At 44.8% G+C, this 144,179-nt stretch overlaps 1 protein-coding gene across 2 annotated transcripts; it reads left to right on the top strand.

Annotated features, from left to right (window-relative positions):
* The first annotated feature begins 26,286 nt into the window (after positions 1-26,286).
* TNNI3 (troponin I3, cardiac type) lies at positions 26,287-91,046 on the top strand. Of its 2 annotated transcripts, XM_073571076.1 has the most exons (7): positions 26,287-26,467; positions 26,731-26,772; positions 28,056-28,187; positions 58,139-58,228; positions 89,387-89,572; positions 90,468-90,573; positions 90,866-91,046. In XM_073571076.1, the coding sequence occupies exons 1-6, from the start codon at positions 26,288-26,290 to the stop codon at positions 90,567-90,569; spliced, it is 732 nt and encodes a 243-aa protein (XP_073427177.1). In that variant the 5' UTR covers position 26,287; the 3' UTR covers positions 90,570-90,573; positions 90,866-91,046. The 2 variants fall into 2 exon arrangements, with proteins under 2 accessions (XP_073427177.1, XP_073427178.1); XM_073571077.1 differs by lacking the exon at positions 58,139-58,228.
* Positions 91,047-144,179: the final 53,133 nt, after the last annotated feature.

Raw genomic sequence — 144,179 nt, 5'->3', positions numbered from 1 at the left:
AATGACGGTGAAGCAAGATGAAAACACTTACACAGACAGAAAGACAGGCTGAGCAAAGACGGGGCCCAAAAACTACCTAGATAGGAACGGATAGGAAGGCTGCTGTCTGCAATCTGCCAAAACCCTATCAGAGACAAAAGCCAACAAGCTGATATAAAAATGGCCCTGAAGCAACTAAGCTTCAAAAACTAAATCAGCACTCAGGTACTTTCAGAAGGCAGAGCTCTAGGAACACTGCACACTCCAGCAGGGAGTGGGAGAATCCAAAAAGCAAGCAAAACAAAAACAAATCTTAGATGCAAAAAGGCAAAACAGAAAACTTAGCTTTAGGAGAGCAGGAATCAGACTGGAGTCCCAGAGTCCACAGAGAAATCACCCGCAGGGCAGAAAGGGCGTAGGCTGCCTTAAATCAAGTCAGTGACTCCACTCAGCCAATCGTCTTCATTAGTCCCAGGTGCCTGATAATCAGGCTCACTACCTTCCTTCACTAGAATAGGGAGTTCACCAGGCCTCAGTGACGGAGGGGAAAATGAACTCACAACAGTACCCCCCCTTGAGGAGGGGTCACCGAACCCTCAACAACGCTACCAGGGCGATCAGGGTGAGCCCGATGAAAGGCACGCACCAATCTTTTGGCATGAATATCAGAGGCAGAGACCCAGGAATTATCCTCCTGACCATAACCCTTCCACTTAACCAAATACTGGAGTCTCCGTCTAGCCAGACGGGAATCCAGAATTTTCTCTACCTCATATTCCAAGTTACCCTCAACCAATACAGGGTCCGGAGGTGCCACCTCAGGCGCAACTGGCTCAACAAACCTCTTCAACAAGGACTTATGGAACACATTATGGATCTTAAATGTGACAGGAAGAGCCAAATGAAAAGAGACCGGATTAATAATCTCCAAAATCTTGTAAGGTCCAATAAATCTAGGCTTAAACTTAGGAGAAGCCACCTTCATAGCAATATTTTTTGATGATAACCACAACATATCACCAATCTTAAACTGGGGACCAATGGTCCTATGTCGATTGGAAAACCGCTGGGCCTTTTCCTGGGAGAGAGATAACTTATCCACCACTTGGTCCCAAATCGGGTGCATTCTCTCCACCACAGTGTCAACACCTGGGCAGGCAGAAGGCTCCACCTGCCCTGAAGAAAATCGAGGGTGAAAACCAAAGTTACAAAAAAAAGGTGACATCAAAGTGGCAGAACTAGCTCTATTATTTAAAGCAAATTCGGCCAAGGGCAAAAATGAAACCCAATCATCCTGATCGGCGGAAATAAAACATCTCAAATACGACTCCAAGGTCTGGTTTGTTCTCTCTGTCTGCCCATTGGTCTGAGGGTGAAAAGCAGAGGAGAAGGACAACTGAATTCCCAACTTGGAACAGAACGTCCTCCAAAATTTAGACACAAATTGAACTCCTCTGTCAGATACAATGTTCTCAGGAATCCCGTGCAAGCGAACCACCTGTTGCAAAAACAGAGGCACCAACTCAGAGGAAGATGGCAACTTAGGGAGTGGTACAAGATGAACCATCTTAGAGAACCTATCACAAATCACCCAAATAACAGTCATTCTTTGAGAGACCGGCATATCAGAGATGAAATCCATTGAAATATGGGTCCATGGCCTCCTGGGGAGCGGCAAAGGCATCAACAACCCACTAGAGCGAGAACAAGATTTAGACCGGGAGCAAGTCCCACAGGACTGCACAAAATTCCTGACATCATGAGACAAGGTGGACCACCAAAAAGAGCGACTCACCAGATCTCTAGTACCAAAAATACCTGGATGACCAGCCAATGCAGAGCAATGAACTTCAGACATCACTCTCTTCTTCCACTGGTCAGGAACATACAACTTTCCACTGGGGCAACGCTCAGGTTTGTCCTCCTGGAACTCTTGCAGAGCAAGTCTTAAATCGGGGGAGATGGCAGAAAGAACTACCCCTTCGCCTAAGATGGTGGCAGGCTTGGTCACCACAGGAGAATCAGCAAAGAAACTCCTAGAGAGGGCGTCAGCCTTGACATTCTTAGTTCCAGGAAGGAAAGAGACCACAAAATCAAAACGTGTAAAAAACAAGGCCCACCTAGCCTGTCTAGGGTTCAAGTGTTTAGCCGACTCTAGGTAAATCAAATTTTTGTGGTCAGTGAGGACCACAACTTGATGTTTGGCTCCCTCCAACCAATGTCTCCACTCCTCAAATGACCATTTCATGGCCAACAGTTCCCGATTCCCCACATCATAGTTACGTTCAGATGAAGAGAACTTACGGGAAAAGAAAGCACAGGGATTCATTTTAGATGTTACTGGATCCTTTTGGGACAACACCGCTCCTGCACCAATCTCAGAAGCATCCACCTCTACCTGGAACGGGAGTGAGACATCAGGTTGCCGCAGAACCGGGGCGGAGGTAAATCTACGCTTCAGCTCCTGAAAGGAAGCAACCGCCTCCGGAGACCAATTCAACACATCCGCACCCTTCCTGGTCAGGTCAGTCAATGGTTTGGCAATACTAGAACATTTTGCTATAAATTTCCGATAAAAATTAGCAAAACCCAAAAACTTCTGGAGGGCCTTCAAAGAAGTGGGCTGAACCCAATCATAAATGGCCTGTACCTTGGCCGGGTCCATTTCAATAGTTGACGGAGACAAAATAAATCCCAAAAAAGAAATTCTCTGTACTCCAAAAAGGCATTTTGATCCTTTGACATACAGAGAATTCTCTCTCAAGATCCGGAACACAGTCCGAATATGTTCCACATGAGAATCCCAATCCTTGGAGAAGATCAAAATATCATCCAGATAGATAATCAAAAATTTATCGACAAAGTCTCGGAAAATATCGTTCATGAAGCACTGGAAGACAGAAGGGGCATTAGTGAGCCCAAAAGGCATCACCAGGTACTCAAAATGTCCCTCCGGAGTATTAAACGCCGTCTTCCATTCATCCCCCTGCTTAATGCGGATAAGATTATACGCCCCCCTGAGGTCAAGCTTGGTAAACCAGCAAGCACCTCTGACTCTAGAGAATAGATCCGAAATCAGGGGTAACGGATACTGATATTTAATAGTAATTTTATTGAGGGCACGATAATCAATACAAGGCCTTAAAGAACCATCCTTCTTGGCCACCAAAAAAAAAACGGCACCTAAGGGTGAAGAGGATGGTCTAATATGACCCTTCTCCAACGCCTCCTTAATATAGGACCGCATAGCCTCGTGCTCGGGTACAGATAAATTGAAGAGCCGACCCTTAGGAAATTTACACCCCGGGTTTAGTTCAATTGCACAGTCATAACTCCTATGAGGAGGCAAGGACGCAGACTCATTCTCACTAAATACATCATAGTAGTCCACCAAATAGTCAGGAACCTCATGCGACTGAGGAGAGGTGGAACAAACCGGAGCCTCACTAAAGGTACACCGGCAACCCCAACTCACCACAGACACAGACTTCCAGTCCAAAACTGGATTATGAATCTGCAACCAGGGAAACCCCAGAACAACGGCATCATGCAGACCATGCAACACCAAAAATCTGCAATTTTCTTGGTGGTCTGGGGCGACCCGCATGACCAACTGGGTCCAAAACTGAGGTTTATTTTTAGCCAGAGGGGTAGCATCAATCCCCCTCAAAGGGATAGGCGTCTGCAGAGGTGTCAACGGAAATCCACAACGTTTAGCAAAATCCAAGCCCATTAGGTTTAGCGCTGCTCCCGAATCCACAAAAGCCTTGGCGGAAAATGTGGACAGGGAACAGATCAGAGTAATCGCCAAAAGAAACTTAGGCTGAACCCCACCAACAGAAAACGTGTGTGCAAAGCGTTTCTCACGTTTAGGACAAACAGAAATAACATGTGAGGCATCTCCACAGAAAAAACACAGCTTATTACGCCTTCTGAATTCCTGACGTTGCGCCTTAGACAAAACTCTATCACATTGCATAGGTTCAGACGTCTGTTCAACCGGTGACAACACCTCTCGTGTAATCCTGCGTTCACGTAAACGCCGATCAACCTGAATGGCTAAAGACATAGAATCGTCCAGACCAGAGGGAACAGGAAATCCCACCATAGTATCTTTTACGGCTTCTGACAAACCCTTCCGAAAGAGAGCAGCCAAGGCACTATCATTCCAGGTAGTAAGGACCGCCCACTTTCGGAACTTTTGACAGTACAACTCTGCAGATTCTCGACCCTGGTTCAATGCTAACAGGGTCTTTTCAGCCTGATCAATAGCATTAGGTTCGTCGTACAGCAACCCCAAGGCTTGAAAAAATGCGTTCACATTAGTCAGAATAGGGTCATCTGGATTCAAAGAAAACGCCCAATCCTGGGGATCGCTGCGCAGCAAAGAGATGACAATTTTAACCTGCTGCGCGGGGCTCCCTGACGAGTTAGGCTTCAAAGCAAAAAATAATTTACAATTATTTTTGAAACTCAAAAATTTAGATCGATCCCCAAAAAATACATCAGGTGTGGGGATCTTTGGTTCAACAGCATGTGAACGAGCAAGATAGGCAGAAATTCCTCGCACTTCAGCAGCGAGCTGCTCCACACGATCAGACACTTGCTTTATCTCCATTGAGAGAAAAAAAAAATTCCCCCTACGGCCTCAGAGATATAGAGGAAAGAATATACACACACCTTTTTTTTTTTTTTTTTTTTTTTTTTAAACACAATTCTTTCCTGCTATTGAGTACCCCAGGATCTGCGGTTGGGCGGGTGAATCTGTTATGATTGAGTCACCGTAGGAGGCAAAAACAGAAATGCTAGCTAGTCCTGAAAACCAGAGAAGTTGGCAACTATAAGATTGCAGACCCCTGAACCTATCAACACAACTAGCAGTAGCCATGGGGGGTTCCTACAATGACCTAGACCCCTCGATCACAGCCGGAGAGATACATAGGCCTAAAGAAGGAAAGGGGAAATCTAACTGCCCCAGAGCAGACCCCAAAGCAATAGGCAGCCCCCCACATATAATGACGGTGAAGCAAGATGAAAACACTTACACAGACAGAAAGACAGGCTGAGCAAAGACGGGACCCAAAAACTACCTAGATAGGAATGGATAGGAAGGCTGCTGTCTGCAATCTGCCAAAACCCTATCAGAGACAAAAGCCAACAAGCTGATATAAAAATGGCCCTGAAGCAACTAAGCTTCAAAAACTAAATCAGCACTCAGGTACTTTCAGAAGGCAGAGCTCCAGGAACACTGCACACTCCAGCAGGGAGTGGGAGAATCCAAAAAGCAAGCAAAACAAAAACAAATCTTAGATGCAAAAAGGCAAAACAGAAAACTTAGCTTTAGGAGAGCAGGAATCAGACTGGAGTCCCAGAGTCCACAGAGAAATCACCCGCAGGGCAGAAAGGGCGTAGGCTGCCTTAAATCCAGTCAGTGACTCCACTCAGCCAATCGTCTTCATTAGTCCCAGGTGCCTGATAATCAGGCTCACTACCTTCCTTCACTAGAATAGGGAGTTCACCAGGCCTCAGTGACGGAGGGGAAAATGAACTCACAACAGTGACCGTCTTCCGCCTGCGTCCATGGCTCGCTCGTCGGCGACGAGAAATGGACCAGGCCGATCTCGCGCGATCAGCGATAGCCAGTGGGGGAGCCGGTCGGAGGTATCACATGTAGCGATATCGCTAGTGATATCGCTTCTGCGTCACAAAATCGGTGACGCTTTAGCAATATCGCTAGCGATATCACTATGTGTAAAGAGCCCTTTAGTCCAGTGCATTGCTTGATTAACAAATCTCTAGAGAAACAGACAAATTGTAAAAAAATTCAATAGATAGATTTAGTCCATGTTTAATTGAACGTAACATCTGTTTAAAAGCCACAAGCGCTATTGAATTGCACAAGTACGGCACCGGTCATGGTCTTATCTGCCATTTGAAGGGCATCAGTGCCCCATGGGCTGTGAATTCAGCAAGCGATCCATGCAAGTAAATTTAGCAGATGGAAACACAGCAGAAAGTTAATGTCTCTTATCTATTTCCCATTGTAACTCTGTCAGCCAGACCAAATATGGAGCTGAGATTGGAGGTCTGAGAAGTATAGATGGATATTAGGAGCAGAGGGTGATGGTCTGTTCACTCTATCACTAAACAAACATGGAACACTTATCTTAACATGTCTACAAGGTCACCACCCGCTATCTAGTGGCCTAGGGCTCCATCAAGGACACATAGAGGGGGAGATATCACAGGAATGGACATTGTAAAAAAAAAGGATAAAATTGTATAATAAATTATTTTGAGCATAAATCAATTCAGTACTGATCTATCTATGTGCACTGACCTGTGTCCAACACAAATTTACAAAAAGGGCAAGTGTCAGATAAATTTTGCAGTTTTGCTAAAAACATTTTAGATAGGTTAAAAAAAACCTGATCAGATATATCTGCATGACTTTTTGCAATTTGTGATAATATTTTGGAGCATTTTGTTTAGTAAATCTCCCCCATATTGCCAGATACTTATTGCACTTAAAGAGTAACTAAACCATTGGTAAGCTTTCTTATATTATGATGATTTCCTGTTAGCTGTAAGCAGATCAGTTGGGGTCCTGAGAACCATACCGATCGCTTGAATAACCTCACAGAGCATATCGTAGTCATGACACAGGATCGTTGCAGTTACATGTTTTTTTATACACGTTTATTTCCTTTGTGTGTATTGGAACAACACAACAAAAAAAACTGAGACAAAGAGGTATATTGGATAGACTTTCACACAAAACTCCAAAAATGGTCCAGACAAAATTGTTGGCACCCTCAACTTAATATTTGGTTTTAAATTCTCTGAAATAAATAACTGCAATCAATCACTTCTTATAACCATCAACAAGTTTCTTACACCTCTCACCTGGAATTCTCTATGACACTTCCTTTGCAAACTGCTTCAGGTCTCTTCTACCAACAACAATTTTAAGATCTAATCTTAGGTGATCAATGGGATTTAGATCCAAACTCATTACTGGCCACTCCAGAACTCTTCAGTGCTTTGTTTCCATCTATTTCTAGGAGCTTCTTGAAGTTTGTTTGGCTTCATTGTCCTGCTGGAAGACCCATAACCTAGGACACAAACTCAGCTTTCTGACAATGGGCACTACATTATGACCCAAAATCCTTTGGTAATCTTCAGATTTCATGATACTTTGCACGCAGTCAAGGCACACAGTGCCAAAGGCAGCAAAACAACCACAAAAAGATCTTTGAACCTCCACTATATTTGACTGTAGGTACTGTGTTCTTTTTCGTGTAGGCCTCATACCGTTCTTGGTAGACAGCAGAATGGTGTGCTTTACCAAAAAGCTCGATCTTGGTATCATCTGTCTACAAAAAAAATAAAACCCATAATTATATGGGCAGGTAGGATGAAACTGAATTTAAAAATGCCTTGGGTTGATGGGAGGTGTGCTCAGTCAGAGGGCGTGTACTGCAAATATCAAAAAACTGACCAGCACTTCCAAACAGAAGAAGACAGGTGTGAACAGGTACCAGCTAAGAGAGACACTCAATTTGTTGACTATATACAAGCAGTAATGCAGTTCCAATTTCAAATATTCAGTGTTTACATACTATAACGTTTCAGAGTTCAGCTTTAATTTGTTAGTTATATTGAGTGGCTCTCTTACCTTGCATCTGTTCACACTTGTCTTTTTCTGTTTGGAAGTACTGTCACTTTTCTTTATTCATCTGTCCACAAGATGCTTTCCCAGAAGGATTTTCGTTTGCTCATGTATAATTTGGTAAACTACCAGTCTAACTTTTTTATGTCTGTGTCAGCAGTGAGGTCCTACTGGGTCTCCTGCCATAGTGTTTCATTTCAATCAAATGTGAACAGACAGTTTGTGCTGATACTAATGCACCCTGAGCTTGCAGTACAGTTTACATTTTTCTGGAACTGCTTATTCACCATCTGGAGTAACCTGTGCTGCAACTTTCCAGCAATTTCTCTCTGCCCTCCATGTCCAGGGAGATAAGCTATAGTGCCATGGGTTGTAAATTTCTTCATTATGCTGCGCACAGTGGACAAAGGAACATTGAAATCTATGGAGATGACTTTTAACCTTGGGATTGTATATTTTTTTTAACAATTTTCTTTCTTAAGTCCTCAGACAGTTCTCGTCTCATCTTTCTGTTCTCCATGCTTAGTGTGGACACAGACACACAATGCAAAGACTGAGTCAACTTCTCTTTTCGTCTGGTTTTAGTAGTGATTTTCATATTGCTCAACCTATTACTTTCCACAGGTGGGTTTGAACGAGCATCACACGCTTGAAATAAAGTTATTTACTCACAATTTTGGAAAAGTTCCAACAATTTTGTCTGGACCATTTTTGGGGTTTTGTATGAAATCATGTCCACTTTACCTTTTTTTGTCTTCCAATACACGCAAAGGAAATAAACCTGTGTATAATAGAACATATGTAATTGCAATAGTTATCTGGGAGAAATACTTTATTTTCTGGGACAATTTGAAGGGTGCCAAACTTTTGACCATGACTGTATGTAACTTTTTTACCTGGTCTAAACATCACTGTGCTCTTGAATTTGTCACTGTTTTATTTAATCTATTTGTATCTATTTCTCTTTTTTTTTTTTTTTTGTCCTGCACCTTTTCATTCCGGAGCTATAGCTCCCTATCCCTTGTTTTCTTGTTGTTTTGTCTGTTTCTGTATATTTTTTTTTGTATTGCACCTCTCCATTCCTGAGCTATGGCTCCCTCTTTTCTGTTCATTTTAGTTTGTCTCTTTTTTTGTTTTTCTTGTCCTGCATGTCTCCATTCTTTAGCTATGGCACTCCCTTTGCTTTTTTTGTTTGCTTGTTTTTTTGTTAAACTTTGTCATGTTCCTGTCCATTCCTGAGCTTTGGCTTTTTTTTTTTTTTTTTTTTGCTTGATTATGTTGTTTTTTTATTCTGCACCTCTTCATTCCTGAGCTATGGCTCCCTCTTCACTGTTTTATTTATCGGTTTCTGTTTATTCCCTATTTTTGTCCTGTGTCTCTCCATTCCTGAGTTATGCCTTCCTCTTCCCTGTATATTTACAATGGGGAAAATAAGTTTTCCCGTCTAAAAGAATGGAGAGGTCTGTAACTTTTATCGTAGTTACACATCAACTGTGAGAGACAATCTAAAAATAACATCCAGAAAATTACATTGTATGATTTTTACATAAATTAATTTGCATTTTCTTGCATGAAATAAGTATTTGATACAATCTAAAAAGAGAACATAATATTTGGTACAGACACCTTTGTTTGCAATCGCAGAGGTCAGACGTTTCCTGTAGTTCTTGACCAAGTTTGCACACACTGCAGAAGGGATTTTGGCCCACTCCTCCATACAAATCTTCTCTTGTTCTTTCAGGTTTTGGGTCTGTCGCTGGGCAACATTGAGTTTCAGCTTCCTTCAAAGATTTGCTAATATATTCAGGTCTGGAGACTGGCTAGACCACTCCAGGACCTTAAATTGCTTCTTACGGAGCCACTCCTTAGTTACCCTGTCTGTGCGTTTCAGCTCATTGTCATGTTGGAAGATCCAGCCATGACCCATCTTCAATGCTCTTACTGAGGGAAGGAGATTGGTGGCAAAAATCTCACAATACATGAACCCATCAATCTCCCTTCAATATGGTGCAGTCATCTTGTTCTCTTGGCAGAAAAGCAACCCCAAAATATTTACCCCACCATGCTACACAGTTGGGACAGTGTTCCTGGGTTGTTCTCATTCTTCTTCCTCCAAACACGGTGAATGGAGTTGTAACCAAAAAGTTTTATTTTGCTCTCATCTGACCACATGACCTTCTCCCATGCCTCCTCTGGATCATCCAGATGGTCATTAGCGAACTTCAAATAGGCCTGTCATGTGCTGGCATGAGCAGGGGGACCTTGTGTGCCCTGCAGGATTTTAATCCATGACAGCATAGTGTGTTACTAAAGGTAATGTTTGAGACTGTGGTCCCAGCTCCCTTCAGGTCATTGACCAGGTCCTACCTTGTAGTTCTGGTCTGATTTGTGACCTTTCTCAGAATCATCCTTACCCCACGAGGCGAGACCTTGCATGGAGCCCAAGACTGAGGAAGAATGACAGTCATCTTGTGTTTTTTCCATTTTCTAATAATTCCACCAACAGTTGTTGCCTTCCCACCAAGCTGCTTGCCTTTTGTCCTGTAGCCTGTCCCAGCCTTGTGCAGGTCTACAATTTTGTCTCTGCAGTCCTTAGTCAGCTCTTTGGTCTGGGCCCTGGTGGAGAGGTTGGAGTGTGAATGAGTGTGTGGACAGGTGTATTTTATACAGGGAACGAGTTCAAACAGGTGCAATTAATACAGGCAATGAGTGCAGAGTAGGAGGCTTCTTAAAGAAAAACTAACAGGTCTGTGAGAGCCAGAATTCTTGCTGGTTGGTAGGTGATCAAATACTTATGTCATGTAATAAAATGCAATTTAATCATATAAAAATTGTACAATGTGATTTTCTGGTTCTTATTTACAATAAAAATTACAGATCTCTCCATTCTTTGTAGGTGACAAAACTTGCAAAATCGGCAGTGTATCAAATACTTATTTTCATCACTGTAGCTTTGTTAAAGAAAGCCCTCCTCCTCCAATCAAAGCTTGTATCCTCTTATATTGCAATCATCATATTATACAGCTCTGTGTACTTACAATTGCTCATTTTGCTTTTCTACCCAGTTAATTACTCTGTTTTACATTAGGTCTGTGACATCAAAGGATTAATAACTGACTAACTGAATTTTCTATACACAAATCATGAGTCACTACAAAAGTCTATTGCAGGGAGGAGGGAGCAGCTGGGCCAGGAGGTGACGAGGGGAATGATAAATTCAGGATCAAGAGACTTCCTGTTTCTACATAGAGCAGAGAAAAGAGAAGAATTATCTGGGTAGAAAGGTAAAATGAGCAATTGTAAGTACACAGTGCTATATAATATAATGACTGCAATATATAAAGAGGATAAAAACTTTGATGAGAGGAGGAAGGCTTCTTTAACAAAAGATGCGTGGTCCTCAACTATTTTCTGTGTTTGTGTTATTGAGGGGAAACATTGGCATTTATACCATGCATAAAACAAAAATGCAAAAGTATCATAAAAGGTTCAAAATGTATTATTTTATTTGAATCGTATCAGACATTGGACGACTTCTCCACCTTTACATGGGCACCAAACACCCTCTCTGATCACTTCTTTATTGTTATTGTATGCATTTGGTGTTTTATGTGACATAATCTTATGATTTTAACAGCCATTATCCTGAAAGCAGCTTGTTAGCATGGGAGAGGATTAACACTTCGTGCCAGGTGGGGAGGAGTTACCGAGACATTTTGGACAGGAAGCTACTTCCTCTTATGGTTGAGCTATTGAATTAACAAGAAACATTGGCAAGCTACAGGCCACAAGTGGAAAGTGTGCTGCGATAAAGAATTGAAGGGTTAAATTACAGAGCGGTGTTACAGAAAACAGTTACCATCTAACGGTCAAAGTACCAAGACAAGGAAGGAAGTCACAGTGACACACATGGACGTATGTGACTTATATACAAGGGCATTTTTCACTGACAGTGAGTTTCCGTACTGGCATAAAATCGATCTTACAGACGTGTGATTCCCATAGGCAGCTAGTGAGGGGTGGGCTACTGAAAACGTGCCAAACTGGTCCTGGAGGAATAAGTGAATCTTCATCTGACCAGGAAGGAGCAAGGGGTACTGCACCGTATTTTATCAGTGGGGGAAGAAAACGCATTCTGTTGTTGGCCTCACTGATTCATTGCGCAAAGTTAAGGTTCCCATTCCATCATAACACTTGTGGCCTGAAAAAGGGGTAAGCACCAAGTCCCCACAAAGCACACTCAGGGGTACCGCACGAGGGTGATTAGGGATTTAGATGTACTGTAGATGTCTGCCATATCCCTCCCTTATGAATCCTTATGGATAAGATATTTTTCGGACTTGCTGTGCGCTGCTTGACAAAGTTCAGTAGTACAGGATGAAAGGTTTTAACTGTTTAATTGCCAACGCGTTTCGAAGATTCAATTACTTCTTCCTCAGGGGATGACATGAAGTCAGACTTCATGTCATCCCCTGAGGAAGAAGTAATTGAAACTTCGAAACGCGTTGGGAATTAAACAGTTAAAACCTTTCATCCTGTACTACTGAACTTTGTCAAGCAGCGCACAGCAAGTCCGAAAAATATCTTATCCATAAGGATTCACATTGGCGGTCACGGAGTGGACCTTCGGGCGTGCGGCAGCTGACAGTCGATTTATGTGCTTTTATCTCCCCTGGAATAGGTGAGTAAATTTCTTATCATTTATTCCTAACACCACCCGGATAAGACCCTATTGCGCTTTCTCATTTCCTCAGCCTCTCATATATCCCTCCCTTACACCCATGTATGCTAGACATCGGGTAATGTAAAGTAATGTTGTGTTTGTAGCATATAGTAAGTTGCACCCAGCATATCGTTTTACATGTTCCCAATATTTTTTTTTTGTCTTTTGATAAAATTGTATGAAATTATTATTAAATGTGATTGTTCGCCAATGTACGGTACATCTCTGCAGAAATGTCTGGTCTCACCCAAGTCTCAGTATCTATAACCAGGGCACTGCTCACACTATGGTATGTAGGTGGGAATAAGAATGACTGTGTGCAAATTACACATTACCACTAGAGCAGGGGTCCCCAACCTGTAACTCGGGAGCCACATGTGGTTCGCGGTCCCAAGAATTGTGGCTCACGACTGTCTGCCAGCTTGGTGCATTATATCCAGGTCTATCAAACAGGTATGTAGAGTACATCACAAAATAGTGATTTACGTGATTAGCCCTGCACAGAAGAGCAGATGTGGATGCACATATACTGGTCTTAGGGGTTTAGAGATGTTTTAGGTATGGTACTCTGGAGGATGGTACTACCTGTTAGAGGAGGTGCTCAAAACTGAAGCTGAATGTGGCTCGCGACCCTCTATCTAAACTGAATGTGGCTCTCAAGGTCAGAAAGGTTGGAGACCACTGCGCTAGAGGAACAGATTTTACTGGAATGGATTTGCAAAATAAATTAAAAATAATTGAGCAAAAAGGAATTGAAACGGCTAAAAGTACAAGTTCTCTGAGCTAATTCCTTTCTTGTAAAAAAGGGGTATTTTTAGAACAGCTTTAGTAAATCATTAAAGTAAGGTAAGTCTATTTGCAAAAAAGTTTTATTTTAATATTTTTTATTTATTTTTTCTTCTCGTAGATCAAGCCAAGATGTCTGATGAGTAAGTAGTTTGTGCCAGTTCACTGTAGTTTGCACTCCAACTCTTTACATTATTTAATCATGATCATTTTATAAATACAGTCTTCAATATTGAAATTGTACCACTAAGGACAAGCCGTACAATTATGTAAATCGAGGAAATATCAGGTGTCGTTAATATCTGTAAATGATAACATTCTCAAACACCGAGCTCCAATATGTGACATATGGGAGGAGTATAGAAGTAAAACTGAAAGCAAATTTTATTTAGTCACATGGATCTTCATAAAATCAGATAAATTATTGTGCGCTGCTTCCTGGTCGTTGACGTGCCAGTTATCACCACTTGTCATAAACTGAAAGGAACACAATCCTTGAACTGAGAGATCTTGGTTCATCACTGATCACCACGCACGTAGGCCAAATTTCAACAATGTTCAACGTTATGTGCCCCAGTGTTTGGGAGAACAACTGGAGTGACAGCAAGAGGTGTACAGAAGAGAACCTCTGCAGGGGCGGATCATCAGAATAGAGCAATGGCACAAAGTGGTCCATTCTGTAACACAGGTGAAATTGGGCACCACATTCCAAGCCTACAGCATCAAACAGTGTCTACACAAGCCAAACATTGGGCTACAAGCCAGATATCCAGCTACATATGGTCCATTGAGCTCATGGCACCATTCTCAAAAGCTATTATAGTACAGAGCAAGATGGCAATGGGGGCTGGAATGGAAGTCTATCCTCTTCAGTCCCTCTTTTGTCTTGCATACAATGATAACCAGATGTTGATCTGTAGACTATATGGACAAAGCCATAAAGAGGCGGTCACGAGAGAACACACCAGTCCTACTCCCAGGATTATGGTGTGGGGTGACATATTATACAGTAGCCCTGTCATTAATAGGCTGCAAACCAGACACATTGAATCACACTTACCTGTGTGACTGGCGTCCTACGCAAGCCATATCAATGTGCAATCTTTTCTATTTTTTTAGGTGATTATATATGTATTGAGCAGTAGCCTATTTCCTCTGTTTTTCATTGTTTTGGTATAATAATGGTGTTATATATTTAACTAGTAAAGATGCAATTCACTACAGACTTTTTGGCCTCAAGGTCTTAGGGTCCATTAACATTTCACCATGTATGACACTAGATGACCACTGATTAGCTACTTTTGCTGATCGGCGGTCATTTACCGTAATTCTCCTTTACACCGGCAGACTGCTTTTCAGATGCCGTGCAGAGAACATTGATCTTTTGTGCAAACCAAATGATCATTTCACCTGACGATCATGCGTGTTGCTCTTTTGTCAGTTGATCCTCAGCTTCTTTAGAATACACGATTTTTGGGAACCAAGTATTCCTAGGAACGCTTGTTCACGATAATCCTGCAGTGTAAATGAACCTTTACAGTATACGCGAGGGGATAAAAATAAATAATTGGACCCTATAGCAAAACTGATCATGAGCAGCCCAACGGAGGCATTCACCTTTCATTATATTTAAAGAAGGTGGCTCATACAGGTTAATGAAAATTGGTTCATTTTTGGACTGTCTAGCTTAGCTTTTCATCACAATAATAAAAGATAAGAACTTACAGCACTCATAAAAAAACTTCTTATATTTCCAAAATAAGTGCATAGTTGCATGTTGTGGGAGTGGGTAACAGCCGTTATGCCTTCACTTACACTTTATCTGTGGAGCAAGTCAGAAGAAGTGTTTAAAACCCTTACTAATGGGTTTTAAATTAGGCCCATTTACGGTAGCTTAGTGACTCTCCTCTACCTTGAGAATTAAGGATCCTCTGACCCTATGATTGCTGCAGTTGTCACTGACCTCAGTAATCATGGTTGCACAGGTTAGGGCAGTTTCACACGTCAATGATTTTTCCTCTGCCCAAGAAGTGGTCTGCGTTTCATCAGTGCTTTTGAATGGTGTCATCAGAGTTTGGTCAGTATCAATTATTGTTTAAGTGTTGGTTTGTGCATGGTGCTGTTATTACACTTCATTTTTGAGTTCATGCTGCTGCTAAACCTTTGCTTCCTATCTAGTTTCCTCAGCCATTTTTCAAGATCGAAACTGCTCTCCGACTGCATCTTTGTAATAACTACCCACATTCTTCTTTCTCTAGGGCTACATAATAGTTTATGTGTCTTGTTCCTTAAGCATTTCTGAATATTAATGTTTTTTTCCTCTTATCTTGTAGGGAAGAGGTGACTGTAAGTATTTTTGTGGCTCTTTTTGATCTTCAATATGACTTAGAGGTATTGATTTCAGCTCTCCAAGTTATGCCTCTCTAAGGCCGGTTTCACATTAGCGCATTTTATGCGCGCGCACGGCCGGGGGTAGCTCCGCCCCCGATCTGGCTCTCTGCCCGGCGTGCCCGCCCCTTCCTTGTAGCGCCGCCTCCTAGCGGACAGCGGCGCCTGCGATCGGCGCACCCTATCTTTAGCATAGGGTGCGCCGATCGTGCGCAGGTCGTGCGCTAGTTGCGCTTTGACCTGCGCTGCGCACTTATGACGGTGCGCCGTGCGCGCCAAAATCGAACTTTTCGGATTTTGGCGCGCACGGCGCACCGTCATAAGTGCGCAGCGCAGGTCAAAGCGCAACTAGCGCACGGCCTGCGCACGATCGGCGCACCCTATGCTAAAGATAGGGTGCGCCGATCGCAGGCGCCGCTGTCCGCTAGGAGGCGGCGCTACAAGGAAGGGGCGGGCACGCCGGGCAGAGAGCCGGATCGGGGGCGGAGCTACCCCCGGCCGTGCGCGCGCATAAAATGCGCTAATGTGAAACCGGCCTAAGAGCAAGAATAAGAAACCATCATGCTCTTTTAGAAATCTTATTTTAAAGACCTTATCTATGTACTCAAATTCTCTAAGATACTGTATGTAATATGTGACTGTTTCCCTTCCGCATCATACTAATCACATAGGAAAAGTTAGTTTGCATTTTATGCAAGACCATTTTAGCTTTGCAGCATCCAGCGCTCATAGGTATGACAAACACAAAAGGCCTTTCATACATGTGTCACACACAGGCCATTGGACGGATGGGGGCCCACATTGCAATTGGATTTGATCTAATGTCTAAATTGGAGTCAAAGTCTATCCTTCATCAAAGTTGAGTCTATGGTTGCAAATGGGTAGGTAAATGAGTATTTGTTCAAGTCATCCAATGCTTTGTAGAACCAATAAGCCTTGGAAAGAAGTGATGGAGGCATTGTCTAAGTAGTCATTTGGAGCTGATGATGATGAAGAAGAATAGGATGAGGATGATGATGACGATGGAGAAAAAGATGATGATCAGTGCAATAAAGATAAAACAAGATATAAGAATGATGATTGAGAAGAAGTAGAAGATGATGATGATAAAAGAGATAAATGAATGATGATGATGATAATGATGAAGGAGAATAAGAAGATGGTAACAAAGACTATGACATTGATGATGATAATGTAGAAGAAGAATATAAAGGAGATAAAGAAGATGACTATGATGAGGAAGGAGAATGAGAAGTTGATGATTAAACGGAAGATGATGATGATGATGATGAAGGGCCAGGGTCATGATATGAAGACGAAATATGGACGATTAGTTAACACTAGAGAAGATAGAGAAAGGATTCAGAAGGATCTGGAAAAGCTTCAACAATGAGCAGCGACTAATAGAATGGTATTTAAAGGGAGAAATGCAAGATCCTACATCTGGGCAAGAAAAACAAAAATTACATCTACAGAATGGGAGGAATAGAACTAAGCAATAGCACATGTGAAAAAGACTTGGGTATACTAATAGATCACAGATTGAACATGAGTTAACAGTGTGATGCAGCAGCAAAAATGGCAAACACAGTTCTAGGATGTATTAAGAGAAGCATAGAGTCTAGGTCATGTGAAGTAATTATCCCCCTCTACTTCTCCTCAGTCAGGCCACATTTGGAATACTGTGTCCAGTTCTGGGCACCACATTTTAAAAAGTTTAGAGAAGAGCGACCGGGATGGTGAGCGGACCGCAAAGTATGTCCTTCGGGGAACAGTTAAAGGATCTGGGAATGTTTAGCTTGCAAAAAATAAGATTGAGAGGAGACTTAATAGCTGTCTACAAATATCTGAAGAGATGTCACAGTGTAGAGGAATCATCCTTATTCTCATTTGCACATGGAAACACGAGAAGCAATGGATTGAAACTGAAACGGAGAAGATACAGTTTAGATATTAGAGAAAACTTTTTGACAGTGAGGGTGATCAATGAGTGGAACAGGCTGCTACAGGATGTAGTGAGTACTCCTTCAATGGAAGTCTTTAAATAGAAGCTGGTCAGACCTCTGTCTGGGATGATTTAGTGAATCCTGCATTGAGCAGGGGGTTGGACACGATGACCCTGGAGGCCCCTTCCGGCTCTAACATTCTAGATTTCTATGATTCTAGAAATGGTGTTAAAGAGAGTAGTCTACAGAAAGGACCTTAAAGTTCTTTTAGTCATTCAAGATGGATTTAACAAATTGACAAATTCAATTCCTAAATCCATCCAAATAAATAAAGGAATAATCCTCATCCTCAGTAGTGTTAGTATGTACTTAAACACTTGTCTTTTGGCCAAGAAGATGGGTCAGAGAATAATACACAGGAACATTTTCTGGATTTTGTTTAGCAATTTTGTCCCAAAATTGTAAATTTATTGATAAGCTCCTTGTGAGAAGCTTATCACAAATACCAACATGACCTCCTGGCTTGTATTATTTTCTTCATTTGCACAAGTTGTAGGTGGATTGTGTCCTGATAATAAGATTCCAGAGTCCATCCAGTGTGTCATAAATCATGGACAGATACCATCAGCTGCTCCTGCGCAAGTCAACAAGATGTCTACAAACTAGATTATAGGGAGTTTAGAATAATCAGTGTATTTTTGGCCCACCCTCTAGTGTAAGAGACCCTCTCTCTATTGCTTTTACATAATGTCCTTAACTAATAGTGAAAAACGTGTCTTTATCATATTACTGATACTGCATTTAGACAGATCAATTGTATGCATGAAACAACCGCTGATTGGCTTCATGTAAGGGTACCGTTACACCTAGCGACTCACCAGCGATCCCGACCAGCGATATGACGCGGTCAGGATCGCTGGTGAATCGCTGGGTGGTCGCTAGTGAGCTGCCACACAGGCAGATCTCACCAGCGACATAGCTGGGGACGGGGATCGCTACTTACCTGTCACACTAGGCGATCCTGCGTCCTCCCGCCCACGTCCACGCGTCGCTTGTCGTCACAGCAGGAAGTGCCACAGGAAGTGGACGACGAGGAATGGTCCAGCAGCTTCTCGCGCGATCAGCGATAACCAGCAGGGGAGCCGGTCAGAGGTAAGTATCACATGCAGCGATATCGCTAGTAATATCGCTGCAACGTCACAAAATCGGTGACTTTACAGCGATATTACTAGCGATATCGCAGTGTGTAACAGGGGCTTAAGGCTCCATTCACATGTCCAGTTGTTATCTCTTTGTAAGGCATCAAATATAGTATAAAACAAAAATGGATCTGTTACAAACAGAGCAATAATGGATGCACACTGGGTTCCATTTTGCATTCATTTTTGTTCCGTATGTAATTGATCCATTTGGTGTCTCCGAAAAGCTTTAGGCTGTGTGCTCACGTTGCGTTTTTTAAGCGTTTCCGCAGCGCTTTTAGACAAGCGTTTCTGCTGCGGAAACGCTTAAGGCCTGTTTCACACGTCAGTTTTTTCTGTCAGTTTAAATCCGCCAAAATAGCGGAAAACGGATCCACAGGCGGACTGACAGAAATGGGGCACAACGTATCGGCGGATGTACGGATCCGCCGATGGTAAAAATTTAAAGGAACCGCGGCAGGAAAAAATAAAAAAAAATAAATAAAAATAATACCGGTCATCTCGCGCGATGATGAGGCTGGAGATCGCGCGATGACAGGCTGGAGATCGCGCAATGAGAGGCTGGAGAAGAGAGAGAGAGAGAATTTTCAACCAACAGCGACACTTGATTCAGGGTTAAAAGGCAAAAATGCGGATCCGGACTGCAAAAAAAACGTTGCATGCTCCGTTTGGTGATCCCTGCGGACGCCAAAATTTTGGCGGATCTGCAGAAATACGGATGCAACGGACAGTCATCAGTCAAAATCCGCTGATAATGAAAGTCAAAAAGAGAAAAAGAAGCCAGCTCACCATGTGTAGTGGATAGCCCGGACCACGTGCAGTCTTCACGCAGTAACCAGATTTAGCTGGACCTTTTTTCTTTTTCCTTGATAATGAAAGTCAATGGGGAAAAAAAATGGATCCGCAAGGAAAATTGGCGGGTCCGTTTTTTTCACAAAGCGGCAGATCTTGACTGATTGTGCAAAACTGATGTGTGAAACAGGCCTAAGAAAAGCATCCAATGTAATCATAATGGAAAACGCACATGTTGTGCTAATGGTGCGTTTTTTCCGCTGCGGAAATGCTAAGCGGAAAAAACGCAGCATGTTCATTAATTTTGCATACATTCAATTGTATTGCAAAATCGCATAGGAAACGCATGCGAAAATGCTTAACAAAAGCGTCAAAAACGCTAACAAAAGCGCTTCATAAAACGCATGCGTTTTCCCGGGAAGAGGGTGTGCGTTTCTGCTCAGGAATATTCTGCATGAAAAACGCTACGTGGGCACATAACCTTAGTCTTCTGGGCATGTGCAGTGCTTTAAAAACGGATCTGTTACAGATGAGTATCCATTATGATCAATCTAATATATAAAGCTCAATGTGGATGTGTGTGTATGTATGTAAGTATGTCTGTCTGAGATTGGCATCTGCACCGTCATAGCTACAGCCACAAAATTTTGCACAGTCACACGTCTGGACCCCGAGAGCATCATAGGCTATGTTGTGAGGCAAAATTTTAACTCCGCGCATTCCAATTCACCAAACAATTTTGCCCCTATCTACATGATCGGGAAAAAGTGAAAGGAAAAGTGTTGGAGGCAAATTGACAGCTGCCAAATGTGAACAAGGGGGACTTAAAGAATGAGAGCGATGGCGCCAAAGAGTATAAACTGTACTGTTGCTAAGGTGGGGCCCTGACATGGGATACTCACCACATACGGGGATATGAACACACACACAAAATGCACCACACACTACCACGTGCTTCAACACATATACCACCCTCAGCACACATTTCACCACACATACACTAACCTCGCCACATAAAAGTCGAAACACAAAAGTCGCCACTCAAAACTCGCCACGCTGTCCCAGAGCTGTTTAAAAGATGAAAAATGAGCTGTGATTGGTTGCTATCAGCAACAGTTTTCTTTGTAGACAGTTGTGGCAACTGAGGCCTATTATTCTTATCATTTCTATGGTGTTATCGTCCTTCTGTAAAGCTGGAAATTATTACCATACCAACACAGACCACCCTCTGACACAGACTGCAGGGGAAGCCCAGTATCACACAGGATAGGATTAGATACACGGCTCAGCAGTCAGTATCACACAGGAGAGGATTAGTTACACAGCTCATCAGTCAGTATCACACAGGATAGGATTAGATACACGGCTCAGCAGTCAGTATCACACAGGAGAGGATTAGTTACACAGCTCATCAGTCAGTATCACACATGATAGGATTAGATACACGGCTCAGCAGTCAGTATCACACAGGAGAGGATTAGTTACACAGCTCATCAGTCAGTATCACACAGGATAGGATTAGATACACAGCTCAGCAGTCAGTATCACACAGGAGAGGATTTGATGCACAGCTCAGCAGTCAGTATCACACAGGATAGGAATAGATACACAGCTCAGCAGACAGTATTACACAGGATAGGATTAGATACGCAGCTCAGCACACAGTATCACACAGAATAGTATTAGATACATGGCTCAGCAGACAGTATCACACAGAATAGGATTAGATACACGGCTCAGCAGGCAGTATCACACAGGATAGGATTATATGCACGTTTTTTAGGTGCAATATAATCATTATAATTTGTTACTATGCACAGGCAACGCCTGTTTCCTATAAAGTTCAAATTATAAAAAAAGAATAATACAGTTATCCAGTTTTCAGGTCGGAACTAAAAAGTTGTGCAGAAGTTTCCTGATAATCAGGAAATCAGCGTTCCTAGGAATGTTCATATCTTTAGCAGTGTAAGCGGACTGGACACAGACTTCTCTGTAGGTGTTTGTTGCCCTGCACACAGCAAATAATATATTTTTGGGATTGGGGTCTACTGTATTAACCCAATTCCAAATACAGAACAAATGTGCACATAAGAAAACAATAAAAGAAAGGAATGAGCTTCATAGGGCAGGCAGGAGAGCGGTTGTCTTATAATATAAGGTTGGACTCTCAACTTACATGGTTATGCACCCCTGAGGAACTATGAGGAAACCATGTGATGACTGGTAGCCAAACCTTCCCTCTCCAATGTCCCTTCCACATTCAGCAACCCGTCATACAGTTATGGAATTTGAAGAAAATTAAAGATTATTCTTGTGGTGCCAAAGTTCGAAGAGCAGAAACTTGTTTATTTCGCTGATAAACAATCAATGCGTTTTGGAGACCAACTGTCCCCTTTATGTGGTTTAGATTGGAGTCTATATTGGAACGACTCATCCCTGAAACTCATTATATGTTTATCACCGAAATAAGGACGTTTCTGCTCTGTGAACCTATCACTTGTCACTCCTCTTGATTTGTGCACCTCCCAAGTAATCCTTTATTTTTTTAATGATATATCTGTATTAGAAATACGACACAATGGCCTTGATTGATCAAGACAGGTGTGATTAACGCTGATCTTAAATAAGGGGCATGCTAGTGTCAGACACTCCTTATTTGTGAAGGGTGCGCACTTCTTCACGGATCTGGAGGGCCCTACAAGTGGCATGTGCCTATGTGAACTATGCCAGAAAACTGATGTGTGTCAGGTATGTGGAATGCCACAGCTCGTTATGAGTTATAGGAGTTGTAGCATCACACACCCGCTGAGCCACCGTTCTGCCCAGTTTGTTTGAGCCGGGAAAACGGAAGTAAAAATGCCAAAAGTCACAAAATTTTGCAGTATTTCAAAGTTTTTATGCCAGAATTCTTTCTTTAAAGCTTTGATGAATTGTGGTCATAGTATCTGAAATATAAGTAATAAGTAAATCAGACTAGTTCTGCAGTTATCCTTCCCCATGCCTTGTAGTAATAGCTATTACTAGGTTTTTCCCACATGTTCCATTTATCATCTATACACATAATGGTTAATAAATATGATCACTGGAGAGTCCATGATCACCAGAAGAGGGGTCTTTACACACGTGGTCAAACCCATGACGGAAAAATCCACAATGGTCACAAAATAACTTGAATCTGACAAAAGTAATAATAAATCAAAAATCTTTGAAAATTAACAAATGAAAGTCAGACATTGCGTTTCAGCCATGCTTCCACAAAACTTAAAAAAAAATAAAACTCATGAAATAGGCCTGGACAGAAATGATGATACCCTTAACTTAATATTTTGTCGCACAACCTTTTGAGGCAATCACTGCAAACGATTCCTGTAACTGTCAATGAGACTTCTGCACCGCTTGACAGGAATTTTGGCCCACTCCTCAAGAGCAAACTGTTCCAGTTGTCTCGCGTTTGAAGGTTGCCTTTTCCAGATGGCATGTTTCAGCTCTTTCCAAAGATGCTCAATAGGATTTAGGTCAGGGCTCATAGAAGGTCACTTCAGAATAGCCCAATGTTTTCCTTTTAGCCATTCTTGAGTGTTTTTAGCTGTGTTTTGGGTCATTATCAAGACCCATGACCTGTGACTGAGACCAAGCTTTCTGACACTGGGCAGCACATTTCTCTCTAGAATCCCTTGATAGTCTTGATATTTCATTGTACCCTGCACAGATTCTAGACACCCTGTGCCAGATGCAGCAAAGCAGCTCCCGAACATGACAGAGCCTCCTCCATGTTTCATAGTAGGGACAGTGTTCTTTTCTTGATATGCTTCATTTTTCCATCTGTGAACATAGAGCTGATGTGCCTTGTCAAAAAGTTCCATTTTTGTCTCATCTGTCCATAGGACATTCTCCCAGAAGCTTTGTAGCTTGTCAACATGTAGTTTGGCAAATTCCAGTCTGGCTACTTTATTTTTTTTTCAACAATAGTGTCCTCCTTGGCCGTCTCCCATGAAGTCCACTTTGGCTCATACATAGATGGATGGTGCGATCTGACACTGATGTTCCTTGAGCTTGAAGTTCACCTTTAATCTGTTTAGAAGTTTTTCTGGGCTCTTTTGTTACCATTTGTATTATCCATCTCTTTGATTTGTCATCAATTTTCCTGCTGCGGCCACATCCAGGGAGGTAGGCTACAGTCCCATGGAGCTTAAATTTCTGAATAATATGTGCAACTGTAGTCACAGGAACATCAAGCTGCTTGGAGATGGTCTTATATCTTTTACCTTTAACATGTTTGTCTATAATTTTCTTTCTAATCTCCTGAGACAACTCTTTCCTTCGCTTCCTCTGGTCCATGTTGAGTGGGATACACACCATGTCACCAAACAGCACAGTGAGAATCTGTAGGCCTCTATACCCACCCACTCACTGATTCCAAGATTGTAGACACCTGTGATGCTAATTAGTGGACACACCTTGATTTATCATGTCCCTTTTGTCACATTATTTTCAGGGGTACCATCATTTCTGCCCAGGCCTATTAAGTGAGTTATTTTTTTTTAAATTTTGTGGAAGGATGGTTGAAAAGCAATGTCTGACTTTCATTTGTTTATTATCATAGATTTTTGATTTATTATTACTTTTGTCACATTCAAGTTATTTCTGTGACCATTGTGGGTTTTTCTGTCATTAAATGAGGGGTACCAACAATTTTGACCGTGTGTAGTTCCTCCTCACTGTGGTTGTGCAGTGAGGAGCAACTCCAGACTTTTATACTAGTGTGTTTTATACTAGTGTGTTTTAATGGTCCGTAATAGGAGCCACCCCGAACATTTCCATTGGGGCTATACAGTTTCTTATCTAAGTCTATGAGACCATTGGAAGCAGGTGAGCACTGACAAGAAAAAAAGTCAATGTGGCTTTCTCTGGCCAGCTGTATGGTCTACTGGTGGCTTCTTTAAACGTCCATGTATAATAAATACGTCTACTTGGTATTAATGGGTAAAAATATAAATGAATAGGGTTCTTTCTCTAGCTTTCCCCCCAAAGAACTTAAATTAATAAACATTTTGTGTGGTTCTGAAGACCAAAAATAGTTTGACCCTGATGAGGTTAACATGATGCTCAAGTGCAAAATTTGTCTATACAAGTAAACTTACCCGGTGCCATAATTTTGGAAGATCCTGCTAGTCCACCTCTGTTCTGGAACCCTATTTCTAGCTTTTCAAAAGGGTTGGCACTGTCTTTGACTTCTCTGACATTAATGCTGGTCCTATCTGAGGGCAGCAAAGGGGACAGTATGGCCAAGAGTCAAACGACCTCTAATCAGCAAAATGTTTATAGCATTTTAACACCGGTCGACCAAGTTTTAGATGCACACTGATCAGTCATAGATCGTTCAGCGAGTATAGCCTGTCGTTGTTCTCGGCAGCACAAGTACTGTTTACACAGGACAATGTGCTGCCGAGAACAATGATGTTTCGAGCAGCTTAAAAGATCATTTCACCCCATGAACGAGTTTTGCCCATTCATCGGGTGATCGGCAACCTGTTTACATGGGATGATAATCGTGCAGTGTAAATGCACCTTTAGTAGAGTGACCTGCATAGTCAAATTGTTTGAATAGGATTGGAGGGTTACTTTACAAGAAAAACTTAATATAAAATTAATTAGGATTATGTGCGATAGAAATGATAGGTTTGTGCACAATACTGGATATCTCATTACCCTCAATATATTGTTTAGCTTTAATTTGCAGCTCAGAAATGTAATAAGGTCTATCATATAATAAGTCAGCATCCAGCAGTAAGACAGGAACTGGTAGTCGGGGGCTGTAATTTTCTCTAACACGATGAAGAACAACGTGCTTATATTTTTGGTAATACTCATTTAATGAAAGGTGGAAAAAAAAAAAGAGAAAATGATTCTTACTTTCGATCCAAGGTGACATTTCACTAGTTCAGCAAGATGTAAAATAACGTATGGAGGCTTCTGCCCGTATGAGTCACTGAAGACATTGCTCAGAGATGACACATTCAGATGCTTCACTTATATGCTGGGAATATATAGTTCTGGGCAAAAGTTGTGGTCAGGGGTTGAAAAACTGCTGCAATGAAAACTTTCAAAATTAGAAGTGATGATAATTTATTTTTATCAATTTTTAAAATTCAAAATGAAGGAACAAAAGAGAATTTTAAATATGAAATCAATCAGGTTCTTCTTTAAAGGTAATCTTTCAGTAGCTTTTGTTATGTAATCCGACAGCAGCATGATGTAGGAACAGAGACTCTGATTCCAGCAATGTTTCACTTAGTTTACTAGATATAATACCTGTTTTTTCTGCGGCAGAGTTAGCAAAGCTCGGAATGCTAAGCTCAGTATAACCCCGCCCACACCACTGATTGGCAACTTTATATAGAGTATAAAGAAAGCTGCCAATCAGTGGTGGGTGTTTGGCTGGACCAAGTGACACGAGACAACTAGTCCTGTAGTGATAATCTCCTGGTGACAAAACACTGATTGTGTTGAAACAGCAAAATACAGCTTACTAAGCCATCACCGGAATCAGAGTCTCAGTCCCTACATCATGCTGCTCTCAGATTACATTATTTATGATATGATATTTATATAATGAGATTTCATTGCCTTCAGATACCACCAGTACAAGTTTAGGAACTCTGAAGATTTATGATTGGGTTACATAAATACGTTCTCAGTAGACTTCCTCTAGTAGTAGCCACAGGCATCATGAATTTTGCCAAAAGTTAGGTACCAGATACGATATATCCTACTGATAAAATACGTTATATCCAGAACAATAATGCTTTATTACAAACAGTATGAAGAAGAGGAGTATGTTGAGGAAGAAGAGGAGGAAGACGAACCTGTGCCAGAGCCACCAAAACCTGCACCACCTCCTCCTCCCGTTGTAGCACCACCACCACTCCGAAGAAAGTCATCAGCAAACTATCGCTCCTATGCCACCGAACCATACGCCAAGGTAAAGAAGGATGAAAGAAGTTTTATTCTGTTTCAATATGCATTTTATATTGTATGTGTCAGTTAAGCTAAAATTTTTAATAATGATAATAAGCCCAGTTGGAGCTCTAAAACAGAATTATACAGCTACTTACACTTATTTCCAAAAGGTAGTACACCAGCCTCATCAGGTCTAAGATCTGTTTACTAATGGTTGCAGTTGATATTGTGAAATTTAATGACAGTTTTAGGTAAACAAAGTAATACGACTTTTTTTTTTCTCAGCGAAAACCAAAGATTTCGGCATCTCGGAAACTGCAACTGAAGGTAATAATATAAATATATAATGAGAGTAAATGCTAGATTTTTGACCAGGATCCAGGACTTGTTTCAATTTTTATGACTTTTGTTATGTAGCAATCCTTCATCTATTCTCCAGAGGTCACTGAGAAGAGTGTCTCTTTCTCTCCGGAAGACATGTCATATCCATGCTATTCAAAGAAGGCCTATTGATTTAAATAGGAACTGTGTAATGCTTCATTTATCCTGTGGTGGCGTTGTAGAGAAATTCAATACTTGTTCCATAGATCAGGGTTCCCCAACTCCAGTCCTCAAGGCCCACCAACAGATCATGTTTTCAGGATTTCCTTTGTATTGCACAGGTGAAGCAATTATCACCTGAGCAATACTAAGGAAATCCTGAAAACATGATCTGTTGGTGAGCCTTGAGGACTGGAGTTGGGGAACCCTGCCATAGATAACACTTACCTGAGGGTGTCAATAGCGGCAAGGTCATGAAAAATGTAAACTATTATCAATTAATTTGGGTGGTTTCAAAAAATAAAAACAAGTACAGGACATTTCGACAATAATTAAACTATTATTTTTTTTAATATTTTTCTCCAGCATGAAAAATTATGAAACTTTGCGAATCACTTTATTAAGTGAATTGTTTTTCATCCCTTTTAATAAAACTGTATATACAGTAAGTTGCTTCCAAACCTTTTCTTTTCCAGTCGATTTGAATTCAGCTACATTAATATCAGAATTTACAAATTTGGAGTACAGATGATGGCAGTGAAAATGCCTGTCTCAACCTCTACCACTGCCATCATCTGTACTCCAGATGACTATGTTCTGGTATCAATGCAGCTGAAAGTTGGTAAATAGGCACTAAAATCCCAGCTGAAACTTGGTAAATAGGCACTAAAATAGTTGGTATATAGGCACTAAAATCCCTAATACAGTAATTATCCCTAATACAGTAATTTGCAAAGTTTCTTAAATTTTTGCTCAAATTATTAAAAAAAAGAACTCTGTATATAAGCACTAAATCTACAGTCAACTCGACAGCATTTAATGTCATTAACACATGTGTATTGAATTGTATCTGGAGATTCTCAGACCTGGAGATAAGTGAGTACACCCTATGTGTGCTCAGCCTCTCCTCTCATTGGCTGATAACAGTAAATAGCAACAGCAAATGGAGTTGAAATGGATTTTAGATCTTCCTTTAACAAAATGCTTCCTGTAAATTTGCATTTATCCAGTCCGGTGTGTGACTTGTGCTGGTAATATTATTTTTGGACTGTCACAATTATTTGCTTTAGAGTCTGATGCTGCAGATTGCTAAGAATGAGATGGAACATGAGGAAGAAGAGCGGGCCCAGGAGAAGGAGCGCTTTCTGTCCGAGCATTGCGAGCCACTGCAGCTTTCTGGAGTATCTCGTTCTGACCTGCAGGTAAAGAAAAAGACTTACAGGGCAAGTTTTACATGTATATACAGTATATCACAAAAGTGAGTACACCCCTCATATTTTTGTAAATATTTTATTGCATTTTTTCATGGAACAACACTGAAGATCTGACACTTTGATACAATGTACAGTAGTCAGTGTACAGCTTGTATAGCAGCGTGCATTCGGTGCCCTCTAATTAATTCTACACACAGCAATAAATGTCTAAAATGCTGGCAATGAAAGGGAGTACACCCCTAAGGGAAAATGGCCAAATTGTGCCCAAACTGTGAATATTTTCAAGCACTGCCTTAACTCTCCTGGGCGTGGAGGTCATTAGAACTTTACAGGTTGGCACTGGGATCCTCTTCCACTCCTCCATGATGCCATCATGGAGATGGTAGATGTTGGAGATCTTGTGCTCCTCCACCTTCTGTTTGATGATGCACCACAGATGCTCAATAGGGTTTAGGTCTGGAGACATGCTTGGCCAGTCCAACATCTTTACCCTCAGTTTCTTTAGCAAAGCAGTGCTCATCTTGGAGGTGTGTTTGGGGTTGTTATCATGTTGTAGTATTGCCTTTCTGAAGGGAGAAGATCATGCTCTGCTTCAGTATGTCACAGTACATGTTGGCATTCATGGTTCCCTCAATGAACTGTAGCTGGCAGCTGGCAGCACTCAGGCAGCCCCAAATCATGACATTCCCACCATCATGCTTGACTGTAGGCAGGATACACTTTGCTCTTTGCACTTCCCACCTGGCTGCCGCTGCACACTCTTGACACCATCTGAACCAATAAGTTTATCTTGGTCTCATCAGACCACAGGACATGGTTCCAGTAATCCATGTTGTAGCGTTCCACCATGTGAGTGGATAGGGATTACCCATTTTGCAGGTCTTAAAGGTAAACACTGGCATATTCAGAGTTAAAACGATTCCTTTCGGTTTATTTGCTCCATAAACCTCACAGTAACAAAATACGGTTTCCAGCCTTCACAGCAGTCAAAAGCAACATAAACAGTCCTTAGCTGGGCTGTGTTCCCTCAGGTCCTGTGCACACAGGGCAGGGCAATGTCCATAGCAGAGCTCTATCTGCAGCCGCAGACACAGGAAGGCTTCTCCTTCCTTAGAACACAGACCACTCTGTAGTGTCCCACCTGGACACATGGAAGTCTGTCCACACTCTTGACAGACTCCCTCACACTCACTCACATGTGCTAAACACCTCAATTACATAGCCGTGTAACCACACCCATAGGTGAGGTATGGATCACATGAGCTGGTCACATGGTCAGGACCTCACCACAGGTCCTGAACATACACATATCTTCAGGCAAAATGGGGTACAGTCCGCACCCTCACCCAAAGGTGAGGCAATATGGGTAGCCAGACCCTCCCATCTCTCATAGCTAGCCGCAACCCGGACCCAGTGCACTAAATGACACCTTTAGTGCTCATGTTCACTATAGGCAAAATACTCCGGGTTGCATCACAGGGAGCATCCATCCATGTGACATATACCTCCCATTAACCATGCGACCACCCGTCACACCACATATTCCCCCCCTCTGCCTAAAGCCGTGGGGCTTGGCACTTTCTATTACTCGACCAGAGATCCTTATCGGTCCTCTCTGCCAGTCAAATCGTCTATCAAAGTCAGGCCCTGCTACTGAACCCTTCAGTAGGCGTCCATTATCCAACTCTGTCTCATTCTTTGATAAAGATGGGCCCATGTCAGACCACCCGCATCCCCGGCGGTCAGTATGGTGTTGCGACTCCCTTGCCCCCTTACCTCTTGCCTGGACTGACTCTTTGTCACCACGTCTTCTACAGGGTCTCCCGCCTAGGTCACTCAGCTCTCAGCTAAATGAGGCATCACTACTTCCTCTTCCATCAGGCCACCTACTATCATCTCTCTGCTGGCCATTTCTCCTAAGGTCTATATTGTCCCGAGAGCAGGCCTTCCATTTATCTCTATGTACTCTCTTATCTCCAGCTTGAGGACTTCCAGTCTTAAGCGAACCTCTTCGCCTTTCTATACCGCGATTTGAAGGTGGCGGCCATCTTCTTTCCATTTCCTGCAGCTCTCTGTTGATCTGCTCCCTCTCAAGTCTTAGCTGCTCTACTTCTTTCAGGTATGACACGCGATACTCCAGGAGCATCCGGATATTCCCAAGGCTCTCCATGGACCCGACAACGAGGAATGGAACCATCCCATCTTCACCCATGTCCTGGGCTTCGTCATCAGACGGAATCCTCACTCTCATCACGCCAGACCTGTTCACCATCTCCTGCATCACTTTCCCAAACCTTCCGATGACTTTCCTCACCAGACCTCCGGGCACTTGAATGATGTCTTCTGCAATGCCCCGCTCACTTTGAACTTTCCTCGCACACTCTAGACATCGAGCGGCTTCTTTTTTCTTCAACAGGATCATCTGCTTTGTGCGGAGGCATTGTAGATGCATATCCCTCAGGATAGCAACCCACTTCCTTGTGACTTCCTTAGTTGACAGTATGACAAACTGCTTCATCTCTGGTGCCCAGATCACACTACATGCTTCTATAGCCTTCCTAAAGGCCTCATGCACATCCTCAATGGCACATGCTTCTCACATGTCTTCGGGTACCTCCATTATACACTTCAAAAGTCTCCCCTTCTTGGACATACTCTTGGACCTCCTCGTCCTGAGCGTCAGCGCAGTTTTCCAAGACATCGGCATCCCTTGTATGGCCATTTGCGTGGCACTTCCCCAGCTGGATTTCTTCCTCCGTGGAGGCCCCTTCTTTGGTCAGCCTCTCCAGCTCACTCTCCTTCATTGTGATCAGCTCGGGTGAGCGCAACAGTTTGATTTCCTGGTCATCCGTGGATTTCTGGAGCTGGGCCTTAGTCTCCTTTATCTTGAGCTCTTGAAGAACTCCATCTCGCTCCTCTGCCAAGCAGCGATGCTCATCCTCTCTCCGGAGAATCTCCTGTTGATGCTTCTCTTGGGTCTCTCTGAGCACTTCTATATCTTCCAACAGGGTCTTGTTCATGGTTTTACATGCTGACAGGTGACCTCTGAGCTCAGAGACTTCCTTCTCCAACTCATCCACTATGTGCTCAGTCACTTGTCTCAGGACCCTTTCTCGTCTCTTTAAGCAGCTCTACCGCACGGTCCTGCTCTCTTTTGGCCAGCACGTGTCGCACCATCAGCTCTTTAATTAGACTTTCACATGGGCTCTCTTGCCCACCTACACTCTGCCTCTTCAGAGATCCCTGTTCCTGCATCCTCTATGGTCTCAGCGAGCCTACTACAGGTCTGTTTTAATTCCAGGTCATCACTAACTCCCTCTGTGCTGGAGTTTGTCCAAGACAAAGTGACCTCCTTACTACACTCTCTTTCCCTTGTGTTCGAGTCACAGTCTGAATTGGAGTCACCCCCACTCACCCTGTCATCCTGGAACAGCAAATCCCTACTCACACAGGTGTCAGACCCCTTTTCCTGGAGGTACCCCGTTTCCCACGGTCACACGTTTGGTCACCCCAGCCAAATCCCCGAATTGCTCAGACCCACACTTTCTCTCAGTCACCCGGAACATTGAACTATCTACCTTCGGTGGTGCTACCTCCTCCTTTGAGCCACCCCACACTTCATCAACTTCCCATGCATCGTCAAACAAGACAAAGTCCCGGCTCCTCTCAAAGGGATACACTAAGTTTGGTGGTGTACTGCCACCTTGGCACGCAATGCTTTTGGACCCCTCAATCATTACTCTGTCCACAGTATAGTCCACAGTGACCCCATGTTTGCAGCGAACCTTGACCTTTTTCTCGGTCAGACAGAAAACGAGGAGTTCCTGTCAGAGTCACCTGACTCTTTGAGTCCAGCGACTCCTTCCCACTGTAGCATCACGGTACACACCTGTGGCTTGTCATCAGTTGGAAAGTCTATACCGCACTCAGAATAGGTAAGACATAAACACTGATGTTCCCCAGACATGTCCACTGAGGTAACCAGTGCCGCCCCTTTTGAAATCTCTGCCCCTTTTTAGGCCACAATCCCCTTTTGGGACTCCGCCTCCCTCTGGGACTCCACCCCTTTTTGGGCCACCACCCCTTTTCGGGATTTCCCCATGTCCCCTCTAGAGGCCTGTACACAGCAGTCTATCTGCCCCAACAGTAGATAAAACAGATACCCTCAGAAAACATAATTATTCATATTATGCCAGTGCACATATTAAACCCCAGTAAAGTAGGGAGTAGGACGACTCAAACAAAACTGAAAAAAATGGAGGAGGCTGAGTCCAAAACTACATGCAAATAAACATATTTTATTAGAAAGGCAAAAAATGGGAGCAGAAGGGAACTTTTAAAATTGAAGTACATGCAAAGTATCAAAGTAGCCAGGAACAAGAAAAATCCTGTGTGGCAGCATCAATGGCGACAAACAGTGAAAATATACTGTATATGTGGATAGACACTTCATGAAAATAAAGGCATTGCACATAAAGAATTGTATATGGGGTGGAAGGCAAAGAAAATCTCTGTGAAGTCCTAGGACATTATTGTAAGAGGAGTATAAAACTCCTATATAGTACCAAGAGATAAGCAGTCCACCAGAATATTGCACACATGCCCAATATACACATAATCAATGTCAAGTCCTACCCATCATATCAGCCAGAGAATGTGCTGCCGTGCAGGGAAAACCCCAATACGCATTTCGCAGTGAAAACCGCTTCCTCAGGGGGGCGTGGCTAAAGCGATGACACAGCCCAGTTAAATATCTGATAACCGGAGTCACGTGGGTATCACGGTCCAACCATAACCAAATAGGTTGCACCTGCGCAGTAGAAAGGAGACTGTACTTCCGCCCTCTCTGCCCAAACCGGAAGTGACGCCACGGAGGGGACGGCTGGCGCCTAGCCGCCACCCTACAACAGGGCACGTCAGATAGAGCAGAAAGGGGGAGGAAACAGGTACTGTGGAAATGACATAAATGCAGGGAAACCGCGCACTGACAAACATGATGCTGAAGAATAATAATTCCAGAATACATCAATAGAACAATAATGCCAAAAAATGCAAAGAACTACAAATTGTAAATGTGATTCTATTACATATATCATGAAATTGAAGCTATACACAGAAAAAGAAGAAAAAATAGAAACAAACATAAATATACCAATGCTTTAAGAAATAAACAAAAATACAAAAAATAATGATAGGAATATAGATATACATATATCTAAGCATAAAAATGCTGATATAACCACCTATCAAAACGTATGCACACTAGTAAAAGAGATCCTTTTCTTTGTATCTATGTTCAATCGCTGTATCCAAATATTCCATGTCAAAAGCAAATAGGAGTATTGGATCAAACATCAAGTGGCACAAATACCTGATAGATGACTATCAAAACATGTACACGTTAGAAAAAAAGGAAAGATCCTCTTCTCCAATCTTCACTTTAATAAAAGAGATCCTCTTCTTTAATCCAGATATTCCATATAAAAAGCAACTGGGAATAGTAGATCAAACATCAGATGGCACAGATACCAGATAAATGACTGTAGGCAAGAAAAAGGGGAGATAAAAACATGTTAAAATTAAAAAACTAAAAACAAAAAATGTGTAAATGAAGGAGTACTGGGCATGCAGAGAGGCAGAAAGAGGGAACAGTCTCATAAAAAAGACGCAAAGCCTAAAGACTCATTGAGTCCGTGGGGATTCATAGTGCCAAGGATGGTAATCCACTTACACTCATTCTGGGCAAGGAGGCGTTTAATATCGCCACCCCTCATCCCAGTCTGAATGTGTTGAATACCTCTCACCATAAAGGACTTGGGGTCACAATCATGGTGAAGTTTATAATGTTTGGGAATGGTTTTTAGTAAAGAAATGTCTTGTACATCTACTGCCGCCAAAATGTCTCGAACGTGCTCTCTTACTCGCACCTTTAACAGGCGGGAAGTCAAGCCGATGTATATCTTATGGCATCCACAGGTGGCATAATACACCACCTGTGTGGTGCTACACGTAATATACTGACGAATGGAAAAGATACGTGTTCCATCAGCTGACTGAAAAGAAGATGTCCGCAAGACATTTCTACAGGCTACACAATGCCCACACGGAAAACATCCCTGTGGCGGCCCACGAGAGTCAAAGAAACTTTTTCTCTGAGGGACATAGTGGGAGTGTGCTAATAAATCTCCCAAATTGGGGCTCCTGCGATATGTCATTAATGGGCGCCTTGACAGAACCCCTTTCAAACTCGGTTCAGATTGTAAAATGTCCCAATGTTTATCAAGACATTGTCTCATGGTATTCCACTCCCCATTAAATGTAGAAATAAATCTAACCATGTCTCGTGATTCCCTTTTTTTAGGTGGGGGATTCAATAAGGTGGCCCGTGCTGATTTTTTGGCTCTATGGTAGCCTCTTTTTATACTCCGATGGCTATAACCCCTCATGAGGAACCTTTCTTTGAGATCTTCAGCCTGCTGTTCAAATCTGTGATCGGAGGAGCAAATACGGCGCATGTGCAAAAATTGTCCAATTGGGATGGCCCGTATTGTTGAGTGTGGATGACAAGACTGCGCATGTAAAAGTGCATTTATGGAGGTGGGCTTCCTGTAGACATCAGTCTGTAGATGTAATTGAGAGTCCACTATTATTTTGATGTCCAGGAAATCCACCTCCGTTTGACTATAATTATAGGTCAATTTGATGTTGAACCTGTTGGAGTTTAATTCCTCCATAAAATTTATGAGTTGTTGTTGAGACCCCTGCCAAATGATGAAAACATCATCTATGTACCGAAGCCAGCACTGCACATGGTCTGCGGCCCGGGCGCCCTCCCCCCCGAAAACCTCCCTCTCCCAAAAGCCAAGGAAGAGACCGGCGAAAGAGGGCGCACAGGCCGCGACCATTGCAGTGCCGCGTTGCTGTAAATAAAAAAATTCCTTGAAAATAAAAAAATTGTGGGTCAATATGTACTCCAACAGCTCCAAAATCAGGTCACACATAGGGCCATCCCAATTGCTGCCCCTCAAAAAGAACCGACAGGCTTCAATACCATCATGATGGTGTATGCAAGTATATAAAGACTCAATGTCAGCTGTGACTAATAGCATATCCGATTCAAGAAAAACCCCATCAATACTGGCCAGGACGTCCATCGTGTCACGGGCATAGGAGGGCAACGCTTCAACCAGAGGTTTAAGATAGTAGTCAATAAATTTGCAAATCGGTTCGCATAGCCCCCCAATCCCTGACACGATCGGACGCCCCGGTGGATCCAAAGGATCCTTATGGATTTTAGGGAGAAAATATATAGTAGGAATTTTTGGATATTTAGTCACCAGCCCATCATACACTTTTTTAGGGATAATCCCCTTATCCAAAGCTGTGGAAAGAATCTCCTCCAAAGCTGCAGTAAAGGCTTTCACAGGATAATGATCTAATCTTAGATATGTCCTACCATCCCTCAGCTGTCTCATGGCCTCTTTTTCATACATGGCACTAGGCCATATTACTATGTTCCCCCCTTTGTCCGCTGATTTTATTACTATATCATGATATGATCGTAATTCATTCAGTGCAATGCGCTGTTTGGCAGTCAGATTATCAGATCTTCGTTTACTGGAGATCTTCCTAAAATCTTCGACAACCAATCTAGTAAATATATCCACTGCCGGACATAAGGACAAAGGGGGGAACTTAGTAGACCGGGGCAAGACGGATGGAGGAAAATTACCTGTAGGACCGATATCTTGTTCCCTTAGAAGTTCCTCTGGAGCTGACAGAGCCTCATCCTCCATTTGACTATTGGTGAGGGGCTCCTGTCTTTCCCCATCATATAGTTTTTTACAGACCAATTTCCTTGAGAATAAGTAGAGATCCAACAGTACCACAGTACACTTAGAACTTTCTGGGCTTGTACTGGTCCTTTAAGAGTTTGTGTGACCTGGTTCACACTGTCTTCCTATGATACGTCACCGCTCTTGTTGTAGTCACAAACCACTGGCACCTCCGGATGCCGCCCCCAAGCTGCTGCTGCCACTGCAGCTCCTGCTGCTTCTGAACCTCTTGCTGCAACTTGCAACTGCAGCTCCAGATACCACAGACTTTGTGGACCCGCCGATCCACCGCAAGCTTCGTAACCCCGCCGAGTTACAGCCAGAAGCTTGGCACCTTCGTGGCCCCACCGAGCCACCACAAGTTGTCTTGGAAAAACCTTTGTGACTAGAGATGAGCGACTTTGCCTTTTTTCGGGTCGAGTCGGGCTTCATGAAACCCAACTTTCTCAAAAGTCGGGTCGAACGAAATCGGCTGATTATCGTGAAAAGTCGAAGGCCGACTGAATCACGAAACCCAATGCAAGTCAATGGGGAAGAAAAGTCGGCAGTGAGTGGAGGACAGGAAACACACCTAGAGTGCCCATTTTAATGCCAAAAACATCAATTCTTATTCCTTAAGCTTGTCAACCTTAATTTACTTTATAATAACAGTTAGGCATTGAAACTGGGGGTTATTTGGCTAAAGATGTGGGGGGGGGTAGTGCTGGCTCCAGATTTTCATGGGCCCACGGCCAAAGAGTGACACTGGGCTCCTTTAACACATGACACAATTCATGATCCTTTGATACGGCAGAGAAATAGCAGTACAGTACAATGAAAAATACTTCAATTTTTACATCACATGACTGATATCCATTTTAAATTCTCCAATAGCGCCAAAAACACAGTATATTCCTCCATACAGTATTATGGCCAACGCATAGTGATGAGTAATGAGGCCCATATATTTCTCCATACAGAATCATTGGTCCCATATAATATACAGTATATGATGAGCTCCACATAATGCTACAGTATATGTTGTTCACCATGGATGAAGCTCCAGTGTCTTATGGGCCCAAATAATGCTCCATATATAATGGGCCCCATTTCTAATGCTCCAGTGTATAATGGGCCCTGTAAATGCTGCTCCAGTGACTGATGTCCACCTTTGGAATGCTACAGTGTATGGTGGGCCCCAGATTTCATTCTCCAGAGTATCGTGCTCCCCAAAAATTGCTCCCAACCTTTAAAACAATTAAATAAGTCTCCTCGCTAGGGAATCCCTGTACTCTGGACTCCTCGTCGTCCCCATCTTCCATCTCTCTGCACTTGGACTGTTTAGGCAGAGGGCGTACAGACATGATGTCATCGCGCTCTTTGACCAGAATGTCACTGTCAGGAAAAAAGTGTTTGGTTTCCGGGGGCAGTATGGTTGCAAAGCTGAACCTTAATGGAATGTCCAGAAGGGCACCACCAGGAGTGGAGCCTGCGGCTTAATTGGACTCAACACGGGTAACCTCAACCATGCCATCCACAAAAAAGCTGCACAGATTGCAAGCTTAATTCCGTTAACGAACGAGACTCAGGCATGCCCCCGCGGTCCGTGTCCAGCTTACTAGAGGGACACGCGAGGCTCTGGCACGTGAGATCGGCCAATAACAGGTCTGTCATGCCCTTACATGTCCGGGGCTGAACGCGTGCTTCAATGAAAGGACCAGCGTGTATCGCTTACAGGTGCGGATAACACGCTGAACCCCATTAGTGATGGGGATCTGGGATTACAATTCTTCCCCGCGAACAAGCATTTCCCAGTAAGTGCAGGTCAACCGGAATTCCGGAATTAGGCCTAAACGGCATTCCAGAAAGAATGTGAAAAAATTAACTGTCCAAACCACAGGTGCTGTAGCTTGCTTAACAGCTGGGTTCCTCTGCTGATTAGCACACAGTTCTTACATAAACAGGAGGCATAGCTTGGTTCATGGGTGGCCAACTCTGCTGAGTAGCATACACAGTTACTAGGCACAAAGTATTAAGTGTTGTAAATGCAGTCAAAAACTGGTTCTTTCATAAACAGGCAGCATAGCTCGATTCACGGGTGGGCTCCTCTTCTGAGTAGCAGACACAGTTACTAGGCCCAAAAGGATTTTCAGGACAATATGCGGTAAAAAATTATTAGAAACACACCTGTGAAGGAGCTACACCGTGTGTACTACACCGCTGGCTACCAGACACCGCTACTATGCCCTAAAACTATCTATTATCATTGAAAACCATTATTAATGTGAAAAAAAAATACGCTTTTGTTTAGCGAAACGTTCTCGAATGGAAACTCGAACAGCCGAATTTTAATCAAAGTGTTGTAGTTCGACGAACGGATCTAACACCGCCCAAAGCAGCTAGAATTTGAACTTGGCCAACAGTTTCACTCAAACACCACTCATGTGTAATCAGGAGGCAGACTCAGACGGTCTCAGGCACAGTGTGGATTCGACAAGATTGCAGAAAGTTAAGAAAGGGTACAGTATCACCGGATAACAGGTATATATAGCATAATTTAAACATTTAAAATCTCCGTGTTTATTTCCGGAGTCCGACGAAGACACTCACAGCCTCAGTATGGATTAGACAACAATCTAAAAAGTAGAAAAAAGGAAATGTTTTTGAAGCGTACACCAGTATACACTGTTGGGGTATTTTTAAATCTTCATATATTTCTGTCTCAGTAAGATAAAAGTACAGACATAAAGTCGAGTGATTGCATAAATTTAGGAATTACTAATCACGGGAAAAACTCCCAGGAGAATTCTCAGAGGCGATGCTGACCCTCAATTACTTTGTGTGTGGAGACAGCGAAAACAGTTCTTTGTGAAGAAAGGTTTGCTGTATCACAGTACCGTTGATCCCATCACCGTTATTCAACTCCATCAAATTTTGATCACAGGGAGAGATGTAGACATGGTCCTCACTGCCTATCATGATCTGTCAGGTAACTTTGGAGTGCAAAAGACAGAAGCCACAGGCTGTAGGCGATTCTATTGGATTGGCATGAGAGGGCACATTTAAAAATGTGGGCAGGAATGTCACACGTCTGTGAGTAGGAAAACTGTGAAAGCTGATGATAAACCACCATTGCATCTCATTGTGAGTCGACGTCCATAACAAATGGAAGCCATTGATCATCTGAAGCTAGAGCCCGGCCAGCAGGACAGGGCATAGCTACATCTTAACCATCATCTATCAGTTCACCAAATTTGTAGTGGTAGTCCCAGGGAAGAATTTGACAGCCCAGACTACACAGCGGAGGAGCAGGGAGAGGTAAATATTGCAAATGCTGGGGCCCTGCCCAAGCAACGGGGGCCCACTCGTGGGCGTCGGTACTGGCACTGGGCCCCTCATAGTACGCCGGTGTCAGAGACACTTGATTGCACTATGAGGGACCCTGTGCCAGTGCCGGCGCCCGAAAGTCGGCCCACTCACCTGTCCAGGGCAATGGCACTCGCACGGTTGCGTGCACTAGGTGGTGACCCCGGCCATGGGGGGGGGAGGCTGCCCAGTTAGGGAGGTTTAAAAAATGGCATATGTTGATGTTGGACATTCAGCAGCTGCAAATGGAGGAATTGGAGAAGTCCGAGGAAGGGGAGGACAAAAGCGAGCCATTTTTCTGGCAACCTATGTGTCATCAGGGGAAGGTGGGACAAAATCCTTTGAAACCCATGCATGGTTCATTTTAATGAAGGTTAGATCATCAACATTTTGGGTCGACAGACGGGTCCTTTTTTCTCTCAGGATTGATCCAGCAGCGCTGAAGACTCTTTCCAATAGCACACTAGCAGCAGGGCAAGCGAGCTCCTGTAAGGCATATTGTGCCAATTCAGGCCAGGCGCCCAGTTTAGAGGCCCAATAGTCAAAGGGGAATGACCTGTGAGGGAGAACATCGATATGGGACGAGAAGTAGTTTGTAACCATAGTTGACAACTGCTGTCTCCTGTCACTTTCAATCGATGCAGTATTACCAGTCGTATGAGCGGGACTTGAAAAATCAGTCCACAACATGGTCATGAAACCCCTGTCTCCAACACCATTTCTGATGTGTGCACCACGAACGCCTCTTCCATGTTGCCCCCTACAGCTCGTTGGAGAACCATCACGGCTGTTGTGTGCTGGGAATGCCTCAAACAAACGGTTTACCAGAGTTGCTTGTTTGTTAGCCAATATTAGGTCAAGGTTCTCCTGTGGCATGATGTTTTGGAATTTGCCTTTATAGCGTGGATCCAGGATGCTGGCCAACCAGTAGTCGTCATCGTTCATCATTTTGGCAATGCGGGGGTCCCTTTTTAGGATCTGCAATGCATAATCTGACATGTGGGCTAATGTTCCAGGTGTCAATGATGCACTGCGAGTGCTGGGTGAAGGATCACTTTCTGGCAAATCCACATCCCTCCAGTCACGCACAAACCCTGTACCAGACCTTGCCTTGCCAACATTTTCTCTTGCCCCACGAGAAGCATCCTCCTCCCCTAAATAATCATCCCCATCATCATCCTCCTCCTCTTCCTCTTCTTCCTCCACCTCGTCCAGGAGAGGTCCCGGAGCAGACAATGGCTGACTGTCATCAAGGCTTCCCTCCTCCTCTTCCTCATCCTCCTCAACTGCAGACGCCTGCTCCTTAATGTGCGTCAAAGTTTGCTTGAGCAGACGCATAAGTGGGATGCTCATGCTTATGATGGCATCATCTGCGCTTACCAGTCGTGTGCATTCCTCAAAACACTGACGGACTTTACAGAGGTCTTTCAGCTTCGACCACTGCACACCCGACAACTCCATGTTTGCCCTCAAAGTGCCTGGCCGTGTATCCTCCCACAAATGCATTACAGCCTGCCTCTGTTTGCACAGCCTCTCAACCATGTGCAGGGTGGAGTTCTACCTTGTTGCAACGTCAATAATTAGGCGGTGCTTGGGAAGTTGGAGCAACCGCTGCAGCTTCTGCATACGACTGGAGTGTACGGGCGACCAGTGGATGTGCGAGCACTGTCTTCGGACCTCCTGGAGCAGGCCTGTTAACGCCGGATAATTATTGAGGAAGCACTGCACCACCAAGTTCAAGGTGTGACCCAGGCAAGGTGTGTGTCGGAGTTTTGAAAGGGCTATGGCTGCCACAAAATTCCGGCCGTTATTACTAACTACCTTGCCTGCCTCAAGATGTAGACTGCCCAGCCATGACTCAGTTTGTCGCTGCAAGTAGTCGGCCAGTACCTCCGCGGTGTGTCTGTCGCCCAAACACATCATCTTCAACACAGCCTGCTGACGCTTACCACTAGCTGTTCGATAGTGGGACACCGAGTGTGCAACACTGGCAGCTGCGGATGGAGTGCTCGTGCGACTGCGCTCTGTGACGAGCTTTCGCTTCTGGTGGAGGAGGAGGAGGAGGAGGGTCGAACGCCTACAACCAACTGTTTCCTATACCTCACAGCTTTGCGAGAAAAGAAGTGCCGACTGGGTAGGTCATAGCGTGGTACTGCGTAGGCCATGAGTTCGTGGAAAGCTTTGCTTTCAACCAACTGGTGGGGCATCATCTCTAACAAGATTAGTTTGCAATGTGGGCGTTCAAACCCAGTGTACACGGATGAGAGGATGAGTACTTTCTTGTCCTACTCATAGTCTCTGGTAGGGTGAGCTGGACTTGAGAGCTGCATATAGTGGAACTAGCGGTGGACATGGCAGACTGAGAGAGGGTTGATGATGGTGATGGAGTTGGTGTTCTTTCTGATGGCCTAGATTCAGTCTTTCGTAGCAATAACATTGTGATTCCCTGACTGCTTTGGCCTTGCGACGACACCTCAACATTTGCTGCTGGTGGTGTGCTAGCCGGTGGGCTTACAGTGGGGGAAACGATGTAGTGTTGCTGACTACCTTCATTGGGAGCAGTTGCACATGTGGTACGCGAGGTTTGGTAGTCCGTCCACACTTGCAAGTGCATTGTGGTTAAATGTCTAAGCATGCAACTGGTTTTCAAATTTCTCAGAGTTTTCCCTCTGCTAAAGGTCTTTGCGCACTTCTTACAGATAACCTTTGCCTGATCATTAGGATTTTGTTCAAAAAAGTACCACACTGCAGTTCTTCCTACTATGGAAGACATTTTGAGGCCTTGCACGCTGTGCTAATTTGACCGTCTGGCCTAGCTGTCCTGCAACTCTTTTGGTTTTTGTAACCCGTTTTTGTACTGCTCCGGGCCTGCCAGATAACAGCTGTTGCGATGTCGATGCCTGCTGCGGATGCTCCTCCTCCTCTTCTGAGCTATTGGCAGTGGCACCCTCTTCCCCCAATGGATGCCAATCTGGGTCAACAACTGGGTCATCCATCACCTCCTCTTCAATGTCATGTGCACCTTCCTCTGTGTCACCATGTAAGGTGGTATAGTATGCGGGAAGGGGCACCTGAGTTTCATCAGGGTCAGATTCTGGCTCAGTACACTGCGAGGAAAATGTAGTGCTCTGAGTGAATGTACCAGCAGATAAATCTAGCAGTGGCTGTGCATCAGTGCGCTCTGTCAGATTCTTCTTGGACTGGGGAATTCATGATTTGACTTGATAACCCAGGCATGGTATGTGAAAAGAGCTCCATGGAGTAATCTGTAGTGTGGCCTGCCGCATCCTTTACTTTTGGTAGGGGTGAAGGACACAAGGAAAGGTGTGGTTCCTGACCATGAGCCTCCAATGACGACTCAGTGCTTTTCTTTTTTGAAAGCTCAGAAGAGGAGGTGATAGAGCTGGAGGCTGTGTCAGCAATGTAAGCCAAAACTTGTTCCTGAAACTCCGGCTTTAAAAGCAGTTTACCTACTCCCAGAAAAGGGAGCCTTCGAGGCCTTGTGGAGCCAGATGATGACGCATTCTCAACACCTCCTGCATTAGGTGCTATTGTGCATTTGCCACAACCAGCAGATCCACCACCACCATCACCATCATTAACAGCTGGCAACCCCCGCCCACTTCCACGGCCTCTTCCAACACACTTCCTCATTTTTGGGAAAATGTACCCAAAATACCACCAGCAATTTGGTACTGTAAAACAAGGTACAAGGTGTATATAGTATTGGGGAGAATTTGAATCTCCCTACAGACTTGAGGACACTGAACTATTATCTCAGGCCCAGTGTAGATTACACCTCAATATAACAGGCTGAAATTGGATGGTGTATAAAATGTCTATATAGGACTGGGGAGAATTTGAATCTCCCTAGAGATTTTAGCAATCTGACAATGATGCTCTCAGTCCCAAGTATGGCAGCAGGCAGCCTAATAAGCAGGACTGCTACACACAAAAGTGTGGAAAAATGAACGCTTGCTAACTGGGCAAAAAAGGGGATGAAAAGTATTTTTGCTTTTAAAAAAGCAGTTTGCACAGCAGTGTGAAAACAGCAATTCAGCTATCAGGGAGCCTTATAAGGCAGCCTAATAACCAACAGAGCTGATGCACCAAAATATAGCCTCCCCTTGCACTGCACACTAACTGGTGTGTTGTACAGGCAAAGTAGCTAGCTGCAGATGCAGTTTTTTGGTTCTTCTTCCCTGCCTAACGCTCTCCCTACAGAATCATCAGCAGCAGCAGCTCTCCCTATTCTGAGATCAGCAGAAGTAATGTCAGTCGGCGTGCACACCCTTTTATAGCCCCTGTGACGCCACACAAAGCAAGCCAATCACTTGCATGCCCTTCTCAAAGATGGCGGTGACCGCTGCCTATGTCATCGCGTTGCCCACAGTGTGCGTCCTCCATCATTGGCTGAAAAAGGGCGCTGAAGCATCATTTCAAACGTGACTTTGGCGCCATGGTCGCCGACCTCGTGGCCGACCTCACGCTATGGTCGGGTTTCATTTCATGAAGCCCGACTTTTGCGAAAGTCGGCAACTTTTGAAATTGACCGACCCGTTTCGCTCAACTCTATTCGTGACCCCTCTGAGCCACAGCAATCACCTTCAGGTCTTACAGACAAAAGGAGGAAAAAGGGAAAAAAAAAACCACATACACAGTTTCTCTCTGACCTTGGTCAGTACAACACGCACTCCTGTCCGTTACCTGATGGTGTCGACAACACAGGTTCCCGGGAACCTCTTATCCACAGAGGCACCCTATAGCGACTTCTCTTATAGTCTTTCCCTGACCCTGGTCAGCATACCACAGACTCCTGTCTGTTACCTGTTGGTGACGGTCACACAGGTTCCTGGATGCCTCTTCTCCTCAGAGGTATCCCACAATTATCAAAACAGTCACTTGCTCTGACCTCGGTCAGTATTACTCACAATTTTCCAGACCGTTTGCTCTCCTGGCTCAGAGTCGCCAGCACTGCCACATGTGCTTCTTGGAACCGCTGCCCTCAGTCTGTCACCAATTGTAGCGTTCCACCATGTAAGTGGACGGGGATTACCCACTTTGCAGGTCTTAAAGGTAAACACTGGCATATTCAGAGTTAAAACGATTCCTTTCGGTTTATTTGCTCCATAAACCTCACAGTAACAAAACACGGTTTCCAGCCTTCACAGCAGTCAAAAGCAACATAAACAGTCCTTAGCTGGGCTGTGTTCCCTCAGGTCCTGTGCACACAGGGCAGGGCAATGTCCATAGCAGAGCTCTATCTGCAGCCGCAGACACAAGAAGGCTTCTCCTTCCTTAGAACACAGACCACTCTGCAGTGTCCCACCTGGACACATGGAAGTCTGTCCACACTCTGACAGACTCCCTCACACTCACTCACATATGCTAAACACCTCAATTACATAGCCATGTAACCACACCCATAGGTGAAGTATGGATCACATGAGCTGGTCACATGGTCAGGACCTCACCACAGGTCCTGAACATACACATATCTTCAGGCAAAATGGGGTACAGTCCGCACCCTCACCCAAAGGTGAGGCAATATGGGTAGCCAGACCCTCCCATCTCTCATAGCTACCAGCAATCCGGACCCAGTGCACTAAATGACACCTTTACTGCTCATGTACACTATAGACAAAATACTCCGGGTTGCATCACAGGGAGCATCCATCCATGTGACATATACCTCCCATTAACCACGCGACCACCAGTCCCACCACAATGTCCTTAGTCAGCTTGTTATCAGCAAAGTGTTTGCAGCTTTCTTTTTGCATCATCTTTAGAAGAGGCTTCCTTCTGGGACGACAGCCATGCAAACTAATGTCATGCAGTGAGCGGTCCTGAGCACTGCAAGACAGACCCCCCACCGTTGTAACCTCTGCAGTAATTCTGGCAGCACTCATACGTCTTTTCTGACAAGACATCCTCTGTATATGACACTGAGCATATGCACTCAGCTTCTGTGATTGACCATGGGGAGGCCTGTTCTGAGTGGAACCTGACTTGTTATACTGCTGTATGGGCTTGGTCACAGTGCTACAGCTCAGTGTCAGGGTGTTGGCAATCTTTTTGTAGCTTTTGTCATCTTTATGTACAGCAAGAATTCTTTTTTTCAGATGCTCCGAGTTCTTTGCCATGAGGAGCCATGCTGAACTTCCAGTGACTGGTATGACAGAGTGTAAGAGCAATGACACCAAATTTTACACCCCCTGCTCCCCATTCTTACCTGAGACCCTGTAACACTAATGAGTCACATAACACTGGGGAGGGAAAATGGCTAATTGGGCACAATTTTGCCTTTTTTCCTTAGTGGTGTACTCACTTTGGTTGCCAGCGGTTTAGACATTAATGGCTGTGTGTTCAGTTATTTACAGGGCACACCAAATGTACACTGTTATGTCATTTCAGAACCTCCAGTGCATGCTGGGATACTCAAACAAGATATCATCATGGGCAGAGACTACAGTCAGTTAAGCAGCCTCTGTTAGCTGCCTGAAACAGAATGTCATCAGTGACCTTTGCTCTACTGAGTCTGCATTGGTTTTCAATCCCGACGGATGCTCAGTAGTTTTCTGACACTGTATTTCAGGCCATTTGGGGGATGGTGCTGGTCTCTGATCACTCTACTTACAATATGTACTGACAGTGCACTCAATTGCTGGCTCATCATTTCTGATTAGAGTTGAGCGACTTTTGGTTTTTTAGGGTCGAGTTTCGTTTCGTGAAACCCGACTTTTCCAAAAGTCGAGTCGAGCAAGATCGTCCGATTATAGGGAAAAGTCGGGGTCGTCCCGAAACACGAAACCCAATGTAAGTCAATGGGGAATAAAAGTCGGCAGTGAGAGGACAGGAAACACACCTACAGTGCCCATTTGAATGCCAAAAGCATCAATTCTTCTTACTTAAGCTTGTCAACCTTAATTAACTTCATAATACAAGTTACGCACTGAAAAATGGGGGTTATTTGGCTAAAGTTGTGGGGGGGAGGGCTGGCTGCAGGTTTTCATGTGCCCTGGGCGAAAGAGCGCCCCTTTAACACATACCACAACTCATCATGCTCCGATACGGCAGAGAAATAGCGGTATAGTACAATGAAAAATACTTCACTTTTTACATCTCATGACGAGGCCCATCTATTTCTCCATACAGAATCATTGGTCCCATATAATGTTTGAAACAGTATATGATGAGCTCCACATAATGCTACAGTATATGTTGGTCCCCATGGATGAAGCTCCACTGTCTTATGGGCCCAAATAATGCTCCAAACATAATGGGCCCCATTTCTAATGCTCTAGTGTATAATGGGCCCTGTAAATGCTGCTCCAGTGTCTGATGTCCACCTTTGGAATGTTCCAGTGTATGGTGGGCCCCATCTATCATTCTCCAGAGTATAGTGCTCCCCAAAAATTGCTGTCCCAACATTGAAAACAATCAAATAAGTCTCCTCGCTAGGGAATCCCTGTACTTGTCTGGACTCCTCGTCGTCCCCATCTTCCATCTCACTGCACAGTATTTCAACTTTGCAAGTGCTGTGATCCTGAGCAAGCAGGGGGGGCCCACTCGTTGGCGACGGCACTGGCACAGGGCCCCTGATAGTACGGTGGTGTGTCTGATGGCGGGTGGGCCGAACCTGCACTTTCATCTGCAGCTTCCTCTTTGTCACCGTGTAAGATGGAACTGTATATGGGAAGGGTAACCTGAGTTTCATCAGGGTCAGATTCAGGTCGTGTAGCGTGCGAGGGGAATGTAGTGGTCTGGGTCAATGTACCAGCAGATTCATCGAGCAGTGGCTGGGCATCAGTGCACTTGTGTCGCCCCCAGGAGTACGGTCGCCACAGTGGCATTACCTTCTTCCTAGGGAGTGTGATGTCATGCTTGGGAGCAACAAACGATCTCTCTAGCAGGTTAACTGATTGGGCGGTGTTATTCCCACGAGTCATGACCCTCCAAACAGCGTTCATGAAGGCAAAGTGTTTGTTTCACGTGGGCAGTATGGTTGCAAAGCTGAACCTTAAAGGAATGTCCAGAAGGGCACCACCAGGAGTGGAGCCTACGGTTAAATTCGACTCCACCTGGGAAACCTCAACCATGCCAGCTACAGAACAGATGCAAACATTGCAAGCTTAATTCCGTTAACGAACGAGACTCCGTCATGCCCCGCGGTCCGAGTCCGGCTTACTAGAGGGACACGTGAGGCTCTGGCACATGAGATTGGCCAATAACTGGTGTGTCATGCCCTTACATGTCCGTGGCTGCATGTGCGCTACACTGAAAAGGCCAGCGTTTGTCGCTTACAGGTGCAGATAACCCGCTGAACAACGTTAGTGATGGGGATCACTGATTACAATTATTACCCGCGAACAATGATTTCCCAGTAAGTGCAGGTCAACCGCAGTTCCGGAATTAGGCCTAACCGTCATTCCTGAAAAAATGAAAAACTTACGTGTGCAAACCACAGGTGCTGTAGCTTGCTTAACAGCTCGCCAGCCGTTCTCACGCCCAGTATGGATTACTTGTGATTGCACAAAGGTGAGAAAGGGTACCGTATCCCCAGATAACATGTATGGATAGCGTACACATTCAAAATATATGTCTATACATCAGGAATCAGGCTCAGACGGTGTTAGGCCCAGTATGGATTGCACGTGATTGCACAAAGGTTAGAAAGGGTACCGTATCCCCGGATAACATGTATGGATAGCGTACACATTCAAAATATATGTCTATACATCAGGAGGCAGGCTCAGATGGTGTTAGGCCCAGTATGGATTGCACGTGATTGCACAAAGGTTAGAAAGGGTACCGTATCCCCAGATAACATGTATGGATAGCGTACACATTCAAAATATATGTCTATACATCAGGAGGCAGGCTCAGACGGTGTTAGGCCCAGTATGGATTGCACGTGATTGCACAAAGGTTAGAAAGGGTACCGTATCCCCAGATAACATGTATGGATAGCGTACACATTCAAAATATATGTCTATACATCAGGAGGCAGGCTCAGACGGTGTTAGGCCCAGTATGGATTGCACGTGATTGCACAAAGGTTAGAAAGGGTACCGTATCCCCGGATAACATGTATGGATAGCGTACACATTCAAAATATATGTCTATACATCAGGAGGCAGGCTCAGACGGTGTTAGGCCCAGTATGGATTGCACGTGATTGCACAAAGGTTAGAAAGGGTACCGTATCCCCGGATAACATGTATGGATAGCGTACACATTCAAAATATATGTCTATACATCAGGAGGCAGGCTCAGACGGTGTTAGGCCCAGTATGGATTGCACGTGATTGCACAAAGGTTAGAAAGGGTACCGTATCCCCGGATAACATGTATGGATAGCGTACACATTCAAAATCTATGTCTATACATCAGGAGGCAGGCTCAGACGGTGTTAGGCCCAGTATGGATTGCACGTGATTGCACAAAGGTTAGAAAGGGTACCGTATCCCCAGATAACATGTATGGATAGCGTACACATTCAAAATATATGTCTATACATCAGGAGGCAGGCTCAGACGGTGGTAGGCCCAGTATGGATTGCACGTGATTGCACAAAGGTTAGAAAGGGTACCGTTTCCCCGGATAACATGTATGGATAGCGTACACATTCAAAATATATGTCTATACATCAGGAGGCAGGCTCAGACGGTGTCAGGCACAGTATGGATTTGACGGCCCAGACTACACAGCGGAGGAGCAGGGAGAGGTAAAGATTGCAAATGCTGGGGCCCTGCCCAAGCAAGGGGGGCCCACTCGTGGGCGTCGGTACTGGCACTGGGCCCCTCATAGTACGGCGGTGTGTCTGACGGCGGGTGTGCACCACCACCGTCAGAGACACTTGATTGCACTATGAAGGACCCTGTGCCAGTGCCCGCGCCCAAGAGTCAGCCTACCCACCTGTCCAGGGCAACGGCACTCGCACGGTGTCGTGCGCTAGGTGGTGACCCCGGCCATGGGGGGGGGAGGCAGCACAGTTAGGGAGTTTTAGAAAGTGGCATATGTTGATGTTGGACATTCAGCTGATGCAAAAGGTGAAATAGGTCAAGTCCCAGGAAGAGGTGGACCAAAGCAAGCCATTTTTCTGTCACCCTATGTGTCATCAGGGGAAGGTGGGACAAAATCCTTGGAAACCCATGTGTGGTTCATTTTAATGAAGGTTAGATCATCCACATTTTGGGTTGACAGACGGGTCCTTTTTTCTGTCAGGATTGATCCAGCTGCACTGAAGACTCTTTCCGATAGCACACTTGCAGCTGGGCAAGCGAGCTCCTGTAAGGCATATTGTGCCAATTCAGGCCAGGTGTCCAGTTTAGCGGCCCAATAGTCAAAGGGGAATGACCTGTGTGGGAGAACATCGATATGGGAGGAAAAGTAGTTTGTAACCATAGTTGACAACTGCTGTCTCCTGTCACTTTCCATCGATGCAGTATTACCAGTTGTGTGAGCGGTACTTGAAAAATCAGTCCACAACATTGTCATGAAACCCCTGTCTCCAACGCCACTTCTGCTGTGTGCACCACGAACACCTCTGCCAAGCTGCCCCCGGCCCGTACGGCTCATGTGAGAACCATCACCGCTGCTGTGTGCTGGGAATGCCTCAAGCAACCGATTTACCAGAGTTGCTTGTTTATTAGCCAATATTAGGTCAAGGTTCTCCTGTGGCATGATGTTTTGTAATTTGCCTTTATAGCGTGGATCCAGGATGCTGGCCAACCAGTAGTCGTCATCGTTCATCATTTTGGCAATGCGGGGGTCCCTTTTTAGGATCTGCAAGGCATAATCTGACATGTGGGCCAATGTTCCCGGTGTCAATGATGCACTGCGAGTGCTGGTTGGAGGAGCACTTTCTGGCAAATCCACATCACTCCAGTCACGCACAAACCCTGTACCAGACCTTGCCACACCAACATTTTCACTTGCCCCACGAGATGCATCCTCCTCCCCTAAGTAATCATCCCCATCATCCTCCCCCTCCTCCTCTTCTTCCTCCACCTCGTCCAGGAGAGGTCCCTGAGCAGACAATGGCTGAATGTCATCAAGGATTCCCTCCTCCTCTTCCTCCTCATCAACATTGGCTGCAGAAGCCTGCTCCTTAAGGTGCGTCAAAGTTTGCATGAGCAGACGCATAAGTGGGATGCTCATGCTTAGGATGGCGTCGTCTGCACTTACCAGCCGTGTGCATTCCTCAAAACACTGAAGGACTTTACAGAGGTCTTTCAGCTTCGACCACTGCACACCGGTCAACTCCATGTCTGCTCTCAAAATACCTGGCCATGTATCCTCCCACAAATGCATTATGGCCTGCCTCTGCTCGCACAGCCGCTCCACCATGTGCAAGGTGGAGTTCCACCTTGTTGCAATGTCGATAATGAGGCGGTGGTTGGGAAGGTGGAGCAATCGCTGCAGCTTCTGCATACGAACGGAGTGTACAGGCGACCGGCGGATGTGCGCGCACAGTCTTCGCACCTTCTGGAGCAGGGCTGTTAACTCCGGATAATTTTTGAGGAAGCACTGCACCACCAGGTTCAAGGTGTGAGCCAAGCAAGGTATGTGGCTGAGTTTTGAAAGGGCTATGGCTGCCACAAAATTACGCCCGTTATCACTAACTACCTTGCCTGCCTCAAGATGTACACTGCCCAGCCATGACTCAGTTTGTCGCTGAAAGTACTCGGCCAGCACCTCGGCGGTGTGTCTGTCGCCCAAACACATCATCTGCAACACTGCCTGCTGACGCTTTCCACTAGCTGCTCGATAAGGGGACACCTCGTGTGCAACAGTGGCAGCTGCAGATGGAGTGCTCGTATGACTGCGCTCTGTGGACGAGCTTTCGCTTCTGGAGGAGGAGGAGGAGGAGGAGGGTCGAACGCCTACAGCCAACTGTTTCCTATACTGTGGGCTAGGCAGCACTGTCCCACCACCGCTGTCCCCTGTGGACCCTGCATCCACCACATTAACCCAGTGCGCAGTGATGGACACGTAACGGCCCTGGCCATGCCGACTGGACCATGCATCAGTTGTGAGGTGCACCTTTCCGCTCACTGACTGCTTGAGTGCATGGACAATGCGGTCTTTCACATGATGGTGGAGGGCTGGGATGGCTTTGCGAGAGAAGAAGTGGCGACTGGGCAGGTCATAGCGTGGTACTGCATAGGCCATGAGTTCGCGGAAAGCTGCGCTTTCCACCAACCGAAAGGGCATCATCTCAAACGAGATTAGTTTGGCAATGTGGGCGTTCAAACCCAGTGTACGCGGATGAGAGACTGAGTACTTTCTTGACCTACTCATAGTGTCTGGGAGGGTGAGCTGGATTTGAGAGCTGCATATGGTGGAAGTAGCGGTGGACAGGGCGGACTGAGAGAGGGTTGATGATGGTGATGGAGTTGGTGTTCTTTCTGATGACCTAGAATCAGTCTTTCGTTGATATAACAGTGGGATTCCCTGACTGCTGTGGCCTTGCAACGACACCTCAACATTTGCTGCTGTGCTAACCGGTGGGCTTACAGTGGGGGAAACAATGTAGCGTTGCTGACTACCTTCGTTGTGATCAGTTGCACATGTGGCACTTGAGGTTTGGTGTTGTGTCCACGCTTGCAAGTGCATGCTGGTTAAATGTCTAAGCATGCAACTGGTATTCAAATTTTTCAGATTTTTCCCTCGGCTAAAGGTCTTTGCGCACTTCTTACAGATAACCTTGGCCTGATCATGAGGATTTTGTTCAAAAAAGTGCCACACTTCACTCTTCCTACTTTGGCAGACATTTTGCGGCCTAGCACACTGTGATCTTTTGACCCCCTGGACAAGCTGTCCAGCAACTCTTTTGATGTTTGGAACCTGTCTTTGGAGTGCTCCGGGCCTGCCAGATAACAGCTGTTGCGATGTCGATGTCTGCTGTGGATGCTCCTCATCTCAGCTATTGGAAGCAGCACCCTCTTCCCCCAATGGATGCCAATCTGGGTCAACAACTGGGTCATCCATCACCTCCTCTTCTATGTCATGTGCACCTTCCTCTGTGTCACCGTGTATGGTGGTATAGTGTGCGGGAAGGGGCACCTGAGTCTCATCAGGGTCAGAATCTGGCTCAGTACACTGCGAGGACAATGTAGTGCTCTGAGTGAATGTACCAGCAGAATCATCCATCAGCGGCTGTGCATCAGTGCACTCCATGTCAGATTCATCTTGGCCTGGGTAATTCACCATTTCACTTGATAATCCAGGCATGGTATGTGAAAACAGCTCCATGGAGTAATCAGTAGTATGGCCTGCGTCATCCTTCAATCTTGGTTGGGGTGAAGGACACAAGGAAAGGTGTGGTTCATGAACATGAGCCTCCAATGACGACTCAGTGCTTTTACTTTTTACAACTGAAGAAGAGGAGGCGATAGAGCTGGAGGCTGAGTCAGCAATGTAAGACAAAACTTTTTCCTGATGCTCTGGCTTTAAAAGCGGTTTGCCAACTCCTAGAAAACTAAGCGTTCGAGGCCTTATGTAGCCAGACGATGACGCAGGCTCAACACCTCCTGCATTCGGTCCTATTTTGCTCTTGCCACTACCATCAGATCCACCACCAACACCATCATTACCAGCTGCCAACCCCCGCCCAATTCCACGGCCTCTTCCACCAGCCTTCCTCATTTTTGGTAGAAATGTAGACAAAATCCAACAAACTATATAGTAATGTAAAACAAGGTACAAGGTGTCTATAGGACAGGGGAGATTTTGAATTTCTGCAGACACTTGTGGACACTGGACACTTTTGGATTGTGTGAGGCCCACTGAATATCTGAGCGCTCTGTCACAGGCTCGATGGCACAGCTGTGACCAAAGTGACTAGAGGATAAGGGAGATTTTGAATTTCTGCACACACTTGTGGACACTGGACACTTTTGGATTGTGTGAGGCCCACTGAATATCTGAGCGCTCTGTCACAGGCTCGATGGCACAGCTGTGACCAAAGTGACTAGAGGATAAGGGAGATTTTGAATTTCTGCACACACTTGTGGACACTGGACACTTTTGGATTGTGTGAGGCCCACTGAATATCTGAGCGCTCTGTCACAGGCTCGATGGCACAGCTGTGACCAAAGTGACTAGAGGATAAGGGAGATTTTGAATTTCTGCACACACTTGTGGACACTGGACACTTTTGGATTGTGTGAGGCCCACTGAATATCTGAGCGCTCTGTCACAGGCTCGATGGCACAGCTGTGACCAAAGTGACTAGAGGATAAGGGAGATTTTGAATTTCTGCACACACTTGTGGACACTGGACACTTTTGGATTGTGTGAGGCCCACTGATATCTGAGCGCTATGTGACAGGCTCGATGGCACAGCTGTGACAAAAGTGACTAGAGGATAAGGGAGATTTTGAATTTCAGCAGACACTTGTGGACACTGGACACTTTTGGATTGTGTGAGGCCCAATGAATATCTGAGCGCTATGTGACAGGCTCGATGGCACAGCTGTGACAAAAGTGACGAGAGGATAAGTGAGATTTTGAATTTCAGCAGACACTTGTGGACACTGGACACTTTTGGATTGTGTGAGGCCCAATGAATATCTGAGCGCTATGTGACAGGTTCGATGGCACAGCTGTGACAAAAGTGACGAGAGGATAAGGGAGATTTTGAATTTCTGCAGACACTTGTGGACACTGGACACTTTTGGATTGTGTGAGGCCCACTGAATATCTGAGCGCTCTGTCACAGGCTCGATGGCACAGCTGTGACCAAAGTGACTAGAGGATAAGGGAGATTTTGAATTTCTGCACACACTTGTGGACACTGGACACTTTTGGATTGTGTGAGGCCCACTGAATATCTGAGCGCTCTGTCACAGGCTCGATGGCACAGCTGTGACCAAAGTGACTAGAGGATAAGGGAGATTTTGAATTTCTGCACACACTTGTGGACACTGGACACTTTTGGATTGTGTGAGGCCCACTGAATATCTGAGCGCTCTGTCACAGGCTCGATGGCACAGCTGTGACCAAAGTGACTAGAGGATAAGGGAGATTTTGAATTTCTGCACACACTTGTGGACACTGGACACTTTTGGATTATGTGAGGCCCACTGAATATCTGAGCGCTATGTGACAGGCTCGATGGCACAGCTGTGACAAAAGTGACGAGAGGATAAGGGAGATTTTGAATTTCTGCAGACACTTGTGGACACTGGACACTTTTGGATTGTGTGAGGCCCACTGATATCTGAGCGCTATATCACAGGCTCGATGGCACAGCTGTGACAAAAGTGACTAGAGGTTAAGGGAGATTTTGAATTTCAGCAGACACTTGTGGACACTGGACACTTTTGGATTGTGTGAGGCCCACTGATATCTGAGCGCTATGTCACAGGCTCGATGGCACAGCTGTGACAAAAGTGACTAGAGGATAAGGGAGATTTTGAATTTCAGCAGACACTTGTGGACACTGGACACTTTTGGATTGTGTGTGGCCCAATGAATATCTGAGCGCTATGTGACAGGCTCGATGGCACAGCTGTGACCAAAGTGACTAGAGGATAAGGGAGATTTTGAATTTCAGCAGACACTTGTGGACACTGGACACTTTTGGATTGTGTGAGGCCCAATGAATATCTGAGCGCTATGTGACAGGCTCGATGGCACAGCTGTGACAAAAGTGACGAGAGGATAAGGGAGATTTTGAATTTCTGCAGACACTTGTGGACACTGGACACTTTTGGATTGTGTGAGGCCCACTGATATCTGAGCGCTATGTCACAGGCTCGATGGCACAGCTGTGACAAAAGTGACTAGAGGATAAGGGAGATTTTGAATTTCAGCAGACACTTGTGGACACTGGACACTTTTGGATTGTGTGAGGCCCAATGAATATCTGAGCGCTATGTGACAGGCTCGATGGCACAGCTGTGACAAAAGTGACGAGAGGATAAGGGAGATTTTGAATTTCTGCAGACACTTGTGGACACTGGACACTTTTGGATTGTGTGAGGCCCACTGATATCTGAGCGCTATGTCACAGGCTCGATGGCACAGCTGTGACAAAAGTGACTAGAGGATAAGGGAGATTTTGAATTTCAGCAGACACTTGTGGACACTGGACACTTTTGGATTGTGTGAGGCCCAATGAATATCTGAGCGCTATGTGACAGGCTCGATGGCACAGCTGTGACCAAAGTGACTAGAGGATAAGTGAGATTTTGAATTTCAGCAGACACTTGTGGACACTGGACACTTTTGGATTGTGTGAGGCCCAATGAATATCTGAGCGCTATGTGACAGGTTCGATGGCACAGCTGTGACAAAAGTGACGAGAGGATAAGGGAGATTTTGAATTTCTGCAGACACTTGTGGACACTGGACACTTTTGGATTGTGTGAGGCCCACTGATATCTGAGCGCTATGTCACAGGCTCGATGGCACAGCTGTGACAAAAGTGACTAGAGGATAAGGGAGATTTTGAATTTCAGCAGACACTTGTGGACACTGGACACTTTTGGATTGTGTGAGGCCCAATGAATATCTGAGCGCTATGTGACAGGCTCGATGGCACAGCTGTGACCAAAGTGACTAGAGGATAAGTGAGATTTTGAATTTCAGCAGACACTTGTGGACACTGGACACTTTTGGATTGTGTGAGGCCCAATGAATATCTGAGCGCTATGTGACAGGTTCGATGGCACAGCTGTGACAAAAGTGACGAGAGGATAAGGGAGATTTTGAATTTCTGCAGACACTTGTGGACACTGGACACTTTTGGATTGTGTGAGGCCCACTGATATCTGAGCGCTATGTCACAGGCTCGATGGCACAGCTGTGACAAAAGTGAGTAGAGGATAAGGGAGATTTTGAATTTCAGCAGACACTTGTGGACACTGGACACTTTTGGATTGTGTGAGGCCCACTGATATCTGAGTGCTCTGTCACAGGCTCGATGGCACAGCTGTGACCAAAGTGACTAGAGGATAAGGGAGATTTTGAATTTCTGCACACACTTGTGGACACTGGACACTTATTGATTGTGTGAGGCCCACTGAATTTCACAGCGCTATGTCACAGGCAGAAATTGGCTAGTGTATCACAAACTACAAGGTGTATGTAGAATTGGGCAGAATAGGAATCTCCCTAGAGTGCAGGTCTGTAAGAATGGAACATGTCCTCGTTTTATTCTCACAGAGTGACACACTGATAGCTTCACTGTGGCTGTGATAACAGCCGTTACACGGTACTGTGTGAGGAGCGTACACCGCTGTATGGTGTGAAAAAATGCACGCTCAGTACCTCAGCAGGACAAAAAAAAAATTGGGATTGCTTTTAAAAAAGCAGTTTGCGGAGCAGTGGGTAAACAGCAATGCAGGAATGTCAGGAAGCCTTAGAAGGCAGCCCAACAACCAACACCGCTGATACACCACTATATAGCCTCCCCTTGCACTGCACACACAGTGACTGATGTGTTGTACAGGCAAAATCGCTAGCAGCAGAAGCAGTTTTTTTTTCTTCTCAGCAGGACAAAAAAAAAATTGGGATTGCTTTTAAAAAAGCAGTTTGCGGAGCAGTGGGTAAACAGCAATGCAGGAATGTCAGGAAGCCTTAGAAGGCAGCCCAACAACCAACACCACTGATACACCACTATATAGCCTCCCCTTGCACTGCACACACAGTGACTGGTGTGTTGTACAGGCAAAATCGCTAGCAGCAGAAGCAGTTTTTGGTGTCTTCTTCCCTGCCTAACGCTCTCCCTACAAAATCATCAGCAGCAGCAGCTCTCCCTATTCTGAGATCAGCATGAGTAACATGGCGGTCGGCGTGCACGCCCTTTTATACCCCCTGTGACGCCCCCCAAAGCAAGCCAATCACTTGCATGCCCTTCTGAAAGATGGTGGTGACCCGTGCCTATGTCATCACGTTGCCCACAGTGTCCGTGGATCCTGATTGGCTGAAAAAGCGCAAAACAAACTTTTGAAACGCAACTTTGGCGCGTAAGTCGCCGACCTCGTGGCCGACCTCATCCTAGGGTCGGGTTTCGTTTCATGAAACCCGACTTTGCCAAAAGTCGGCGACTTTTGAAATTTTTCGACCCGTTTCGCTCAACTCTATTTCTGATCATAGCCGACGAGAGAGTGCACTGTCACTGTGAAGAACAGTTCACGGTTACAGTAATCTACTGACCATACATCGGAATGTATTGAGTTAATAAATATAATGTGTTTCAGGGATCGTGGGGGCACCACATTGTAAGTGTGAAACTGGGAGCATCATACTGTGTGGGGGGACACCTTACTGTGTAGCTGGAATGTAGGGATATAATTCTGTGTGTGTGTGTGTGTGTGTGTGTGTTGGGTATCATACTATGTATGGGGTAGCTGTGAGGCATCATACTGTGTATGGGATAGCTGTGCGGCATCATACTGTGTTACGGCATAGAGGCATGACCTAGTACTTCACATCCACTCCCTATTAATTTGAATAAGTGACAGTTGTGTAGTACCCGTCCGTGGCCACTATACAGTCGATGAAGCATGCCGACGGAGGCGGAGCTGAATGGAGGAGGCGCGGTAGTGGGCGGGGCTTCACTGAGGAAGTCCGCAGCCCTTCGCAGCTCCTCCATACACTAGTGTGAAACTAGCCTAATGTAGCTAATGTGCCATTATCCAAGCAAATGGTTCTTTTTATTCTTCTGTGCCTCAATAAAAAAAACACATATTAGTCTGAAGTATGGTGGTCATCTTTTTTAATAAAAGTTTCTTATATTTGCAGGATCTGTGCAAAGAGCTCCATGCAAAAATTGATATTGTGGATGAAGAAAGATATGATATGGAAGCGAAAGTCAACAAAAACATTATTGAGGTTACAGCTTCATAAACTAAATGTATACTTTTTAACTGCGTATATCCATTTCTGGTTGTATGGACAACTGACTGCAGCAGTGATGCATAGGTCACCACTGTGGTCAGTGATTGACTGCAGCGGTTACATTCTCATTCCTGCTTGAAGAGGAAGGTTGGACATTGAGGGTACTAAATTTACAGCTGTGTTTTTAGGAACCCCAAAAATGTTTGTACATTATTTGCCTGGATCTGGATATCATTCACTCCCCCTTTCAAAGGAATTAATGCTCTCTTAGTTTAAAGGATATGGAAAGTGTTGGGGCAATTTTTCATTTTTCTTTTTCCTATTGAAATGAATATTATCCGATCCACAGTATACAGCAGCGGCCGCTACATAATTGACAGCGTCTCAGCTCTGCAGCTGCTTAGATCCAGATCCATCTGATATTGTTGATCTAAGGATCGGTCCTCAATCGTAAAGTAATGCAGTAATCCTTTAACCCCTTCACCACTTTGTGATTTTCCGTTTTTTATTTTTTTTCCTCCCCTTCTTCCAAGAGCCATAACTTTTTTTTATTTTCCCATCCCCATAGCTGTAAGAGGGCTTATTTTTTGCAGAACAAGTTGTACTTTTGAATGACTCCATTGATTTTACCATATAGTGTACTGAAAAACAGGAAAAAAAAAATCCTAGTGCGGTGAAATTGCAAAAAAAAATTGCAATTCCACAATTATTTATTTATTTTTTGCTTACTGTATTAACTCTATTGTAAAACTGACCCGGCAGTATGATTCTCCAGGTCAGTCTGAGTACGCAGATACCAAACATGTCTAGTTTTTTTTAATTTAAGTGGTGAAAAAATGTTTGGGGAGTTTTGCAGGAAAAACATTAGCCTTTGTTGCCATTTTCCAAGACCTGTAGTGTTTTTATTTTTCAGGATCTGGGACCGGGTGAGGGCTCATTCTTTGCGCCCTGAGCCAATGCTTTTATTTATATCATTTTGGGTAGATACAGTGTTTTGATCGCCTCTTACTGCAATTTATTGCAATGATGGGTCAGGCACAAAAAGGCGTTTCAATTTTTTCTCTTGTTACGCTGTTTGCCAATCTAATTTATTTTATATTTTAATAGATCTGGAGTTTCTAAGCTCGGCAATACCAAATATGTGTATTTTTTTATTGTTCTTTTTTTCAATGGGGCAAAATGGGATTGATTTGAACTTTTGTGTTTTATATTTTTTTTTCATATTTTTAATTTTTTTTTTTAACTTTTAACTGTATTTAACACCTTCCCGACCTAGGACGTATTGGGTATGTTGTGACGATTTTGCGCTCACAGGAGGCTGTGTGCATGCGATCGCCTCCATGTGGTCAGCTAATATCACAGCTGACACCCTGCCCTTACTGCAGCAGATGTCGACTGCAGCATTTAGAAGACGGAGAGGGTGGGGCCCGCCTCTGCCCTTCGATTGGCACCTCCGCAACGTCATCGCAGGCATCCAATCGTTGAGGAAAAAAGGGTTAGTTATTCCAGCTCCTTAAAAAACTTGTAACATTATTGAAACATGTTTTAAAGAGAATTTCCTAATGCGGTAAAACTCCAAGGACAGTGCTCATAGAGGGAAACAAGCGACGCACTTCGATCTGAAACCAAATCTTTATCAAAGCTCTTACTTCACTTTTTATATTCTACCAGAACCAATCAAAGTGAGAGCTAAATGTCAGCTGATTTTCTAGCAGGTGCCACAATTATAGGCATTTTTCTAATGGTCATTTGAGTGGTTCTCACATAAATACAAAAAAATAAAAAACAGACAACATAATAAAACAATTATTAACAATCAAATACATAAAAGACAAAAAACTTGTACACAAAAATATAAACTTCAATAATGATACATGATTTCATTGCGCTTATTCAAGCCATTTGGTGTTCTCGTATTCAGGTTATAGATCCAGAAGGCTTCACGTGTAAGAAGTCATCTCCTGATATCTCCACCTCGTTCAGACCGGCCAACCTGTTCTATTCCACTAACTTGTAATACTGATGTGTTTCCCGCATGATTAGTAATAAAATGGGACAATAGGAAAAAAAATTCCAAACCAGTTTTAAAACGCAGCTAGTCTCACAACAGACAACGGAACAAAATGCATGCATCATTTACTTCTTCAGTTCCTGATTTTTTTGGACAATAATTCCAACACATCTTTCATTGAATGTGCTACCACACAAGGAAGTAAAAAATTCCATCTTGCAAAAAACGGAATAGGAGGTGGGGGGCAAAAGCTCCGGCATAAATTTAGGAGTGATAATGCAGCACAAAAGGAAAATGATGAAAAAATAGAACTAAACAACGTTTTAAATCTCTCCTCCCAAACATTGACAGAAGACCAAATGAATGTGCTGTCATTAGGATTGAATTTTGTACCGGTTCAAATTTTTTTTTTTCTACAATTTTTGACATCAATAAATTTATTCAAAATTTAACGGTAAAAAAACATTTTTGGAGTGAGGAAGAAAATGAACAGGAACTGGGATCGGATCCACCTTCTAATGAATATCAACATATGGCCTATAAGGAACAGATGGCATTGCTAACACTCAAGGAACTTTGTGACAATGAACAAATGGATCAAGAAAAAACTGACCTATCCAAAAAATGTAATACAAAAAATCCTTATTTTTATCCTATTAATAGCAGATCAGAGTGTATGGATAGGTTTCAGGAAATAATGGAAAGAGAATTAGAATTATTAAGTATGGAAACAACTAAAAACAATCAGCAAATTCTCAAGGAAAGTATTTTTGCTGCTAAACAAAGGAAAGCGCTACAAGAATTAAAAAATATATAGAATATAGTAATAAAAATGTCAGACAAAGGAAAAGTAATGGTAGTTCTTGATTCTGAGGATTATAAAATAAAAATGATAGAAATGTTATCAGATACAACAATATATGAAGTAATTAGCAATGATCCTACACTTAGGTCTATTAAAGAGGTAAATTAAATTATTATGGATGCTCAGTGTTTGGGTGTTTTCGCCAAAAAAACAGGCAGATTTTCTAAGTTTCCAATCTGGTACTCCCTATATTATATGGTTTACCTAAAATTCATAAAAGGGACGAGTATACCAGCTATGAGGCCTATTGTGTCAGGCATGGGATCAGCCAATGAACACCTAGGAGAATGGGTGGCCTCGCTTTTGCAGCCTCTTGTATGTAGAGTTCCAGGGCATATTAAGGACTCTAGAGATGTTCTAAGTAATTTTGCTCACAAAAAATGGTCTGCCAAGTATTCTTGGCTGTGCTGTGATGTTGTTTCATTATATACAAACATTCCTCATCATTTGGCTATGCCTGCTCTGCAATATCATCTACAGCATCATACTACATACTCTCAAAACCTGATAGATGATATTTTACAGGCAACATATTATTGTCAGCAAGTAGCGTGCTAGAGCAGCCACTTAGGAGACAAGGGCAGGATACCAGGGTGGAGGAAGTCTACTCACTGTGGTGCGGGCCAGGAGCACAGCGCTGGCAATGAGAGAGCAGCTCCAGGACCTGTGAGGAGGGCGGAGCTGTGGTGAGACAGCCGAGATTCACAGGGCCACAGGCGAGAAGGTGGGCGGGGCCACAGGCGAACCTCAGTAACGCTAGCAGCTATACTGGAAATGATGTGGCTCAGAGGAATGGAATAGTCAGACAAGCAACCAGGTCATACACGGGGCAGGCGGCGAGGTACAAGAGGGGTATTCCAAGAGGGGTCAGTTACGTAGCCAAGGGTCATACACAGGACAGACAGCGAGGTACAAGAGGGGTATTCCAAGAGGGGTCAGTAACGTAGCCAGGGGTCATACACGGGACGGGCAGCGAGGTACAAGATCAGCAGACAAGAGACATTTACAGTGACAGGACCGAATCAAACACCAGACAGACAAACAACGATTGGCATGAAGCACAGACAGAACAGGGTCAGGCACACTCAGCTAGGAGTATAAACGAGAGGGGACGGCTCCACCATGAGGCTATAAAAACCCTCCCTGGAAGCACAGAGAGGCTCTCCAAGTTAACCCTTACACACCCTACCCTGAACTCTCAATAAACCATGACAATTATCTGTTGACACATAATTTTTATTCATTTGATGGAAAGTTTTATTTACAAAATCTGGTGTAGCGATGGGGGCTAAATTTTCCCCATCGCTTGCAAATTTGGTTATGGCATTTTGGGAGTCAAAATACATTTTTTTCTCATGGTAACTAGTGATGAGCGAGTATACTCGTTGCTTGGATTTTTAGTTTCTGTCGAGGCAGCTGCATGATTTGCAGCTTCTAGACAGGCTGAATACATGTGGGGATTCCCTAACAAACAGGCATTCCTCACATGTATTCAGCCTGTCCGGCAGCCATAAATCAAGCAGCTGCATTGACAGAAAATAAATCTCCGAGCACGCCAAAATACTTGGAGGACACCAGAGCATGTTCGGGAAAACCCGAGCAGCGAGTATACTCGCTCATCACTAACAGTAACCAATTCTCTGATGATCATATCTGGTATGGTAGATACATCAATGATATCCTCATCATTTGGGGTGAAGATGTATCTACCATACCAGAGTTTATGGAATAACTCAATGTAAATGATTGCAATATTAAATTCACTCATAGAGTGAATAAAAATAATATTTATTTTTTGAATTTGGAATTGTAGGGATCTGTGGACCAAATCATTAGCACAAAAACTCACAAAAAGCCTTTGAGTGGAAACATTATACTGTGTGCTACAAGTAGCCATCCCAAACATACTATCAAAGCAGTTGCCGTAGGTGAATACATTAGACACAAAAGAAACTGTATCAATGAGAAAAATATGGAATCTGAATTTGAGGTAGTGACAAAAAGACTTAAAGATCGCAGGTATCCAGACTGGATGCTTACAAGAGCACTGAGTATAGATGAGAGTAAAACTCGAGATAATTTAGTCACACCAATAAATATAAAAAATAAGATCGTCAGAAATAAATCAAACACAACATATCTGTCTTTACAATATAGCCCACAATTTGGTCAAATTAGAAATATTAATACATTTCTGCCAATTTTATATGAAGACCAAATTTTAGCAGAGATACTAAATAGTGGAGTTAATATTGTAGTATTGTAGCAAGACGTGCTAAAACTATAGGTAATTTGGTATCTCCTAGTATGTACAGTTCTAAAAAAAGAAAAAACTTGGTTGAAGACTAAGGGTTTTTACAAATGTGGCAGTAATAAATGTAAAACCTGCGCACATGCAGTAGTGACAAAGGTATTTAATAACCAGAATAATACACAGCAATTCCATATTAATAAATATATCAATTGCAACTCTACAAATGTGGTGTACAAAATTAATTGTTCAGCTTGTAGTATGTCCTATGTAGGATGTCTACACGAAAAAAGCATTTTATTACTAATCATGCGGGCAACACATCAGTATTACAAATTAGTGGAATAGAACAGGTTGGCCGGTCTGAACGAGGTGGAGATATCAGGAGATGACTTCTTACACGTGAAGCTTTCTGGATGTATAACCTGAATATGAGGACACCAAATGGCTTGAATAAGCACAATGAAATCATGTATCATTATTGAAGTTTATATTTTTGTGTACAAGTTTTTTGTCTTTTATGTATTTGATTGTTAATAATTGTTTTAGTATGCTGTCCGTTTTTTATTTTTTTGTATTTATATGAGAACCACTCAAATGACCATTAGAAAAATGTCTATGATTGTGGCACCTGCTAGAAAATCAGCAGACATTCAGCTCTCACTTTGATTGGTTCTGGTAGAATATAAAAAGTGAAGTGCTTTGATAAAGATCTGGTTTCAGATCGAAACGTGTCGCTTGTTTCCCTCTATGAGTACTGTCCTTGGAATTTTACCGCATTAGGAAATACTCTTTCAAGCATGTTTCCATAAAGTTATAAGATTTTTAAGGAGCTGGAACAACTACCCCTTTTTTTCCTCTGCTGTCATCTCATCTGATCAGGACGGAGTTCCGAGCACCTGCTGGTCTGGTTGGTGAGCTGGCTATGGTTTTTTCCATTTTTTTCTGATTCAGTCACTGCCCTGGCTGTGTGTTTTGGGTCATTGTCATGCTGGAAGATCCAACCATGACCCATCTTCAATGCTCTCAATGAGGATAGGAGTTTGTTGGCCACAATATATGACCCCATCCATCCTCCCTTCAATACAGTGCAGTCATCCTGTCCCCTTTGCAGAAAAGCACCCCCAAAGTGTGATGTTTCCCCCACCATGCTTCACAGTTGGGACAGTGTTCTTGGGGTTGTACTCATCCTTCTTCCCCCAAACAGGGTGAGTGGAGTTGATACCGAAAAGTTCCATCTTGATCTCCTCTGACCACATGACCTTCTCCCATGCCTCCTCTGGATCATCCAGATGGTCATTGTTGAACTTCAAACAGGCCTGTCATGTGCTGGCATGAGCAGGGGAACCTTACGTGCTCTGCAGATTTTTAATTAATGATGGGGTCGTGTGTTATTAAAGATAATGTTTGAGGCTGTGGTCCCAGATCCCTTCAGGTCATTGACCAGGTCCTACTGTGTAGTTCTGAGCTGATTCCTTACCTTTCTCAAAATCATCCTTACTAGGAGGCAAAATCGTGCATGGAGCCACAGACCAAGGAAGCTTGACAGTCATCTTGTATTTCTTCCATTTTCTAATAATTGCACCACCAAGCTGCTTGTCTTTTGTTCTGTAGCCCATCCCAGCCGTGTATAGATCAACAATTTTGTCCCTGGTGTCCATAGACAGCTCTTTGGTATTGGCCACGGTGGAGAGGCTAGAGTGTGGTTGATTGAGTGTGTGGACAGGTGTCTTTTATACAAGTAATGAGATCAAACAGGTGCAATTAATACAGGTAATGAGGGCAAATTAGGAGGCTTCTTAAAGAAAAACTAAAAGGTCTGTGAGAGACAGAATTCTTGCTGGTTGGTAGGTGATCAAATACTTATTTCATGCAATAAAAATGCAATTTAATTGTTTAAAAATCATATAATATCTTATTTTCTGGTTTTATTTTTAGATTCTGTCTCTCATAGTTGAAGTGTACCTACGTACGATAAAAATTACAGACCTCTCTTTTCTTCGTAGATGGGAAAATTTGCAAAATCATCAGTGTATCAAATACTTGTTTTCCCCACTGTATATTTTGTACTGATAAATTTGTATTTTTATGTAAGGAAAAATAAAAATAAACAAAACAAGTACACATTTATTATTGCCATGTTAGAGAAAACGTCCCGCTGCATAAAACTGTCCCTCTAGTTCACCTCGTCAGGGAACACCATAAAACAAATAAAAAACAGGGCAAAAATCAATGCTTTATCAACATATCGCTGAACAAAAAGTGGAATAAAACACGATTAAAAACTTGAATGTAAACAAAAATGGTACTGCTGAAAATGTCATCTTGTCCCGCAAAAAACAAGCTGCCATACAGCTCTATCAGCGGAAAAAGAAAAAGTTATAGCTCGCAGAATAAAGCAATGCAAAAATAAATGTTTTTTCTATAAAATAGTTTATATGTGTAAAAGCGCCAAAATATAAAAAATTATATAAATGTGCTATCGCTGTAATCGTACTGACCTGAAGAGTAAAGCTGCCTTATCAATTTTACCACAGGCAGAACGGCATAAAAAAAACAAAAAATCAATTCCTGAATTGTTGATTTCTGTTTATTCTGCCTCCCAGAAATTGGAATAAAAAGCGATCAAAAAATGCTATGTAAATGAAAATGCTACAAATAAAAACGTCAACTCATCCTGCAAAAAACAAGACCTCACATGACTCTGTCAGACAAAATAAGGAAAAATTTAGCTTTGAAAATATGGCGATGCACAATAAAAAGCGTCTCTTAATGATTGACTTCAGCCAAACATAAAAACCTGATATAAATCTGGAAGTCGCCTAATCACTTATACCGCACGAGGAACTGTATAAAAAATAAATAAAACCAATTCTTCCTCTGATGTTGATTTTTTCATTCTGCCTCCCAAAGGTTACACTAAAGCACGGCACACATTTATCCTGCTCTCAATGCTGAGCGCTTACACCAGGGTTTCTGTGTAAATCTCTGAAATATGTGATTCAGAAGGAACCTCTGGCGGAAGGTACCCTATAATGAGCGAATTCTGCTTTGAGCAGGGGGTTGGACCAGATGGCCCAGGAGGTCCCTTCCAACTCTACGATTCTATGAGTCAGATGAAGGCACTGTGGCTGCCGTTTGGCCTGTGATCCGGCGGTGTCCGTCTTTTTAGAATTGCATAAAAGTGCTGTCAGGCACAGTTTTGTGCACTTCTGGAAAAAAGGACACCGCTGAACAGAGGCTAGACGGAGTCCAGAGTAACTCTGCTGCCTCATTATAGTGAATGGATCTCTCACGTCACTCAGAAATTTAGATGAAAACTCCAATGTAAGTGCTCAGCGCAGAGCACTGGATGTGATCCCAAATGTTATGTAAAATGTTCCCAATAAAAGCTTCAAATCAAACCACAAAAACAGTAAGTTCCCACTCCGGTCCATCTTCTGTTAATGGAAATATAGGAGACTAACACATAACTGATATATAATGGCTCTGGAAAAGCGAAATGGCTCTTCACCTTCCAAAAGAAATTCAGCAAATTCCTGGTTCCCAAAATCCAAATGCTCCCCTCCGCTCTGAGCCCCAGTTTGCCTAAAGAACATTTAGCGTCCATGTGTTTGGCATTTATGTAGTGATGAGAGCCCTCCTAATTTACAACTGTATGCCTTCAGAAGCACAAGCTGGGCAGAACGTACTGGTCACTATAATGTATTGGGCACTACAACGTACTGGGAACTATATTAGCAGTTTGCAATTTTCACTCAGTAACATCCACTGATTTTTGTTTCTGAAAAACATCCATGGAGTCAAAATCGGCACTGCATCTGTAGATAAATTCTCAAGGGGGTATAATTTCCATAGTTGGGTCACCTGAGGGAGGATTATGCTTTTCTAGCACTTAAGCCCCCGTTACACACTGCGATATCGCTAGCAATATCGCTGTAAAGTCACCGATTTTGTGACGTTACAGCGATATTGCTAGCGATATCGCTGCATGTGATACTTACCTCCGACCGGCTCCCCCGCTGGTTATCGCTGATTACGCGAGAAGCTGCTGGATCATTCCTCGTCGGTCACTTCCTGCGGTGCTTCCTGCTGTGACGACGAGCGACGCGTGGAGCCGAGCGGGAGGACGCAGGATCGCAGCGTCTGACAGGTAAGTAGCGATCCCCGTCCCCTGCGATGTCGCTGGTGAGATCTGCCTGAGTGGCAGCTCACTAGTGACCACCCAGCGATTCACCAGCGATCCTGACCCCGTCATATCGCTGGTTGGGATCGCTGGTGAGTCGCTAGGTGTAACGGTACCCTTAGAGGCTCAGTATATGGAGTTTGCAAACTATTCTAGGAAAATTTGTGCATCAGGAGGCAAATTGCACTCCGTCCCTTCTGAGTCTAAACATGTGGCTAAGCAGTACTGTACAGCCACATATGGGGTATTTATATATTCAGCAGAAATTGTGAGACAAATTTTGGTGCCATTTTTACCTATTTACCTGCCAGAAAATGTCAAATCTGGGGCTAAAATAAAATTTTGGTGGTAGAAATGTAATTATTTTTTCATCACTGCCCAATGGTATAAAGTTCTGTGACCCATCTGTGGTGTCAATATGATCACTGCACCCGTAGATGAATTCATTGAGAGGTTTAGTTGTAAAATAGGGTCACTTATAGGGGGTTCAGCTGTTCTGATACCTCAAGGGCACTGCCAATGTGACATGGCATCAGCAAACTGTATAACAGTAAAATCTGCACTACAATACAGTGTTCCTTCCCGTCTGAGGTTTGCACTGTGCCTCAAAAGTAGTTTTCAACGACATATGGGGAATTGGTGTACTCAGGAGAAATTGCACAACAAAATTTGGGGTCCATTTTCTCCTGCTATCCTTGTGAAAATGAAAAAAATTGGGGCAAAAAACTTTTTTGTGAAAAATATATATTTTTTTATTTTCACAGATCAACATTGTAAAATTCTGTGAAGCACTTGTGGGTGCAATGTGCTCACCACATATCTACATAATTTAATTGATGTGTCTAGTTTCCAAAATGGGATCACCTGTGGGAGGTTTCCACTGTTTAGGCACATCCGGATGTCATGATCCATGCTGGATCAGGACTGATTAAAAGCACAGGTAACCTTTTTTTTTCCTAACCTGTGCTTAAGGTTGGTTTTTACCCCCCGTTGGCCATTAGGATTATTGCACTATGGTGTCGTTTGTTCTAAGTTTGCCCCCGGTGGTGGTGAGCGTCATTGCACTCTAGTTTAGTTAAGTGCACATGATTATAATGCAGGTGTGATTGCTGGCTCTGCTATAAAAGAGTCACAGGTGTTGCAATCAGTGTTGGTGATAGTGTTAATTTCAGCCATCCTTGGTGGAGGAAGGAGCTGGAGAGCGTTCCTTGCAGCACTGTCTTAGCCCTGGTGTGAAATGAGTCATAGGGGATTTCCTTGTAGCTCTGACAGAGCTTGGTGGCAGCAATTCAGGAGGAGAGCTGCATGCTGGTGGTGGACTCTGTTGCCAGGAGCAAGTGCAACAGAGTAAAACTAAGTGGTGTTTCCCTGTTTGTGTTTTTCCTTAGTGTGTATTAGTACAGGTGTGGGGCCAGTGCCTGCGCCACCCAGCTCCCTAGCATGGGATAGGTGTAGGGTGTGCTAGGGTGACAGGTTCCTGATCGGCGTCCGGTGCGGAACCGGCATAGGGAACGTTAGGCGGGTTAGGGACACTAACTCAGGGGAGTGCAGGAGGTCTCCACGTCCCCTTTCCCTATCGCAGGGCCCACCATTGTAACTGTTTCCTTTCCCTTTGTCTTGTTGTTTTAGTTACTGGCCTGCGAGCCGTGTCACACAGGACAGTATCACGTGCCGCGTCCTGTTGTTCTAGTTACCGGCCTGCTGGTCGCGTCACACAGGACGGGTCCACATGACAGCGGGCCTCTTCAAATGCGACATGACACCTGTAAACCAATCCATCAAAATCTACGTTCCAAAATGTCACTCCTTCCTTTCTGAGCCCTGCCATGTGCCCAAGCAGTAGTTTTCCCCCCACACACAGTATGGGGTATCTGCGTACTCAGGAGAAATTGACGAAACATTTTGGTTTCCATTTTCTCCTATTACGCTTGTGAAAATAAAAAGTTAGGGCTAAAGTAAATTTTTTGTGAAAAAAAGTAAAAATGTTTTTGCTTCCACATTCCATTAATTCCTGTGAAGTACCTGAAGGGATTATAAACTTTCTAAAAGTGGTTTTGAGCACCTTGAGGAGTTCAGTTCTTAGAATAGTGTCACTTTTGGATATTTTCTGTTATATAGGCTCCTCAAAGTCACTTCAAATATGAGGTGGTTCGTAAAAAATGGTTCTGGAAATTTTGTTGGACAAATGAGAAATCGCTGGTCAACTTTTAACCCTTATAACTTCCTAAAGAAAAAAATATGTTTAAAAAATGATGCTGTGGTGCTGATGTAACGTAAACATGTGGGAAATGTTATTTATTAAGTATTTTGTGTGACATAACTCTTTGATTTACGGGCATAAGAATTAAAAGTTTGAAAATTTCAAACTTTTCAACATTTTGCCAAATTTCCGCAATTTTTACAAATAAACGCAAGTCATATCAAAGAAATGTTACCACTAACATGAAGTACAATATGTCACAAGAAACAGTCTCAGAATCAGTGGGATCCGTTGAAGCGTTCCAGAGCTATAATCTCATAAAGTGACAGTGGTCAGAATTGTAAAAATTGGCCTGGTCAGGAAGATAAAAACAGGTTGGGGGGGTAAAGGAGTTATAGCAGCGCTTCAGCGACCCCCAACTGTCATGACGACCCATCTATCAGTTCTGATTGGAGAGTTTCTAACTCTTATCTTCTTTCTTTTCAGCTGATTTCTGACCAGTGACACATGAAATTTGAGTTAAACTTTGTGGCCATAAATTAGTGGAGAGGAGCTCAGAAGAAGAAAGATAAGAGCCAGAAACTCTCCCATCATAACAAGTGTACTGAGTGATTCTCATTCTTCCACCTGTAATAGCAGATATAGAAGGCAAACATTGCAACATTTTTAGAGACGTGCACTTATAAAGATGTTTTTAGCAAAAAAAACACATTTATTTCATAACCCCCCCACTCACCCTTTTTCAGCAACGTACAAATGTTACGTCTTTTCAGGTCACTCACTTGTCTCCCTTCCCTACTGATATTCTATAGTTACCAAAATCAACCACTAGGTGGCCCTCAGGTTCTATCTATGAGGATGTCCTGGCTAAGTCGTTCAGTTCAATGTTATAAAAATGTGACATCCTGGGATTTTCTAAAGATTGGAATTGACATGAAAGGAAACATTCATATTCTCAACACGTCTAAGAAATGACAAGCCCATGTAGTTGAGTGGACTTTCCCTTTGTCAATTTACTTTTATTTATTTAACATTGTTGTATGTTTTTATTAATGTAATTTAGTGTTTTTAATATTGTTTATATTATTATAGCTGTTATTATTATTATTATTTACTATTATTATTGTAGTTTTGTATTATTATTGGTATTGTTATTATTATTATATACTATTATTATTATAGCTTTTATTGTTATTTGTATTATTGGAATTAATATTATTATTATTACTTTTATTATAGATGGGTATTAGTTGTATTAGACTGTTGCGACCCAGGGACAAACCCACACACATTACCTCTGCCCCCCCATAATAAATCAACTCAGAAACCAAGTGATGGGTGAAGGTCGGTCACAGCTTTATTAAATGCTTTGTTAAACAACCATATTGAAGGCACATAACTTCTCTTAACACGCGCTTGCCGCAAATGCCCTGCTCCATATCCGCAGGCAAGTCAGCCAGCAAGTCGTAATTCCGTGCCATTCCTGCTTTTACCGCTGTCACTTGTAACTACAAAAAACAGAACAAAAGGAACATTAATAGTACACTTAACAGGGAGGGAGGGTGGGACAAGCACTTCCAGGATGTGCTTCCAGGAGGAAAGCGGGAGGGCGGCCTCAGATGCACTGCTATATAACCCACAGGAAGGGGCTGTGCTACCCCCTTCCTCCTCCTATTGGTCCCATAATCTTTAACCCCAACCCCACCAGAACGTAAGTGGGCAGAACCAGACACTATGATGGAAGGGGAGGGGAAGAGAGGCTGAACTGTCAGTGGCACTCTCCTTAATCAGTGCAGTGCCAGCCAGACTGTTGCGACCCAGGGACAAACCCACACACATTACCTCTGCCCCCAATAATAAATCAACTCAGAAACCAAGTGATGGGTGAAGGTCGGTCACAGCTTTATTAAATGCTTTGTTAAACAACCATATTGAAGGCACATAACTTCTCTTAACACGCGCTTGCCGCAAATGCCCTGCTCCATATCCGCAGGCAAGTCAGCCAGCAAGCCGTAATTCTGTGCCATTCCTTCTTTTACCGCCACGGAGGATCCTGTTTCTAAACAGGACTCCGACCCCCACCCATCAATAACAAAGCCTGCTCCACACCATCCTGCAATGCGGATAGGAATATATCGAGCCCGATATCGTTTAAATGAACCCCATCAGGCCTTAACAGGGCGCTGTTATCCCCTTCTAACTGTCAGTGCCGTACTACCACACCAAACCTATCACGCACAAATTTGGAAATACGAGCATTAATCGATCTCCTTGATCGTTCAACGAGCATCCCATCACGAGCCCCTTGCCACACCGCCCTCGGGACAATCTCGGACCACACCAAAACTTGGAAGAAACTATGGAACCGTTCCATATCAGCCCGCATCATTGTCAACAACTCTGCCACTTTGTAGGAGCACAGGTCATTTCCCCCCCGCGTGCAGAACCAAAATAACAGGACCCCGAGCTCCTCTTGCCACTGAAATGACCTCGGGCAAGACCTGCAGCCATTGCAGGCCCCTAACGCCTCTCCACATGAACTCCACGTCCCGAAATCCAAGGTGTCATCCAACTGGGCGACACTCAGCACGTTGCGCCGCCCAGAATATATAAGAATGTCCCAGCAACCAAACGGTCGGTCTGATGGAACCTGCAAAAAAAAAGAAAATGTTAATACAATAAATCCGGACGAATATATCTAGCGAAGCACGCCGAACGCCACCTCCCTATCTTTTGAACTTCCGAATCCGGAAGACCCTCCTTGGCCGCTTCCGTAGCAGCACCAATGCGAAAAGAATGGGTACCATACTCACCAACTGGAACTCCTAAACCCTTCAAACATTTGTTAAACACAGACTGAAATTGATACCTGGTTAACGGTGAAAAATCGAAATGCGTGAAGAAAAATTCACCCCCACGTCTCAATGCCGCATAAGCCCGAAGCAAAGCGACCGGACACATTGAGGCTTCGGCAGCATGCAACAAAACCCAAGAACCCCGACCCAACGGATCAGTCTTAGATTTACGGATTCGTACACGAACCGACCCTTCCGAAAAAACCACGTCCTCAAAACGCAAACCACACCCCACGTCGAGCTTTGAACGCGGAACCAATTCCCCAACTCTCAGGGCCCCGAAAAACGCTAAACCAAATGCAGCAGATAAAAGAGCTGTTTCGAAAGCGGATCTGCACACCTCCTGAGCCGTAGTTATGATCCGGCTAAGCAGAGCCAGCGACACCGGGCGCCGACACTCATTACTCGGTTGCACCCTTCGCAAACCCTTCATAGCTTGACGAATAATGAAAGATTTCGTAACATCGGGCCATCCCAAAAGCTGAAAGTGGAAAGCAACCCCAGACAAACGCTGCTGCGCCGATGGTCCCGATAAACCTTTGTTACTCAACTGACACAAGTACTCAACCGTAACTTGCAATCTGGAATTCTCACATGCCTGAACCGGCCTATGGCCCACCAACTGGCACCATTCCGACCATGCCTTACCATACGCATGCCAGGTCGATTGAGAAACCGAAGAGCGGACAAGGGACATTAACTGTTCCCGACCGCATCCCACAGGACCGACGGGCAATTGAAAACCTCCGGACTGACATTGGGGCCATGCGCCGTGGAAACCTGAAAAACAGAGAAATCAGAAAGATTAGAGAACAAACCATTCTGCCCATGCACCAACTGGACCGAAGCCAAATGTTGAACCTCAAACATAGTAGGGCAAGTCTACGCAGTAGGCCCAAAACCGGCAACGACCTGGACGACATGTGATTGATACAGCGAACCACACCCGGATTGTCAGACCGCAACTGAATTTCCTGATTGCACAGTAACTCACCCCACAACTCAAACAAAACCACGATTGGAAAAATCTCACATAGAGTCTTGTCCTGACAAAGGCCCGTCCTAAACCACGACTCCGGCCAGTCCTCCCGACATCGCCGTTTGCCAAATCCGGCCACGAAACCCGCCACAACATCGCCTTCCGAAAACAAATCCAATTCCTGAGCCGTCCGGCGCGGTAGCATGAAACAAGTATGACCATTAAACGACTGCAAAAAGGCAAGCCACACTTCCAAATCCGCCTTCATGGCCCTCGTAACCCGCACCCTGTGGTGCGGGCTAGAGGCACCTTTCGTAGCCAGCGACAGCCGTCGCGAGAACACCCTGCCCACCGGCATGACCCTGCATGCAAAAACCAACAAACCTAGCAATGATTGCATCTGCAACAGGGTGACTTTCTTAACGGACAGAAAACCCGAAATCAAGGAAACCAATTTTTGAATCTTGTCCACAGGCAAGCGAAAAACTATCGCTACCGTATCAATTTCAATTCCAAGAAACGACAAAATGCGAACCGGGCCAATCGTCTTCTCTGGAGACAGAGGAACGCCAAATTCCTTTGCCATAGCCGTGAACGCAGCGAGCAACCTGTGACACACATCCGAGTCATTCGGGCCTACAAAAAGGAAATCATCCAAATAGTGAGTCACTGACCTGACTCCTGCTTCACATCTAACCACCCATTCCAGAAAGGAACTAAAAAGCTCAAAGTAGTAGCACGAAATAGAACACCCCATGGGAAGACACATGTCAAAATAAAACTCTCCTGCAACCTGACAACCCAACAAATGAAAACAATCCGGGTGCACCGGCAACAGGCGAAAAGCCGAATCGATATCCGATTTCGCCAACCATGCTCCTTCCCCTGCGCTCCTAATCAAGGCCACAGCCCTGTCGAAAGACGCATACGATACTGACGCATCATCAGGGGAGATTCCGTCATTCACCGAAAAACCCCTCGGGTGCGACAAATGGTGAATTAACCGAAAAGAGCCCGATTCCTTCTTTGGGACCACTCCCAGAGGAGATACTCTAAAATCCTGAAAAGGCGGCGTCAAAAACGGACCCGCCATCCTACCCAGATCTACCTCCTTCTGCACCTTTGATAACAAAACATCAGGATGTTCCCGAGCAGACGTAAAATTTTCAGAAAAACCAGGGGACCTATGCAATCGAAACGGGATGAAAAACCCCTCCGAAAACCCAAAACGCAACTGACCAGCTGCCTCTTTATTAGGATACCGGTCTAACCACGGTCCCATCGCGACTACGTTCACCGGTGTCCTTCCTCTCAGTTTGCTGCGGCTTGACTGGCAACTTTCCCGCAGGGCGGGAGCATCTAGCCGCTGGGTGGGAACCTCCGCATGAGGAACATTCATGCCGAAATTTGCAGAGACCGAAGAATCGACAGTGTCCCTCATTAAACAGCCAACAGGTACCGGGTCTCCGTATGACCACTGAGCTGGAACCCGACGAACCCTTTCCAGCGGCCGCTGTTGGAAAGGGGGATTGTTTCTGCGTCATCATAAGACGCAGCCATACCTCAGTCGCCTTAACCCCCCAACCAATCTCCGGATGAATAGCTAACCGCCTCCTAAACTCCTCGTCGTACCTCCACCACGCAGACCCACCATGAGCCTTGTACGAGTTGTAGATCATATCCTGATAAATGAACAACTCTGAACATCTACCCGGGTGCTTCTGACCCATAACACAACCCAATACGGCAAATGCTTGCAGCCAATTATTCATAGTCCTCGCCACTTTCGGGCGCACTCTATCCGCAAACCTTTCCACAGGTCTCCTGTCCTTGTCCACGGTATGTTGGTCCACCGCAATCAGCGACCAAATATCCACATATTCATTACTCCAAATTTTCTTCTTAGTATCCTCGTCCAAGTGCGAACCCAGCGCACTAACACCGCAGAACATGGCATCCTTGTACACCCCGGCAAGCGAGGAATCAATCTTGTTACTCTCCTTACCCGCATTGGCTGCGGGGGGCAATTGCCCGACCAACGCTCTCAAAACAGAAATCACAGTTGCATTATCCACACTTGAAGAACCCAGCAGGGAACACTCACCCGGATTCGCCATTGGAGGAGGGACTCCCATAGATGGAGGAACTCCGGCTCCCGAATAACCTGCTTGGATGCTGCTGTGATGACATGTAGCCTCAGGAAGTGCGTTCAACGCAGCCAGGCTGGAAGTCCTTGACGGAACCCTCGACTCCCGGCGCCCAGGAGGAGGATTGAGAGCATGTTCGGGACTCGCAGACGTGCTCGACGCCCCAGATGCTGAAGACAGAGAGCCACGCCTCGAGGACCGGGTGTGGCGGCGGCCCCTAGAGGACACGCTGTGGCCTGAACGCCGTGATTTTCTGCGCCTCCCTGAAGCATGCCGCCCCTGGTGACGCGACCGCGGGGAAGAGGAGTAGGAGGAAGAGGAGGAGGATCTCCGGCGCCTACGCCTGTCCCGCCTCCCCTCCGGGGGGTACGTGCCAGCCGTCCCAGCCGAGAAAGCATCCCTGCTATCCCCAGCAACGACAGGAGCTGAAGCCGTGCTCTGACCCAATTCCCCTCGTAAGCTTCCCACCTGTGTGGCAGGGGCGGACCCAGTACCGCCCACCAGAACCATCCACATGGGGGGCGAAAGTGGCAGGACACCCATTGGGGCCGAAGCCTGACCTCCCCTGGGCAAATTCCCTTCTCCCCCTCTTTGCACCGGGGGCTGAACACTTCCCGGTTCCTCCGCAGAAGCGGAGGATGTAGCGCTATGCCTCCCTCCCATCCTACGCCCCCGTGCTGTAGTAAAATTTCTTATCCCCCTCTGCGCCCCTAACCCACTCCCCACTACCGCCGCTATAGTGGGCACCGGAACCCGGTTCCCGGCCGGCGACGGGCAGTGCAGCAGCTCCCCACTAACCCGGCGCGCACCGCTGACACGTGTAGCCGCCGCTGCCTGCCCCGTGACGCAGGGCCGGAAGCCAGGGGGCGGGGACTTCCGCCTTGCGGCGCGCCGCCGAGACCCAGCGGCCGGCAAGGCGTCTGTCAGCCACAACGGAGGGCGGGAACGCCGAGCGGACCGCCTACCTCCCTGCAGCCCCACCGCCTCTGGCTGCTCAGCATGAACCACCGCGGCGGTGGTCAATCCCTCAGACGGGGAATCGGTGACCGGACCCGGGACCTCTACGGCAGCAGGAGCCTGAGAAGCTCCCAGGTGAGCCCCTATACCTGCCAACGCGCTGTGGAGCCACGACTCCCCCTCCTGCTGCACTCGCAAGCGCAGAGCCTCAATAAGGGGATCTGCCATGGTACCGGACAGTGCTTCCAAACAAGCACTTCCAGGATGTGCTTCCAGGAGGAAAGAGGGAGGGCGGCCTCAGATGCACTGCTATATAACCCACAGGAAGGGGCTGTGCTACCCCCTTCCTCCTCCTATTGGTCCCATAATCTTTAACCCCAACACCACCAGAACGTAAGTGGGCAGAACCAGACACTATGATGGAAGGGGAGGGGAAGAGAGGCACAACAGTCAGTGGCACTCTCCTTAATCAGTGCAGTGCCAGCCATTATTATTATTATTATAGTAATAATTATTATTGGTAATAGTATTTTTATTATTATTATTTACTATTATTATACTTTTGTATTATTATTATTTACTATTATTATAGTTTATTAATATTTATATTATAGTTATTATTAATAAGTTATTATAATAACTTAGTATTATTATTATACACCAGTCTGAACATTTAATTTGATCAGACCATTTTTTCTGAATTTATAAAGATTTCTTATTAAGCTTGTTATGGAGCTAGATGTCTCCTTTCCATATGTCATTTAAGATTCAGGCTGCATTCACACGTCGCGGTGTTTTCGCGGCGGTTTTAAACGCGTGATTTTGCCGCAAAAAATAAGCAACCCATGCATTCCTATGGGATTCCGCAATGCTGTGCTAATGCTGTAGTTTTTTCCGTGGCGGAATCGCTTCGTGGTAAAAAACGCAGCATGCTCATTAATTTAGCAGAATCGCAGCAATTCTGCCCACATAGGAATGCATTGTTCTGCTTACTTTCCGCATGTGGCTGTGCCCTACATGCGAAAAGTAAGCAGAACATTTGCGGATGGTACCCACGGTCCGGAGGAGAGGAGACTCTCCTCGGGGCTGTGGGTACCATATCCCTGTAAAAAATAGAATTAAAATAAAAAGTGGTGTTATTCTCACCTTCCGGCGTCCCACGCAGCATTCCCACCTCTCTCCACGCTCCCGGCATCTTCCGGTTCCAGTAATCCTTTGCCAGAATGACCGCGATGACGTCGAGGTCTTGCGGTCATTCGCGCAAAGGATTATTGGGACCGGAAGATGCCGGGAGCGTGGAGAGAGGCGGGAAGGCTGCGCGGGACGCCGGAAGGTGAGAATAACAATATTTTTTATTTTTTTTATTATTTTTTACATACTGTCTTTTACTCCTGATGCTGCATAGGCAGCAACAGTAGAAAAAGTTGGTCACACTTGTCAAACACTATGTTTGACAAGTGTGACCAACCTGTCAATCAGTTCTCCAAGCGATGCTACAGATCGCTTGGAAAATGCTAGCATTCTGCAAGCTAATTACGCTTGCAAATCGCTAGTTTTTCCGAGGGAAAATCACGGGAATTTAAAATGCGATTTTCCCGCGGAATGGAATTCCGGAATTCTCGCGGAGTTCCGCTACGTGTGAATGTAGCCTTATGGATATTATAGAGAGGTGTCTCTGCACTCTGAAGCCCCCATGATTAGTGGTGGCCATGTATGTGTGACCATCCTTCATAGTAACAGCTGAGTACTGAGGAATGCTCCTTATAAGAGGACTTTATAAGTTTGGCCTCCAGGCTGAGCTTGCACAGTAATGCCGTTACCGTCCTGAATCCTGAGTGTGCTCTTCGCCAGCTCGGTCCAACACCAGAAAGTGACTTTACTGGGTTTCCCCTTTTCGGAAACACGAAGTGCCACTCTTATCGCCTGCACATGGCCCCGCTTGTCTTTCTCCACATCCTGACGCCACATCTGGGAGCCTCATTGGAGTGAAACTATGACTTGTGTTTTATTAGATAGCCGTTTCATCAAGCGAGCAGCGCACTTAACCCATTGCCTGCTGCTACACTGATGTAATGCAGCTTAGAAATGACCAGAAAATATATAAATTGTTGAGTTTTCTCATCTTTTCAACACTTCTATCTGGATCTTGTTATATGGCCAACACCACGACTTCCATGTAGGTTGTGCCTCAGTTCTCCTGTAAGGTTCTAGCAGGAACTCGGGATGCAGTGACGAGAAGGAGGCAGAGCAAGAGTTAACAGGTTGTTTATAAAGAATTATTATAACAGTGAGTACTCTACTCAGAGAGAGAGAGGAGAAGGTAATATAGGCGGACAAAACATATAAAGTTATAGAGCAATAGTATGGGTTCAAATAACGGGTAAACTTATCAGTCTGTGTTTCCCAGACGGAGGAGACTGGAAAATCCCATGATGGCGCCGTAGGTGGCGCGTGAAGTTCCCAAACTAGTCCCGGAGAAAGGTGAAACACTGTGTCTTAACGGAGGCGACATATCCTGGCCTTCCCTGGAACAAGGTACTGCTCTAGTGGGTATCTGCGGCACCGCGATTGGTGAGCTAAGTCCCGGAGTGGATACCGCGGTCTCGCTACCTGCTTCAGCATGTACTGTTTGGTGAGCACTGAGTCGCAGACCGGTAGCAGTCAGCGGTAGAGATTGGTTTGACTTAGTCACGTCAGAGACGACAGGAGTAATGGTCTCTGGAGGTACACAGTCTGTATGCGCGGGGGATGAGAGAGCGCAAAGCGAGCCTGCTAGTTGGTGTCAGTCTGCAGAAAGGGAGTCAACCTTCTCTAGTAACACATGCTGCCTTCCCGCCAAAGGTCCCATTTTGGCGCGCCCCATCCCTTTTATATCAGACCCGCCCACTACAATCAGGTGCAAAGGTCTCTTCCAGTCAGAAAGTCCTTCCCCCCGCAACAATGGTGACAGTCCCGACAGTTCCGGCCCTGACACGAGAGATACCATTAGCTCAGTCCATCTCCCTACACTCCCATGTCTCATAGGCTGGTTTCAAATTCATGAAATTGAAAGTTTTAATAGTGGCCAAAATGGGGCATCACCGAGCACTTCCACAATTTATAAAGCAAGTAGAAAAATAAAGAACTGAATAGAGCAAAGGTGCATCCAATAAATGCGATGCATACAAAAACACTTTATAAAAACCTCCCACTAAAACCTTCAACGGATCGCACTATTTATGAGACTGTTTTTTTATGACACATTGTGCTTCATGGTAGCGGTAAAATTTCTTCAATACAACTTTCGTTTATTTGTGAAAAAAAAAGGAAATTTGACAAAAATTTTGAAAATGTAGCAATTTTCAAAATTTTAATTCTTATGCCCTGAAATCAGAGAGATGTCACACAAAGTAATAAAGTAAAGTAATATTTCCCACATTTCTACTTTACATCAGGCACAATATTTGAAACAAGCCTTTTTCTATAGGAAGTTATAAGGGTTAAAAGTTGACCAGCGATATCTCATTTTTCCAACAAAATTTACTAAACCATTTTTTTAGGGACCACATCACATTTGAAGTCACTTTGTGGGGTCTATATGACAGAAAGTACCCAAAAGTGACATCATTCTAAAAAGTGCACCCCTCAAGGTGCTCAAAACCAAATTCAAGAAGTTTATTAACCCTTCAGGTGCTTCACAGAAATTAATGGAATGTGGAAGGAAAAAAATAAACATTCAACTTTTTTTCACAAATTATTTTAGACTTATATTTTTTTATTTTCACAAGGGTAACAGGAAAAATGGACCACAAAATTTGTTTTGCAATTTCTTATGAGCATGCCAATACTCCATATGTGAGGGAAAATCACTGTTTGGGTGCACGGCAGAGCTCGGAAGGGAAGGAGAGTCATTTGAATTTTGAATGAAAAATAATATTTAATCATTAATCACTTGAACCCCCAAGTGCTTCACAGAAGTTTATAACATTAAGCCATAAAAATAAAAACATTCCTTTTTCATGACAAAAATTTTATTTTCGCCCCAAATTTTACATTTTCATAAGGTTAACAGGAATAATTGCACTGTACAATTTGTTGTGCAATTTCTCCTGAATTTGCCAATACCTCATATGTGGAAGAAAACTACTGTTTGAGCACTCAGAAGGGAAGAAGCGTCATTTGACTTTTTGAATGTAAAATTTGCTGGAATGATTAGCGGATGCTATGTCACATTTGGAGAGCCCCTGATTTGCCTAAACAGTGGAAACCCCCACAAGTGACCCCATTTTGGAAACTAGACCTCACAAGGATTGTATTTCTATTCATGTTGAGCACCTTGAAACCCCAGGTACTTCACAGTAGGTTATAACGTTGAGCCGTGAAAATAAAAAATATTTTTTTTTCCTCAAAAAAATGATATTTTAGCCCATAATTTTTTATTTTCACAAGGTTAACAGGAGAAATTGGACCCCAAAAGTTGTTGTCCAGTTTGTCCTGAGTACGTATATGTGGGGGGAACCATTGTTTGGGCACACTTCGGGGCTTGGAATGGAAGTAGTGATGTTTTGAAAAACAGACTTTGATGGAATGGTCTGCAGGCATCGTTTTAAAAAAAAAAATCACATTTTCCCCACAAAAATTTTATTTTAGCCCCATTTTTTTATTTTCACAAAGGTATCAGGAGAAATTGCACCATATAATTTATCGTGCAGTTTCTCCAGAGTACGCCGATACCCCATATGGTGGGAAATACTACTTTTGAGGCACAGTGCAAAGCTCAGAAGGGAAGAAGCGCCATATTGGAATTCACATTTTGCTGGAATGGTTTGAGGGTGCCATGTCACACTGGCAGAGCCCCTAAGGTGCCAGAACAACAGAAACACCCTATATGTGAACTCATTTTACAAACTACACTCCCAAATTAATTTATCAAGGGGTGCAGAGATCAAATTGACATCACGTGTGCCTCACAGAATTTTATACCACTGAGCGGTGAAGAAAGAATAAATTACATTTTTACCACTAAAATGTTTTAGTCCCAAGTTTATAATTTTTCTAAGGGCTAATAGGAATTTTTTTCATAACAAACTGAGGTCTATTTTTTCCTGAGTCCACCAATACCCTACATGTAATTGGGAAATATTTTTTCAGGTGCAGTTCAAAGCTCAGAAGGGAAGGAACGCAATAATATAGTTCAGATTTTACTGTAAGGGTATGTGCACACGTTGTAGATTTGCTGCGGATCCGCAGCGGATTTTCCACGCGGATTTGCTGCAGATCCACAACTGTGTGACCAACCTATGTAATTCAATAGGAAAAAAAAGCTGTGCACATGCTGCAGAAAATTCCGCACGGAATCCACAGCGGTCTATTTTCCGCAGCTTGTCAATTCTTTTTGCGGATTCGCATGCATTCTTACACTCATTTCATGAATGAAATCCGCAGGGCTAAAAATGCATGCCAATCCGCAAAAAATCCACACCAAAAGCGCACAAGATCTGCACACAAAAAAATGCGGATTTTAACCTGCGCTTTCTGCCAAGAGTTGCAGATTCCGTGCAGAAAATTCTGCAGGCAAATCAGCAACGTGTGCACGTACCCTTATTATTTGTGGATGTCATGACCTACTAGGAGAGCCACTGGGTTGCCAGAATAGGAGAAACCCGCATAAGTACCCCATTTTACAAACTACACCTCTCAACGTATTCATCTAGTGGTGCCGTGATCATATTGACACCACGGGTGTGTCACAGAATTTTATACCATTGGGCAGTGAAGAAAAAATAGTTAGGGTATGTGCACACGTTGCGGGTTTGCTGCCGATCCGCAGCGGATTTGCTGCTGCAGATCCGCAGCGGATTTGCTGCTGCAGATCCGCTGCAGATTTCCTAGTGATTTACAGTATATTACAATGTTAATCTATTTATTTTCCACAGCATGTCAATTCTTGGTGCGGATTCCGCAGCATTTTTACACCCATTCCACTATAAGAATCCGCAGGTGTAAAACGCATGCCAAATCCGCACAAAATCTGCAATGAATCCGCAGGAAAAATGCTCTGATTTTGACCTGCGGATTCTGCCAAAAGTTGCAGATTCCGCAACGTGTGCACATACCCTAACGGTACATTTTAACTACTAAAATCATGTTTTAGCCCCAGATTTCACATTTTCACACAAGGAGTGGGTAAAAATGGTACCAAAATTTGTCACACACTAAAAAATGCTTTTTATTGCAAAAACTTGCATCACCATAATTTGAGAGCTATAATTTTTTCCATATTTCGTCCGACAGTCATGTGAGGGCTTGTTTTTTGTGGGACGAGTTGACGTTTTTATTGGTACCATTTTCAGGCACATGACATTTTTTAATCTCTTTCTATTTCGATTTTTGTGTGGCAGAATGAACAAAAACCTGCAATTCAGGATTTTTTTTTATGTTGTTCCATGTGTGGTAAACTTGATAAGGCAGTTTTATTTTTTGGGTCAGTACGATGACAGCGATACCACATTTGCTTTTTTATATTATTATAATTAAAAATAATTATTTTTGCATCGCTTTATTCTGAGAGCTATAACTTTTTTATTTTTCCGCTGATGACGCTGTATGGTGGCTTAACTTTTGCTAGACAAGATGACGTTTTCAGCGGTACCATGTTTATTTACATTAGCTTTTTTTTTGTCCCATTTTAGTGCACTTTTTGTTCGGCAGTATGATGATATAGCATTGTTTTTTGCCTTGTGTTTTTGTTATGGTGTTCACTAAATGGGTTAACTAGTGGGACAGTGTTATAAGTTGGGTCGTTCCGGTAGCAGGGATACCAAATGTGTACATTTATTGTTTATATATTTTTAGATTTTTGTATTATTATTTTTTATATATATTTTTACAATTTTTTTAAAAACTTTTTTTTAACTTTTTAAACTTTTTTTTTCTTTGTCCCACTATAAGACTTTCATTTTTTGCAGCCTGGTCACTTGTATAGCATGGGGATCCCCATGATATGCAAACTGTCATCACTGCACTGACAGACAAACTTGCTGATCATGCTCTGAGCATAATCAAGCAATTGGCTAGCTCTGGTGACCCGGATGTCGTCATGCCAATATTGGGTCACCATGTCAACAGTCGGGACAGGGTCTCCAATCCAAAGGCTGAGGGGCGGTCTTCCCTTGCCTGCTTCTGAAATCCTGCGCCTGAGTTTGGTTGCAGCATTTAGGGAGCTCTCGCTCTCTCTATGTCTTAACAAGTGAGTAGTGTATTTTCATCCTTTCGCTTGACCAGTATAGCATGGTTAAATATTCTCTGTTCTACACACATGTAATATCTGTCTGAAAGGCGTAAGGTAGCCTTGCCTGTCATGGTGGATTATTAATCTGATTAGAAAACATTCTGCAAATATGTGGCTTTTCACGTTTTTAACCAACTTTGGTGATGGAGACCACCTGTTTTTTTCCTTTTGTATTTGTAGCATCAGTGAAACCGCACTGGACATCTCCTGGCATCAGACTGATTGTGTACAGAGAATTATAAATTCTCATACGTTAGGGAAGGAGAACGCGGAAGAGCAGCCTGTGGTTGCTGCTGGCTACTGTGCCCAACATCGCCCTGTGTGGGGCCATACTGATGCCCATGATGTGGGAAGTGTCCTGCCTCCTGTGAATGTTGGGGGTACTGGCCAGAGTAATAATGGGAGGGGCATCTTGTTGGCTGTGGTAGGCACGTGTCTCATACCCACCAACATAGCCATATCGTCCCCAACCAGGTTGGGACCAGCCTCCAACACTGGGTGGGAACAAGTGGCCATATTGTTGGGGTTGGCTAGAGGCAGACATTTGTGGCTGCTGTATTGAAGGTTGGGTAGTGTGAGGAAGGGGGTGAGGTGTAGGCCCACGTATTTGAGGATCCTCAGATCCTGCTTGAGCATGCATTTGTGGGGGGTGCCTAAGGCGCATGAGATTTCTTGGGGAAAGCTGCCACCTCTCAATATATTCAAATAATTCGTAGGGCATATTGGGGTATGTGCACGCAACAAGCTGGATCTGAAAACATCCTCTAATACGGAGCCTGACCTCACAGGAAAGGGCACGGAGATAATTGGCCAGGCTGCGTGAGTATGCCTCCTCCCCATCATCACTATTTACTCTGGCTAAATAACTTAGGACCCCAGTGTCCACATTAGTGCGGGTATCAGTGGCAGGTATTTGCCACCTTCGGCTTCTTCCTCGCCGGGATGTGGCAGCAGGCTGTGGGGAGCCCCGAATGTGGCCAGTTGGGCTGCTGCTGATGTTGCCTTGCTCCTCTGCTCTTGCTGATGCTGCAGCAGCACCAGATGGTCCTGGTGGTGGGCTTTGGGGCGCAGGCAATGGCACATCCTGACTCGATTCTTCACCCCTGCTCCTAGTAGGGGGAGAAGATGGGCCAGCCACCTCTTCCCCTGCAGACCCAGGATTGATGATGGGGTTGGTTTCCGAGCCAGTTCCTATGTCCGTAATGTTGGACTGAGTTCTGTTATGAAATAGAACAGAGCCAAAAATAACTACATATTTTTGGCCCTGTAAAGTATCTGTGTAATGTGGTGTGAGGTATCTGCTTACGGTCTGAGATCCAGAATTGGGGCGAGGAAGGAGAGGCGGTCATAGTAGATGTACTTTCTCTTCACATAGCCCGCATCCCCACTCCTGGACCGCTGCTGATGTTCCCGGCGGGATATTGGTCCCGGATGCTTCGCCAGCGTCTCATGACATCTTCCACTGCAATGTGACAGGAAATATTGTCAAATTCACATATTTGATAGGTCACATTTGCTACCAGTAGTCTAGGCATGGGGCCTTCTGGGGTGTGCTTTCTACCCATGGTGGCATATGTAATTGGGGCATACAGGCCAGATACACAGGGTCACATTAGTTTATGTATCAAGTAGCGCTGCAGCCTTGCAGCGCTGGGGTCCTGGGTTCGAATCCCACCAAGGACAACATCTGCAAGGAGTTTGTATGTTCTCCCCGTGTTTGCGTGGGTTTCCTCCGGGCACTCCGGTTTCCTCCCACATTCCAAAGACATACTGATAGGGAATTTAGATTGTGAGCCCCATTGGGGACAGTGATGATGATGTGTGCAAACTGTAAAGCGCTGCGGAATATGTTAGCGCTATATAAAAATAAAGATTATTATTATTATTATTATTATTATTAAGTAACTACACTTAATAACTTGTTTGGCTAGGAGGATGAGGAGCTTGTGGCCTGGCCCAAATTATGGCAGTGTCAAACCATGTGTCACATCAAAATCTAATGGCCTCAAGAGGAAAAAAGTACAAGCACAGTAAGGGGGGTGCAGAATCTATATTCATTTTTTGTTCTGCGCTAATTTTACTCATTTTTTTGGCTTGCACTTACTAATTTTCTGCTGCTCCTCACGTGGCCGATCACCAAAGTCATGGAACATCTGCCTACATATGCGCCTCCATGACGCCTCCTTTCTTGCCCGGTTGGCATAATGGGCATCACGTTGGTCCCATAGTTCGGGCCGCTCCTGCACCAGGACAATTAGCTTTTCCACATTAAGATAAGTGGACGCCATGATGCTGCTGTACTCCGTGGAGGCGTACTTCCTGGATGTCTGGAGCGCTTTTTGAGCTCATTTGCATGTCTCAGCTTCCTGATGAAGGATTGGGCCATTTCCTGGCAGCAGCCAAAAGACCTGCGTATTTCTCGCAGGTCACACGTGTGGTCCGTGTGTAATCCGTATTTTTTGCGCACCCATAGACTTGCATTGGCGTACTACGGCCGTAGTACGCTGACAATCGCAGCATGCTGCGATTGGCACGGACCGTAGAATACGGATGAGAAATATACGGCTGGTGCGAGGTACCCCAGAGAGAATCATTTGTCCGTGTCTAATGCGTGCTTTTTACGCCCTCTCACTCGTCCGTATTCCTCTCTAGTGTGACCCCGGCCTTAGTGATCCATTCCACTGATATTAGGGGGCTCAGTGCACCCTGAAAGTGGCTGCTGCTCAGTTTTATTGCCTTGCATGGTATGAAGCGGTATTGAGTTATAATACAAGGTTTAGTGACTGCAAAATCTACACAGCCAAACCTTCAAAACAATGCAGAGGATAGCCACTTCAGTCAGCTGGTTATGCCACTAGAATAGGTTGTGTCCTCCGTACAGAAGCCCCTATAAGTCTCTTTCTGTGTAACATTTCATTCCTTTCCTACTGTACAGAATTTCCTATTTTGGATTCATATTTTAAAAATTTGAGTGTCAGATGGCGTGAGGCTAGTCATTTCCTTTGTTATCTTCAGCTGCGTAAGACAGGGGATTTCCTATAGCATAGAATTTAATTTATCTTTTGTAAAATATATTCACAATTCCAATATGCAGGGAGCCTTCTAAAGTGTATACTCACTTCTCAATATTTCCTTAAAGGGACCTTTCAATTGATTTTTTTTTTAATTCAAAATGAGTATCTTCAATTATCGTAGATCCACTGATTCTGGAACAGTTTTTGTTTTCCGTCTGTGTCCCTCCATACCAAAGTTATCCCCCTGGGAAATAAAGGTGCAAATGTCTCCTTCAATCAACTGGGCATGTACCATAACACTTCTCTGTGGGTGTGGCCATGTTTTGATTGGCCAGCATCAGAGGAGAACAAGCAAACAACCACGGGGCAGTTCTATAGAACACGTCCCAGTGGTTAAATGGAAAATGGAACTTATTAAATTATTACCTGGGGGGAATAACTTTGGAATTGAAGGACATACAAAAAAAAAAGAAAAGCTGTTCCAGAATCAGTCGAGCGATGTCAATCGCAGGTTGTTCTTAGTTTAAATTAAAAATCCAGTGAACGGTCCTCTTTAAATGGGTTGTATTATAGAGCCAATTTTTTTCCTTCATAGCTGCAAAACGTCCTGGATCCAGTGAGAGATTTCCAAACTTGGTGAGCTAGGAGGTTGGGGATATGTCTCGATTTCAACTGTATCTGTGTCATCAGGTGGATTAGGGATCCATCATATCCCTATTCCAGCGATCAATCTGGGTACAGTGGGTGAGGACCTTCAGGTCATGTGATATTTTCAGATCATGTGACTGGCAGCAGAGAAGCAGGACACAGATAAGTGGGATTCTTGTATGTGGACATCATATTGTGTGAGTGATACTGTTGGGGGCATAATCTGTTTATGGGGAATACGGTAAAAAGCTTAATATTGTGTGGGAGGATTGTGTGAGCGTCAGCCAGCGCCGTAGTCATTCCCCACCAAGGTGTCTGGTTTAGCACGCCCTGGCCAGCCACACCACATATATAAAGTCTAACTGTCTGACTTGCCTGGTTCTCAGAGGCCTCCTTTAGATGCAGAGACACTTCTTCACATAAAGAGACAGAGTCCAATTCCAACTTTAAACGTAGAACTTTACTTGTTTTCAATCGCAGCACGTCCATATCAGTTACAGCATCAACACAGAGTCCTGCACAGTTCAAATCCTTCACTTTCCCTGTGCTCTTCCCTATGTCCTTTGGTTTGTATCCAGGTCGTCCCATCTCGACCGGTACCGCAGCGTCCTCCCTGTTCAGCTTCACTACATTCAGGAGTTTCCTTGTCCGTTTCGTTACAGACATGAGGGCATCTGCTTATGTAGTAAGCTGACACATTTTAGAGCGACCTGCATGTAAGTTCTGCTGTACATCTGGCACCCTGGCCCTGGATGGTGGGGCTTCCCACTTAAACGTTGTGGGGTCACTGTGCTGTCCCGGGCTCTATAGCCCCATCAGACTCTATGGGCTCCCTGGCTCTTCTGACTACAAACAGGAAATGTTTCTGGCTTATACACAGCAGACCCCTCCTATGTTAACTATTTACAATACTAAGCTGTCATGTACCCCATCTAGTGGCCTAACTAAGGTATTACACTTTCCCTACACATCTATTGGCATATATTACACTATACAGTATTACAGGATACACATATAGCAGAAAACAAGTGTAAAACCTTAACCATTAGTTTACCGGTATGTGTGTGGGGGTCAAGACAGTCTTTGCAACCCCCTACAACTGTAGGGGGCATCATACTGTATGTGGGTGACTATGGGGCATTGCACTGTGTGTGGGGGAAAGTATTTTGGGGGTATTTTACTATGTTTGGGAGTTTGCGGAGGCATCAATATTTGTGTGGGCGAATCTAATGTGTGAGTAAAGGTACAGAAAACCAAGTTATAAGGCTCTTCTACTCAGATGCATCGAGGATCCAGGGGTGGGTGTCATGCTTATGGACATAAGTGCGGGGACTTTTGTGTTTGGCAGGCAATATGGGTTCATGAACGAGCTACCGTACTGAGTGGAAACATGAAATGGGCTCCACAAGGAGCAATATTTCTGTGTGTGGTCATAATTATAGGACAGGGTGAGGTTAGGGTAATTGATCAGCATAAAATAATTTTTTTTTTTTCAAAGTTGGGAGGTATGCCTATCAGGACTTGCATATGCCAAAGAGAAAACTTTTATAAGGCCCCTCTGGAGGCCAGGTCTGAGAGCCACTGGCAAAGAGCATTTCTCACTCTGGAGTAACTGGCATGTTATCGTATTACACAGCCATTAATTTGGGAAAAAAATTAAATGAAATACTCTTGAAAACAGTCTGATGTTATTATTTTTACTTTTTATTAGAATATAAGACATAGAACTGAGCCATTTTAACAGCAATTGGTCTCTTGTGACTTTACAGATTGAGGACTTGAATCAGAAGATTTTTGACCTGCGTGGAAAATTCAAACGCCCGACGCTGAGAAGAGTACGTCTATCAGCCGATGCCATGATGCGGGCGCTCCTGGGCACCAAGCACAAAGCTGCCATGGACCTAAGAGCGAATCTCAAGCAAGTGAAACAAGCCAAAAAAGATGATGTAGATAAAGTAAGTCAGACTTTTTCCAAAATGTACCTTTAATAGTCAGAGACTGTGCTTGTCCTGTAATAATGTCCCCCGTCCTTGCTCCTTTCTTTAATAATGTCTCCTATTCTTCCCCCATCCTGTAATAATGTCACTCATCCTAGGCCCCTTTCTGGTATAATGAATCCCATGCTGTGCCCCTTCCTGTTATAATATCCCCTGTCCTGGGCCTATTCCTGGTATAATGTCCCCATTTCTTGTATAATGTCCCTCATCATGGGTCTCTTCCCAGTATAATGTTCCCTTTCCAGTAATAATGTCCTCCATCCAAGGCCCCTTCCAGGTATAAACTCCCCTGTCCTGGGCCCCTTACTATAATAATGGCCCCTTTCTTTAACAATGTCCCCTGTTCTAGCCTCCTCCTTTAATAATGTCCCGCATTCTGGGCTCCTTCCTAGTATAATGTCCCCCATACTGTGCCCCTTCCAGTTATAATGTCCCCCGTCCAGGGCCTGTTCCTGGTATAATGTCCCCATTTCTTGTATAATGTCCCCCATCATGGGTCCCTTCCTGGTATAATGTTCCCTTTCCAGTAATAATGTCCTCCATCCTAGGCCCCTTCCTGGTATAAACTCCCCTGTCCTGGGCCCTCACTATAATAATGCTCTCCATCCTGGCCCCTTCCTGTAACAATGTCCCCCATCATGGTATAATGTCTTAGATCGTGGACTCCTTCAGGGCGTAATCTCCCCCCATCCTACAACAATGTGCCCCATCCTTGCCGCCTTCCTGGTATAATGCCCCATCCTCGGACGCACATCTAGCTGAAAAAAGAAGCTGGTGTTGAACGGTCTATTGACAGGCGGACATAACTGAGCAATAAATGTGCGGTAATCACAGTGTCTGACGTGTTATCTAGGAAATACGTGAAGTTGGAGACTGGAGAAAGAACGTTGATGCTCTCAGTGGAATGGAAGGAAGGAAAAAGAAGTTTGAATCATCCGGGGCCGTGCAGGTTTAAGAAGGTATCATTGGTGTTATGTATTTTTATTTAACCTTGTGACTCTTAACCTTTTTTAGATACCATAATTTTATTATAAAACCCAACAGTTTTTTTTTTATTATTGATATGTAGAACCTATAAAAGGAGGTGCAATCTACTAAAGTCAATCAAGTCCTGACATTGCCAGACTCCTTCTACTGTCACAGTTGCCCTTAGTCTTATCCCTGCTTTGTGTATGGTGGTAATTGTTCTTTTTTTATATACATTTATTTTACATGTCATCCCTTTTTATCTTTGCTTGTTATTTCTATTAGGTCAGAAGTTGCACAGAGTGAAGTTACTTCGGAAATTGTCTGACCGGTCAAGATCTCCTGTTCCTTTATATTTTGTGCTTGTGATGAGTCAATATTCACATTACATCCACACGTTGTCTATGCTCTGTATTAATCATTGCAAATAAAACGCCCAAAGTTTGTATATGTCGAAAATATGGTATACGAGTCTGCACTTATTAAATACTATAAGGGGGTTCATCTACTACAAAAATCATCTGGTGGTGACATGAAATGATGACTTCATGTACAAATACCCTTCATTTTTGTGCACTTGCATTAAAAATCGCTAAATATGTCCAGGACCATCTCCTGCACTGTAAGTTGCCATCCACTCTTTTTTAAGTGGGTGCTTTCTCTTCATCAGCATACTGCCAGTACTATAGGTGCAGGTATTCAATTCCCCGACTTTCCCACATGCATTCCCCCTGCTATTGTGTTATCAATTGATGGCCCTGAACTGAAAGATGGCCTGTCTATTATGCTGGTATGCAAATTGACAGACAGGAGCTCAGGAGCACATTCAAAGACCTGCTTACCTCTTCCTATAATGCTTGTTGGTATCTCTGCTGCTGTAGATGGATTACACTTAACAATAGGCAGTGGACAGTAAGTTAGACAAAAAGAGGCATCTTGGGGTTGGCACTTTCGAGTAATTTTTAAGGAGGTAAGGAAAGATATTTTTTAGACTCTAATCTATAAAATTATATAAAATTATGAGCCCACTTTGATTACATTGTCACCTATTTGTTAAAAATGGTTCATGTGATACCAGATTTCTCTATCAAAGACACTCTGGCAAACAATAAATTGATGACCAAATAGGCTTAACTGTAAGGTTATGCTAGCATGCAGAAGGACAAAGCCCTGGCTTCCTGTGATGCATCTTGGGGTCTCTGTTGCTGGAGATGGATTATACTTAACAACAGGCAATGAATAGTAAGTTAGACAAAAAGTGGCAGTCACTTTACAGTAATTTTTCAGCTGGTAAGGCAAGATATTTTTTTAGTCTGTAATCCCTTACCATACTGTATATATAATTTGACCACATGGTCACACATTTGTTTTAATAATTTCATAACATAACAGATTTCTTCTATAATGACTAACTAACGCTCTGGCAAACAATAAGTTTGATAGCTAAATGGCTTGAATGTAAGGTTATGGTAACATGTGGTGTTTTTCCAGCATTTTTTTTCTGCACCCAAAATCTCTCCCCACCTCCCTAGGAGGAAAAATGCTGCATACAAAGCACATAAATTTGTTGACATTTTACATTAATTTTTTTGTTGAATTTCACATGCATTTTTGTTGCATTATTTTGGGGAGTGCGTTTTCCATGCAGATGTCATTTGCGCTCTTGTCTACAGTAGCTGTTAATAGAGTGAGTTAAAAAAAGTACGGTATGTCCGAAAGACAAGTGTTTATATACTACAAATTTTTAGTAAAAGATAAAAATTTTATAAGCGTTTTTGGAGTTTGTCACTTCTTTCAATGGGGGTAAAAATGCTGCAAAAGCATCGGAAAAATGCTGAAATAATTGAAAAAAGCAGCAGGGCTCCAAGTATGGGCGGGGGAAAAAAAGCAACTTGTGCATGAAATTTCAGAAATCTCGTTGATTTTGTTGGTACATCAAATAGTGTGTAGGAAGTGTTGACCAGATGGGATAACACATTAAATGGAACCATCATAGCAGCTTCATATTGCAAAGTACCGTACATACGAGTTTTGTAAATCTCAAACATCACTTATCTTCTGATCCAAATAACAAATTCATAAGGCTTTAGAAAATGTAAGCCCCATTGAATATAGATTTATTGTATAAGGGAGGACACTTATGGGTTTATTATCTGAAGAAAATCCAAAAATTCATACTTAGTCCAGCCACATGGATAAAGTATGACATCTTCTTTATGGAATATTGAGTAAAGACATGTTGTAACAGAGTAACATCACAAAATATGATGCAAACTACGCGTTTCGAGTGGTTAACCCTCTTAATTATGGCATTGAATATAGATTTACTGTATAAGGGAGGACACTATGTCCATTGACATATGATTGTCACATTTATGGGTTTACTATCGCAAGCATCTCTATCTCCATGGGTCTTGCAGATTAAGCAGAACTGAATTTTCAGTTTAGCAATCTAAAATAAATACAGAATAATGACACTTCCTGGGGATATACCCTAAGTCAGCGTGGACCCGATGCCAGTGTGTATAGTATGTGTATTATTTATCTAAACTTTACTTTTCCTTTGGCATTAAGAGTTGGAAAAAGATCACAAACTTCATTCCATAAACGTGAGGTCCACACATTCAGATTAGTTATGTGTTCACTGTCCTGTGTATGGAAAGACTTCTGTGCAGAGCTGAGTGATCCCCCACATGGCTCACATACCAGTCATTGTCAGAGCGCTGCCTGCAGGGAACAATGTCATTGTGTCACCATAACAGCTGACCCAGGAGAAGAAGGACAAATACCAACAGATAACTGTCCTACATGTTTTGTATCATTTCACCTCATTATTTCCAGTAACAAACTGTGAACTGAGACTTTCACTAATGCATTAATTAGCATTTTGCCAAATCAGACATGACAATGTGAGAAAATACTGTCAATATATCATTAGCCATTGTTATTGTGTGTCTAGACATCTCAGATATAGTCTTTTTTTCTTTTTTTTTTTATATAGCGCTAACATATTCCGCTATAGACTTTACAGTTTGCACACATCATCACTGTCCCCATCAGTATGTCTTTAGAATGTGGGAGGAAACCGGAGTGCCCGGAGGAAACCCACGCAAACATGGGGAGAACATACAAACTCCTTGCAGATGTTGGGATTCAAACCCAGGACCCCAGCGCCTCAAGGCTGCAGCGCTAACCACTGAGCCACCGTGCCGCCCATATAGTAGTGGGATAGATAGATAGATAATAGATGGATATATAATAGATTATTCTGTCCTCACTAAATGAACGGAATTCATGTAGCTTATACAGGCAGCTAAACCGCTATACCAGGGGTCCAATAAGGAGACTGTAGTTGAATCTGTATTTTATTGATGTGCTGGTATATTGATGCGGTGAAACTGCAAGTAAAACATATCAATGCAATCAGTACTGGGTTCATAGGAATGCATAATATGCATAACATACATTAGCAGCACTTCTAGCTGAGCAAGGGAGAGCTAACTAAGCAGGCTGATCTAAGACAGAAATTATATACAGGAAGCATGTTTACGTACCAGCAATGCTGACACAAGGGGGAGTAGAGAAATGAGATGTTCTCATGAAGCAGGATTGAGAAAAAATGGAAGACTGGAGGGAAAAAATGGGGGCTGGACTAAACCATAATGCTTTGCAAACTTACCAGGGTGCCTTGCAAGCTTTCCCAAAATGCATTGTGAAGAGAGGGAAATAGAAAATGAAACTAAGACACACAATAACACTGCAGTTATGACTCTGGCCACTAGATGGATCCAAAAACAATGAAAACATTAAATCTATGGCTGAAACTGAACATGAACAAGTAGACAGTCGGAGACAGAACATAGATAGATAGATAGACAAGTAAAAGTTTGGGCACCCCTGGTCAAAACAGTTAAGCAAGTAGAAGATTAAATGATCTCTAAAAGGCCTAAAGTTAAAGATAACACATTTCCTTTGTATTTTAGGCAAAAAAAATACATTAAAAATTACAAAAAGAAAAATGAGCTGATGCAAGCATTTGGGCACCGTGCATGTTTCGTGCCTAGTAGAACCCACATTTGCAAGTATCACAGGTTGTAAACACTTTTTGTAGCCAGACAAGAGTTTCAATTATTGATTGAGGAATTTTCATCCATTCTTCTTTGGAAAATTCTTCCAGTTCTATGAGATTCCTGGGTAGCCTTGCATGCAGTGCTATTTTGAGGTCTAGCCACAGATTTTTAGTGATGTTCAGATCAGGGGATTGTGAGGTCCATTCTAAAACTTTCAGCTTGCGCCTTTTGAGGTCATCTATTATGGATTTTGACATGTGTTTAGGGTCATTATCCATTTGTAGAAGCCATTCTCTTTTCAAGTTCAGCTTTTTTTTACAGATAATGTTATGTTTGCATCAAGAATTTGCTGAAATTTAATTGAATCCATTCTTCCCTCTACCCATGAAATGTTCTCCAAGCCATTGGCTGAAACACAACCCCAAAGCATGATTGATCTACCCCCATGCTTAATGGTTAGTGAGATGTTCTTTTCCTGAAATTCTGTGCCCTTTTTTCTCCACACACAACTTTTGATCATTGTGGCCAAAGAGTTCTCTTTTAACCTCATTTTGGTCAACAGGACTTGTTTCCAAAATGCAGTAGGCTTGTTTAGATGTTCTTTTACATGCTTGTGACACTGATTTTTTGTCTCTGAATAGTAGAACAATATGACACAACTACAGAGTCTGCTAAAGCTTTCTGAATGTCTTTTGCAGTCAAGTGGGGGTTCTGATTTGACGCTCTAGCAATCGTACGTGCAGCTCTCATTGAAATTTTTCTTGGTTTTCCAGACCTTATCTTGACCTCCAATGTTCCTGTTAGCTGCCATTTTTTAAATATATTTAGAACTGTGAAAAGGGCAACTTGAAAATGCTTTGCTATCTTCTTATAGCCTTCTCCTGCTTTGTGGTTCTCCACCATGTTCAAAGTACTAGGCAGCTGCTTAGCAGAACCTATGGCTGCTGTTTTTTGGCACAAGGTTGGAGGAGACTGGGTTTTTATAAAGCTGGGAAATTTGCAACACCTGGCTCTTCCTAACGATGATAGTGAACATGCCATAACCCTAACAGGCTAATTAAGGTCTGAAACTTTGGATGAAATTATCTGGGCACACACATCCCCAAGGGTGCCAATACTTTAGTATCAGACCATTTTCCTTTTTTGTAATGTTCAAAATGTAAAAGATGAAAATATATATAAATATATGATTTGCCTAAAATACAAAGGAAATGTGTCATCATTAATTTTAGCCCTTTTAGAGATCATTTCATCTTCAACTTGCTTAACTGTTCATAATAAAAGTCTTTTTGACCGAGATGTCCAAACTTTGACATGCCACTGTAAGTTGATAGATGGATATGAGATATAGTGATGAGCGAGCACGCTCGCCACTACTCGGTACTCACCCAAGCATCTCACTGCTCGAGATGCTCGGAGCTCACCAAGTATTTCCTGGGTTGCTCGGCGGGAGCTCAGGTCCCCTCCCTGCATGTTTGGCGCTCTTTAGATAGCCAATGAACATGCAGGGATTGTCTGCCACACACTGTAATGCCGGAGCCATTACAGTGTGTGGCAGACAATCCCCTGCAGTGCTAGCCACTGAGCCACCGTGCCGCCCCTCCTACCCTGAACCTGTCGTTGCACACACTGAACTAGCACCATCAGCAAGCACGTCCATGTCCTTGTCCCAGTGCAGCATTCAGCTGTCCATACCCCAATCCTTGGAACACAAGCGCAAATACGCAGCCAGCACCCCACAGGCCACACTACTAAATTCCTACATTTTAAGACTGCTTTTGCTCGAAATGTTGCCATTTAGGCTTGTGGAGACGGAAGCCTTTGTTGGAATATGTTTGGTGGAACAACTCCATTCCTGTCTGAGTGTTTAGTTGATAGATTTGTATGCTGTTGATAAAGTTAGAACAAGAAAAAAAAACCTCCCAGAGGCTCACACAGGGAGAGCATGTGACTGTATGAGAGAAGCAGCCTGCTGAAGATGCTGCACAGATAGAGACACACAAATGATTTATTCCTGAGCTATTAAGCTCTGTTTTCACATTCTTGGAGAGTATCCTGAATAATCCGCTGCCAACAGCTTTCCGCAACCTGATAGCGGTGGCCGTCCATTGGTACTCGATCTCCAGCCGCCACTATTTCTCCTGGTGTACCGTCCCCGCATTACACAAGCATGTGTCCCACAACATTAGCCGTGCCCTCAACAATACAGTTACTGGGAAAGTCCATCTAACCACAGACACGTGGACAAGTGTTTGTGGGCAGGGATGGTACATGTCGCTGACGGCACACTGGGTTAACATAGTGGAAGCTGGGACTGAGTCAGACCTTGGGATGGAATATGCCCTCCCAACACCAAGGATTGTGGGCCCTAGGTCAATGAGGGTTGCCCCCAAAGTCTGCAGCTCCTGCACCTCATTCTCCTCCTCCCCTTAAGCTTCGATCTCCGAAATGACCACATCAGTCACAAGCTGGAAGCACTGCAGCACTGCCTCAGCCAAGCGGCAACAGGCTGTGCTGAAGCTAATATGCTTAGGTGACAAACCGCACAATGCTGAAGAGTTGTGGACTGCTCAGAAAGAGCAGGCAGATCTGTGGCTGACACCACTGAACCTACAGCCAGGCATGGTCATGTGTGACAATGGCCGGAACCTGGTGGTGGTTCTGAGGCGAGGCGAACTCACACACGTACCATGCCTGGCCCATGTGCTTAACCTTGTGACTCAGTGGTTTCTCAAAACCTACCCGAAGCTACCGGATCTGCTTGTCAAAGTATTGCGCCCGTCTGCCCATTTTATAAAGTCAGCTACAGCTTCCGCCACCCTTGGTGTGATTCAGCAGCATTTGCAGCTTCTCGCTCACGACTGGTGTGTGATTTCCCCACGCGTTGGAACTCTACATTGCAGATGTTGGAAAGGATTTGAGAACAGAAGAGGGAAGTTGCTGACTACCAGCATCAACAAGGCCGTCAGTATTCAGTTCAGACTCCACACATACCTCAGGAGTGGACATGGATGTCAGACATATGTACCATCCTCCAAAACTTTGAGGACGCCACCAAGATAGTGAGCGGCGATGACGCTATAATTAGCATCACCATCCCGCTTCTCTGTGTTCTGAAATGCTTTCTGCTCACAATCAAAGAGGATGCATTGCAGTAGGAGCACGATGAGATAGAGCAAGGAACCATACAGGGTGATTACACACATCTCAGCCTCATCTCATCTCAACTTGTATTTGGGTGATAATGAGGAGAAGGAAGAGGAAGAACAGGAGCTAGTTTCATGCGCTATAGACGGTACTACCTGCACAACTGTCATACCGTCTGTTCAGGGTGGATGGCCTGAAGACAGAGAGGAGGAGAGAGCATGGTCAGTCATCCTCTTGGTGAGGACACCGAAGTCTTGCCTGTTAGCAGTCTGGCACGCATGATTGAGTTTATGTTACGGCACCTTTCCCTTGACCCTTGCATTTTTAAACTTTTGGGTGACACTCATTACTGGTTGCTGACACTTCTAGACCCACGCTACAAGGAGAACTTTCTATGTCTTATTCCCGAGGCGGACAGGTCTACTAAAATGGGGCAGTACCAAAAGGCCCTTGTTGCAGAATTATTTAAAAAATTCTCATTTGAAAATGCTGGTGGCAGAGGTCACAGTTCGATGGACAACCAAGGAATACAGGCAAGAGACACACAACTTCAATCCAGCAGAGGCAGGGGAACACTGCCAAAGTTCTGGGAGAGTTTTCTCGGACCCTCCCATCGCACAGGCTCTGAGGCGCGGGGTACTCTCACAAGGAGTGCAAAGTTTGGGAAGATGCTGAGGGAGTACCTTGCTGACCGTACATGTCCTCCGTGATTCCTCTGTGCCTTATAATTATTGGGTATCCAAGCTGGACACGTGGCAGGAACTGGCTCTCTACACCTTGGAGGTCCTGGCCTGCCCTGCCACTAGCGTTTTGTCAGAGCAGGTTTTTAGTGCCGCTGGTGGAATTATAACTGATAAGCGCATCTGCCTGTCAACTGAAAATGCTGACAGGCTGACTCTTATAAAAATTAACAAGGGCTGGATTGGGCCAGACTTCTCAACACCATCGAATAATAGCGGCGTAACATAAACTCAAATCCAGTATCTTTTTTTTTAGGAGGTCTATTCCCATGCACCTCTTCACACCCACACATGGGTATACACTTCCTGATTTTGGATATTTGCTGTTGTCCTCCTCCTCATTAACCACCATATCACCAGGGTGACCGTAGTCCGTGATGCAACACCTACATAATTTTTTTAAAGGGTGTTTATGATGCCTGTAAAAAAAAATTGTTATACAGTTTGTTCATGTATAACCCCCAGGGGTAAATGTTTGTCAGCCCATACACTTAGTGCATGGGCATTACAAGTATAGGAGACCCGCTTCTTTCTAATGGGAATTTTTTTTTATGAGGCCCTCCTCCATGTCTTGCAAGGGGAATTGGCATGCCTCCAAATTTTGGGTAGCCCTGCCACTCACTGCATACGCAATAACAGCATAGGAGACCCACTGTTTAATATTGGGAAAAACAAAGCATAGCCAGCTGTTGACTCTCTAAGAATAGTGAGGGATGACTGCTGGCCCTTTAAGAATAGTAAAGGCCGCCTAATGGCCCTATAAAAGTAGGCTTTGTGACTTTCAGAGTCCCTCCTTCATAAATGAAACAGGATGTGTCTGATGATGTGTCACACACCACATGGCCAGATAAGGTTGTAAAATGTTAAAATGACATTTCCCAGTGAATGCATTTGTCTTGGTTGAAAGCAATACTAAAGTTCAAAAATGCATAAAAAAGGATATGTATGAACATAGCCCAAGGTGTGGAGGAGCATTTTTGTTTTGGTTATTTATTTTGCCTTATATACAAGTCATTACCCTGGAAAGGATGTTCCTTAACATATCACCCACGAAAATCCATTTTGGTTTCGTTTTTGTATGTTTTATTGTAAGTCTGTAAAAGTGGCATTAGTCTCTGACAACATTGTTCACAGCAGTGACCTGGGAATGCTTCCAGGGGTCTTCCCCATGCTGTTCCCATGTCATTTGAGCACTCTTCCCATCGTTTTCTGCAATTTCTAGTCCCTCTGTAGACCGCCGGGAGTGGGGGGGGCGCCAGAAAAATGGTCGAGTTTCCCATAGACTTACATTGGGCTCCTCGCTTGAATCGAGTACCCGGGCATTCCAACTTGCTCGACCCGAACAACGAGCACCCAAGCATTTTAGTGCTCACTCATCACTAATTAGATACTCTCTGGTTATTGAACGTTGTCATTCACCAACTCATGGTGCGGACATTTGGTTACAGTATGCCAGGTTTAGCATAACTATGCCATAGCTGCAACCTGTATAACTTTGGATCTATAAACATCACTAAAAATACAGACTCCTAAAGGTTTTGATCTATGAGCACGGAATATTAATTCCAGGAAGCATTTACAAAGCAAATAATCTCTGCTGCCAAATAAATGTTTGAAATCAGGGTAGAGAAATTTTCCTCTGAACATGAATGGGGAATGGATAGAAAGGTACTTGAGAAACAAGCATGGTACGTGACCTCCTGCTCCAGAAGAACAAAGACCTCTCCAGATAATACTTCACTCAGTCATTTGGCAGTGCTAAGTTGTGACTAAGCAAGGCTGGTTCATGAAAGTCTTGCCCATGCAAGTGTAGAAGCCGGGCCACCTCGAGGGAGCATTTCTGCCATTGTCAAGCATAAAAAATAAACCCAGTAAAAGTAAACTCCATATTAATTCATTAATCCACTTACTGACAGAGAAGTACAAAGCTGCTGAGTGGGAGTCACAGTGTGCAGGTAAATCAGACTCTACCACCTCACAAAACTGGAGAATCATTCATGGTTGTCAGGAACACCGCACTGAACTTGCTCACTGAGCCAGTGCGTGTGTCCTGTGTAAAGCGAAAAGTGCTCAAAGATACCTGTGGAGCGGGCAGCAGCCGAGCAGATGCGTACTTCAGAGCCGCAGGACCTGAAGCACGTGACTGCTAGGAGCGTGGCCTAAACTCCACAGAGCTAGGAGCTGCAAGATAACTCCTAGCAGGGTAACTGCGAGACAAAGTTACCAGGGGGCATAGACAGGGAGAATAGTCAAGACGTAGCCAATGAGTCACACACAGAGATAGCTGCAAAGGTACAAGAGGGGCGAGCAGAGAGTAGTCAGGTCACAGGCAATGAGTCATACACAGAGATAATAACGCAGTACAAAATCAACAGGCAAACTCACAACGGGAAACAAAACCGGGTCAGAACCATATACACAAGCTATAGCAACAAACAAGCACACAGGGGTCAGCACACTAGGCCAAAGGCAAAAGTATAACTGGCAGGGATTGAAGCTTCCCAGGGGTTTAAGAAGCTCTCCCAGAACCAGAAAGAGGCCACAATCATTAACCCCAGGTGTTCAGGTCAAAACCTGCACCGAGCTCCAGACATTAACCCCAGGTGTGCAGCTCAAAAACCTGCACTGGGATCATGACGGTACCCCCCTCTCAACGGGGGGCCTCTGGACCCCCAGGCTTCCCCGGGTACTTGGCATGGAAAGCCCGAACCAGGCAATCTGCATGTACCGAGCGAGCAGGGACCCATGAGCGCTCCTATGGTCCATATCCCTTCCAGTGGACCAGGTACTGCAAAGAGCAGCGCACCCGCCGAGAGTCCACAATATGTCCGACCTCATACTCCAATTGACCCTCAACCAGCACTGGAGGAACAACAGACTCAGAGTTCTCTTTGACAGATCCTGCGGGTTTCAACAGAGATTTATGGAACACACTGGATATTTTTAAGGAGGCGGGGAGACGCAACCTATATGCCACTGGGTTGACTATCTCCATAATCTCGTACAGACCAATGAACTTTGGTGCCAACTTAGCTGATGGTACCTTTAAGTTGATGTTACGTTTGGAGAGCCAAACCTTTTCTCCCACCTGAAACATGTCTCCCGAGGCTCTCTTTTTGTCAGCAAAATATTTGTATCTCCCCTGGGCCCGAGAGATATTACGCTGGACTTCAGCCCAGAGGTTTTTTAACCGTTGAACGGACCCCTCTGCCCCTGGACAACCGGAATCCACCCGAGAAAACTCCCCAAATGCGGATTAAACCCATAGTTAATCAGGAATGGGGACATGTTGGTGGACTGACTCACCCGGTTGTTAATTTTTTACATCAGCGCCCTTCTGGGTAAGATCCGTGAGTGGTTTAACCACTTGTGAGAAACCTTTAATGAACCTCCGGTAATAGTTCACAAATCCTATGAAGCGCTGGAGCCCCTTGAGATCTCGAGGCTGAACCCAGTCATCGATCACCAGCACCTTCTTAGGATCCATACGAAACCCCTCACAGGACACAATCAACCCCAAAAAGACAGCTCCTGTACAAAAAACGAACATTTTTCCAATTTAGTGAACAATTGGTTCTCCCTGAGTCTCTGGAGAACTGTCTTTAGATGTTGCAAGTGAGATTGACTGTCCGGGGAATACACCAAAATGTCATCTAAATAAATAATAACAAAACAGCCTATCAGATCAGAAAACACAACATTGATGAAATTTTGGAAAATAGCGGGTGCATTAGTTAACCCAAACGGCATTACCAGGTTCTCAAAAAGTCCTTCTGATGTGAGGAATGCAGTTTTCCACTCGTCCCCTTCCCGAACCCTTATCAGATTGTAGGCCCCCCGCAGATCTAACTTGGAGAACCATTGGGCCCCAGCTAACTGGTTACATAAGTCTGGGATGATGGGAAGCGGGTAAGAGTTCCTAACCGTTATCTTGTTCAGTTCCCGAAAGTCGAGGCACGGCCGCAAACCACCATCTTTTTTCTTCACAAAGAAGAACCCTGCTGCCACAGGTGACACAGAAGGCCTGATATGCCCTTTGCGGAGACTCTCAGCTATGTACTCCTTCATGGCTTGGCGCTCAGGCCCAAACAAATTGAACAATCGAGCCTTAGGTAACTTGGCTCCAGGTACTAAATCAATGGCACAATCGTAGGGTCTATGTGGTGGCAGCACCTCAGCCTCACTTTTGGAAAAAAAAAGTCTTCGAAATCCTTCAGGTACTCCGGAATACCTTCCAGACCGACAGACGACACAGACACGGATTTAACAGCGTTAACAAGATGTCCCAGGTTACCACATTTATTATTGCATCCCCAATCAATGGTAGGATTATGGCGTTGAAGCCAAGGCATCCCCAGTACCAGTCCTGCAGGCAAGTTATCTAGCACAAGACAACTTAGTTTTTCCACATGAGTGGAACCCACTTTTAGAGAAAAAAGTTCAGACCTGCAACAGATACCATCTTGGGTAAGAGGCGATGAGTCAATTGCCACAAGTTTAACAGGATCGTGAAGCCTGACTGTCCCTATCTTATTAAGAGTCATAACCTTGGTATCAATCAGGTTCACAGCAGAACCGCAGTCAATAAAAGCAGTAGTCTGAACAGGACCATATCCAAGTTCCAGTTCCACCTGCAGCACCATTTTTGCACAAGAGGAAAATTGTACCTGAAGGTCTGGGTAGCCTCCTCGACTACTACCCAGAGCTAGTCGTTTCCCGCCATCTTGGAGGATGACGGACAGGAGGGTCAGTCCTTCTTCCAATGTCCAGATTTCCCACAATAGAAGCACAACAGCTTTTCCCGGCGGCGTCTTCTTTCCTTTCCCTCACAGGTGACAGCGCTCACCTCCATAGCCATAGGAAGAGTCCGGGTCTCATCTCCACTGAAGAATAATGGTGTTTCCCATTGCATAATGCCTCTAGCCCACAGCCTGCGATCCATGCGAACCGCTTGGATCATGGCATCCTACAGGGAGTCAGGCAGAGGATGAAGTGCCAAAGCATCCTTCAGACGTTCACACAGGCCTCTGTGGAACAACCCCTGGAGGGCGGCATCACTCCTGGAAATCTCGGCTGCCCAACGTCTGAATTCAATACAGAACCATTCGGCTGAGTGCTCCCCCTGACAGACACTCATCACCTTGTCCTCAGCCAACCGCACTCTATCAGGCTCATCATAAATAAGCCCTAAGGCTTCAAAAAACGCATCCACAGACATTCTCTCAGGGGCACAAGAGGAAAGAGAAAATGCCCAGGCTGGTGGGGACCCCCTAAGCAGGGACATCACCACCCCCACCCTCTGTTTCTCATCCCCAGAGGAGCGGGGTCTCAAAGAGAAAAAGAGCTTACAGCCCCCCTTAAATGCCCTGAAATCATCATTGTTACCAGAAAATGTATCTGGCAATTTAACCGGGGATTTGGGTGGGACTAAAATGACATCTCTATTCCCCACCTGCTGGAAGCCTGCGGAAAGCATCCCCTGAACTGAGTCCTCCACCCACCGTTGGGACTGGGCCAGAGCTTGGTGTTCCAAACTAAGCTTCTGCAGTGACTGAGTCAAGCATTTCACCTGCTCAGATAAAGCACACATTGGGTCCATGCTGCAGAAGTGAGGAGAGAAAAAAAAAATTGTAGGCCAGTTATAATGTCAGGAACACCGCACTGAACTTGCTCACTGAGCCAGTGCGCGTGTCCTGAGTAAAGCAAACAGTGCTCAAAGATACCTGTGGAGCGGGCAGCAGCCGAGCAGATGCGTACTTCAGAGCCGCAGGACCTGAAGCACGTGACTGCTAGGGGCGTGGCCTAAACTTCACAGAGCTAGGAGCTGCAAGATAACTCCTAGCAGGGTAACTGTGAGACAAAGTTACCAGGGGGCATAGACAGGGAGAATAGTCAAGACGTAGCCAATGAGTCACACACAGAGATAGCTGCAAAGGTACAAGAGGGGCGAGCAGAGAGTAGTCAGGTCACAGGCAATGAGTCATACACAGAGATAATAACGCAGTACAAAATCAACAGGCAAACTCACGACGGGAAACAGAACCGGGTCAGAACCATATGCACAAGCTATAGCAACAAACAGGCACACAGGGGTCAGCACACTAGGCCAAAGGCAAAAGTATAACTGGCAGGGATTGAAACTTCCCAGGGGTTTAAGAAGCTCTCCCAGAACCAGAAAGAGGTCACAATCATTAACCCCAGGTGTGCAGGTCAAAACCTGCACCGAGCTCCAGACATTAACCCCAGGTGTGCAGCTCAAAAACCTGCACTGGGATCATGACAATGGTTTTGTGTAAGGGAATGAGCTAAGACGGCAAAAGAATTGTCTACTTTTAATAACAATTAAGCAAAGGAAACAAGCACAGAAAGGGAAAGAGGCTGCGCTCTGTGGTCAGAACATTAGTAGAAGATCCACTATCCATGACGGTGGTGGTTGGAGATTGTGGGCTATATTACATGATTTGGAGAGCATCCAGTAGATGTGCGTCCTAAAAGGGGCAATGTATTCACCTTAGACACAAAGCATCCAATCCCATTTTGTGACCGGTGACCATCCTATAATATATAGGCGAGAAATAAGGACTACTACTCCATCATTACCAAAATTAAAATTAATCTACCCAAATAGGGAAAAATATGATTGTAAAGAGGAACTGTCACTTGCTCAAAAATATTTTATTAAAAATTCCCTTGGTTTTGACGATTTTTTCCATTTTGTGCTGCGTCGGTCCCATTGCTGAGATATTCACATTCGCTTCTTTTGAAGTTTAGAATGTGAAATCTCTGCTTTGTAGTCAAACTGGGTGCCACTCCCAGATGCTGCCAATCACAGCTTAGCTGCTGATCTACCAATCTCAGACATGGCCGATCTGTGATTGGCAGCATCTAGCAGATAGTGATGAAAGTGTATGCCCCCAGAGAAACCTTTGAAAAGACACCCAGTTGGTCTACAAGCAGAAATTTCACATATTGTGCCCTAGAAGAAACAAAGTGAATATCTCCACAATAGTGCAAAACATGGGAGCTCGGGGATTTTTAAAATGTATTTAATAAATGTTTTTAAGCAAGTGACAGGTCCTCTTTAAGACACTCATACAGATGAGAGAAAGGTTAGCCAAACCTGCCAATATTAATAGACTGGCCAAACATCTAATATGTGGTGTTCCTTAGGCTGGTTTCACATTCGCGCTAATTAAGCGCACGCACGGCCGGGGGTAGCTCCGCCCCCGAGCCGGCTCTCTGCCCGGCGTGCCCGCCCCTTCCTTGTAGCGCCGCCTCCTAGCGCACAGCGGCGCCTGCGATCGGCGCACCCTATCTTTAGCATAAGGTGCGCAGATCGTGCGCAGGCCGTGCGCTAGTTGCGGTTTGACCTGCGCTGCGCACTTTTGACGGTGCGCCGTGCGCGCCAAAATCCGAAAAGTTTGATTTTGGCGCGCACGGCGCACCGTCAAAAGTGCGCAGCGCAGGTCAAAGCGCAACTAGCGCACGGCCTGCGCACGATCTGCACACCCTATGCTAAAGATAGGGTGCGCCGATCGCAGGCGCCGCTGTGCGCTAGGAGGCGGCGCTACAAGGAAGGGGCGGGCACGCCGGGCAGAGAGCCGGCTCGGGGGCGGAGCTACCCCCGGCCGTGCGTGCGCTTAAAAAGCGCGAATGTGAAACCAGCCTTAGCCACGCACACTGACGGACACACATTAGACCTTGTCTTTACCCGTTTCTGCTCCCTATCTAACGTCACAACCTCCCCTCTCCCTCTCTCTGACCACTATCTACTCACTTTCTCATCACTGTCCTCCACACCTGTCACCCATGTCCAGCAACATGCGCACCCCCGCAGAAACCTCACACACCTAGACACCCACACGCTCTCTGACTCTATTCTACCACTGGCATCCATATCCTCACTCCACAACACAGACACTGCCACTAGTTTCTACAATGCCACTCTTGCATCAACCATCGACTCGGTCACCCCTGTCATACATAGCAGAGTGCGACAAATCAATAGACAACCCTGGCACAATAACGTCACTAAAAAGCTTCGGCAAGTATCCAGAATTACAGAACGGCGTTGGAAGAAAACGCGGCGCTGGAAGAAAATGCATTCGCAAGAAGATTTCACTGCACTCAAACAAGCAACACTCGCATTCAAATCAGCTCTCACCTCTGCTAAACAGGCCTACTTTAAAACTCTTGTATCTTCCTTATCCCACAACTCCAAACAGTTGTTCAACACTTAACTCCCCCCTCCATCCACTTCCCTAATCTCTGCCGAGCACTTTGACATGCACTTCAAAAATAAGATAAACCAAACAAGGCAAGTCTTTGTTGTCCGACCACCACAACCCCTTTGTATGCCAGACTAATGTCCTAACCCCATAACTTCCCTCTCCAATATCACTGAAGGAGAGCTTGCTCATCTTCTCTCCAAATCACACCTCACCACTTGTGCACTTGACCCCATCCCATCCCACCTCCTCCTCAACCTCACTACACTAATCCCATGCCTAACCCATCGCTTCAATCTATCATTAACTTCTGGTACCTTCCCCTCTGCTTTCAAACATGCCACAATCACTCCTATCCTAAAAAAGCCATCCCTTGACCCGAGCGCTATGTCCAGCTATCGCCCCATATCTTTGCTCCCATTTGCTTCCAAACTCCTTGAGCAGCACGTCCACCATGCTAAACTTTCCTCTCACCTTGCATCTAACTTGCTCTTCGACAACCTACAATCTGGCTTCCGGCCCCACCATTCCACTGAGACTGCCCTGACCAAACTTACGAACGACTTACAGCCAAAGCTAACAGACAATTCTCTATACTTCTCCTTCTAGACCTGTCCTCTGCCTTTGACACAGTTGACCACTGGCTCCTACTACAGATCCTCTCTTCCTTTGGTGTCATTGACCTTGCCCTGTCCTGGATCTCCTCATACCTTACCAACCGCACATTTAGCATCTCCAACTCCCATACTACGTCTTCATCTCACCCCCTCTCTGTTGGTGTCTGTTCTACCCTCTGAACATAGGACAAATATGATTGTATTATGTGCTGGTTTAGTTATAGCACCATCTAGTGGTGGCTGAATTTATAGCTGTGTCTTTAATAGCATTTACAGCCTGTATCTTTAACAGAGTGTTGCATTGTGAGATTGAAGCAATGTATTCTGGGATGATGCCATTTTCTTCTGTGTATTTCATGGGATGCACATTTTTATTTGTCCTCCTGTAACTCCCCTACTTGAGTTTGTTATCCTGGTAAAGCATATCTGGTACGAATAATATCTTTTCTGGCAATGCAGTGTTGTACAGAGATGTTATCAACCGTATAGCAGCTAGTGCTCAGTAGATGTAATTAGACACCTGTGTATTCCATGTAAAGCTTGCATCACACTGTATACTTCCTATAATTGTGTTAGCTGTGTGATCATCTGCCCAATACTTACCCATGTCATTTGTATTCTTTATAGTTTTACCGCATGTTCTATACTATTGACCAATAAACAAGTTAGATTACAGAGAACAGTCTGCTTATTTTGAAAGATAGAAAGTGGTTTATGCTGTATGCTAGATTGCACATCGTGTCAACGTGTATGATGGCAGAACAGCAAAAACAGATACTAGATGCCTGCGATAGTAAATATGACTTAAGGAGCCGCTTGTACCCACACCGCACTGTCTGCGGATACTGCAGCGGCCGCCATACAGTCACAAGTACCGAGATTGCAGCCCGCCAACAAGTGCTTCCTCTTTCCCGTCACACGGAAGCTGCCACGCATAGACTGTTTCCCGCCAGTATATTCAGCAGTACGCAGCTAAGCGCACAATGTCTCTAAACAGCACATCCTCACTCAAAACGAGGTCACGAGCAAGTTCTGGCAGGTCGTCAATAGCAGAGCTCGCTGCTGTCGCTCGTGCCAAGGCCAAAGCAGCCAACGCAAGATCCTTCTTCGCCGAACGAGAGATGCATCTAAAGCTGAGACAAGCAGATCAAGATACAGAAACTGCACGCCAGCAAGCTGAAAACTGAACATTTACAGGTAGAGAGAGAGGCGTAAACTGCACGCCTGCAAGCTGAAACCATACGTTTGCAGGCAGAGAGAGAATTGGAAACTGCATGTTTGCAGGCAGAACTAGAAAGACTTGCTGCAGACAAAGAGACAGCAGCTGCAATAGCTAAGGCTGAGTGTTTGGAAGCTATGAAGAATCCTGATTCTGAGAGACGCAGCAGCATTCTCGGACCAGATCTAGAGCAGCAAGATCCAGCGCAGTGCATCGCAGAGTACGTCCGTCAACATTCCGGCATGGATAACAGCCCTGACGCATCATATCGATCAGCCTATGCCGATTACCAGCGATCCAATCCCAAACTTCACTACCATAGACGAGGAGACGTCCAGCACAGAGATGTCAACCACAGCTACCGTTCCACTGAGAAGATGGTACAGCACCCATCCCGCCTTAAAGAGACACCTTCTTCACCAAGAAGGTACTGCATAGACTATCTGGAGTCAGAAGCGTCTTACAGGTATGGTGATACACCACACACTAGACATGACTATAATACAGCAGCTTGTACCAGCATTGATGGAGCCACCACGGACTTTACAAAGTTCTTTGCCCACCGAGAACTGGTTACAAAACTACTTGTAACATAGTAACATAGTTTTGAAGGCTGAAGGAAGAGCTTATGTCCATCTAGTTCAGCCTATTTTTAGTGCAGCTGTTCTGCATTGTTGATCCTGGGGAAGGCAAAAAACCCACAGAGTAGAAGCCAATTTTCTCCATAGGGAAAAAAAATTCCTTCCCCTAAGCTGGGTCAACCATCTACCTATAATATTATGTTATTCGTAACCTTCTATACTGTTACTCACAAGAAAAGGATCCATTCCTTTCTTAAATTCATTCAGTGAGTTGGCCATCACTACTTCCTTAGGAAGAGAATTCCAGAGCCTCACTGCTCTTACCGTGAAGAACCCTCTTCTATGCTGGTGCAGAAATTGTCTTTCCTCTAAACGAAGAGAATGCCCCTTGTTCTTGTTACATTCCTTGGTACAAACAGTTCATTGGAGAGATCTCTGTATTGCCCTCTGATATACTTGTACATATATATTAGGTCTCCCCTAAGTCTTCTCTTTTCTAGAGTAAATAGACCTAATTTTGATAACCTTTCTGGGTATTGTAGTGAACCAACTCCATTTATCATTTTAGTAGCCCGCCTTTGAACCCTTTCAAGTTCAGTAATGTCTTTCTTGAGCACCGGCGTCCAAAATTGCAAACAATACTCCAAGTGTGGTCTGACGAGTGATTTGTACAGAGGGAGAATTATGTTTTCATGTCGTGTCCCCAGACCTCTTCTAATGCATCCCATGACCCTATTTGCTTTGGTGGCAGCTGCCTGACACTGGGCACTCCAATTTAGCTTCTTATTGACTAAGATGCCTAAGTCTTTTTCCATGTCTGATTTCCCCAGCAGTTTCCCATTTAGCAAGTAATTGTAGCATCTGTTTCTCCTTCCCATGTGCATAACCTTACACTTATCTGTGTTAAACCTCATTTGCCATTTTTCAGCCCAATTCTCCAATTTACTCAAATCTGTCTGTAGTTGCAAACTGTCCTCCTTTGTGTTATCTACCTTACATAGTTTTGTATCATCTGCAAATACTGATATTTTACTGTGTAAGCCATCCACTAGATCATTAATAAATATATTAAATAGTAGGGGGCCCAATACAGAACCCTGTGGTACCCCACTAGTAACCCTGGCCCAATCTGAGTATGCACCATTAATAACCACTCTTTGTTTTCTATCACTAAGCCAGCTACACACATTTTCCCCTAGCCCAAGCTTTCTCATCTTACTTACCAATCTTTTATGTGGGACAGTGTCAAATGCTTTAGAGAAGTCGAGATAAATGACATCCAAAGATTCTCCTTGGTCCATTTGAGAGCTTACATCCTCATAGAAGCTGATCAGGTTAGTTTGACAGGAGCGATCCTTCATAAATCCATGTTGATATGGAGTTAAACATTTATTAACATTGAGATATTCCATAATGGTATCCCTTAGAAACCCTTCAAATATTTTACCCACAACAGATGTTAAGCTTACCGGCCTATAGTTTCCAGATTCCTTTTTACACCCCTTTTTGAATATTGGTACCACATTTGCTTGCCGCCAATCAAAAGGAACAGACCCTGTTTCTATAGAGTCTTTAAATATAAGGAATAGAGGCTTGTCTATCACATTACTTAACTCCCTTGTAAAGTAAAGTTCACTGACAAATCCGAGAACTATAGGTCATGGCGAGCCTCGTTCCCTAATGCCATTCATGGTCTGGACCTTTCTTGTAGTGAGGAGTTAGATCTCCTTGTAAAGTGGCTCGGAAGTGAGTTGGTTAAACATGCCAAAAGACTGAGAGACATTAATGTAAAGCATCCTCGCACAGGTCTATGTAAAGTGTGGAGAAGACTTGATGAATGCTATGGGACAGTAGAAGTCATAGAGAATGCTTTATATAAAAGAATTGATGATTTTCCTTAGATAGGACCTAAAGGTTATCAAAAGCTTAGAGATTTGAGTGATTTATTGATAGAGTTACAGGTTGCCCAGGAGGAAGGAGATTTGCCTGGATTGGCATACTTAGACACCGCTAAGGGTGTCAATCTGCTAGTACAGAAACTTCCTTACAACCTACAAGAAAAGTGGATTACATGTGGTTCACGGTATAAACAAAATCATAATGTATCATTCCCTCCTTTCATTTTATTTGTTGATTTTGTCACCTGGCAATCTAGGATTAGAAATTACCCTAGTTTTGACTTTACTCTATTGTGTTCCAGTGCCCCTGGTGTCAAACCCATTAGGACACCTGTGGAAGTCCACAAAACTAACATTGTTTCCACAGGCCCTCCTCAAAATGTGAATGAACCTCCTCCAGACAAGAGCAAGCCTCAGGATGTCAGTAAACATTGTCCTCTACACAAGAAACCACATCCTCTACTAAAATGCAGAGCTTTCAGGGAGAACTCTTTAGAGGATCGCAAAGGTTTCCTCAAGGAGAACAACATCTGCTTCAAATGTTGTGTCACAACCGCTCACTTCGCGAGGAACTGTGAAGCTAGCGTGAAATGTGCAGAATGCAGCAGCACGGATCACAATACAGCCATGCACCCTGGATCAACTCCACGAGTATTGTCACAAGCAGAGGAGCACGATGAGAAGCAGAAAGACACCAACGAAGACACCCCTGAGGTCAGCCCTAAATGTATGGAGATCGGTAAGGGACTCACAGGAGGAAGGTCCTGTTCAAAAATCTGCCTTGTCTGAGTCTATCCTGCAGGCCGCAAGGACAAATCCCTCAAGATATACGCAATCCTGGATGACCAAAGTAACAGGTCCCTAGCCAGGTAGATTCTTCTTTGACAACTTCAGCATAGTAGGCCCTGGTTCTCCCTACACCCTGAGGACGTGTTCAGGTACCGTTGAGACGGCGGGGAGAAAAGTAACCGAATACAAGGTGGAGTCCATAGATGGCCAAACCTGCCTATCGCTACCGACCATCCTGGAGTGCAACCAGATTCCTGACAACAGGTCAGAAATACCTTCACAGGAGGTGGCGACACATCACCCCCATCTAAAGCGTATAACCCACCTGATACCTGAGATGGATCCAGGAACCCCAATAGCTTTACTTCTGGGAAGAGATATACTACAAGTCCACAAGGCTAGAGAATGTATAAACAGCTCCAGGAACGCTCTGCACGCACAGAGGCACGACCTTGGATGGGTCATCGTAGGAGACATCTGCCTAGGAGGAGCACACAAGCCGGCCTTAGTCGACAGCATGTTTACCAATACTCTTGAAAATGGACGTCCGTCTCTCTTCCAACCATGTAGGAGTAGCTTTCTGATAAAAGAGATGCCACACAATGCTCCTCTACCTTGTCTGTTAGCTGATCCTTCCTGTGAAGACCACACATGTGATGGCGACCAAGATCACATAGGGTGCACAGTTTTCCACAGAACAAGAGAAGACAGCAAGATAGCAATGTCCATAGAAGACAGATTGCTTTTGGACATCATGGATCAAGAGATGGTAAGAAATGAGTCAAAGAGTTGGATGGCCCCTCTACCATTTAAACCCCAGAGTCAACGCTTACCCAACAACAGAGAACCTGTCTAAGGTAGATTTGTCTCCCTCAACTGCAAATTTCAGAAGGCACCTGAAATGAGAGAGCACTTCTTTGCCTTCATGGAGAAAATTCTTCAGAATGCCCATGCAGAAATTGGACCTGTACTTCAAGATTCCGAGGAATGTTGGTATCTACCCATTTTTGGTGTGTATCATCCTAAAGGGCATGTCACACTAAGAGATATCGCTAGCAATATCGCTATAACTTGTGACGTTATAGCGATATTGCTAGCGATATCTCTGTGTCTGATACTTACCTACGACCCGCTCCCCCGCTGGTTATCGCTGATCGCGCGAGAACGTTCAGGACTGTTTCTCGTCGTCAGCTTCCTGCGGCGCTTCCTGCTGTGAGGACGAGCGACGCATGGAGCCAGGCGGGAGGATGCAGGATCGCCTGGTGTGACAGGTAAGTAGCGACCCCCGTCCCCAGCGATGTCGCTAGTGAGATCTGCCTGTGTGGCAGCTCACTAGCGACCACTTAGCGATGTACCAGCGATCCTGACCGCGTCATATCGCTGGTCGGGATCGCTGGTGCATCGCTAAGTGTGACAGTACCTTAAGAAACCTGGTCAGATAAGAGTAGTATTTGACTCAAGCGCCAGATATGAAGGTATCTCGCTAAACGCTGTCTTTTTGTCTTGCCCAGAACTCAATAACAGGCTTCTAGGAGTACTTCTTCGCTTCCGTAAAGATGCAGTGGCATTTATGGCTGACATACAACAGATGTTTCATTGCTTCCTTGTCAAAAAAGAACATAGAAACTATTTGAGGTTTTTCTGGTACCGCGATAATGACCCCTACAAAGACATCGTGGAGTATTGGATGAAAGTTCACATCTTCAGGAATGGCCCTTCCCCTGCAGTCGCCATCTATGGTCTTAGACATTCAGCCAGAGAGGGTGAAGCAAAGTACGGGTTGGATGTTAGATCGCTTGTGGAGAAGGAGTTCTACGTGGGCGACTGCTTGAAAACCACACCCACAGATGAATCGGCAGTCAGTCTCCTAAAGAGGACACAAGAAATGCTCGCCTTGTCCAATTTGAGGCTGCACAAAATTACTTCCAACAGCCGAAAAATGATGGCAGCTTTTCTCTCTCAAGATTACTCAACTGATCTAAAAGACTTGGATTTAGACACGGACTCCCTTCCCATGCAACAGAGCCTTGGTTTGCTCTGGGATTTGAAAAGAGATGCATTTACCTTTCGGATCAACGAAGAAGAAAAATCTTTTACATGTAGAGGCGTTCTGTCCGTGATAAACAGCCTGTACGATCCTCTAGGATTTGTAACCCCTGTAACTATCCAAGGTAAAATGATGTTGAGAGACTTCACCCAAGAGATGTCTGAATGTGATGATCTGCTTCCCATGGAGAAGAGAGATTTGTGGGTAAGATGGAAGAAATCCTTAGAAGCCTTTCCAGATCTTTACGTGGCACGACCATACGCTTCCGTGCCATCAACAGAAATCAAGACGCAAAGGCTCTTTATCTTCTGCGATGCTTCAACCAGAGCGATTACAGCAGTAGCCTGTCTGAAAACTACTGACATCAAGGAACAATGCCATGTAAGGCTTGTTATGAGCCAGGCAAAACTAGCGCCAGTGCAGGAGCACACAATACCCAGACTGGAACTCTGCGCGGCTGTGCTAGCAGTAGAGTTAGCTGAATTTCATTTACTATCCCTGGTATGCATTGAATGTCCCCAGCTTTCCCCAGCTCCTGAATGTGTTCTGTGAATTTAATTTACTATCCCTGGTATGCACTGCTGTATTTCCATCACTTTCCCTCGTTCCTGAATGCCCCATGTGAATTGCATTGTTTTGTTGCTTTGCTCACCCATCTTCATGTATCCATAATTGTACTCCACTCTTCTTATCTTTACCACACATCTGAGTGGCCAGTGTAACCTCCTACCCCTTTTATGACCTCTGCTTAACTCTGTGCATCTGGCCTGTGTAGTCACACCCCACTTTCACTCACACCTGATTGCACTTAGCAGCACATATATTCAGTCCCATGGGTCTGCCCAGACGAAGTCTGCTCCATCTATTTCAAATTCCATATTTCAAATTACAGATTTCTAATTGCACTACTGTGAATTAGACTAGAATTGGACTGGAATTTGACTGTAAGGTAACGGACTATAACACCGCTACTTTTTTCGGCTTCTTTTTACGATCACCCCATACTACTTTATTTCTCTCTAACTCCTGTAATCCCCCCACCTAGTAAGGAACTAGTCATTTCCCCGTCCATCCTCCCCAGCCATTTCACCTCCACCTCAGAACTGTTCCTCCACATACAATCCTTTTTCTCCAGACACACACGGCCATATCATGTCCTATCCTGCTCCCACCTTCTAACGCTCTGTCTGCTACTCCTCATTGCTGGCGACGTATTCCCAAATCCTGGCCCTCCCCTCCTGTCTGATACCTGCTCCTTTACCCCTACTCAACTTCCACTTTCCGTTACTCTTCCCGCATTCGAGGTGCAATTCGTCCACATCTATTCCCACTCCAACCTCCAACTGGCTTTCATCTACCACCCCCCAGAACTAGCCATCTCCACCTTTCTCCACCACTTCACCAACTGGCTTCTCCATTTCCTCTCTGCTGACATCCCCACCATCATCATGGGCAATTTCAATATCCCCATTGACACTTCCACCTCAGCTGCCTCTAAACTTTTAACACTGACTGCCTCCTTTGGCCTCACTCAATGGTCCTCTGCGGCCACTCACAAAGATGGTCACACGCTGGACCTTATCTTCACCAGTCTCTGTTCCCTCACTAATCTCACTAACTCACTCCTCACCCTGTCTGACCACAACCTACTGACATTCTCTTCCCTCTCCTCTCTTACTGCACAACCCCCACTCCACACACTCGCTCACCCTCGCAGAAATCTCAAACACCTCAATTTACAATCACTCTCTGAGTCACTTCTAACTCTTACAGACATAGCTTCCCTTCATGACACAGATGCTGCTGCCACTTTTCATAACACCACAATAACAGCAACACTTGATTCGGCTTCCCCCCTCACGCAGAGCAAAACTCGGACAATCAATAGGCAGCCCTGGCTGACCAGCCTGACCAAAGAACTGAGAAAGGTTTCCAGGGCCGCTGAGCGGAGATGGAAGAGAACCCATTCTACCGAGCACTTCAATGCATACAGGCAGTCCCTTGAGAGCTTCAAGTACACACTCTCTGCCGCAAAACAAACTTACTTTGCATCTCTCATATCCTCCCTGTCTCACAGCCCTAAACAGCTTTTCAACACTTTCAATTCTCTACTCTGTTCCACAGCACCTCCTACCTCTCCTCTCATTTCTGCTGAAGACTTTGCCTCCTTCTTTAAGCAGAAGATCGATACAATCAGAGAAAGCTTTGGCCCGCAGCCCCCAATGCCACTCTTAGCCGCTCAGCACTGTTCTTCCAAAACCAGCTTCTCCACCATGACAGATTAGCTCTCCACTCTTCTGTCAAGATCACACCTCACCACTTGCGCGCTTGACCCGCTCCCGTCCCACCTCATCACTAACTTTTCCACAGTCTTCATCCCAACCCTAACCTATCTCTTCAACCTTTCACTTACAAATGGTCTTTCCCTCATCCTTCAAACATGCCTCAATCACACCCATCCTCAAAAAGCCCTCCCTCGACCCATCCTCTGTGTTTAACTATCGCCCGATATCTCTTCTCCCTAATGCCTCAAAACTACGGGAACAGCATGTATATCTTGAACTGTCCTCCCACCTCTCCTCCTGTTCCCTCTTTGACCGGTTACAATATGGCTTCCGACAGCATCATTCAACTGAAACTGCCCTAACTAAAGTCACTAACGACCTACTAACCGCCAAGAGCAAGCGACACTACTCTGTCCTCCTTCTCCTGGACCTGTCTTCTGCCTTTGACACCGTCGACCATTCCCTCCTGCTACAGATTCTCTCATATCTTGGCATCACAGACTTGGCCCTATCCTGGATATCATCAAACCTAACAGCCCGAACATTTAGTGTCTTCCTCTCAAACATAACCTCCTCATCTCGCCCCCTGTCTGTCGGTGTTCCTCAAGGCTCAGTCCTAGGACCCCTACTCTTCTCCATCTACACCTTCGGCCTGGGACAGCTCATAGAATCCCATGGCTTGCAGTATCACCTCTACGCCAATGACACGCAGATCTACCTATCTGGACCTGCCCTCACCTCCCTACTGACCAAAATTCCACAATGTCTGTCTGCTATTTCAGCATTCTTTTCTGCTCGCTTTCTCAAACTGAACATGGACAAAACAGAATTCATCATCTTTCCCCCATCTCACTCTACCCCTCCACCAGACCTATCCATCAATGTCAATGACTGCTCGCTTTCCCCAGTCCCGCACGCTCGGTGCCTTGGGGTGATCTTCGACTCTGCCCTCTCTTTCAAGCCATATAGCCAAGCCCTTGCCTCCTCCTGCTGCCTCAAACTCAAAAATATTTCCCGGATCCGCGCATTCCTCAACCATGAAACCAGAAAAACACTAATGCACACCCTTATCTCCCGCATCGACTACTGCAACCCCCTACTCTCTGGCCTCCCCTCCAGCACTCTGGCACCACTCCAGTCCATCCTACACTCTGCTGACCGACTAATCCACCTGTCTCCCCGCTATTCCCCAGCCTCCCCCCTATGTCAGGCCCTTCACTGGCTTCCTATTGCCCAGAGGCACCAGTTCAAAACCCTAACCATGACATGCAAAGCCATCCACAACCTGTCTCCTCCATACATCTGTGACATGGTCTCCTGATACCTACCTGCACGCAACCTTCAATCCTCTCAAGACCTCTTTCTCTACTCCCCCCTCATCTCTTCTTCCCACAACCGCATACAAGACTTCTCCCGTGCCTCCCCCATACTCTGGAACTCTCTGCCGCAACACATAAGACTCTCACAACAACGGAAACCTTCAAGAAGAACCTGGACCCACCTTTTCCGACAAGCTTACAGCCTGCAATGATCCTCAGTCTACTGAACCACCGCACATTCAGCTCTACCCCTCTCCTAGTTTATCCTCACCCATCCCTGTAGACTGTGAGCCCTCGCGGGCAGGGTCCTCTCTCTTTCTGTACTTGTGTGTCCCTTGTCTTGCACGTTTATTGTACTTGTCTATATTTCACCTTTTCACATGTAAAGCACCATGGAATAAATGGCGCTATAAATGTATAATTATAATAATAACTTATCTCGACAGAAATTGACCTGGAAATCAAGGATGTTGAGTTCTACTCAGACATCAAGGTAGTGCTTGGGTACATTTACAATGAAACTTGACGCTTTTATGTTTACGTTAGCATTCAGGTGCTAAAGATCAGTTGGTCCACTGGCCCTAAACAGTGGTGCTATGTGTCCACACACCACAATCCTGCAGACCACGCAACTAGATCTGTTGAATCTAGACACCTTAAGGATACAACCTGGCTTACGGGCCCTGCATTCCTATACCATTCAACTCCTTATAGTGATGAATCAGACACCTTTGAACTGGTAGATCCAGATGCAGATGAAGAAATCCTCCCTCGGGTATCCGCTCTAAGTACGGTGTGTTCAGACAATTACCTCAAATCCCACCATTTCAGGTTTTCAACCTGGAACTCGCTTGTTCGTGCCATTGCTTGTTTAGTTCATGTGGCTCAGTCTTAAAAGTCAACATCACCCACCAGTCAGAAGTCTTGTAAAGGTTGGCACCACTGCAAACCTGGAAAATAAAGTAACATCAGTTGATGCCAAGCGGGGAGTGTTCTGCCCGCTGAATATAGGGCAAATATGTTTGTATTATGTGCTGGTTTAGTTATAGTACCATCTAGTGGTGGCTGAATTTATACCTGTGTCTTTAATAGCATTTGCAGCCTGTGTCTTTAACAGAGTGTTAGGTGTCAGATTCCTGCAGCTGCTCAGCAGGAATCCAGAGTCATACATCCAGCGGTCTCCCATTCCTTTCTGACCACTCAGGGGCCTGCACAGCAATCTCAGCGATCCAGGCGCCCTGCTCAGACCAGCTCTCTGGGTCTGGATGTTGCTGCCACCTCTGGACCAGCAATGGTAGCGCAACCTGCTTTGCAGGAAACCACTCCAGAGGCTAAGTCCTCTCGCCGCGCTACTGGGCATGCCCACAAGTCGATCTCCCAGTGGAGATCGGGAGTCACGTGCTCAGGTCCTTGTCCTGATCTAATTGGCCCATCTCAGAGGTCTGGAAGGTCCCGGAAGCACATGGCTATAAAAGGCCCACATGGCCGCTCAGCCATGCACTAGTATAGACTATACTTGCTATGTGTGAATGGTGGCAGATGTATGATTCTGGTGACTGAATCATTATAAAACCCCCTCCCTCTGATATTACACTTTTGGATAGGGAATTAGAGCTATAGTCAGCGCCAGTCAGTGGCAAGCCATACGCCACAGTGCATACCGTACCGCTACACTAGCGTCCGATAGTGTGAAGCCTCACGGCACTGTCGTACAGCGGCAGTAGTTACCGCCGCGCTGCAGTTAGCAGCACTTACTGGCGTCCGCGGTAGCGATGCTGCACGCACGGTAGGTCAAGTCGGACACCGACCTCTGCCTTGGGCCGTGTCCTGTGACTGTATACCGTGTGTGCACTCCAGCTGAGACCTGTGAAGCTGACAGGCTCGGCGTTTATGCTTTATTTGTACTAAAGCGCCTCTGTGAGTTTAACATAGTCCGTTCTGCGCACCTCGGGTGACGTTTAACCCGAGCGCAGTATACCGCCATATAGCGAGTCTGCCATTACTCAGCAACGGTTGTTACATCTACTGCACGGTGGACCCCGGGCGGCGAACGCACTTCCTATTATTTATATTTAGTGCGTTCCGCCGTCCCTAACATTATACTAGCGCCAGGGTCTGGCTAGTAATGGCGGACCTGCAGCAGCTGCAGCGTTACATTCGGCAGCTGGAGAGCAGGTTGGCGGCAATCGAGAGTTCCACCTCAGCTGTGAATGCTACGGTAGCCGCTGCTCAGGCAGTCGCAGAGGCTGTCTCACGCGTGCCCACACTCACGCCTATGCCGACAATATCTCGCCTCCCGCTCCCGGACAAGTTTTTGGGTGACAGCGCCACCTGTAGGGGATTCGTGAGTCAGTGCTCTATCCAGCTTGAGTTACTGGCTGCACGGTTCCCTACAGAGCGGGCTAAGGTGGGGTCTATTGTTTCTCTTTTATCTGGCAGGGCATTAGAATGGGCTACGCCATTGTGGGAGCGTGATGATCCCGTGGTTCAGGGGGCTGCTCAGTTCCTCGCGGCTCTGGAGCAGGTATATTTGGGACCACGGATCACGCACGACACCTCTCTCCAATTATTGGCCCTAACACAGGGGTTTCTCTCGGTCAGCCATTATGCCGTCCGATTCCGGACATTGGCTTCCGAACTAGAGTGGCCCGATAAAGCACTCATCCCTGTGCTTTGGAGAGGGTTAGCAGAGCATGCCAAAGATGCTCTAGCAACCAGAGAGGACCCCACAAGTCTGGAGGAAGTGATTGCCATCTCCACCCGCATTGATCTCCTGTTTATGGAGCGCGGACTGGAACGTGCGCAATCCAGACGAAGGGTTAACTTGGCTCCCACCTTCACCGACCCGCTAAGATCTCCCGCTCAGGAGCTTACATCCTCCGAACCTATGGAGGTGTCTCGCGCCGGCCCCAGGCCACGTCCGGTGCGAAGCTCCGCACGTTGTTACCAGTGCTGGCAGTTTGGTCACTTGGCTAGAACGTGTCCTCTGCGGTCGGAAAAACAATCACATCCAGTGGTCGTAGGTGGTGGTCAGACAAATATGAAACCCTTTTCTCCCAAACCGATATTCCGAGGGACATTAGATAGCGGGGCCTCCACCTGGGAGGTAGTGATTACCGTGGATTCCGGGGCAGAGGGGAACTTTATGTCCTCGACCTTCGCCCAGAAACACGCTATTCCACTGGTGTTACTGCCCCATCCTCTGACCATCAGGGTGGTTAATGATGCACTTTTACCATCTCAGGTGACCCACCAGACAGCCCCACCCTCAATCTCACCCTCTCATCGTGAGATTCTGTCCTTGTTCATTTTGCCAGATGACATCGACCAGGTGCTTCTCGGAGGTCCCTGGCTCCGTTGTCACTCCCCTCATATTGATTGGGCTTCGGGGAATATACTGGGTTGGAGCAAGGACTGCGAGGGAGGGTGCCTGAGGGGCAGTGTTCAGGTAGCTTCCACTGAAGTGCCTGCGGATCTGTCCGCGCTTCCTAAACCTTACCACCAGTACGTGGACGTCTTCTCTAAAAAAAATCTGTGGAGACACTCCCGCCGCACCATCCTTACGATTGCCCGATAGATCTTCTGCCAGACACGGAACTTTGTAGAGGCTGTGTGCACCCGCTGTCACTCCCTGAGACAGAGGCTATGTCTCAATATATACGGGAGAACCTGGCAAGAGGTTTTATCAGAAAGTCGGTGTCGCCGGCTGGTGCAGGGTTCTTCTTCGTGCAAAAGAAGAGCAGAGAGTTACGTCCCTGCATTGACTACAGAGGTCTCAACGCCATAACAGTTAAAATCGAATACCCTCTGCCGTTGATCTCTGAGCTATTTGACAGGTTGTGAGGGGCCCGGATCTTTACAAAATTAGATCTACGGGGGCGTACAACCTGATCCGCATTCGCGAAGGAGATGAGTGGAAGACAGCCTTTAATACAAGGGATGGCCACTACGTATATCTGGTCATGCCCTTCGGCCTTTGTAATGCGCCTGCTGTTTTCCAGGATTTCGTCAAATACATCTTCCGCGATATGCTCTCCACCTCGGTGGTGGTCTATCTGGATGACATCCTCATCTTCTCGTCAGATTTGACCTCCCACCGGAGAGACGTCTGCAGGGTCTTCGACCGTCTGCGGGCGAACTCTCTTTTCGCCAAGCTGGAGAAGTGCCAGTTTGAGCAGGAGTCCTTGCCGTTCCTGGGCTACATCATCTCGGCCCAGGGGTTGGCTATGGATCCGGCCAAACTGCAAGCGGTAATGGACTGGCAGGAACCACACTCACTCAAAGCGGTGCAGCGCTTCCTAGGGTTCGTCAACTATTACCGCGAGTTCATACCTCACTTCTCCACATTGGTAGCTCCTTTGGTTGCTCTCACAAAGAAAGGAGCTAATCCTAACACTTGGCCTGAACAGGTCTCCAAGGCCTTCTCGTCTCTAAAATCTCATTTTGCTGGCACTCCCATCTTACACCGTCCCGATGTGGATAAACCGTTTATCCTGTGTCATGATCCAGGACGGGGTTTCGCTTTGGCCCGTCCTGATCAGACAGGGGGTTAATTGTTTTTGCCTCTCTCTGGCAGAGGGCGGCTATTTAATGCTCACTAGACCTAGGTCCGGTGTCAGTTATACTCCTGCCCTCGGCTGAGTTAGTTGACCTCTTGTATATGTGTGCCTTGTGCTATAACTTGTTGCTTGTTTGGTTTTGATCCAGTTCTGTCCCTGTTACGAGTTCTGCCTGTCCCTTTTGTACCACGCTGCCCTCTTGTGTATGACTCTCTGCTTGTGACTTGACTACTCTCTGCTCGTTCCTTTTGTACCACGCTGCCCTCTTGTGTATGACTCTCTGCTTGTGACTTGACTACTCTCTGCTCGTTCCTTTAGTACCGCACCGCTCTCTCGTGTATGACCTCTGCTTGTCTGACCTGCGTTTTCCGCTCCTCTACTACAGTATTCCAGCAGTAGGTAAATCTCATCATCTGCAGTAGTAGGACGTTAAGCCCCGTCCCCTGCCGTCACATGATCGTAGGTCCTGGTACTCCTTACTATTTTCCGTGCCTCAGGTCCTGTCAGCAGAAACCTTCACTACCGTAGTGGGCTCCGTGCTCTCCCGCAGTGTGGGTAAGTCACTCTGCCCAGTCGTGGCAGTTGCCAACACTGACAGGAGCCTGACATTATAAATGACCGTTACCTTTTTTTTTCCTCTGCTTCCTTTCTTCTGTGTGTATGATGGATCCTGTACACGCTCTTTCTGAGCAGGTAAAATACCTGACTCAGATGTCTCAGAGACTCCTGGGGGAACAACTAGCCCTGGCTGAGTCTCAGCAGCTGATCACTGACACTGTGCGGTGGGTTTTTTCATCAGGGGCTCGGGATGTTACATTAGTTTCCCCTGAGTCTCCGGTTAAGTTACCGGATACCTTTTCTGGAGATAAAAAGGAGTTCAAAGTTTTCAAGGAGGGCTGTAAGCTTTTTTTTTCATTGAGACCACACTCTTCTGGGGATGAAAGTCAGAGAGTGGAGGTCATTATGTCTCTGTTAAGGGGAGCTCCCCAGGCTTGGGCTTTCTCCCTTCCGACCACTGCCCCTGAGCGTATGACGGTGGATGCATTTTTTGAGGCCCTGGGGCATATTTATGATGAGCCTGATCGAATGCATATGGCTGAGGACATGGCGATGAGTGTGTGCCAGGGGAAACACTCAGCCGAGTGGTTTTGCTCAGATTTCAGACACTGGGCTGCTGAGGTCTGCTGGAATTATGCCGCCCTCCGGGGTTTGTTCCGTAGAGGCCTGTCTGAACATCTGAAAGATGCATTGGCTCTCCACCCTCCGCCTGATTCCCTGGAGGAGGCTATGACACAAGCCGTCCGAATGGATCGCAGGCTACGGGCCAGGGGAATGATGCAGGTTAAAACCCCTTTATTTTTTCAAGGAAGGGGAGCCAGTCTTACATTGGAAACCATCGACTTCAAGGAGAAAGGAAAGAGACAACGGCGCTTGGGAAAGTACTGCTTTTTCTGTGGGAATTCTGGACATTGGAGAAAGGATTGCCCTTCTTGTCCACCAACTTGCAAGCGACCGAGCCCGGGTGATTGTCATGGAGGTCACCCAGGCTCTCAGGTACCCTTTTCTCCATTTTCTAAAATGTCGTTACAACTGGAACTTTGTTGTGGGAGTGTCTCCACAACCACTTCTGCTTTCGTGGATTGTTGATTATCATTGAACTTTATTGACTCTGACTTGGTGTCCAGATGTAAGTTAGGGACAGTTAGGTTGGAGACTCCTATTCACGTTGTTGCTATTGACAAAACACCATTGGCTAAGAATGACAATTTGCCTGCGGGACTGGTGTTGGGGTTCCCCTGGTTGCAATTACATAATCCTGTGATCAATTGGGAATCTCGGGACATTGTTAAATGGGGTCCTTATTGTTCTGAAAAATGTCTTGTTACTGTGTCTGTGTCGTTCGTGGGTCTGGAAGGTATTCCGGAGTGCTTAAAAGACTATACGGACGTTTTTTCCGAAAAAGAGGCTGAGGTTTTACCACCACACTGCCCATTTGATTGTGCCATTGACCTGGTTCCAGGTGCCAAATTGCCCAAAGCCCGCTTGTATAACCTTTCGGGTCCTGAACGAGCTGCGATGAAGGAATATATTTCCGAGAGTCTCCGTAAGGGACACATTAGTCCTTCTGTTTCTCCCGTGGCGGCGGGGTTCTTTTTTGTAAAAAAAAAAAAAAGACGGTGGTTTACGCCCATGCCTCTATTTTCGTGAGTTAAATAAGATAACTGTGAGAAATACGTATCCCCTTCCACTTATTCCTGATTTATACAATCAGTTGTCCGGAGCTAAGTTGTTTTCGAAATTAGATCTATGGGGAGCGTATAACCTTATCCGAGTCCGGGATGGAGATGAGTGGAAAACTACTTTTCTCACTACTGAAGGGTTGTTTGAAAATTTGGTCATGCCTTTCAGTCTGACCAATGCTCCAGTGGTCTTCCAAAATTTCTTAAATCACGTGTTCTTCGATTTTATTGGACACTTTATGGTGGTGTATTTGGATGACATATTGATCTACTCTCCTGATAAACAGGCTCACATTGGTCATGTTCGGGCAGTTCTCCAAAGGCTTCGGGCGAACTGTCTCTTTGCTAAATTAGAGAAATGTTTATTTTTTGTTCGGGAACTGTCTTTTCTGGGGTTCATTGTGTCTGCTGAAGGGTATCGCATGGATCCTAATAAGGTGCAGGCCATTGTCGAATGGGTTCAACCTTGTGATTTGAAGGCTCTGCAGCGTTTCCTAGGATTCTCAATTATTATCGTAAATTTATAAAGGGGTTCTCACAGGAGGTTAAACCCCTCACAGACATGACTCAAAAGGGGGCCGATATCAAGAATTGGTCAGCCGCAGCGATAGCGACGTTTCAGTTTTTAAAAAAATGTTTCATGTCTGCTCCGGTTCTTATTCAACCGGACCCGTCTGAACCATTTATTGTTGAGGAGGACTCCTCAGAAGTGGGGGTGGGGGCGGTATTGTCCCAGGGACCCGCCACTTTGACCAATTTGAGACCTTGTGCCTTTTTTTCGAAAAAATTCTCCTCTGCGGAAACTATGATGTTGGGAATCGAGAACTTCTGGCCGTTAAGTTGGCCTTTGAAGAATGGAGGCATTTTTTGGAGGGGGCTGTCCATCCTATAACCGTAATTACGGACCACAAAAACCTAGCTTACATTGAGTCAGCTAAAAGATTGACTCCCAGACAGGCTAGATGGTCACTTTTTTTTTCCCGATTCAATTGCTCGATCACTTTTCGGCCAAGATCCAAAAATGTCAGAGCTGATGCCTTGTCACGCAGTCTGGATCCGGTGTCTCCCCCCGAACCTCCATCCTCCATTCTTCAGCCTGGGGTGGTGGAGGCAGGTGTTTCTAATGTGTTGGAACGGGAGATTCGGGAAGCCCAGTCTCTTGCACCTCCGGCTAAGCCGGTGGATAAACTCTTCGTGCCAGCTCAGTTTCGTCTCAAGGTCCTCCGGGAGTTCCATGACTCAGTTCTGGGAGGACATCCAGGGATCTCAGCTACCCGGAAGGCTATTACTAGAATATTCTGGTGGTCTTCTTTAGCCTCTGATGTTGGGGAATATGTGTCTGCATGTGATGTTTGTGCCCGTGCAAAAACCCCCCATAACCGGACGGCCAGCGAAATGGTACCACTGCCGATTCCTGAGAGACCATGGACTCATTTGTCCATGGATTTCATCACCAACCTTCCCCTCTCCAAGGGAAATACCGTAGTTTGGTTTGTGGTGGACAGGTTTAGTAAGCAGGCACATTTTGTACCTTTGGCAGCTCTACCTAATGCGGAAACATTGTCCAGATTGTTTGTTGAGCATGTGGTGCGGTTGCATGGGGTACCCTTGAATGTGGTGTCTGATAGAGGAGTGCAATTTGTTTCCAGATTTTGGAGGGCTTTTTGTAAGAGGTTGGGTATTGGTCTGTCCTTTTCATCCGCTTATCATCCAGAGACTAATGGGCAGACCGAGCGGACCAGTCTCTGGAGCAAATTCTGCGTTGCTTGTCCTCAGCCCGACAGGATGATTGGTGTTCTGTGTTACCGTTGGCCGAGTTTGCGTTTAACAACCACACTACCCAGTCTACGGGTACATCTCCCTTTTTCTGCAACTATGGGTTTCATCCTCATTTTGGAGAATTTTCCCGTTTGAACTCTGGGTGTCCAGGGGCGGATGAGACTATCCAGCGGTTGAGGGAGGTATGGCGGGAGGTCCAGAGTAACATTACGAAGGCCCAGGAGAAATTTAAATTTTTTGCAGACAAAAAACGATCCGCGGGACCAGTGTTTCAGATTGGGGATAAGGTATGGTTATCTACCAAGAATATAAGGCTCAAGGTCCCCTCTGCGAAGCTTGGACCTAAGTTTATAGGTCCTTATGAAATTACCGAAGCGGTGAACCCAGTGGATTTTCGGTTGCGTCTCCCGCCATCTCTACGGATCCCAAATAGAATCATAGAATCGTAGAGTTGGAAGGAACCTCCTGGGCCATCTGGTCCAACCCCCTGCTCAAAGCAGGATTCGCTAAATCATCCCAGTCAGATGTCTGTCCAGCCTCTGTTTGAAGACTTCCATTGAAGGAGAACTCACCACTTCTCGTGGCAGCCTGTTCCACTCATTGATCACTCTAACTGTCAAAAAGTTTTTTCTAATATCTAATCTGTCTCCTCCCATTCAGTTTCATCCCATTGCTTCTAGTCTTTCCTTGTGCAAATGAGAATAAAGTTGATCCTTCTACAATGTGACAGCACTTTAGATATTTGTAGACAGCTATTAAGTCTCCTCTCAGTCTTCTCTTTTGCAAACTAAACATTCCCAAATCCTGCAACCTTTCCTCATAAGACAGGGTTTGCAGACCGGTCACCATTCTGGTCGCTCTTTTCTGAACTTGCTCCAGTTTGTTGATGTCTTTTTTAAAATGTGGTGCCAAAAACTGGACAATGTTTTCCATAGGGCCTTTTTGAAACCAGTGAGGTCCGGTGGGGAGGGATCATCAGCGTCCCCAGCACCGGTTTTGGTAGACGGGCAATCTGAGTACGAGTTGGAACGAATTGTCGACTCTAGGTTGGTCCGTCGTGCCCTTCAGTATTTGGTACATTGGAAAGGCTATGGTCCTGAAGAACGGTTGTGGGTTCCTGCTCGATCGGTTCATGCGGATCGGTTGGTCCGGGCCTTTCACGCCAAGTATCCTGAGAGACCTGGGGGTCCAGTGGCCCCCCATTGAGAGGAGGGTACTGTCATGATCCAGGACGGGGCTTCCCTTTGGCCCGTCCTGATCAGACAGGGGGTTAATTGTTTCTGCCTCTCTCTGGCAGAGCGCGGCTATTTAATGCTCACTAGACCTAGGTCCGGTGTCAGTTATACTCCTGCCCTCGGCTGAGTTAGCTGACCTCTTGTGTACGTGTGCCTTGTGCTATAATTGGTTGCTTGTTTGGTTTTGATCCGGTTCTGTCCCTGTTAAGAGTTCTGCCTGTCCCTTTTGTACCACGCTGCCCTCTTATGTATGACTCTCTGCTTGTGACTTGACTACTCTCTGCTCGTTCCTTTTTTACCACGCTGCCTTCTTGTGTATGACTCTCTGCTTGTGACTTGACTACTCTCTGCTCGTTCCTTTGGTACCGCACCGCTCTATCGTGTATGACCTCTGCTTGTCTGACCTGCGTTTTCCTCTCCTCTACTACAGTATTCCAGCAGTAGGTACATCTCATCATCTACAGTAGTAGGATGTTAAGCCCCGCCCCCTGCAGTCACATGATCGTAGGTACTGGTACTCCTTACTATTTTCCGTGCCTCAGGTCCTGTCAGCAGAAACCTTCACTACCGTAGTGGGCCCCGTGCTCTCCCGCGGTGTGGGTAAGTCACTCTGCCCAGCCGTGGCAGCTGCCGACGCTGACAGGAGCCTGACATCCTGGAAGTGGATGCCTCATCCGTCGGTGCAGGAGCAGTCGTTTTCCAGAAGGATGCTCAAGGTCGGAAGCATCCCTGCTTCTTCTTTTCTAAGACCTTCTCACCGGCGGAGAAGAATTACTCCATCGGGGACAGGGAGCTGTTAGCAATGAAGTTGGCCTTTTCCGAGTGGAGACATCTCCTGGAGGGAGCACGGTTTCCCTTCCAGGTGTATGCGGACCATAAAAATCTGGTCTATTTACAAACAGCCCAACGCTTGAACTCTCGTCAAGCTAGGTGGTCGCTCTTCTTCTTCCGCTTCCGCTTCACCTTGCACTATCTCTCTGGAGAGAAGAACGTCCGTGCGGATGCTCTCTCGCGCTCGGTGGTCTCAGCGGAGGAAGGGGAGGCTGAGCCATGGCTAATTCTCCCTTCGGAGAGCTTTATGACCGTGGCTCCAGTTGCTCTCGAGTCAGTGCCACCGGGCAAGACCTTTGTGCCTCCTCAGCTACGGCCGGAGGTTCTCGCCTGGGCACACGCGTCCAGGGTGGGTGGTCACTTTGGCAATAAGCGGACCACAGAACTCCTGGCAAGGTCGTACTGGTGGCCGTACATGGCTGGAGACACTAAGGAACACATACAAGCATGCGTCTCGTGTGCACGGAACAGGCCCTCTAGACAGAGGCCGGCTGGGTTATTGTACCCTTTGCCGGTGGCGGATAGACCTTGGGAGATGGTTGGCATGGATTTTGTGGTTGGCCTGCCCAAGTCTGGTGGCAGTACGGTCATCTGGGTGGTCACCGATCATTTTTCTAAAATGGTGCATCTGGTGCCACTCGCACGGTTGCCTTCTGCTCGTGGTCTTGCCACACTGTTCATAAAACATGTATTCCGTCTGCATGGCATGCCGGACAAAATTGTTAGTGATCGAGGTCCCCAGTTCGCGTCCCGGTTTTGAAGGGAGATCTGCAGCCTACTCAGCATTGAGCTAAACCTGTCCTCCACTTACCATCCCGAGACGAACGGCTTGGTTGAGAGAGCCAACCAAACCTTGGTCACGTACCTGCGGCATTTCGTCTCTGCCAGGCAGGATGACTGGGCATCCTTGCTACCATGGGCTGAATTTGCCCTGAATAATGCAGTGGCTGATTCCACTGGTCAGAAGCCGTTCCTTCTAAATTACGGCCAACATCCGCACGTCCCTGTCCCGATGCCAGTGTCCTCCGCTGACTCCAGGGTGGCAGACTGGGCAGTGGAGGCTCGCGACATTTGGGATTGCACTCAGGATGCTATTCGTGCCTCTAAAGAAAGAATGAGGGCATCCTCCGACACTCATCGGCGACCTGTTCCAACCTTTTCCCCCGGCGACTTGGTGTGGCTCTCTGCTCGAAACATCAAGCTGCGGGCCGAGTCCACCAAGTTCATGCCACGATACATCGGACCTTTTAAGGTTCTCGAGCGAATCAGCTCGGTGGTCTACTGCCTGGCTCTTCCTCCACATTTAGCCATTTCTGACGTTTTCCATGTGTCCCTTCTCAAACCTGTTCACATGGCCCGGTTCTCTGAGTCATCTGCCGGGTCATCAGACTTGTCTTCGGATGAGTTTGAGGTTAACGCCATTGTGTGACGCAGGATTGTGCGTGGCAAAAAGTTTTATTGGGTGGACTGGAAGGGTCATGGTCCAGAGGCCCGGACCTGGGAGCCAGTGGAGAACATCCAAGCTCCGCTCCTGATCACGGCCTTTGAGCGTAGCGAATGTCAGAGGGGGGGGGGCCCTAGGAGGGGGGGGGTAATGTTAGGCGTCGGATTCCTGCAGCTGCACAGCAGGAATCCAGAGCCATACATCCAGCGGTCTCCCATTCCTTTCCGACCGCTCAGGGACCTGCACAGCAATCTTGGCTATCCAGGCGCCCTGCTCAGACCAGCTCTCTGGGTCTGGATGTTGCTGCCACCTCTGGACCAGCAATGGTAGTGCAACCTGCTTTGTAGGAAACCACTCCAGAGGCAAAGTCCTCTCGCCGCACTACTGGGCATGCCCACGAGATGATCTCCCAGTGGAGATCGGGAGTCACATGCTCAGGTCCTTGTCCTGATCTGATTGGCCCATCTCAGAGGTCTGGAAGGTCCCGGAAGCGCATGGCTATAAAAGGCCCGCATGGCCGCTCGGCCATGCGCTAGTATAGACTATACTTGCTATGTGTGAATGGTGACGGATGTATGATTCTGGTGACTGACTCATTATAAAACCCCTTCCCTCTGATATTACGCATGTGGATAGGGAATTAGAGTTATAGTCAGCGCCAGTCAGTGGCAAGCCATACGCCAGTGCATACTGCACCGCTACACTAGCGTCCGATAGTGTGATGCCTCATGGCACTGTCGTACTGCGGCAGTAGTTTTACCGCCGCGCTGCAGTTAGCAGCACTTACTGGCATCCGCGGTAGTGACACCGCACGCATGGTAGGTCAAGTCGGATACCGACCTCTGCCTTGGGCCGTGTCCTGTGACCATATACCGTGTGTGCACACCAGCTGAGACCTGTGAAGCTAATAGGCTCGGCGATTATGCTTTATTTGTACTAAAGTGCCTCTGTGAGTTTAACAGAGTCCGCTCTGCGCACCTCGGGTGACGTTTAACCCGAGCGCAGTATACCGCCATATAGCGAGTCCGCCATTACTCAGCAGCGGTTGTTACATCTACTGCATGGTGGACCTTGGGGGCCAACGCACTTCCTATTATTTATATTTAGTGCGTTCCGCCGTCCCTAACACAGAGTGTTGCATTGTGAGACTGAAGCAATGAATTCTGACATTTTCTTCTGTGTATTTCATGGGACGCACGTGTTTATTTGTCCTCCTGTAACTCCCCTACTTGAGTTTGTTATCCTGGTAAAGCATAGCTGGTAAGAATAATATCTTTTCTTGCAATGCAGTGTTGTACAGAGATGTTATTAACCGTATAGCAGCTAGTGCTCAGTAGATGTAATTAGACACCTGTGTATTCCATGTAAAGCTTGCATCACACTGTATATTTTCTGTAATTGCGTTAGCTATGTGAGCATCTGCCCCATACTTCCCCATGTCGTTTGTATTCTTTATAGTTTTACCACATGTTCTATAGTCTTCACCAATAAACAAGTTAGATTACAGAGAACAGTCTGCTTATTTTGGAAGATAGAAGGTGGTTTATGCTGTATGCTAGATTGCACATCGTGTCAACGTTTATGAAGGCAGAACAGTGTCCCTCAAGGCTCTGTCCTAGGATCCCTTCTCTTATCAATCTATACCCTTGACCTGGGACAACTCATAAAGTCCCATGACTTCCAGTGCCATCTATATGCTGATGACACTCAGATCTACCTCTCTGGCCCAGATGTCACCTCTCTGCTCTCCAGAATCCCAGAGTGTCTATCAGCCATATCCTCCTTCTTCTCCTCTCGCTTCCTCAAACTCAATATGGACAAATCTGAACTAATTATCCTCCGTCTCACATACCTTCCCTACCTGATCTATCTATCACAATAAATGAATCCACACTTTCCCCTGTCCCGGTAATCCGCTGCCTCGGAGTAACCCTAGACTCTACCCTGTCCTTCAAACCGCACATCCAAGCTCATTCCACCTCCTGTTGCCTCCAGATCAAAAATATTTCCAGAATCCGTCCTTTCCTCAACCCTCACGCTACCAAAATGCTTGTGCATGCCCTAATCATCTCCTGCCTCGACTACTGCAACATCCTCCTCTGTGGCCTGCCTTCTAACACTCTTGCACTCTTCCAGTCCATCCTTAACTCTGCTGCCCTTGTTACACTCCTGCTTCCCCTCTTTGCAAATCCCTTCACTGGCTCCCAATTTCCCAGCGTATCCAGTTTAAACTACTAACACTCACCTAAAAAGACATCCATAACCTTTCTCCTCCGTATATTTCCGAACTAATCTCTCAATATCTTCCCCCACTTAGTCTCCAGTCCTCCCAAGACCTCCTTCTCTCATCCACGCTTGTTTGCTCCTCACCCAATTGCCTCCAAGACTTCTCCCGAATATCCCCCATCATCTGGAATTCTGTGCCCCAACACATCCGGTTATCCACCACATTTGGATCCTTCAAACAGAACCTGAAAACCCATCTCTTCATAAAAGCTTACAACCTGTAATGATCACACGGCCCCCTCAACACCTTTGGAGCTACTGCAACCCCCGTCCTACTGTCTCCTTCCCCATAATCCTGTAGAATGTAAGCCCACAAGGGCAGGGTCCTCTTCCCTCTGTATCAGTCTGTCATTGTTAGTTTTGTTTACAGTAAGTGATATTTGTATTTTGATGTAACCCCATCTAATGTACAGCACCATGGTGCTATATAAATAATAATAATATGATGTTGATGACCCCCCTCACCTCAACAAATGATGTTAGGAGAAAGAAAATGAATGCACGTTGAACCTCCATGCCCAATCCTTTTGTTCTACCAGAATAAGCCATCACCAGAGGTGTGTAACAGTTATATACTGTACGCCCTTCTCTTCATTGAAAACATTTGGTAAGTTTTGCCAAACTAACCATGAACATATATGAGGCAGTCGGGAGCGTTATTTGTCAGCCGACAAAGCAATTGCTTGGCCACTCTGGGGTTTGAGGACACCTTCAGCTTCATCACATACCAGAGTTTTGCCCTTCAATTGTCAGCTGATGACACATTTTCTTGAGCAGAAATTTCTAGCTATGGCACCTTTCACCTTTCCTTTTGGATCAAGACGTTTCAAGAGCAATGGAGTAAGATGTAAAATTTTTTTTTTTTTTCATGCTGCACATGTCCTGCTATCATATGCCAAGTGGAAGCATAGAAGAACGGAACACTTGTACCTTTATCAATAGTTTTGGCTTCGTCGGCCTTATGCCTTTCCTATCATGGGTAGCTGAGATATGAAGCCATCTGAGGATGTGAGCAGAATAGGACTTTCTGAAACCCTTCATCTACTGCCATGGTTGACATTCTAATTATCCCAACACAAAGCCGTCTCCTTTTTCTAAGGAATTCAAGTTTAAAAAAGGTTACATACATATTATATGAATATGTCTGAAAATATAATGTCTCAGTCGGCAGATATTGGGTTTGGTGGGGGAAATCTGGCACTTTGGGTTTGAACATGGACAATCTCTTATTCACCCAGAAAGTAAAATTCTGGAAAAATTGAAATAAACATGAAAGCTGTACATAGTTATGTGTGTAAAAATTCAAAGGATGATTATCAGTCTCACAAGAGCATTTTCCAGGTGTATTTATATACTTAGCATCATTATATTCCACAACACAACAATGCAATCATCGCTGTCCCCATTGGGGCTCACAATCTAGATTCCCTATCGGTATGTCTTTGGAGTGTGGGAGGAAACCGGAGAACCTGGAAGAAACCCACGCAAACACGGAGAGAACATACAAACTCCTTGTAGATTAGTTTTTTTTCTGCAACATTTTTGCTTATCCAAAGGTTTTAGATTCATGAAAGGTGACTTTTACCAAACATTTCACTCAATTCCCACCTCCACTCCCTGCAATAAGGATTCTGGAGGAGTTTTCAATTTGGCTCATTTTTGGACAAATGTGATGTTTCTAAGGCCTGTTTCACACTTCCGTTTTTGACCATCAGTCAAAATCCACCGTTTTTGCAAAAAAACGGATCCACCATTTTTTTTGGCGGATCCGTTTTTTTCCCCATTGATTTGCATTACCGGCGGATCTTGACAGAGGCCATCCGTTGGATCCGGTTTTTTGCGGATCCGTCAATTTTTTTGCGTCCGCCGAGATGCCTGGACGGACCATGCAACGTTTTTTGTGCTGCAGGATCCGCATTTTTATAGTGCGCATGCCCGGAGGAATGAAGTCAGGCAGAAATTTAACCCTGAAATCATTTCTGGCGGACAGAAAAAAATTCTCTCTCCTTCCCGGGCAGCGGTTTCTTTAAAATTCTTCATTCGGCGGATCCGTCAAAAAAACGGTCCGGTGGCATCCGTTCACTTCAGTTAGCAACGGATCCGCTTTCCGCCATTTTGGCGGATTTTAACTGACACAAAAAAACTGATGTGTGAAACAGGCCTAAGAATTTGCCACTTTTAGCATGTAATAGTCACAAAAACTAAGATGGTAACAAAGTGTATTTTAGATTTTGCACTAAATTCATCACTGTGCCACTCTGAAGAATTTGGCGTAGAAAATGTCAGTGATAAAAGATAAAAAAAAATAAATAAATTTTGTTCTTTTTTAGAGCAAAAACACAAAGAAAAATTTGTTTAATTGATTACATAGCAAGGTGGTGACATGAGTTGGGTGAATTTGAGTGGAATTTATTCTACTCAAACTTTACAAATATCCATATTTTCCAGAATGCAGAATTTTTCTAATTTACGCTGCAGAACATTAAAGGGCCGACAAATGGTTAAAAAACAGAAATTAATTAATATTCACGTCATATCTATCTGATCTAATACTGGAGATACCAGGGGTGCTGAGGTAAGTAGAGTCTGCTCACACTGATGTCCACCCTGTGTATTAAATCTAATATTGGAGATACCAGGAGTGCTGAGGTAAGGGTACCGTTACACCTAGCAATGCACCAGCGATCCCGACAACGATATGGATCGCTGGTGCATCGATAAGTGGTCGCTAGTGAGTTGCCACACAGGCAGATCTCACCAGCGACATCGCTGGGGTCGGGGGTTGCTACTTACCTGTCAGACGCAGCGATCCTGACGTCCTCCCGCCCGCGTCCACGTGTCGCACGTCTGTACATACATAAAGTGACAGTGCACCATGTCCATTCAAAGTACTCTGAGAGACTCATGTGGCCACATCAATGCAAGCAGGTAAGAGGTACATAATAAATCACCATGTTAAAGCATAATGGCATTGACTGCAGCAACATGAGTCTCACATACAATATTGGCTCTTACCCTTATCTGCCTTTGTGGCGTCGCACACGATGCCCCAATGTGCGTTTCGCGTGGGCTTCCTCGGGGGGGCTGTGTAAAATGGAACAATTAGTACTGACAGTGTCAGACAGGGTGAAAACAAGATTTATTGACCAAGATAAAGGTTGTGCCAAGCTGTGAATACATTCACAGAATAGAGCCTCATGTAAGGTAATTTAATGGGAAAGTATGTACTAAAAAAGAAACCAACAGGTTCTTCATGAGTTATTTGTTTTAAAAGGACAATCCTTTTTTATAAGTCCTTGTTTTCCATACAGAATGAACATAAAAAGAGGGGGGAGGTTGTAATTTTGGATCCTGCTTACTTTACGGATTCAGAAAACTATTGGAAAGTGTGATTCTTGTGCACGAGGACTTGGTAGCTCATATAACTTTAGATACACTTGTCGAAATCAAGATGCTTCAGGAAGATTTCCATACGTATTGTCAGACCAAAAGAGACAAATTGTAAGTATGAAATACTGAAATACAAATAATTACATTAATAATTTTGTCAAAATGATGAATGACCTATTTGCAGCAAAAAACTAGCAAAGATGCAAAGCTATGCCCAGATTCAAAGTTATTTCGTCTGACTCTTGAGATGTCTAAAGGGGGACATGATTACCTTGTACAATTACATAATGGCCCATAAACTAAGTGTGGTTAATGATTTCATTCAAAGCCCCCTCAAGACACAAGAGAACACTCCCTCCGTCTGGAGAACAGCAGGTACATCCTTCAAGGTTTCTTTACCATGAGAACGTTTTTATGGGCAGGTGTACCCACTGAGTTCTTCTAGAGGAAGACACATCAGGAAACACCATTGCTTTTTTTCCTGAAGGATTTTGTTTATTTATTTTTTGTCATTTCTTGATCTCTTCTTTGACGGTTTTAGCCGCCATTTTTTTTTTCATTTTTCCATCATTTTTGCTGCGCCTTTTTTACCGACATTTTCCAGATATGTTTTTGAATTCCATTCGACAATGAAGACTTTTAACAAAAATGCTCAAAAAGATGCCCAGATGTCTTAAGATCCATCCCAATGGCTTATATTGTAAATTATAGAACGTATAAAACATATAAAACTCAGCTATTTGCTGCGTTTTTGTTGCTTTTTTTTGTGGATCACATGTGTGATTAGTCTTTAGAATGTTAATAAACATAATTTTATTCACCAAAAACTATGCCAAAAATAAGAGCACAAATGTTATGCTGCATTTTTGCATCGTTTCTGCAGCATCTCATTACTTTCAATGGGTAAAAAATGTTGCTGTGCTCATATTCAATCAGGATGTGCATGAGATGTCTGAAAACTTTGCTGACATGTAAAACGCAGCTTCTTTTCTGCAGAAAAAAAACAGCAAAAACTCCACGTATTAAAGTAGCCTATCACTGTGCAGGGAAAAACTGACGTTTAAGGGTCGGTGCAGACGGCCATATCATTGGTCCAAGTACGATCCAAGAAAGCATCGGATCTATTGATGAGCGCAAGTGATCGTAAATAGAGTTGTCTAGGGTGCCCGGGCATGCACCAAGTATCGCTGGTGCTCGAGTGACATGTTCGAGTCCCCGCATGTTTCGAGGCTGTTAGACAACCAGAAAACATGCGATGATTACCTGACAAACATGGGCAATCACTGCATGTTTTGTTGCTGTCCAACATATGACCGCGGGGACTCGTACATGTCAATCGAGCACCCGCGATACTCGCTGTATACCCAGGCACCCTCAGTAAACTCGAGTAGCGAGCACTTGTCTTCATCACTACTAATAAGAGGTTTTTTCTACAAAGACACAGCACCACTGCCACCAATGATAATGTGATAACTCTAGCCTTATAGGTTTATACAGCGGTGAGTGGCCAGTGTGAAAATTAGAATATTTTAAAATTCTTTTTAATATATAAAACATTTATGCTTGCTGTTCCCTTTTTCTAAGAGAAAGCAGAAAACTGAATGTGAGTAGAGGGACTGAGCCTGTGTGACCAGCAGCTTACAACATGGACCTGCACGTGGCTAAACACTCTGAACACCAGGTGGCGCTATGCAATGAGAAAACAGCATGTCATTTGCAAATACTCACTATTTGATGAGCTACAGAGAGGGTACAATCTGGTATAGAATTACATAGCTCAACTATAATCTCACACCTTCAAAGAAGGAAATGTTCTCCGCTTGATAAAACGATGAATCTCTCCTGCCTTCCCAATGACTCCCACCCAATAACTTTCACTGATAAATGATTGTAATGGAAGGACTTATAGCCTGGGCCAGGTGTGGGTAAGTGAAGCTAAGCTCCATGGATTTGAATAATCCTCCAACATTGTCAGAATCCACCCTAGAAGCTAAATTTATCCTCTCACCAGCAGCTGCAGGGATTCTAGTTACAGACTCATCCTGGTGGTTTTTAAACAATGTTATTTGACAGAACCTTTCACCCCTCCATTGGCTATAACAATGAGAGCATAATACACACATGCAATAGATGCTACATAGTCGTCACATTCCTGTCCTGGTGATAGGGTCTTCTTGAAAGCTGATAAAAATTACTGACAACCCTTCACCTTTGTTAATTGCAAAGTGATTGTCAGTTAAAAATCATTTGCAGTCGTTCATTAAAGTATTTTCCTCTCTTTATAAAATTATATATGTGCCACGAATAAAGATATTTGTCAACTCTAAGATTACAAGCCTCTAATTTGCAATGAGCTTGTTAAATACCTTGTAAGAAAAATCCCTAAGTTTCCCAGATTATGTTACTTTTTTCGGTTTTCAGATGCATCATTGCATTGCAGAGATATTCACATTTGTTGCTTTTGTAGCGCAATACGTGAAATCTCCACTTGTAGTGCAACTGAGCATTTTTTAAGAGACCCTCCCAGATTCTCTTAATCACAGTTGGCAGCATAGCAGTTTCGGATGCTGCTCTGATTGGGACTATATTTTGTTATTTACTTCCTCTGCTGGTATTGGGGATAGCTGTAACATATATTTATATAGATAGATAGACAGATGTTCAGATGTTCCATTTTACCCCCAAAAAACACAGGAATTACATACATACTATATATAGATATATATAACAAAATTGAAAAAACAGCCTCAAAATAAAAAAAAGATTCGGGTACAGGCCCTCCAGGTACATACCAAACCTCCAAATAATCCATCAAAAAAGAAGGCAGCACACCATGGTGGTTTTCAATAAAGTGTTTCTTTAACCCCTTTCTGTCATGTGACGCACTATCCCGTCCATGTGCCTTAATTCCCAGGGACGGGATAGTACGTCACAGCGATCAGCGGCGCCCACGTGGTGAGCGCCGCTAATCGCGGCCGGGTGTCAGCTGATTATCACAGCTGACACCCGGCACAATGTGACAGGGGCGGTCACGGACCGCCCCCGACACGTTAACCCCTTGCACACCGTGATCAAACACAATCGCGGTGTACCGGGGGTTAAAGGGAAGCATCGGCAGGGAGGGGGCTCCCTCTGTGCTTCCCTGAGCCCCCCACAGCAGCGCAATGTGCAGCCCAATCAGCGATCTGTCACAGGACAGTGATGTCCCACCTGTGACAATGTAATAAAGTTAAAAAAAGTGTAAAAATAATTTTTAAATAATCGCTAAATAAGTTAAAAAAAAAAAATATTCCCTAATAAATTCATTTTTTGGAAATAAAAAAAAAAACAATAAAAGTACACATATTTGGTATCGCCGCGTCCGTAACGACCCGCCCTATAAAACTGTCCCATTAGTTATCACCTATAGCGAATCCCTTAAAAAATAAAAATAAAAAAGAAGCAAAAAATAATGATTTATTATCATACCGCCGAACAAAAAGTGCAATAACGCGCGATCAAAAAGATGGATATAAATATACATGGTACCGCTGAAAACGTCATCTTATCCCGCAAAAAACGAGCCACCATACAGCGTCATCAGTGAAAAAATAAAAAAGTTATAGCTCGCAGAATAAAGCGATGCGAAAATAATTATTTTTTATATAAAATTGTTTTCATTGCATAAAAGCGCCAAAACATAAAAAAAAAACCTAAATGAGGTATCGCTGTAACCGTAGTGACCCGAAGAATAAAAGGGCTTTATCAATTTTACCGCACGTGGAACGGTGTAAACGCACCCCCCAAAAGAAATTCATGAAACGCTGGTTTTTGTTCATTCTGCGTCCCAAATATCAGAATAAAAAGCGATCAAAAGATGTCACGTGCCCGTACATGATACCAATAAAAGCGTCAACTCGTCCCGCAAAAAATAAGACCCCACAAGACTCAGTGGGTCAAAATATGGAAAAATTATAGCTCTCAATATGTGGTGATGCAAAAACTATTTTTACAATAAAAAGCGTCTTTTAGCGTGTGACAGCTGCCAAAATTAAAAACCGCCATAAATAGTAAATCAAACCCCCTGTTATCACCCCCTTAGTTAGGGAAAAATAATAAAATAAAAAAAATGTATTTATTTCCAATTTCCCATTAGGGTTAGGGTTAGGGCTAGGGTTAGGGCTGAGATTAGGGTTAGGGGTGTGTTGGGGTTAGGGTTGGAGTTATAATTGGGGGGTTTCCACTGTTTGGGCACATCAGGTGCTCTCCAAATGCAACATGGCGTCTGATCTCAATTCCAGCCAATTCTGCGTTGAAAAAGTCAAATGGTGCTACTTCCCTTCCAAGCTCTGCCATGCGCCCAAACAGTGTTTTACCCCCACATATAGGGTATCAACGTACTCAGGACAAATTGCAAAACAACTTTTGGGGTCCAATTTCTACTGTTACCCTTGGGAAAATAAAAAAAAAAATTGGGGACTAAATAATCATGTTTGTGGAAAAAATACAATTTTTTTATTTTCATGCCCGGGCATTTTAAACTTCTGTGAAGCCCTTGGGGGTTCAAAGTGCTCACCACACATCTAGATAAGTTCCTTAGGGGGTCTAGTTTCCAAAATGGTGTCACTTATGGGGAGGTTCCACTGTTTAGGTACATTCGGGGCTCTCCAAAGGCAACATGACACCCGCAGAGCATTCCATCAAAGTCTGCATTCCAAAACGTCACTACTTCCCTTCCGAGCCCCGACGTGTGCCCATACAGTAGTTTTCTCCCACATTTGGGGTATCAGCGTACTCAGGACAAATTGGACAACGACTTTTGGGGTCCAATTTCTCCTGGTACCCTTGGGAAAATAAAAAAATTGGTGACTAAAAGATCATGTTTGTTGAAAAAATACGATTTTTTTATTTTCACGCCCGGGCGTTATAAACTTGTGTGAAGCACTGGGGGGGTTCAAAGTGCTCACCACACATCTAGATAAGTTCCTTGGGGGGTCTAGTTTTCAAAATGGTGTAATTTGTGGGGGGTTTTCACTGTTTTGGTACATCAGGGGCTTTCTAAACGCGACATGGTGTCCGATCTCAATTCCAGCCAAAAACGTCAAATGGTGCTGCTTCCCTTCCGAGCTCTGCCATGCGCCCAAATAGTGGTTTACCCCCACATGTGGGGTATCAGCGTACTCAGAACAAATTGCACAATAACTTTTATGGTCCTGTTACCCTTGGAAAAATAAGAATTGAGGGTGAAAAGATCATTTTTTTGGAAAAAATATGATTTTTTAATTGTACGGCTGTACGTTATAAACTTCTGTGAAGCCCTTGGGGGTTCAAAGTTCTCACCACACATCTAGATAAGTTCCTTGGGGGGGTCTAGTTTCCAAAATGGTGTCATTTGTGGGGGGTTTCCACTGTTTTGGTACATCAGAGGCTCTCTAAACGTGACAGGGCGTCCGATCTGAATTCTAATTTTGCATTGAAAAAGTCAAACGGCGCTCCTTCCCTTCTGAGCTCTGCCATGCGCCGAAACAGTGGTTCCCCCCACATATCAGGTATCAGCGTACTCAGGACAAACTGCACAATAACTTTTGCAGTCCAACTTCTCCTGTTACCCTTGGTAAAATAAAAAAAATTGAACCTGAATTATTTTTTGGTGAAAAAAAGTTAAATGTTCTTTTTTTTAAATTTTCAAAAAATTCCTGTGAAGCACCTGAAGGGTTAATAAACCTCTTGAATGTGGTTTTGAGCACCTTAAGGGGTGCAGTTTTTAGAATGGTGTCACTTTTGGGTATTTTCTATCATATAGACCCCTCAAAGTGGCTTCAAATGTGATGTGGTCCGTAAAAATAAAATGGTGTTGCAAAAATGAGAAATCGCTGGTCAACTTTTAAACCTTATAACTTCCTAAGAAAAAAAAATTGGGTTCCAAAATTCTGCTGATGTAAAGTAAACATGTGGGAAATGTTACTTATTAAGTTTTTGTGTGCCGTATCTCTGTGATTTAAGGGCATAAAAATTCAAAGTTGGAAAATTGCGAAATTTTCAAAATTTTCTCCAAATTTCCGTTTTTTTCACAAATAAACGCAAGTTATATGAATTAAATTTTACCACTAGCATGAAGTACAATATGTCACGAGAAAACATTGGATCACCAGGATCCATGGAAGCGTTCCAGAGTTATTACCTCATAAAAGGACAGTGGTCAGAATTGTAAAAATTGGCCCGGTCATGAATGTGCAAACCACCCTTGGGGGTTAAGGGGTTAATAGCCCATATGGCTATGTGCCCATGCAGCATGGGCACATAGCCATATGGGCTATTAAAAAACACTTTATTGAAAACCAACATGGTGTGCTGCCTTCTTTTTTGATGGATTATATATACTGCTCAAAAAATAAAGGGAACACTACCACATCCTAGATATCTCTGAATGAAATATTCCAGTTGCAAATTTTTATTCATTGCATAGTGGAATGTGTTCAGAACAATAAAACATAACAATTATCAATGTAAATCGAAATGAATATCCCATGGAGGTCTGTATTTGGAATGATACTCAAAATCACAGTGGAAAATAAAATTACAGGCTGATCCAACTTCAGTGGAAATGCCTCTTGACAAGGAAAAGATGCTATTTTGTTTATGACCTCCACCTGCCTGTATGACCTCCCTACTGTACAACGCCTGGGCATGCGCCTGATGAGGCGGCGGATGGTCTCTTGAGGGATCTCCTCCCAGACCTGGACTAAAGCATCCGCCAACTCCTGGACAGTCTGGGATGCAACGTGTTGTTGGTGGATGGAGAGAGACATGCTGTCCCAGATGTGCTCAATCAGATTCAGGTCTGATGAACGGGCGGGCCAGTCCATAGCTTAGATGTCTTCATCTTTCAGGAACTGCTGACACACTCCAGCCACATGAGGTCTGGCATTGTCGTGCATTAGGAGGAGCCAAGGGCCAACCACACCAGCATATGGTCTCACAAAGGGTCTGAGAATCTCATCTCGGTACCTAATGGCAGTCAGGCTACCTCTGGCGAGCACATGGAGAGCTGTGCGGCCCTCCAAAGAAATTCCATCCCAAACCATAACTGACCCACTGCCAAACCGGTCATGCTGAAGGATGTTGCAGGCAGCAGATCGCTCTCCACGGCGTCTCCAGACTCTGTCACGTGTGCTCAGTGTGAACCTGCCTTCATCTGTGAAGAGCACAGGGCACCCGAGGCGAATTTGCCAATCCTGGTGTTCTGTGGAAAATGCCAAGCGTCCTGCACGGTGTTGGGCTGTGAGCACAACCTCCATCTGTGGATGTCGGGCCCTCAGACCATCCTCATGGAGTCGGTTTCTAACCATTTGTGCAGACACATGCACATGTGTGGCCTGCTGGAGTGTTATGAATGGGTCACCGAGGAGAAAAAAGCAAAACAAGCTAAGTCACAGAAAACCAGAGAGGTTGGTAACTATGCAGATTGCAGATCCCTGATCCTACCACACAACTAGCAGCAGCCGTGGAGCATACTACGATGTTCCTAGACGCTTCGTCACAGCCGGAGGACTAAATAAGCCTGAAGCAAGAAAAGGGGAAAACTAACTGCCCCAGAGCAGACCCCAAAGGAATAGATAGCCCCCACACATGTATTGACGGTGAAACAAGATGAAGGCACAAACACAGGCAGGAAAATAGGCTGAGCAAACGATGGGGCCCAAACTAACTAGAAAGGAAAGGAAAGACACTGTCTGCAACCTGCAAAAAACCCTACAAAAAATAATGTCCAACACTTCTGAGAGCAAAATTAACCCTGAAGTCACTAGACTTCTTCCACTATATCAGCACTCTGAAATATTCTGAGACAGAGCAAAAAGAGACCAAACTAGTAAGGGACAAAAAGCAAATTGGCAAAATACTGATAAATAAGAGTGGAAATTCAGCACAGCCACCCGGCCAGGGCTGGCTGACCACACAAAAAACTGAATAGACCAACAAAATCAAGTGTGAACATTAGCAGAAAAACTTAGCTTTAGATGACTGGAACAGAGCTGAAAACCAAGAGCTGACAAGCCAGAAGGAATCACCAGCAACTGAATAGGGCGTCGGCTGTCTTAAATCCAATCTGAGACTCCTGAGGTCCAATTGTCATCCTCATTCTCAGGTGGCAGATCTCCACCGATCAAATCAGCCTCACTACTTCCTGTTACCACCAGAGGGAGTCTGGAAGGAGAACTCACAACTGGTGAACCAGAGAATGAAATCACAACACTGGAGGTCATTTTGCAGGGCTCTGGTAGTGCTCCTCCTGTTCCTCCTTGCACAAAGGCGGAGGTAGTGGTCCTGCTGCTGGGTTGTTGCCCTCCTATGGCCCCCTCCATGTCTCCTGGTAGCGCCTCCAGCCTCTGGACACTACGCTGACAGCCACAAAAACCTTCTTGCCACAGCTCGCATTGATGTGCCATCCTGGATGAGCTGCACTACCTAAGCCACTTGTATGGGTTGTAGAGTCCGTATCATGCTACCACGAGTGTGAAAGCACAACCAACATTCAAAAGTGACCAAAACATCAACCAGAAAGCATTGGCACTGAGATGTGGTCTTTGGTCCCCACCTGCAGAACCACTCCTTTATTGAGTGTGTCTTGATAATTGCCAATAATTTCCATCCGTTGCCTATTCCATTTGCACAACAGCATGTGAAATTGATTGTCAATCAGTGTTGCTTCCTAAGTGGACAGTTTGATTTCACAGAAGTTTGATTTACTTGGAGTTATATTCTGTTGTTTAAGTGTTCCCTTTATGTTTTTGAGCAGTGTATATATATATATATATATATATATATATATATATATATCTAATATATAAAGCTCAAAGTGTGTATGTATGTGTGTGTGTGTGTGTGTATGTGTGTATGTCCGGGATAGGCATCCGC

This window comes from Dendrobates tinctorius, unplaced genomic scaffold (genome assembly GCF_039654945.1).
Source record: "Dendrobates tinctorius isolate UK_male_01 unplaced genomic scaffold, ASM3965494v1 ptg000028l, whole genome shotgun sequence".
NCBI lineage: Eukaryota > Metazoa > Chordata > Amphibia > Anura > Dendrobatidae > Dendrobates > Dendrobates tinctorius.
This window is presented reverse-complemented; position numbering and strand designations above follow the sequence as displayed.

What these genes read in the sequence shown, in the direction of transcription:
- TNNI3 (XM_073571076.1), top strand. Translation starts at nt 26,288, where the DNA reads ATGCTTTATTACAAACAGTATGAAGAAGAGGAGTATGTTGAGGAAGAA. An exon ending in TATCTCGTTCTGACCTGCAG is followed by an intron (nt 28,188 to 58,138) that starts GTAAAGAAAAAG and finishes TTATATTTGCAG; the next exon opens with GATCTGTGCAAAGAGCTCCA. An exon ending in TCAACAAAAACATTATTGAG is followed by an intron (nt 58,229 to 89,386) that starts GTTACAGCTTCA and finishes GTGACTTTACAG; the next exon opens with ATTGAGGACTTGAATCAGAA.